Consider the following 119,309-nt stretch of genomic DNA (forward strand, 5'->3'; position numbering starts at 1 on the left):
TAGAATACCAGAGATGTACATGATACTTGGATTTTGTTTTTGATAATTTATGAAAAAATACCAGCTTTTAATCTTACCCATTTTCTCGCGAAATACTGCATATAGTATACCCCTTTTGTACGGATAACTCCTCCTTCAGTTTTCAAGATAGGAAGTTGTTGTTTTGCAATTCCATTGTACATATATCAAAGACGAGCATGTTTATTGAATTTTGATTTCTGATAATTTACGGTGAAAAAAAATGACACCTGTTGAAATTATTATTTTTTATTATTATCAATTTTTTTTTTTTTTTTTTTGCAAAATATTACATTTTGAGTATTTCAATTCTCTGGATAGATAGTGTTTATCAATTCAGGGTTGACAAATGAAATATGGATACTGTTCACATACTGAAAGAAAAAACCGGTTTGCTGACTGCTGTCACATTGACAACATTCCACTTGTATTATTTATACTTACATCTTTCTTTTCGCAAATTAATAAAATGATGGTAAAAAGTAAGTAAAATAACTAAATTACTGTTAATATACATCAGTACGTTAGATTTAAAAAGAAACAGCCAAATCGTCTACTATGGAATTCGGAGTCTGACATCATTATGATTATTTCGTGCAGTCCGTAATTTTTCTTAGGTTGATGAAGGTTTCGACCAATCGATAAACGGAGCGTATCAATTACAGTCCTGTTAGTTTCTACACAGCTATGAATTACAATCAATTTCCGTAAGAAATAGAGGGAATCATACTCGGTAGATGTAAATATATATTATTTGAAAATCTTTCTTTTAATATTTTCTTTTGTCGGGTGATAGTGGATCAAGTAACCTCGCTATTTCTTTGTACGTAAATCTGAGTCTCGGATGGTACTTTTCTGTGAATTGCGACAGAAAAAACATAAGTGTTTCGAGATGTCGGTCAAAAGTAAGGAAACATCTAGCTCTCCATTGTGGATTTTAAATCTAAAGTTACAGTATATTAATTAAAAACAACTCTTAATTGAAAAATCTAACATGTTCTGTGATTTTTGCAAATCTCTTTATTGACAAAATATCTGGGTTTTTTAAAACTCTAATAAATGAAACAAAATAACACTCCAGAATTTACAAATAAACGAATACACATCTTGTAAATTACGCAGCAGTGAGTTTAATAGTACAGTACATGTATTTAACATATGACAGCGGATCAACAGAGAATGTACTGGACGGAATATTAGAAAGTAAAAGTTTAACATCTATAGAAAAATAATAGCTCCATTGAAAATAACAATGCAATAATCACTGCTTGCATATGCATAATTACATGTATATACACATGGCTATACCAGTCTTACAAAGTGATAGTACATGTATAGAGGACTTTTTAAAGCACTAACATGCAAGGAGTATCAATTGTTTCGTTGTTGATCCTTGTCCAGCAGTGAAAAGAAATATATGTGAACTAATTAAGCGTTCTCTAAACCCGCTACAGGCGTTGAACACCCCAGCCTTAGTTCTTGCAGCCTCCCCTGGAGCACACCTCATTCAACACCTGGTGGGCTTCCTTCACACCCTTCGATGCGGCGTGTTGAATCAAGACGTGGGCTTCTCTGTAACAGTGTAAAGTTAAATATATTTCAACGTATTATCTCAGATACATGTATAATTATTCAAAATGTAAACTTTGTAAGAAATTGCGCGAGATAAATTATCACAACATTTTTATAAAATGGTTCCTTACCCAGGTTTAAGGCCGGATTTGTAGCCTTTCAGATGACCGATCGCCAAATTGTAGGACGCGTGGGGATGTCCCTGGTCAGCCGCTTTTCTGATCATAAACAAATAATATAAATAATACAAAAATAAGCAAACCATTGCTTTCATTCTAATATGAATACTTTTGCATGAAAATTAATCTAAAATGGTTGTTACACAGGCCACAAAAAAGTAGCAATTAAATACAAACGATAAGTTATAATTGATGGCCCTGAGTTACATGTACCCTTGTCACCTACTTGAAATGTTCCATGGCTTTTCCGATGTGTTTCTCGACTCCCTTTCCTGTAAACCAAGATATGATTCCATGTATATATTTCAGTATATTTTTGGCAGGATTTGAATACTACGCAAGAGAGAGAGAGAGAGAGATTGAGAGAGAGAGAGAGATTGTTCAACTCACCGTGTAGATATCTTTGCCCAATCTGGTGGTTTGCACTGGGATATCCCAACCACGCATAAGCGTATGTCACATTGAAATGAAGATGGTCAAAGTAGTAGTATGCATACAGTGCAAAGGAGAGGGTTGAAATCAACACCACCGCCTGTACAAAACAACCAAATACATTATGCCACTCAAAAACCAAAACAAATGATATCTAAAAGTGACATTCCCGATTCTGACTCGATTCATTGTGCATCAATTAAGTAAAATAAATACATATATTGATCAATTAGGATCCGGTCAATTTCCATTCGTGTATATATTCATTATTCTCCTATTAAGAAGTAAGTGGACAGTTATATAGCCTCTATCCACGTATAAGGCTATGCATGCCACTTCTCGAAAGGGGCTAAGTGACCAACATGCAATAGATATCTTTTACACGTCATCATGATGCATGGGATATAATAAATAAATTGAAATACAACTTGCCTCAATAACTTTGACATAGGTTGGGTCAGGCTTCTTTTTCCTAGCTAGGTATACTTTCCCCCCATATGGCAAATCCGAATCCCAGTCAGATGGCGCCTCTGAATCTGGAATCAACCGTTGGCGCAATCCAGCATCCGCCATGTTTAAACAATTTCGATCTCCAAGTCTGGACCAGCTTAGAGCGCCCTCTGTAACTCACACTGATAAAATGGTCTAATCGATGTGGAAGCAATGAATAATGAAAAAGAAAATAATCAATATATTAATCAATTATCGGGAGTTGTTGAATGAAGGTCCAACTCATGATCAATCAGTTAAATGAAGCTGAACTATAAACTACAACAAATCGATTTTAATTTAATGACTCGTTCAGTCAACTCGAAGACTTGTCTGCGTGTCTGTCGGTGTAAACTTAGGAACATAACGATTATAATAGTCTAAAAGTTTAAACTGCATGGTAAAAAACTGCGAAAAAGCATTTCACTCAACTTTTGGATAACACAATAAGTTTACATAACACACTACATTTGTATTTGTTCAACAATGCTTTATGGTCAGTTGTGTCACTTTGTAACATAGTTATAATTGACTTCAATATTGAGCCTGGCAAGTACATGTGCACTCGGCTTACTAAACCAGTAGGTGGCGCCATCACAGGAAACGAATACCAAGCGTTTAGCCGCCATTCTTTGTTTTTGTTTAGCCTCACCATAAATCTGAAGTAATCTGCCTTAAAGACAGATTTCAAGATGGTAAGTTACTAAATTATTTTGACCATTAGATATTGTTAATTGCATTTTGGAAACGCAAAGTGCTACAATCAAAGCCAATTTAAATAAAACCCGATTGTTTACATGCTCCTCATATTTTTCATCGAATAGGCCCTATTATTCGATGAAAAATAATATGTTAAATATATAACGACAAGATATGCCACTTTCATTTATTTTGAAAAATATATATCAATTTATGATATACACAAAAAATTCTACATGCGTCTCTAATGAGAATATAGGAACTTCCAGAAAATCTAATTCGAATTTCCTCAATCAGACATAATCCTGTAATTTTATGCACCTGTTGTATATTCCAAACTAAAGACTGTACCCAATCTATACAAAATGTTCAAGAAAGCCAACTTATAGTCATTCTCTTAAGTTTGCAATTCAATACGAAACTTCACAGAGATTAATTAACATTAAATGTCAAAAAATTTCAGACTGTGGGGCGTAGCTCTAAGATGTTGCAGCACATCAACTACAGGATGCGATGCGCCCTGCAGGATGGCCGCACCTTTATTGGAACATTTAAAGCTTTTGATAAGCACATGAACTTGATTCTTGGGGATTGTGATGAGTTCAGGAAAATCAAGCCAAAAAGTTCTAAACAGGGAGAAAGAGAAGAAAAAAGAGTGTTGGGGCTAGTGTTATTACGTGGTGAACACCTGGTCTCTATGACAGTCGAAGGCCCACCCCCTGCTGAGGTACAGTATATTTATATATTTAATGTCAGGATTACAATGTTCTAAAGTATAAATCTTTTGATGATCAAATAAATATTTAAGTTGAGATAAATATTTTTTGTCACCAAGCTCTGATAAAATTCACAATTATAGCAATGTCTTTTGTATTTTCAAGGAGGGGGTTGCCAGAGTGCCATTAGCTGGAGCAGCCCCAGGACAAGGAATGGGTCGAGCTGCTGGTCGCGGTATCTCAGGACCTGGTGCCTCTGGTGGGCCAGGCTTACAGGGACCCGCCAGAGGGGTGGGTGGACCCTCACCACAAATGATGGCCCCAGGAGGTGAGTAAAAATAGGTTAAGTTGCCAAAAGTTAACAAATAAGAGAAGTAAAAACTAGTAGGAAATCATACATTCTTTTTTAATATCAAAAACAATGTTTACATGCTTAACATATATCATGCAGTGTTGCAATAAACTGCAAGTCAAGTTTACTGTTATGGCAAGTTAAAAAATATATTTAGTTTTTGTTAAAGCCATGTCGTGGAATTGCAAAGCTGCTATAGTGGCTTCTTTCATCGTTCAGTTTAAAACACAATTGACACATGCTTGAAATCTTATCATTCACCTGACTTTAAAAAGTGTTTGTGTGCCTCCGATTCAAAGTCACATGCTAATTATAAACCTGACGAAATTTTTGGACCACTATGGCTTCCAAAATCAAAACAAGGAAAGTATTTTGAAGAAAAGCTGTAGACTTTATAATAAAAGCGATAGGTTGGAGACAGAGCTAAAAAGCTCTAGACTTTCGAGTAAATTGGTAGAGTTATATTAACATTTATGTATACTAGTATACATAATGAAAATCCTGCGTAAGCCCCAAACCTACATTCATGCAGTGCATACCATATTGTTATGAAATGAAAAACAATGGTGTGATGTTATTGAACACAACTATTTCAGGTCACATGCCAGTTATCTTTATTGAATCATGAAATCTGACTTGTTGTTTTATAACAAAGGCAATGAAAAATGTAAATATATAAAGAGTGGGCACTAAAACACATTATTTTTATAACTTCATTTCTAAATGATAATGTAACAAGAAAATCATATAACATAAATATTTTCACCATTTGTATGTTCAGTGTATGGTATAAAAAGACAGACTCTCGATCTCCATAGTGTAGTTTGGGGAAACAAGGATGATGCAGCATGCTTGATGATTAGTTCGGGGAATTCTGTCATTTCATAAGCACACAGATAAGCTTATTTAAAGATGGTGACTATAGATAAAAGAAAATAATTTTAATGTGATTAGAACTCAGTCTGCATGTCCATATGGCTTAATTTTCAGTGAGTTTTATTTCATTACTTTTAATTCAAGAAAATTTTCTCTTAGGTCTTGAATGGGTTCACCACCTTCCTTTCCTAGTAACAAAATATTTCAATGAATTGTTATTTCTATTTCAGGCCGACCCCCAATGATGGGCGGAATGAGGGGTGGTATGATGAGGGGAGGACCACCACCAGTCATGAGAGGTAAGCTCACTTTGTCTTTATGTAAGAGTTTTGAAATGCTTCGAATCAGATTTATTTATATTTTTTTCAGTTGTATTGTTCTTAAAAATTTTTTTTTTAAATTCCCAGTTGAAAAATATTTTCCCGATCATAACTGACCAAAAATTGAACTTGTATATTCAATGACAAACCTGAGGCAATCCTTAAAAAGTGTTTGTTTGGAATTGTCGCTTGGAGGTTTCTAGACCAAGGAAAGAGGGAGTTATTTTTTTTTTTTTTTTTTCAATCTTTCAAGTTTTAGTAATTAAAAATGAAAATCTCCACATAAAAAGTTTTTTTGTCCCCCGCCGCAACCCGGTGCGGGGACATAGAAATGCCGGGCGTGCGTCCGTGTGTCCGTCCGTCACACTTTTTTCTAAGCGCTCTCATGCCTACAAATTTTGACGGATTTTCATTAAATTTATACCAAATGTTTATACCACTATTACCTTGGTCAAGTTCGAAAATCAGCATTGGTCGATACTTTTTGTTGGAGTTATGAGACTTTGACCACAATAATGACTCTGTTTTATCCAAAAATTGACCTTGTAAGTGCTCTCATGCCTACAAATTTTGACAGATTTTCATTAAATTTATACCAAATGTTTATACCACTATTACCTTGGTCAAGTTCGAAAATCAGCGTTGGTCGATACTTTTTGCTGGAGTTATGGGACTTTGACCGCAATAAAGACTCTGTTTTATCAAAAAATTGACCTTGTAAGCGCTCTCATGCCTACAAATTTTGTCGGATTTTCATTAAATTTATGCCAAATGTTTATACCACTAATACTTTGGTCAACTTCGAAAAGCAGCATTGGTCGATACTTTTTGTTGGAGTTATGGGACTTTGACCACAGTAATGACTCCAGTTTATCCGAAAATTGGCCTTGCATGTAAGCGCTCTCATGCCTACAAATTTTGACGGATTTTCATTAAATTTATACTAAGGCCAGCATTTTTTTATTTTTAGATTTACGAAATATTTTTCAAATTATTTGGTGAGGAGGAGGGAAAAAAAATAAAAATAAAATTGAAAAATTTGTCCGTCAAGAAAAAAAATGAAAATAAAACAATTTTTTAACAATATTTTTTTTATTTTTAAAATAAGAACATGTGTCTAGGAGCTGCCATTTTTTTAAAATATCTAAGTAATTTTGGTTGTTGGTGATGTTCTTATCATAACATATTTTATCCATGGGCACTGAAAATTTGTGTTGATATATTGTACATGCATGTATAAAAACGAAGGTTTTTTTTTTTTTATAAATACAAGTACATACTGTACATATACATTAAGACCAAAAAAAAAATAAGGGAGTTTTCACTTCTTCCTTGCAGAAAAATAGGAAGAAGTTTGAGAAATAATTTATTTGATTAAATTAACAATGCTATTCACAAATTCAAAATTTAAAATATTGTTACTGAAAATAAATTGGATTAGAAGCATGTCCATAAATGTCAGTAAAAAATCAAACAAGTTTTTTTATTTAAAAAAGACTAAATAACTTTTAAAATTTTATTTATTTATGTAACTATACCTTTAATAAAGGAAATGTTTCGTTATTTTGTTAGCTTTAACCTTAATGACAAATAAAATCATTCTCTTTCCTTCAGTCATAAGACCTGTGTTCAGTGTGTTTAGGGTTATTAGTCCAACCCTATGACCCACTTACAACCGTTATGTAGAGGATCTATTTCCAAACGGTTAAATTATGATTATTCTAGAATTTATTTTGCAAAAATGATTTTTTTTAAAGTAACTTATCATTTTCTTGTCAATGAGGTGTTTTTTTAGCTCACCTGAGCTGAAAGCTCAAGTGAGCTATTCTGATCACTTTTTGTCCGTCGTCCGTCCGTCCGTCCGTCCGTCCGTCTGTCCGTCCGTCTGTCTGTCCGTCTGTAAACTTTTTACATTTTGAACTTCTTCTCTAAAACCGCTTATCCAATTTCAACCAAATTTGGCACAAAGCATCCTTATGGGAGGGCGAATATAAATTGCAGAAATAAAAGTCAGATCTGTATTCAAAGCGGAGAAAACCTTGAAACTGTAAAAAAAGGGGGGTGCATTTTAAAAAATCTTCTTCTCAAGAACTACTGATTCCAATTCAACGTTGTTTAGCATAAATTATCCTTATGGGAAGGAAAATATGAATTGCAAAAATTAAGGTCTAATTATGTTTCAAATCTGAGTTATTACAAAAATAATGATAAAGGAAAGGCGTGTTTCAATCAGTTTAATAGCTTCGGATTCGGCATTCGGTAAAATGGGTAGACAAGACTTGGCCTGGGCAAAACAAAAGATTGGCAGTTATTAATCTGCCAATCTCATTAAAATTTCAGGATATTTTATGGACCAGTATATTTGTATTTGCTGTAAATATTGCTGCAAAATAATGCGTATTTGGAATTGACGATTGCCGATCTGCCCCGGCTTTTATTTTGCCACGGCCCAGGTTTGCGTACCCATTTTACCAAGACTCGTATTCGATACTTCTAAAACGAGGTTCTTTGTTTAAAGCAGCCATGACATTATACGAAAAAGGGTCGATCTGACTATGATGAATTTGCTTGTTGTGCAACAGTTCGCGAATGAAGGGAGAGTTTTGAAACATGCAAAATGTATTTGTGCCGATTTTGTGAAGTAAATTGAGGCTAAATATTTCAATGCGTTGACAGTTTTCACACATGAAGTTGGTGTTAGCTTGTTCTGATTTTCGTTTCGTTTTCATTATTTATGCTTTGTAACCTGGGAACTATCGTCTGTATTTCGTGATTTTTACGTATCAAATCAAACAGAGACTTTGGTAAATCAAACAGTTAACTGTTTACCTGCGCAAATTAAGCAAAATCTGATGTATCAAAAAAGTACTGAAATACAATTCATTCTATCGGTAATTCGGCATTATATTTTGCGTAATGGTATATTAATGCAATAAGTTTTGTTGAGATGCTCGGCATTTTCTCGAGTTTATTCAGTTTAAATAGAGTTTGATATCGCTGTCGGAAATATGTAGGTATATACATGTACATGTATATATATGATTCATTTCGAAAAAATAAATTGTGTTCTTTATTTGTTATAGTGCATGTTTTTTGTGTTTTATATAATTGTTTACAATTTCTATTTACTAACCATATTTGAGTGTTAAGCTTCGAATTATAAGCAAGATACAGAGATTTGCTCACAATTCTATGTTTGTACACAGATCTTAAAAACTAAAGATTAAAAAACTAAAAAAAATTTCAATATTTATTTAGAACATTTTCAAAGTCTCTTCTTCCAGAAACCAACTTTAACAACTTATTGCATTGTAAACTTAACCTTTTTTAGCTCACCTGAGCCAAAGTCTTCTCAAAAACTATTAGGCCAGGAAAGCTCAAATTTGAGTGGAAGCATCCTCAGATACATGTAGTGTAGATTCAAGTTTGTTCAAATCATGGTTCCCGGGGGTAGGGTGGGGCCACAATAGGGGGATCATGTTTTACATAAGAATATATAGAGAAAATCTTTAAAAATCTTCTCAAAAACTATTAGGCCAGAAAAGTTCAAATTGAAATGAAAGCATCCTCAGGTAGTGTAGATTCAAGTTTGTTCAAATCATGATCCCCGGGGGTAGGGTGGGGCCACAATTGGGAGATCAAGTTTTACATAGGAATATATTGAGAAAATCTTTTAAAAATCTTCTTCTCAAAAATATTTGGCCAAGAAATCTCAAGTTCGCATGTAACCATCCTTAGGAAGTGTAGATTCAAGTTTGTTCAAATCATGGTCCCTGGGGGTAGGGCGGGGTCACAATGGGGGATGAATTTTTATAGATAGAGAAAATCTTTAAAAGTCTTCTTCTCAAAATTATTAGGCCAGGAAAGCCCAAATTTGAGTGGAAACATCCCCAGATCGTATAGATTCAATTTTGTTTAAATAATAGTCCAGGGGTAGGGTGAGGCCACAATGGGGGATGAATTTTTACTTAGGAATATATAGAGAAAATCTTTAAAAATCTTCTTTTTAAAGAATTTTTGGCCAGAAAGGGTTTAAACTTGTGTAGAGGCATCCTCGGGTAGTGTAAATTCAAGTTTGCAAAATCACAGTCCCTAGTGGTAGGGCGGGACCGTGATGGCGGTTTGAATTTTTACATAGGAATATCACGAGAAAATCTTTAAAACTATTCTGGGAAAGTGTTCGGTTCAAAACTCAGTACTTAGTGTGAAAGCAAAGGTTATGCAGATTAAAGTCTGATGAAACCATGATTCCCTAGAGAAAAATGGGGCCATGAAATGGGGGGAGGGGGGGGGGGGGGTTATATAGGAATAGAGACAAATCTTCTTACAGGTACAACAACAAAAGGGGCTTGGTATTTACCAAAAAATAAGAGGTTGATAAAAATTGGCAGATTTTCAATTCTTTTTAGCAAGATCTACTGTACTCAGTTGTCAAGATATTTTGATACTGTAATGCTAATTTGATCAGAATTTAGGCAATTGTTGCTCAGGTGAGCGATGTGGCCCCTGGGCCTCTTGTTTTAATTTACAGAATTGTGATAGAAAAAGACTTCAACTTCTCTTTATTGAGGAAATTCTGGCTAAGTTGCCGATCACAAAACTTAATAGGGTCGTAAATTGTAGGGTTGGACGAAAGCAAACAGGAGTAGGCCCTTTGGTGGTTTTTTGTGACTTCTAGTGCCTGTGACTTGATCGGAAAGAACTTGGTCTTTTTATTAAATCAATGCATGAACAACAATAATTCAGACTACACATACGTGATTTTTTATTTTTACCAGAAAGAAAACTTCGGGTCGGAGGAAAAAATAAAATAAATAGCTAGTTCAGGTCCTTTTATTTTTATTTGAATTTTTAAAAAATAGGGTCGGCGGGTTTGTAAATCGAAATTTTAAAAAAATGCTGGCCTAAATGTTTATACCACTAATACCTTGGTCACGTTCCTAAATCAGCCTTGGTCGATAGACTCGATACTAGTATACTGCTTGACCGGAGGGGGACCCAGGAATTCTATTCTTGTTATTTTTTGCAATTTAAAATATTAAAAAGGGGGGGGGGGGGTATTCAATGAGGCAGGAGGCAATTCTAAACAAACAATAATTTTTTTTTGGCCTGAGATAGTTCATTTCACCCTGGCCCTACAATGTATTCTTGGAATTAAAACTGTCATTATAGTATGTCTTTACATGTTTTCCCTAGTTTACCCACCTTCAAATGAAAGTTGGTCATGAGATGTAATTTGATAGATTTAAACCATCTGGTACTGTGGAATCATTTAAATTGATGGGGGCCAATTATCATGGATTGTGGTTTTTTTTGCATATATGTGGATGCGTCGGTTTTCAGTTGCAATAAGAAAACTAACCTTTCAAAATTTGTTTTCATTGAGGATATAAATTTGTGGGGGAGGGCTACCCATGAAATACCATGAAAATTGAGCCACCACGAATTTTAGTGATTTCACAGTATATGCACTGAAAAAAAAATCAACAAAATTCATTTCTTAAGACTATTTTAAAAGACCTTTTGCATTTGCAAGTGTTGAGCATTTGGTTTTGAGGGTTTGCCAGTATATATTAATTTAACTGAACATGCCTAATACTCCCCAGGCTGCTGAAGAAGGTATTGTTTTGATGTCACTGATTTATTCTTCACCATCCATCATCCAATGACAAATCAATGTCTGCATATTATATAAATCATCAGGAGAGATAACTCTCCTCATCCTAGTTGTTTAGTATTGTTCATACTGAATTGATTTAGATAAATCAGGGGGGTTTTTTACGGTTAAGTGTCCTATCAGAATTTTTTCTTCACTTTTGAGTGCTCTATTTAAAAAATTAAAAAAAATAGAAAAGAAAGATGTAATCAAAATATTTAAGAGTTATACAAAAAAATCATACAAGTAATCATAAGATTGAAGTAATGTTTTAATAAAATAAGAATTTTAATGATAATTAGTTTTAAGGTTATAAACGTCAGGAATGAAGGGTCGTATGCACCAAAACCGCTTATGTAAACTGGATGTGTATTGATTTTTGGAGTTGACTAGAAACAGCTTGAGGGAGTCCGCTTTTCCTGTCCTCCTCTGTATCAGCATGTGCTACAAGTCAGCAGAACAGGCAAACTGTCCCCGGGCTTGGCAGATGTAATTCTGTAATGTTTTAATTTAGATAGGATATCCACATACACACACTGAGTTATTGCATCTAGGCTTATTCAGAAATGACCCCCAAGGCCTGCTATTATTTCTGATGGCTAATTCAGCCGCAGGCCACCATTACTGGTGTATTTTGAAGGTGACATTGTTCATGTCAAAGAACTTTGGTATTCAACAAAAAAAGTGGATGGATCCTTTATCTTTCGAATGCAAAACCAGAGAGATTCTGTGGGGTTGGAAATCTCTCCTGCAGTCAAATCAAATTATTGTTGTGATAGGACAGACTGGCTTTGAACTTTTTGTCCCCAGGCCCAGCCTTAATTTCTAGGAGCTGAAGAAATTGATCCAAAAGAGGAGTGTTTTGATAAATACAGAAGCACTTTGTACACTTGTTCAGTATGTGTTAAACATTTTGATCATTTGTTAATTTCAGGTCCCCCTCCTGGCATGGGAAGAAGATAGACAGACAGTGTATGTGAGGGAGAGAGAGATGTGAGTGTGTGAAAGGACTTTCTACTGTACCATTGGACATTGATCATGAAGAAATCATTGCAGATCATTTAATGATGTTGTCATTGTAAATAAAACATTAAAAGATTTAAATTTCTTATAAATTATTTTTTCCTCATTATTGTTAAGAATCAAGAAAAATAGGTTTAATCTGTATTTGATGGAGTGTTTTATAAAGGTAGAAAGTATTTAAATGCAAGTTGATGGCACGATTATGAAAAATCTGGCTCATCATACACTCACTAGCTGAAGGGGATTCTGGGGTCCAGAGGTGAATTGTGTCCAGAATTTAATTGCTTTGCCCATGGCATTAAAACGACATTTCAACCCAAATTAGGAACAATAAATGGCCAAATCCATTCATCAGTATGAAGTTATAATTCTATATGTACTCCATATAGAATTATAACTTTATACTGACGAGTTGTATAAGCAAGACAGGTGGATATGGCATATTTTTCAAAAGTTATAACTTCGTAGGCAGCTAAACTGAAATTGTGGTGATTGACCATTTACATGTAAATGTCTCGATGTAAAAAGGCACACAGTAAGAAAATCACTCTACGAAACTGCATCTTCCTAAGTTAAGGTCTCTGATCCGCATCTCTCCTTTGTGGGGGGCAGAGTGGACCGAAAACACTTGGCTAGCGAACATGACGAAACTGAAGTTAATATAGGCCGCTATATCAGTAAATAATCATTGAGAAGATAACCATTGACCCGTCACAGATGAGGGTGCAGGTGTAAGCTTTTATGTCGTATCGTAAAACGATAATGTGCTTTTCTAATTCCATCAACTGATACCTATGTTCGCCCTACATACATGTACTACAGTAATTACTATTCAAACCGTGGAGTATAAACGGTTTGTCACAAATTTCCCATTTATCATCATAAAGATGTTGATGGAAGTCCTTACGAGTGTATTTTATTCATGAAATGACATAAGTTTGCGCGCCATATTCTGAAATGCATGTTTTCATGCCAACCTACCCCCAACATTAATATAACTTTTTTCCTTTCACTTGCGTCAACAAATTTTGACGAATGGATAGTTCTGTGACTATATTACTATTTGTTTCAATGTTGTTAATGGGTGTCGAACCACCATTTATAGCTGCAGAACTGTAGCTCTCCGGGAAAAAAAATATTGACAGGTCTGTCAATATTTTTTTTCCGGAGAGCTACAGTTCTGCAGCTAAACCACCATACGCCCTACCGTACACAGTCGTATGGCTGTCTGACCATTCTCAGATGGCAACAAAGTAACTGTAAGCTAGTGTAATGCTGTTTTTAAATTCCTAAAATCTACATTTATATATCATAGAGTTCAGAATGGGAACTTCATTGGTAATTGATCACGACTAACAGGGAGTCTTTCCGTATTGCACGGAACACTGTATCAGATACATGTAACAATGCCAGTGCCAAAATGGCGTTAATTTCCAAAAGTTCAAATATACAAAAATGATAGATCATTAATTGGAGAGTGTAATGCCGTTTGTTTTCAGAGTGTCTTACCTGCCGGGTGAATTTATTGGTGACTGACAAGACATGTTGAATGGCTAATTAGCCGACAATAAACAGCCGGACACTCTTAAAGTCAGGAATATATTTTTATTTTAAGGCCAATCCCTTTGGTGCAAACAAAAATCATTATTGGTTTATAAAAAAATCATAAATGGATTGCTGATGTCGTATGTCATTCACTGATATCGCAGGTATTAGCTAGCATTTTCTTACTTATTTTTTGGTGATTGTCTTTATTTCGTATGATAAAACAATGTATGTAGTTTTCAGTGGGTAAGAACAGAATTGATGACACAAAAGTCGGAATATCCCTTCTGCAACTATTTTGATGCATCACTGACAATATCGCTGATCAACACTACAGCGTACATAGGACATACACTCATAATCCAGCTCCTGTCAAGGATGTATATGGGATTATCGTCCCGGGTTGCTTTCCATCCACCCTCCGGCGGTTGGCCCCAAGGTGTATGATACATTCCGTGGTAAATCTCTGTTAACCCTGATTACAGCTGGATAGCTAATAGAACCACGGTGTAGACACACAATCACATGATTTATTTGTAAATATGAAACAAAACTACAAAGTACATGTAAGATATGGTTCGGTTTTGTTTTACACGTCCAGGATGCAATTTCCTCAAAATCCAATTACATGTGTGTGTCATATACTGCATGTATTTGTGACAGCCCCATATCAAACAAAGAGAACCTGGAGTGTCTCGTTCTCTAAACAATACTATAGGTATTGCAATTGGCAACGTCCCTGGTTTCTGTAAAAAAAAAAAAAAATTCATATAGACTTTTCAGTGAATTTACGTGTGTCTATATAGGCAACAACAAATACTAAAGACCCCTCTTTCCATCCTTATTCAAATTAATTCCAAAAATATTAATTTTAAGTTCATAGAGGTATTCCTTTAAAAATATTACTTTTATGCAGCGGTATTTCTTTTGTTTTTATTGTTTGTCTCTTGAAATAGTTATATTCAAACGAAAATAATATTATGAATGGAAATATTTCATAAGAAATTATTAATTTGATTGTCCTTTTTCGATCATATTGAAATTCAGCAATTTTTTTTTAATTTTTAATCTTTGATATAAGGTTTTTAAAATGGGAAAGAAATATTTATTGCAAGAAATAATCTATAAAATCAACGAAAATGACAAAGCTAAAGCACAGTCACATAAATAGCAATCTCAATACTTTATGAAGTCAATTAAGGATTTAGGTTTGATAATAATATGTATTTTTACAAGCGAGGAAAGTTTAATCACAAATGATTGAATTTTATAACTAGTTGGACATAATTTTAAAATTCAGGAACCTGTACACATGCGCATGAATACAAAGAATACATCGTTGACGTACTTTCCGCAGCGTTTGATTTTCAGGCACGTAGCGGGAGGAGGGGGAGGGGGGGCGCTTCCCCCTCTTCTTTGCCTCGCAGCAAACATTTTCAAGAAATTAACATATAGGAAATTAAATTATAAGGGAGTTGCCCCCCATCCCCACCAATTTTATGAGAGCATATAAAAAAATGTAGTGAAATAATCAAAATGAACATAACATCAAAATAGTAGTTAAAATGTAAAGGTACTATGCCGCAATAACAAACCGTCAGCCATCTCAAAAATCCTTAAAAAGAAATAAAAATTCAAAGCAGAGCAACACGGACCTCCAAAAAGATAGAGGTAGGATCAGGTACCTAAGAGGAGTGAGCTGACCGGTCACACCCGCCGTGCGCTCTTTGTCGTAATCGGGAAAAAACAAAAAAGTCCGTAGACAATTAGGTGATTAATTATGATCTAACAATTAGTATGAAAAACGTCAGTCAGCATGCGACCCAGTGGAAGGTTGTATTTGCTGACAAGGTCGTTGTATCGACCTTGTTGTATTGAATACAATACTATCGGCCATAGAACTTACGAAAATGTGGCTTCAAACGAGACTGTTGATAGTCCTGTTTTATCAACTTGTTTGTCAATAGCTTGCCTTGCCTTAGAAACTGTTCATACGAAGAGCATGCCCTTGCGTATCGAATTAACTTAGAGACAAAAACACTATATGCGGATGATGATGGTATATTGCTACATAAGTAAGGAAAGTTGACTATAGAAAAATTGAAGTCATCGCGTTTATCATTAAGTTTTGTTGTTAGGTTACTATCAATGTCCATGTCCAGTAAAATATCTAAATATGAAACTAATGACGCAGACTCTGTGGTATCTTTTATTTCAAGTTCACTGGGATATATCGAGTCGACGTAAGAATGGAAATATAAAGTTTGGAATCTCACTATGCACACCTCAACAAGAGAGGAGTTGACTTTCTAAGTGGTGGAAAGCTAGGACGTCGAGCGACGAATTTTGTCTTATTTATGGACTTTTTTCACAGATAAGTCTATGATTATGGAAGAAAGACACATTCATATATAATTCCTTATACTTATATACTAATCCAACGTATAATATTACATATTGAAAAAAAAACACTACAGTTTTTCTACATAGCTATATCTACATAGCCATTTTGCACTAAAATGAGAGTATACTACCCCTTGTCCAACAGGTTGTATACAACCCATGCACAACAAAAGTTTTTCATCAATACCTTTTTTTTTTAAAAATTGATTGTATTTAACAGCAATAAATGCATCCTCATCTCTGTATAATCATAAACAGATGGCATGTATTTGTAAATACTAGTAATATATGACAACGACGAAAACCCGAAGCTTTTTCCTCATATTTGATCATAAAGTTATTTACATAAGTTAAAGCTGCTTGGTCCGATTTTTTTTTTATTACAGTATCAAATTTTTTTTCCATACAGACCATTTATCTTAGAAAGTTATGGACTTCTCCTATTTTCACGAGCAGAATCAGTCTCCTTTCAAAGATAGAAATATTCAAAGTAAATAAAAATAATTTCTTTTTGGGCAAAAAACCCCCAAAAAACCAAAGTGCATCACGGGAATTTTTAGAAAAGGAAACCGTTTGGTTTGAATGATTGGGGTTACTAGTATTCAACCCGCATGCTATGCATCGATTGTAAAGAAATCAAACTTCAGAAATATTAGCGAACAAAACGAACACATGTTTATTTGTAATTTGTCTGATTATTTCGACCTTTATTTAGTATGACGTCAAAGTCGTAATACAGCCATGATACCCGTCTCGTCGTCAGGGGTGAAATTTAACATGAGGCGAAAAACCGCGGTACCCTTTTATGTCGTTTGTTTGTTAGCAAATTTTGTACGTATTTTTCTTCATCGAAATTTGGCATAATTGACAAGAAAAAACTACTGCAATGTCTATTATTACACATATGCTAAACATAACCATCGTTTAAAATCGTGCATAAAATTTGATATAAAATCGGACCAAGCAGCTTTAAGATTGTTTTTTAATTTTTTTCTTTTCTTGTGTACACAAAATATCAATAATATAGCTCTGTATACCAATTATACTAGTCTATAATACTATACATATATTCTATCGATATGAAATAGAGTTTGAGAGGCACATTACTTAACAGATTATGTTATCCTATAATCAGAGATGGAGCCATCAACCTAACACTTCTGACCAAGCAAAACTTTTACACAGCATAACTTGTCAGTCTTGATTCAGGAAAATGTACATGGGTGTACATACAAAATTCACAATATGACAACTGTTGTCATATTGTAAATTTTGTATTCACACATCCAACTGTAGATTTAAAAACCACAGTTTGACAATAGATACACAATTGTACACCCAAAAAGTCCGACTTCCAATGCTTTCAGTACTTTGATCGTACTTCTGGGCTTTATTTTTTTGTACACTTAAGTTGACCACCTCCCCATTTCGATATGGTTTTTTTTTTACGGCGTAACATAAACTCAGATAGGTGAAGTATATTTTATATTCTGACAAGCTATGATTTTCATATTTTCCCGAAGCCTTTTCCAAAAAATTATCTGCTTATACGTATATTTCCTATTGGGTGATCTTATTTTTTAAAACACAATTCTAACCTGATAGCTGAGAAATAGATAAGTCTATTAATCGACATTTAATCTAGACAGTCGCAATTCGTACCGGTATATATATATATATATATATATATATATATATATATATATATATATATATATATATATATATATATATATATATATATATAAATATATATATATATATATATATATATATGACGAATGTCATAATTTGAATATCATATTGATATGTTACATTACGGATATATCTTGATATCAACGTTTATCCTTTAAATATTTAAATATCTTTGTAACTCTTAAGATCATCCGATAGGTAATATACAAAATATCAAAGGTTTTCACAGGTGTTTAAATGTACAAACACACGTATAACGTATTATAATTGGTCCCTAGTTGGAAAAAACAGTTTTCGGAGAAACTCAAAGCGAATTTTTCATGTACACTCTGAAAATAAAGTCTTGTTGTAAAGTTGCCGCGGTAAGACAACATGATCAATATTTAAAGTACATTATATAATTATTTGCCGCTTTAAAAATTTATTTACATTTACTTAAGTCGGTAAACATCCTTTTGTTTAATTCATAACGTCATTACTGCCCGCTCTCTCAGCATCTGTCAGTTGCCATAGAAAATGCCCGCGGGCTTCCTTTTTTCACTGCACAACACGGTTCGTTTCTATGGAGCCAACAGCAATACGAGATCTCGCGCGAAATTGGATCTTGGCCCCGGGCTATACCCGGCAGAAAGAACGCGAGACAACTAAAAGCTCATTATACTCGGGATTTTTATCAATAGGCGGCTTCGACTTCAGTCGGACTGGTTTAGACAGGGAATTTAAGAAAACCCATACAGTAAGTGTTTTAGTATATCCTTTAAAATCATTATTTAATATAACACTTAATTTGCGTTAATTCATTGCAACTTCTTTATCTATTTGTACAAACCTAATAAGCAATCGATCGTTTTGTCGTTAGAATGGTTAGTGTGCCTTGGTCTTGAAATCTACTAATTTGTACAGTACTATAATTCCGAGACTCAGTATAATAAGTTAATTGTAATCTTTTTAATACATATAAAGTGCGTGTGTCAGTGAGAAACGTTTATCCTCCCTTTCAGTCTAGGGCGATGACGTCCCCCCATACCCCGCCTGTCTCCTCCCCAGCCACACACAACGGCCACTACCAGAAAATATCCGGGGTGCCCTGCCCCGCCACCCCCACCCGCTACACTGCCCCCGTGCACATTGATGTTGGAGGGGTGATCTATACTTCGTCCCTGGAAACTCTGACCAAGTAAGTAGAGAGATCCGCTCCTTCGTGGGTGTTTTTTAAACTCTGTGTGATGATTTCTGTGGTTGCATGTTGTCCGTTGGTTAATAATTAATGACGGGATCAATAACATGAAAATGTGTTTAATTATCAAACTTTTGACGGGATTGGCGTGATGTGTAGCTAATGTGTGTGTATGTTCAACATTATTTTTCTGCGTTTTATGAAGGGGAAATTATTATGCAGTGCGATTTAAACTCTGATACAAGCCTTCTATAACTCGTGGTAGATTAGTTATTGTGTGTAAAACAGCCCCGGGCGCTTTTGGCACATGGAACAAAACCCAGCGACTAGTCTTTTCTTCTTCCACTTGAGAGAACCCCAAAAGCTCTATACAAATGGGAATTTTCTCCGGATTCGCCCGAGGCCTGCAGCTTCACATACAATATATGAAGTATTAGCACATTGAAAACACAATATTCTAAATATTTAAATTGCAGATTTAATGATTTCATAAAATTTAGCCTCGGGTAGAAATTTATCAAATTCTCTTTTTTCCTGAGACCGAGGCAAGAAAACGAACAAAATCTGATTAAAATTGATTTTGCGCAATTTCATTTCTTTATTCATAGCTGTCTGCTCTCGTGTCGACTTGTTTCCATTTTAAAACGGAAAGACAGATTTCTGTATGTGGTCTCTATTGTTATGATAAATGGATTATACATACACAGTATATCAAAAGAGGCTATCAATCAGCCCCTGTCCATTTTCCCGCCAGAGGAGTCCCTATATTTCATTGACCCTCTCTCTATTTACACCTTCACAATCCTTAAGTTTATTTACGTGGAGAAGTTGGATTTTTAAAAGTATATAAATTGTAGAAAGTATTTTAATAAGATATGATTAGTCATTATGTTTTGATGCAAAAGTATATAAATAGAATTGAAATAAGTTGTTATGCTCCTCTACCTTCGTGCATCGATAAGTTAGGAGGTACATGTGGATTGGATGCTGTAGTGGTAATTTCCTTTACAGGAACTTGGAACAAGAATTTAGAATTCTGGAGAATCAATTTTTTTAACCTCAATAATTTGAAGACATTTAAAGGACAGAATATGAAAGATGTATAACAGAGAGAGAGAGAGAGAGAGGGGGGGGGAGAATAGATTTTATCAATATGATCAACATGTAAAGACTAGTAATAGTTTAATATCGTACTTTGTTGAAAACTTTAAAAGAAAAACATGAAACAATAAAACACAATACACAAGGATCTATAGAGCATTTCATATATCAAGACAGTTGTATTAGTCTTTAAAATGGGAACTATTAACAAAAAAAACCATCAACTGTTCTCCTTGGGAAAGGTTGAGGTCAACAAGTTGATTCTAAACCCGTGCCCCTCCACTGGACAACTTTGCAACGTGCCTTTTTTTGTGAGATTCTTAATTTCTGCCCAGCAAAATTCATTCAATATAGTGTGATACGGTAACATAGTTACACGTACGTGTACCTCACGCGTGTTGGATATGTCCAAGGTACATGGATTACTTAATACTAGAAACCACAGCTTACTATCATGTATTAAGATTAAATGAAGTTTCGGGCATATTGAAGAAAAAAAAAATGTGTTAAACATTCATAAAATGTACGAAATACTCTGACTTGAAACGGGCTGGCCAATAGGATGGGGAAGGGGCTATGCTTCATGGTTGTTCATGCTTGGTCAATTATCTTCGAGCGATGGTTTGAATATTACTGCAGCCGCTTATTACTCATTCAAGTGTCAAATCCTTGGAAATGACGCCACCTGAATACATTTCTGTAAACTATCCAGCATTCTGCGGATACCATGTAAGAGGAAAAGATGGGAGGGGGGGGGGGGGGGAGTTAAACGCTTTTGAGATAAGGATACTTATAAATGTATTACACGAATCATAGAGGACCAGGGCTGCATTTTACAAAAGAACTTACGACAAAGTCGTAAATATTTTCCTTCTCATGGATTGATTTTAAATGGAGAAAAAAATATCAACTCATTTATTTACAACTATTTTGACTGCCATGATCATATTTCACAGCAATTAGAATAAAACATTGATTAGTTCATGATTAATCATCATTCATTAATTTGGTCGTAAGTCGTAATTTCTTTTGTAAAACGCAGCCCAGAACATTTAAATTTTACCAAATACCTGCACTTCTAAGTCTCTTCATTTGAGAAGAAATTTACTGTTTTATAACCTAAGTCAAGTCACGCTCGATATTTAAAAAAAACCCTTAAGTTCAAGTCACAGTAAACCGCGACTCCCCCTCCAGCCCAAACAAGGAAATCTATTACGGGCACGGAAGCTAGTACCATAAAGGCTGTTATTCAAAATACTCTCTTCAATAGATAAATGTTTTATTTTTCATTTGTATTTAAAATCCGTGGGCACAAACTTTGAAAATATCGTTTATGCCTGATCCTAGCCGGAGGGAGCCCTGGGAATAATTAGATGACTACAGCCTGTGTATTGGTTGCTGTGGGCCCAAAACGCTCTTATTTCTAATGAAGTGGGCGCCATAGGGACACTGTCTTTTATGTAGGATGGAATTCTCTCCAAAACATTGACTTTGACGAGAGAAATCGCCCAGGGCTCCGGCTTGTAAATTTTTTTTTAATTGGAATTCGTTCCCTTAAAAACTGAATGTGAGAAGGAACTATGGCTGGGGGACAGACTTTCGCAGCACGCAGCTCTTGTAGCCATGGTGTGTAAAAAGAATCGCGCCAGGCTGCGGGGCTAGTGCTGTTTGTCTATGTGGACTATTATCCGCAATCACCATTATAAGTGTCTGGACAATCAAATGGTGTACGTGTAATCGGCCCACTTTAGGGGATAACTGTTCTTCCAGGCTATCTACGTACACAAATATGTTCAATTAAAAGAAATGGTCTATGGAAAAAAATCATCTTTTAATTGTAGACCAAAGAAAATACTGGACAATCAACATTTGCTTAAAGTACATAAATGCTATCAAAGAGAAGCTATGCTTAGAAAAATTTTGCAAATTTTCTTAACTATCATAATTCTATTTTCAATACATATATTTTGCATTCAACCCCTCAAACTGTTGCTTTTTTCAGATTTCCCGAATCACGGTTGGCGAAAATGTTTAACGGCAGCATACCAATTATTCTGGACAGTTTGAAGCAACACTATTTCATAGACCGAGACGGGAAAATGTTCCGGTACATCTTATCCTATCTCCGATCGTCCAAGCTACTTCTACCCGAAAACTTTTCAGAATATGACCAACTTCTCGAAGAAGCCAAGTACTTTGATCTAAAGGGCATTGTGAACCACATCGAAGTCTTGCGACGTGCTAAAAACATTAAACAAGAAAAGTCGGATTCGCAGACGGGAAACGCGCCATCTCGCGGCAATAGCGAGCATTGCGACTGTATAGCAGTCAGTATAAGTCCCGATCTAGGTGAGAGAATCTCACTAAGTGCCGAGAAAGCACTCATTGAAGAACTGTTCCCAGAACTGATTCCGGCACTAATGGACTCCAGAAACTCTGGTTTTAACCTGGATAATCGCTATGTGATTCGGTTTCCTTTGAACGGATTTTGCAAATTGAACTCCATACAGGTGTTACAGACCCTTTTCAACGCAGACTTTAAAATAGTAGCCAATACGGGGGGCGGTGTGGAGGGTCAACAGTTTAGCGAATATCTGTTCTGTAGGTACCGGAAGTGTTAGTGCTGCGCCGGATGTTGTTTCGTGACACATCTCGCAATGTAATCCTCGTCTGAATCAAAGGCGTTTGTCTCTGTTACCTGTTCTCTAGACTCTATGAATGTATGAAAAATGTCCCGTATTGTTTATTCCAAAATGATTTTTATTTAAATGAAATGGCACAATAATTGTTATGGTAAATTATGCCATATTGTAAATTTTGTATGTACTAGGATGAAGTAAATTATGTGTATTTAGATTTTATAACATTACAAAAAAAACTCAGAATTTACTTCTTTACATAACCGATTTACTATTTTCAATACAACTGCATATATGTGTATATCTATCTCAATGTATAGTATCGTTGCCAAAGAATTGGTGTCCCAATTTATGTAATTGTATACGTTCATGAATGTTGTTTTTTTGTTTTATCATGATATATTTATGAAATCCTTATTACTTCATATTTTCTTGTTTAGTAATAAACGTGAAAGTTGTCATTTTTGATTCTATTAGTGCTTTATCTAAGGAAAAACAACTACACCAGAACAGTATGCATTGTTTTATAAGTTTAAATAAGTTTTGGATATTTTCTTTCTGTAATTATAAATAACGAATCCCGGGCGTTTATTTCGGTTCAAGACATGTGAATTATTGATTTACATATTAACAACCCCTTGTCGTATTTGAATTAAAAAAAACAACAACAAAGATGTAAATGCTATATGAAAAGTGTTAGTGAACAAAAAGTATTCCGGGATTTTGTTATAAAAGATGCGTAAATAAAAAAAAAAATGATATGAAAAATGATCGACCTGGAGAAGACGATCAATCAGACAGCGAGGATCTGACATTTTGCCCCTGGCCCCGGACTCTGGCTGATTTAGAGCATGCGCCGCGGGCCAAACAGGCTCCGATAAACGGGGCGCCGCATACTGCCGACCTCCTGAACATCGGCTGTATTGTTGTCAAATGCTTATCGGCCATGTTGTCGTCATACTCAGAAGCTACCAGTTTTCCCCTCAAGCGATTAAAAAAGATACAGGCTTTTGTGCATTACTTTTTACCAATTTATTTTGTAGCAGTGCCCCACGGCAAAGAACGAAGTATCTTTGTTAAAATAACTCAATTCCTCTCTTGCCTCAGGGCAGTTTGTACGTTTCCTTTTAAAAGTTTTTTTTCTTCCGATAACAATAATACATTAGGCCACAGGGGCTATTACTTCAATCGATGAATTTTGTAAAGAATAAAATACATTTTTTTTAAATCTTGGAAATCAAGCTAGTTACGATGTGTGATTTATGGTAAGTTAACTTTACTATGATCTCTTTCTTCGATTAAATCTGTTATCATCATGAAAACAAATATTTCCTAAGGTGGATAATAACGATCAAGTTAAATGAAATCACACGAAGACAAAAGTATGTTTGTATGTATGTATCTAGTACTCAGACAAGAGTGGCACTAAGATGAACCCCAGAATGGAAAAGGAGGAAATGCCGACCAAAATCAAGGGGGCGAACTGTTCAAAAAGAACTCGGACATGAATCTTAGTGCAGTTTTCACTATTTTGAATTTGTCCAGGGTTTGTCTCGGGCGTGGCTTGAACCAAAAAGTGCTCAACGGAGTTTTTTCTTACATATTTTAAGTTTTTAGACATTTTATTCCTTATACTCTGTCCCAAGATTCCTCCATTCACATTTTGCCAAATTACTCAGTATTTATAAATACCTCAATGTTAAAACAATGTTCATTCAAAAGTATGAAAAATTTCCAAGATTTCCTCTTTGAAATGTCCCCTTTAGCTTATCTGCTTTCAATACACGGCTAAAAAATGTTGTCTACGGGGATTTTGAATTGCTTTAGACCCGGATGATAACGTTGAAAAAATTGTGCGAGGAATTTCGAGTGACTTCCGAATGATGTAAACATTCCCCATTATCCGCAAGCAATCTGTTTTCGTTCCGGTGATTTTTTTATGGGAAAAATGATTGTGTGTGAATGAAGTTATCTTGAAAAATGTTCCCTTTCATCTATTTTAATTGCACGTCTTACACAGGTAAGTGTATTTTCATTAAAAATAGTCCAAATGCGCTGTATAAATATTATGGGACCGATTGTAAATAGAATATGCAATAAAACTATTGCAAATTTTTTAAAGAAAAAATGTCAAAAGGGACAAAAAGGAATGGGCCATGACTCGATGCTTCCTGTTATAAAATGAGCTTCCGGTAGAGGATCCAACAAAGATTAGGGGAGCAAAATTGAAAAAAAAAATAAACATACTAGTAATCACACTAAGTGAGTATCGGAGGCCTTCATCTACACAAGGACATAAGACTATCATAAAAGGATATAATGAACAGAGCTTTGATATAGATGCCATTTTAACAGGATAGGTCTAATCCCGAGTTCCCATGTATAGTTTGACAAGTATTTTATCCTTCTCCTAGCCGTGAGGCACACAAGACCAGTGCTTATCTCCGGTTTCTGTGATGCTTAGCGGAACTTCCCCTGGATGGAACTCCTAATCCCCAACGAAAGCCGGTACCCAATTTCAACTGGATGGATTGAGACAATTGAATGTATATAGAGTTCTATGGTATCTTGTCCAGGGACAGAAGTAACCACATTGCAGGCACGTATCATCAGACGGGGACTAGGGGCTGCCCCATACTTTTTCTCATAGCAGACATTTAATCTTTGATTTACAAATAGAAACTTAAAGGACCCTCCCCTTCACTTTTTAGGGAGTATGCTTAAGTTAAAATTATAGAAATTAAATAAAAAATAGCAATACAATATAACGCATACTTCCCGTACCGCCCCACGGATTAGGATTTTGAGGATTGGCAAAGTTGTAATTTATTTTGATTGTCAATATTTCGTCAATAAGTGTGCCTACCTTTTTAAAAACTGACGCCACGTACCTGCACTGGGGCTCGAACCAGCAACCACATCTATGACCACTGTTATATGTAAAACAATCTTTACAAGAAAGTAACGCTGCACTAAAGTACAGTAGTCGAGTTCTTATTAGGGTTACTTAAAACCACAAACGGATAGATTTATATTAGCCCCCCGCTCCCCCCCCCCCCCCCACTAGGATACACCCCTTCTCCCCCTCCCCTCAAAAAAAAAAAAGAAAAAAGAAAAGATATCCATAAATCCCATTACGTAGCAGACATAAATCCCATTTACGTAACAGAGTTTCAGTATGATCGCGGTTCTTGCTTCCGCTCACATCGAATTTTCAGTATTTTGTGACGTAAAACAGGTTTTTCAGACAAAATCTCATTCAGAAAATCGAGTAGCGATTCAAATTGAATCAAATGGGACAAGAACTTTCAAATTTTCACTATGATGGAAAAGTTTAGGTATTGTACATGCATTATTAGATGTGTCAACTCTTAGTTTATTGTTTTGATTTTTCAAGGGGGCAGATCTTGTACGATACCCCATCTTGTTCTTTGATTACTATATCAAAAATCCCCCCAAACATGATAGATTTACGTCATCAGCGGAATAGGCAGATATATCTGAAACACTGTGAATGGGGTAAAATGAAAAAAAAAAAGAAAGAAAGGAAATACATTTAGTGTTACACCATATACCCCATTGTAGAGTTCCATTTGCCGATATTTAAAAAATTCTAAAAGTTTTACAAGTAACGTTCAAATATGTAAGCAGTTTTGGGGAAATAAGAAAGCTAGTATTAAACATACAGTTCAAAACTGGAGCTTCAATAAGGCAGTTTACATGTAAATGTGGTTTTTGCTTTGGTGGTGACTTGTCTTCATCAGGTACTAGCTATGTGATATGTACTGAATAACTATATCTAACTGCGTATACCGATATATTTGAAAACTATCATTATATGAAGACCAGTTTCTATTTGAAGTTGGAACTTATCTATGTCACAAATAGGAACTAAACATCTTTGACGACTTTTTGTGTTTATCGTAACTATGTCAGCACGCTTGTTATCTTTGTCGACAGATGACAAGATAGCTATGTCGACATACTAGTATTTAATATCTATTCTTTATTATATAATAATTCGTCGAATCAAACATCTATATCGACATGTTATTATCTATATTCGTAGCACTTTATCAATACCTTAGAGGTGTAAAATAGATTTCATCCTATGTAATGTCTGTTGATAGGTTACTGTAAAAGTTAAATTTCAAAATCGATGAAATTATGATTATATCTGTATTGTTCGTACATATTGACCTTACACAATTGGAGCCGAATTTTTTTTTTTAATTATTTAATTTAATATGCTGTTTCTGTTCAGCAACCTACCGATGTAAACAAAAACATGGCATTAGCCTTGTTTACATAATAATGCTCTGTGAGCTCTTTATCTCGTTTTTAACTTGACGTTTGAAAATAAAAAGTTGGCTGACTATTGAAAATACTTTCCTTAGAAATCAAAATTAGAAATATTTAAATCGTGACATTGTCTAATTTCAAATGTTTTAAAGTTTAATGTAGGTTTAACGTAGCTTGTGTTCTCATGTTGTAGATAAAGGGCAGCAACTCTTATTTCATATTTGCTCTCTCTCTCTCTCTCTCTCTCTCTCTCTCTCTCTCTCTCTCTCTCTCTCTCTCTCTCTCTCTCTGTGTTTATCACGAATAAAGAATCATTCTTTGAGAATTATGAGATGATAATTTTGATCGGGGCTTGATAAAATCCAATAAATCCCAATTGTTATGTAGTTTATTTTGTAACACGGACATATGTACGAGGTTCAATCAAAAATCAAATCATATCACGTGTCGTAATTATACATGTACTTCATTTTATAATATATGTCACGTGTACATGTAATATGTATAATTTACATGCATCCCATCATGTTACATCTACATGTACTTGTTGTTAATGGGTAAACATATCTTGCGTCGTAATATTATAAACGTATTACATTTGATAGTGTATTCTAATTAGCGTTTTTGGCGGAATGCAGCTTCTGCTTAATCAAGTACATCGCTAAATGTCATGCACACATGTAAATGAATAGGAACATTCAGGAATACGCTAAATCAAATCCACGAAAACTTGTTTAAAACTACTTTCCGGAAAATATTATACACGCAAAATATAATACTGTAAACGTGGAAATTTTGACGATGTGTTAATTTTGACTATATTGGCGATTTTTATTTTCTCGTCAAAATTTCCACTCGCCAAACTTCACATCATATATAGAGCGTATTAATACCAGGATTTTTTATCGGCATTATCCCGTTAGGACTTGATCAAAGTTAATGATTCATTTATGTAAATGGCTATAAAAACACGTAATTAGTATTTAAAAAAACCCAGAAAATCTAAACAAGCATGTTTTAAATGCAATTATCACTCAATCGTCACAACATTCTATAATAACTTCGTGCGTAATTATCATGCCGTGTTTGACCTACTTTATTACCTCAGGCAATATCGTATAGTGAATAAAAACAAAATACAAAGAACAATTTTATTCCATCAAATCTGTACAAACTTTTTTTCAATCAAAGTTAACTTTTATTAATACCGAGTTCGCAAGAAAGATAACTCTAACCCTGGCATTATAAGAATTCAAAAATAGATAAATCTTACTCTTATTAAAAAATTCGTCAAAATTAAAACTCGCCAATTGTCTCTTACTAAAAAATCGTCAAATTTTGAACTCGTCAATATAACCACGTTTACAGTACGTCTACAGTATACACTGATATCCAATTTGTAGCATGTAAAAGTAATTGTTGAATTGTTCCATGCTATTATTTACGCCTTCCTCATATAAGACAATGTTTAGTTCGGGCATATCATATGTGGAATTTCAAGGATATGTGACATATTTGACCAAAAAAACCCTAAAAAGTAGTGATAAATAAAAATTGCTTTTTTTCTTATTCAATTGATAAAAATTACTTTACTCTGTTCTCATAATTATGTTTGACTCGATATGTTTGACTCGATTTCTTTTTCATAGAGTAAATAACCATTACCATGACATGCAGAAAGGGAACTTTCTTTTAATTTCAATGCATCCTGCATCTATATGAGCTTGTATAAGCAAAGATCATTACCTTTTGTGAAATCATCATGCGTATAAGACAAAATACATGTTTGAAAAGACATTAGGTGCTTTTTTTTGTAATCTTGCACTGCATTTGATTTTGTTTAAAGAACTCGTTTATTGAAATCACAAGGTTCTCATTGAATAAAGGAATAAACAATATTGAATTCGCATTTGATGTGAGCATTTAAAGTAAACCAGAGGCCCATGTGCCACATCGCTCACCCGAACACTTTTGAAATTTTCGAAATATGACTCTTTTCTAAAATATTTTAAAACTTTAAAAATTAAAAAAAAATATTCTCATATACTGATTAGCCAACTTATTTGGGAATTTATCCTAAGATCTAAGATGCATCAACTGACCAATCTTATTATTCTAGGCTTTAATGTATCAACATTTACAAAATTGGAAAAGGAATTGTAAATAATTACAAGAGGCCCATGGGGCCACATCGCTCACCTGAGCAACAATGGCTTTATATGAGAGTACAAAGGATAATCATATTGTGCCATATGGCCCCTCGGTAGAAAAACAAAAAAAGAATCCATAAAATAAAATTTATCCAAATTTTAAACTTATTTTCGTACACTTAATCTTTGACATTGTGCCCTTATGAAATACCATTTTTACCAAAAAAAAAAAGATCCTATGCAAGATATAAAACTAAATTTTTGGTAGGGGTACACTGTTAACTCCAAATCCCTTTAATTTAGTTCTGCCCCCTCACTATAAAACGATCAAACTTTATATGAGAATATGCATATATATAGGTACATATTCATTTCCAACTACATTGTACTAGCTAGTTATTGTATTTTATTAAATAAAATTCCTACATTTGAAAGAAAAAAACTGTACCTCAAGGCGCTCAAATCAAGAACATTCAAAAATTTGATTGGTCTTTCACATTATAAACGATTGTTGTTTACAAGGCGTGAACTCGTGCGACGTTTTATAACCTTACTCACTTGATCGATGAATACACTTGATTGAAAAATGTTATCATGTGATATGTTAAAGAGCTATTACATGTATAATTAATGCATAGGCGTCGGAACTGGGTGGGGGGGGGGGTCCCCCCCCCACCCACACTTTTTTTGGCAATGTCAGACATAGCCATATTCAAAATCTTTTTCTTTTTTGCTTGTCAAGATTTCTGATTAGGTCTATCCACCCTCCCCCCCCAATGAGCCTCAGGCTGCAATGTATTGACAGGCATATCGCTCTATTTTACCAAGGCCCGTCCTTTATTTTCATCTTTATTCAAAATCAACATTAACAAATGGCTACAAATCAAGATGATTTTCCACTGTAATTTTTTTGTTAAGAATAGCTACAATACATTTATCCCCGTAACAGTAATGTTTTAAACTCTTTTAAAGAGGTCATTTCTATTTAATTGTGTCTGAAAACCAATAAAGTTGGTGTAGATTCATCGTATAAGGAGAGGGCTCCAAAAAGTTGTTATAGCATATCATCCTTCTAATTTTTCTATACAAATATTTAACGTTTAGTGAGACATTTCTGGTGATAAATCGAAATTACAGCGTCAATCGCAGAATTATAAGCAAGATACAGAACTCACAATTCTGCTTGGTTTAAGTCAATTTTTTGTTCACAAGAGTTAATTACATTTAACTTAAGATTTTTAAACTTGGTATTTCCTATTCAGAATGAACAAAAGCATGGCCTCAGTTCTGTGAGCAAAACTCTGTACCTTGCTTATAATTCGAAACTTGACACAGCTGAATATGGTTTGTAAAGAGAAAATTGTAAACAGTTAAAACAGAAGAAACCTGCACTTACACAAAGAAAGAGCACAATTTATTTTTCATAATATATATACCTATATATTTCTAGCAGCAAAAACAATCTCCGTTTAGACTGAAAATGCACAGCATCTTAACAAAGCACGTTGCACTATAATCAACAATTACATACCGAATTACCAATAGAATGTATATTATTTATAATATAATATGTTGTTAGTGCATCAGATTTTGCTCATTTTGCACAGGTAAACAATTGACTGTCGGATTTACTGAAGTCTATATTTGATACGATACGTAAAAATTCCAAAATACAGGCGATATTTCCTCTCAAGTTACAATGCATAAACGAAATTCAAAACAACGTAAAACCACAGTCATGAGTGAAAATGTAAACGCACTGAAAGATTTAACCTCAATTCACTTCACGAAATCGGCAGAAATATGTTTAGCATGTTTCAAGTATCCCTTCGCACGTAAACTGTTGCACAGCAAGCAAATACATCTTTGTCAGTTTGACCCGTTTGTCATGCGTCAACATTCAAACATTGCTGCTTTATACAAAGAACTTTCGTTTTCGATATGGAATACCGAACTCGAAGTTATAAACTGATTGACCGCGATTATCTCATTTTTATTTTCGTAAATTACTCAAATTTGAAACAGAATTCGCCGAAAATTTTTGCAATTTATATTTTCCTTTCAATAAGGATCATTTATGCAAAATTACGTTGAATTTAACTCAGTAGTTCTTGAGAAGAAGATTTTTTAAAATGCACCCCCCTTTTTCTACATTTTCGAGGTTTTCTCCGTTTTAAATAAAGATCGGTCTTTCATTTCTGCAATTTATAATCACCTTTCTATAGGGATGCTTTGTGCCAAATTTGGTTGAAATTGGAATAGTGGTTTTAGAGAAGAAGTTCAAAATGTGAAAAGTTTACAGACGGACAGACTGACGGAGAGACGGACGGACGGACGGACAGACGGACGACGGACAAAATGTGATCAGAATAGCTCACTTGAGCTTTCAGCTCAGGTGAGCTAATAAAAAGCGAAATAAGGTCATTATAGCCTTGATATGGGGATATGAAGGTATAAGCATGCTTACACTGTACTCTCAAAAATTGTAACATTGTAGTTCTTGGAGAGAAGATTTTTTAACATTTTTCTTATTTGTTTCTATGTTTAACTTCGACCCCTTCCCCCAGTGACCCAAGTATTAATCCAGGGGTTACAGTTTGAACAATTTAGAATCTACACAATCTGATACATATGGTGTCCGAATAGGACCATTTGCTTTAGCGCGACATCGCGTTCAGATAAACACACAACACGCTGACGCACTAACGCAACATTGCACAAGGGGCCGTCGCACTAAGTCACAAAACACGCTGCGCTAACACAACTTTGCACAACGCGCCGTCGCACTTGCATAGCTTTGCACAACACGCCGTTGCGTTATCGCAACTTTGCAAGTTTCACAGTCTAGTAGGAAATCGTTAACGGAAATATAAGACTGCGCATGTTGATTGTATTTCATGTGTTAATCAACTTAGTGCAGAATGGGCCGAATGCAATATTTATCTTTGAAAGAAGACATTCACAGGAAGACATTACTAGTAAATATAAACTTTATACATCTATCTTTTATGGAAGGTTATTATTAATTTCTTCAAGACTGTGAAACTTGCAGTTTGAGTTTGCGCGACGGTGCATTGTGCAAAATTGCGTCAGCGCGGTGTGTGGTAGCGCAACAGCGCGTTTGTCTGAATGAGATGTTGCCTGACGCAAGTGACCCTATCCGGGAACATTATCTGAGGATGCTTGCATAGTAATCTCACCAATTGTAACATTGTAGTTCTTGAGAAGATATTTGATATTTTATGTTAAACTTTGAACCTCTCTTTGGGCCCTAGTACAGGTACAGGAACATGTTTTGAAAAATTTAAAATCTATAAAACTATCTAAGGTTACTTGCATATTAATCTTACATTGTAGCATTGTAGTTCTTGAGAAGAATATTTTTAGAGTTTCGCTATACATTTCTAATTTAAACTTTTAACCCGTCCTGGGGCCCTAGTTTTATATTCAAAGCTTTGATGTAAATATTGGCATTTCTGGTGCAGTGCACGTGATTCTTGAGAGGGAGATGTTTTTTAGAACAATTAAAAGACCCTATTTTCACTGTTTTATGATTGCCTCCCTTTTGAAATGGGTTTAGCCCTTTATTTTAACAATTCAGAAACCCCTTCTCATTAGGATCCGTGGTACCATAATTGGTTATTTTTTGACCCAGTGGTTCTAAAGAAGAAGCAAAAAATGTGAAAAGTTTAGAAACGGATTGACAGACAGACGGACAACGAATGAAAGGTGATCAGAAAAGCTCATTTGAAACTAAGGTTCAGGTGAGCTTATAAAACTTATGCGCACATATTGGATATTTTTTGTTCTGGAAACATTGTAAAATAAATATACATGTAGTCGAGACATGCTGTGATAATACACGAATAGGAATATATCTTGACAGGTGTTTCACTGTTGCATATACATGTATTTACCATGATATATACCATGGTTAGTGAGCATCGCATTGAACATCGTCGAGAAAAAACAACAACATTAAAAGCAATTATTATAAAGATTTTATTACAAAAATAAATCATTTCATAAAGGACAATGAAATAAATTATATACAGAGACTTCATATACACAATAATAAATAAACTGACTCATTCACATTTCCTATTAACATACATTCATACGCAACAACGTTTACATTGTATTTCACCTGGTCAATTATAAATGCTTGAACTTGCACCATAGATCTATAGGAATGACTATCATCCGTCATAACTATCCGGAAATGGAGAATCGTTTACAGTTGATGTCGTCGTCTGTCGGTGGCTTTGATTTACCGGGAATTCGATTTTATTGTTATTTGTGTCAGTTTCAATAAAGTAATCCTCCTCTTCCTAAATAAATAAAAACAACAAACACAATGTCAGAACGCCATTATGATAAGTCATAATGTAACATTGTGAACTGTAATTAGCGTGCGGGAATTTTTCGCTAGGATCAGGATATACTCGTCATTGCTAATAGCCCCCCCCCCTTCCCCCCGCGTATCACTCCTGATATTCCGCATACATGTGTGCGTGTATATGTACTATCATAGGGAAAAGTGGTCCGCATGATTCCTTTTCATTAGAAGATCGTGCGAAAATCATGCGAAAATCAGATGAAAAGTTTATCATGGGAATATCATGCAAATGTGTTCACATGTTATTCGCACGACAATTTGTACAATTTTCATGCGAATTATTTTTCGCATGTTTTTCATGCGATTAGATATTGGTGTCAAATTATATAGATAATCTGCATTGACTCGGTAGCGAAAAATATTCGCTACCAAACATTAAGCGCTGGTACAATGTAGATCAATACCATCATATGTATGGCGAGGCCAAGATAAGATTTTTATATGTCGATGCTGTTTTTGTAACTTTTTCTCCACTCACTGTCCTTATTTATCTCAAAAGAAACAGTGTGTAATCATTGCTAAGTCCCAATAAATCTATCAGTCAGTCAGGAATTTAGTTTTGATTGAATAAAGAAACACAATCGTCTTAACCTATCAAAAAATTAATACGAGGATTCAACATTCATTTGCCCTTAAGAGGACGAAAATAATTTCATATGTCCTGTTGATCAGTTATTGATTGTTTTAAATGATGAAGGGCAGCAAACCTAAATTATTGATTTCGCTGAAAATTTTAAATGGGTACAAGGTTACCAAATGATGAAGATATCAATTACAAAACGGCTTAAAAGATGGTATTTATTTTACATGACATGACTAAAAGGTTAAACCTTTTCAGTTGTTTTCTGTAGAATACATGTATATAAAAGACACTCTTGATTATCTTGTGAAAAAACAATACACAATACAATCTTAATTTTTATACAACAGTAAAAGGGTTTCCTTATCTGCCCTTTTCTTCTTAAAATGAGTCCATGTTATTTTAATTGCTTTGGTTTTTTCGCTTTTCAAAATCTTTTGAAAAACACCTAGTATCTATACTCTATAAATTTTATTATTTTGATTATTAATAACTATAAAGGTGCTAAATATACTTTGCAAAAAAGTTGGGGGTCAGATGCCTTCGTCCTTTCTGTATGATACGAGGCTGAAGGCCGACATAAAAAAGACTTAGTGCCATTTCAAATTAAATTTCAACTCTTGGACTCTCTTCAATCCTGCTTTACCTCTTGGACGACTCCTTTCCCTCGCAATGCCATGGTTATCATAACCACCAGGTTAACAGCAAGAGGCAAGATCACGCAAAAGCTCCCGATTAGATCACCTGGGCTCCACACACCTGGCAAATCCTCTCCCTGCAGCGATAGATCAAAGAATTGCCAAAAAGATTAGAATTACGTAACTTTGAGATAGAAAATTCAATATTGAATTGTTTTTAGAAATAGATCAACTTATGTACAGATATCATAACAACAAATTCGGTGAAAAATGGGCGCATTCGAAAAACCTCGACCGACTTCGTCACCTACATCAAATCTCGGATGTAAAAAAATAAATTTATAAAAATACCATTCGGGGATTCGGTTCTAACCAAAAATGTCATTGGATGTTTATATGGTCGCCCTGCATATCCACTTAGAGGAACATGGTCACGATTCAAGTCAAAAAATTATTTTTCCGTTTTAAATGTTTACAATGCTTTCATATTAAGGCATCATCAACTGTCAGCCAAAATTTGAGTTTCAGTCGTCATGTTAAGCGAGATACACAGTCTCACAATTCTTTGTCATGTAAACAAAGCTTTGTTTACATTTAAAATGTTGAAGTGAAAATTTCAGTTTTAGACCCAAAATGAATGTGATAAACGCCAGGAACTATTTAATTATGCTTAAAAAGGATTAGAACAGAAAAAAATAAGCTTGAAAGACACCTTTTACCGGTTTTTTAAAGCTGCTTAGTCCGATTTTATATCAAATTATTTTATGCACGCTTTTAAACGATGGTTATGCTAAGTATATGTATAATGATAGACATTGCAGTAGTTTTCCCAGTCAATTAAGCCAAATTTCAATGAAGAAAAATACGTACAAAATTTGCTAACAAAACAAACGACATAAAAAGGTACCGCGTTATTTCGCCTCATGTTAAATTTCACCCCTGACGACGAGACGGGTATGGTTGTATTACGACTTTGTCATCGCTTTGAATAAAGGTCGAAATGATCAGACAAATTACAAATAAACATGTGTATACTCTGTCCCAAGATATTTTGGATTCACATTTGGCTTAATTGCTTGATATTTATAAATACCTCAGGGTTCAAACGATGTTCATTCAAAAGTATGAACAATTTCCAAGATTTCTCAGTCAAAACGCACCTGTTAGCTTATCAGGTTTCAATACAATGCTAAAAAATGAGATGTCTACGGAGATTTTGTATTGCAGCAAGCCCGGATGATAACGTTGAAAAATTGAGCGATGTATTCCGAGTGTATTCCGAATGGAGAAAAAATGTAAACATTCCCCATTATAAATCTCCGTAAGGAATCTGTTTTCGTTCCTGTGAATTTTTCCGAGTGAAAGATAATAATGTGTCAATGAAATTATCTTGGAAAATATCCCTTTCAACTATTTCAATTGCACTTCTTTCACAGGTAAGTGTATTTTTATTAAAAATCGTCCAAATCTGTTGCATAAATATCTTGGGACAGACTTATACGTTTTGTTCGCTAATATTTCTGAAGTTTGCTTTCTTTACAATCGAAGCATAGCATGCGGGTTGAATGACCCCAATCATTCTAAACTTTTTCTAAACATTCCCGTGATGCATTTTGGTTTGTTTTTTCGTTTGCTCAAAAAGAAATTATTTTTATTTACTTTGAATATTTCTAACTTTGAAAGGAGACTGATTCTGTTGGTGCAAATAGGAGAAAGTCCATAACTTTCTAAGATAAATGGTTTGTATGAAAAAAAAATTGATACTGTAATAACAAATAAATCGGACCAAACAGCTTTAATCAATGTAAACAAAAATAGGGCACGATGCTTGTTTACATGCCAAAGAATAGAGAGCTCTATACTTGCTTACATATCTACGACTGACACTCAAATTTCGGATGACCATTAGAAAATGAATTTCTAAAGCATTATAAACACGAAAAAGTTTTTCAAGAAAAACAATAAGGATTTCCTTATAAAAAAGCAAGAAATCTGTAACATTTTTTCTGTGTTCGCAGTTCACAATCCATTTATTGGTATTCTAAAATTGGAGTGAACTTTTAAAAATATAATTCTACATATACAGTGTCTTGTACATATCGAGCATTGTGAAATACAGGCACGTAGAATGTTACTACTATATACTTTTTTATTTGCAACAGTTTCAGGGTAAATATCATAGGAACTGCACCATTTTCTTTAAAACAAGATTTAAATACCTACTATACCATACAGTTATAAACGCATCAAAATTATATTCAAAGTGTTCTTACCACGTGGTTGCCGATTGTCAAAGCATCCATTCTGTTTCCTTTGTGGTATGCGAGAACAATTTACTGCAGATTTCAGTCAAGCATAGTTAAGGTATATACCCTGTAATCGCCTGTTGCAAAGAGATAATTTTCTCCAAAAGAAATCATAAATAGCTGATAAAATGATTGCTGCCAGTATAAGAGTGGACAACGAAACAGACTGACCTAGAATAAACAGGAAAACGGGTATTGCAAAATTACATTATAAAAAAACAAACACGAGTGAATGTTTAACTACGGTAAACAGGTAAACTGTCGTGAACGTTTCAGTCAATGGTTGAGCATTATTTTTAGCTCGACATTTTTCACTCAATGTTGTGAGACCTGCATGAAAAATGGAAATTTAATTCATTGGTCAACCATTAAGAAATCAATATTGTTCAATCATTTGTAATAGTATTACTATATATGAAAACAAAATCCGAATTGCTCTGCGTTTTGAAATAAAAAAAAAAACCCTACACAGTTACAACAATCAGACCTTGATTACACGGAAAATGAGACCCAGTCCATTAACTTACCCCCTCAGGTAAATAAATCGGAAAGTCTTCAAAACAAGACAGTATTTCAAAATCTTATCACCCTGCGCCTCCGTAATTCTAGCTATACGATGGCAAAGTCATGGGTATACACATTTGAACAAACAACTCACTCCACGCTTTCCTGTCAATTATTCTAAAACCCAGAGGATTATTTGAAAAAAAAGGGGGGGGATATGATCACCTACCGTTCATACCTTTTGTACGGTTAAGAGTTAGCTAAAAGTTGCACAGAAAGTATCTAACAATACATTTAAATTAATTGAAATCGATGCTATTCATATCTAATAGGTATGTATTCTTATATTATTTTAAACTTTGTCCCCAAATTGTTTTATATCCAGTGTATTTCATTCATTCTGAATCACTTTTGGCATATCTAAAGCCTACAAATATTTACATATGGTACAAATTCTATACATACAAGCAAATGGAACAGGGGAACAGATACACTATTTTAGTGAAATTATCGAAACCTATAGATATATATTTTTGTATACAATGTACAAAGAACTGTTTTTTCTGAGCGAAGAAGCATAGTCGTATTTGTAGTCATACTAATTACATGTATTACATGTTTACCCATTTTAAAATTCTGTTTAATTAAACGATGTTATTATTATCCAGGAGAGAATTTACGGATGATCTGACAATTATAAATTCGAAGATCTCGATATTTTCATGACTCGGCATCACCATTTCTAGTCTGTCTCAAGATGTTTTTGCCGCATATTTCCTTAAATAATTCGATATTTATAAATACCTTTAGGTTCAGACGATGTTCATTCAATAGTATGAAAAATCCCAAGATTTCCCCTTTGAAACGCCCCCTCTAGCTTGTCGGGTATCAATACACGGCTAAAAATAAAAAGTCTACGGGGGTTTTCCATTGCCAAGAAGATAAAGACGCCCGGATGATAACGTTGAAAAATTGCGCCGTTTCCCGAGTACTTCCGAATGGAGAAAAGATGTCAACATTCCCCAATATAAATCTCCCTAGGAAATCTGTTTTCGTTCCTGTGAATTTTTTCGAGGGAAAAATGATAATGTGTGAATGAAGTTATCTTGGATATTTTCCCTTTAATCGATCTCAATTGCACTTCTGTCACAGGTATGTGTATTCTTATCAAAAATCGTCCAAATTTGCAGCATAAATAACTTGGGACAGACTACAATTTTTTTTTGAAAAACGACGAAACGCATTATAGGCAACATGTGCATTGACACCCCCGCGAATGTGTTTGGAATGTTTTCTATATCGTTGCTAAGTATGAAATAAATCCAGAGGTACTCGAATGAAAGTTCACGAGAATTCACCGAGATTTGCTTAGTTCCTGTGAAATTTCGAGCGGAAGTATAAGTGTTCGGATAATATTCTCAAAATACGTAAGTACTGGTCGTTTTTCACATCATATCCTACTTTCATTTATGTTAAAAACATGAAAATCTATTAAGATATATGTCTTATTTCATCATCTAAAGGTTATTAAAACTAAACGATGATAATAGTATCATAAATTAACACCGATATATCATGTGAATAAATTTAAAAAAAAAGGAGATTTAAGGGGATTTATTACGGTTAGACCTAATACATGTAGAACCATTTTAACAAGGCCTTAGACTTTCAGAAGGACGTAACAATCTATTTCTTGCGTCAAAACAAGTTAAAAATGACGCTGGTTTCAAGCGAAATATACACCGATTGCGTAGTCTTAGTTCAAAAGCCAGACAAATCTTGTTGATTTCAAAGAGCCATGGCTGAGTGGCTAGCAATGAAATTGACATGCCTACGTCACATTGCTGTTTGACACAACTACCCAAAGTCCAAGCTCTTGTTAAAATGGTTCTATTCAGAACAGAGTTATCGTTCGTGTTCAACCACTTTATACGTGGTTGAAAGTATAAACATTGGGTTGCTTAATAAAATCATAGCCATGTTTGAGGGTTTTGGCGAGCAATACCAAGGTTTTTTTTAAAAAGGGTGTCTGTTTTCTATAAAAACTTAGTATATCGAGCTAATTTCAAGGAACATTCTGCATAAAATATTATAGTCTGTTTCGCTATTGATGCTATTACTAGGTCAGGCGCGGATCAAAAGTTATTACTGAAAGGGGAACCGCCACTAAGCATGTTAATTGTTGCAAGAGCAAAAAAAAAACCCTATAATTTCTATTATCATATTTATTTCTACAACTCATTGTATCCCTCATTTATTGAAGATAAAGTTAAAATCAATTAACGTTTGCTTTTATATTTGACAATTAGTACCTATAGATTCTGTGAAATAGACTATAAACACGAGGCACGATTTTTACTGCGAAAGTGAAAGGGTCAAATAAAACCACGTGGTCTATATTTAAATGACAATAACATTCGCAGGGGTGTTTGAAACTCTATTTTATAAATAATCACAAGCTTATTTCAGAACAAAGAAAGACAGCTATACATAATCAAAACAGTTTTTAATAAAAAGTGGAAAATATGAATTATTTTTTAGATAATTGGAAGATAGTCGAACGAATCCCTGTCTTGAGTCAAGGATCAAGAATACCAAGATTTAAAGAGGAATCGGCTAAATCATCATACATGTAGTTCAGTTTAAGGTGGTATGGGACATCTATCGATATGAATGTGGATTAAAGTACATTGAAATTTAAATACTTTCACTGGTTTAAGAGTTTCAAATTTTACAATATTTTACCCCAAAAAATGCGTGTTAAAATTTTTGGGAAAAATGAAAATTTTAAAATCCACAGCGATATTCAAACACTTGATTAACAGATTCGTAGTGATCCTTCTAACCCACTGCACCACGCTGTTAAGTAACAATCTTAGGAAAGAAGCTTTTTATAAAATTACACTCGATTATATTGTTTATTTCGATAAATAATACGTCACAACATGAAAGTGCCCCATACAACATTATAGAAAATGAAATACTTACCAATGCACAGAATGGGTCCGGTGTATAGTAAAATTTGCGATGACCATATTTCAGAACACTCCACACACGCAAAAAAATCAAAAAAAATCAAAAACATGCTTTATTATAATATTTAACAAAAACGTGAAGTTATTGTATAGGTCTGAAACCTGGAGAGAAACATCACTATCCATGAAATGAGGCCTTTGAGAACAAGTGCCTACGAAGCATCCTTGGGATGAGATGGCCAGATACCATCAGCAACACATATTTTTAGAGAAAGATCAAGCAACAACCAGTGGAAGTAACCATCAGATAGAATTGGCTATGACACACTCTAGGAGAAGCAAATACAAACATCACAAAGCAAGCCTGGTAATGGAACCCACAAGGAAAACGAAAGTGTGAAGACCAAAGAATACCTGGCGCAGTGTACTTACATCCGACTTCAAGAAAATTGGTAAAAATCTGGGGAGAGGCAAAACTTATCGCAAAAGACAGAGAAGATGGAAGCCACTGTAGCCACCCTTTGTTCCCCATGGGACGCATTGGGTTAAGTCAAGTTAGTCTCGATAGTTTACGATAATTTACTAGACTGAGTATTATATAATTACTACGTGTATATATGACTAATGACTTTGCCAACAAAATTATGTAATAAATGTTGTAATTTCAGAACTGGTAATGCTAAATTACCTATTGAGATAGGCAGATGGTTTAATATTCCTAGAGAAAACAGAATTTGTAAATTGTGTGCCTGCAAGAAATTTGGGATGAATTTCACTACCATTTCAAATGTACTGATGTATATTTATCCAATTCAAGGGTTATATGTTTACCAAATTATTTCATAACAAATCCAAATGTTGTAAATTGAAAAACTGTTTAATGTCACAAACATAAACCAACTTACCAATATTTGTTAACTATTAGATACTATATTTGAGAGAGTTAGCTCTCTTGGTTAAATTATATCTGTTATCCCTTCATCATGCCTGTACCAATGATTTTCATCTATTATATATATTGTAGTGTGTACATACTGTACATATGTATTTTCTCTACACTGTAAATTCAGTTATGAGAATTAAGTTCATTGTCAATACGAAACTTTCAACAATTAAATAAGAGAAGCGAGACCGACCGTGGCATGTTGACAATGTAAAAACACCTAAGCCATGATTTAATGATATATACATGTAATCATGAGGAGAGTATATTTTTCATCATACCGAATCAGTTTACTTATAGGGATACCAAGATAGATAACGCAAGCCCACATTTGCATGGCAAAACAAAGAAACGCCGAATTCAGCACCACGTATACGATACATGTACATGTATGCTAATTTGGGAACAGAGATGAAACTGAATGTAACAGAATTATATACCGAATACATCAAAACGCACTAAACTGTATGATTATCTATAGTAATCATACACAAAAATATCATCTAATTACAACATATGCATTGGACATACCCTTTGTTTTGGTTTTTTTTTTCCATTATCAGTTGTTATTATATTAAACGTCTAAATTAAAGAATTGATTTGAACATATTTTATTTTAATATATTTCAAATATTTCAATGAGATTGGGTACAAGTTCTATAACTTACGTAGCCCTCTACCTAAAGTAATGGACAAACAAAGTTTTCGCATGCAAATAAAAAGTCATATATATAAAGATCAATGCTTTTACAAACAATAAAGTAGGTTTTCTGTTAGCAAATTAGATATATGCATATGTAAGCTTGTAATTAAAATCGAAAATATTTTTAATGAAAACGTGAAAAGGGGAAAACAAGTGCTCATATTAATACATAGTCACAAAACTCATCACATCTCCATTGCAAAATATGCGGCTGCATTAACAATAAATGTATTTATATTACTGATGCAAAAACATAGAACTAATTAAACAAGACCTTGGACTTTCGATAGAACGGTACTATCTATTTCTTGTAACAAAACAAGTTTAAAATGACGCTGTTTCGGATGAAATATGCATAGATTACGTAGTATTAGCTTAAAAGCCAGACAAACCTTGTTGGTTTCAAAGTACTATAGCTAAGTGGCTAGCAATGAAATAGACAGGCCTACGTCACATTGCTGTCTGACATAACTGCCCAAAGTCCAAGCTCTTGTTAAAATGGTTCTATTTGAAAAGCTCATCTTTGGAGCCAGCATACAATGTATTTTGTACAGGAGGAAAATAATAAAATACGTATGTCTTCAAACTAATGTTTTCAACAATATCATACTTAAATAAGTCACAATCCAGTAATACTATGCAGTTGTGGCGAAGTTTCTATATTTTGGTTGACAACAATCTTTAGAATTTCTCATTGTTTAGTTATACATTACAAAGTTTGTCGTGGAAACTGTTTTGCACAAAGTGGGTGTTGTATTTTTTTTCTCAACCTTAACAAGCTCCGATCACCAGCAATGTTCGATAACTCTTAATCATGCGGAATAATTTTATTTGTACAATAATATTACACACAGCTAATAAACGAACTGCTTGGCTTAAATAGTGGCTCCACGGAGACCTACTACACAAAGGTAAAGGGGTTCGAGCCACTGATGCACCGATACGACTGTTTTATATTCTTCTAATTTGGTATCAGCTTGTATATTTCTATTATATCATTCGTGGCCAAAATTGCAATCACTTTATAAAATGCATGGATACTATCCAACAATTTGATATTTACTTTATTTCATTTATAATGTTTGAAGGATAGATGACACTTTTATGATGAAAAAAAAAATACTTGGAGGCTGAGGATCCGATAACCTTATACGTTGATTTGAGTCTAGCAATTTTTCGTCTTAAATTTAGTGTACTCGAACTTGTTTCAAAATAGAAAGAATCTTTAGAGGCAAATATTTAAAAACCGGTGACTATTCCTGCAGCAGCTAGCTGTACGTGTTCCAATCTTTTGAGTTCACAAGAAAACATCCTTCCCATACTTCTCTGAAGTTAAAGAATTTCTTACTATAATACTAATCTTAATGATGAAAATAACATGTGATATAAGAAAGATGTTTATAAAAAATATTGTTTTTAGATATATGACATGTTCTTTGCATTTACGGCCTTATAAAGGTACACATTTCAATTTGTTCCCCTCCAAACAAGATAGATTTGTTTCAGAAGAAAAAAGGAAGGAAAAAATTCTTTAACAGCCAGACGATTTTGTTATTGTATACGAAATTTGACTTCCTTAGAAATTCGACTTTCGGTTACCATCATTACGCATAATTTATTTCTATGTAAGACTTAAAGCTAGCATACCCGTATCGTTTCTCCCATGAGAGGGTTAAAGTAACCTAATATACTGAAACATTCCCCAATACTGACTGTTGCATGACAAACGACAGGTCTTATTTTGCAAGACATATCGAATGTTCTAGTTTTATCACACCGACCCGGTTTATACAAGTGGGCGTTACTTTAAAAAATCTTTCTTCTTTCTTGGAAAAAACAAAAACGAAAATGGACAAAGAAAATATGAAAAAAGTCCAACTCCGAAACGGAAGAAGAAAACAAAACAAAAACAATACTCAACAACTCCCTAAAACATATGGATCAAAAGTATTTTGTTTTTAACATCATGATCATTTATGATCCTTTTTGCAAAATGTATTTTTATCCATACCAAGCACATAATATCTGTGATTTTATTCAGTTGCTTATTTGTTTGTTTGCGTTTTCCCTGAAATTGACCAAATATAAAATCACGACTTTTCCCAGTAGTTTAACCGCTTCGTTGTTCCTGTGTTTCTCGCAGTTTATCAGTCACCATTTATTTCACCAGACCTATTTATAGTTCTTGTCCTCCTTGGTCCTCGTGCCTATTGGTGACGGTTCCCCAGCAAATTGACCCGGATTCTGTCCACAACGCCTCCTCTGTATTCATACACTTTGTACGTCTGCCAGTGGCGTTTGCTGTTGGGTCCCCAGCTTGAATCCGGACGAGTAAGGGTTTTAATCCTCTGTAAACCATACAAAAGTTTTATCTTAGAAATGTTCTATACAAAGAAGGAGACCGCTTATCATTTGCATGGGACATTTCAGAAACATATAACACTGCTTATGTTCGGAATACACTGAAGTTTAAAGAGCTTTTTTCTGTCCTTCACAAATGTACATGTAAATCACAATACCTGCCATAATGTTCCTTCTGAATGGACCAGTCCAGATACCATAATTATAGGTATTGGTAACAGAGGCAGTATGGCAAAGAACAGTCCTATACCAATAGCAAAGTCCGGATAGGTGTAGCTTGCCGAGTGTGGAGGCTCGTATATAGCCACTGATCCCAGGAAAAGGGTCTAAAAATAATTGTTTTAGTCTCACAAAAGTACAAAATTCATCGGTACAATAGTCATATTTATATATTTGTTACTTGTTTCCGTACATTAACTATATATACTTAATTAATATACTTCTTAGTCATTAGGATACCAAAATTAATATCTTCAACTCGTGAAATATTTTTTCAAGCATGTTACATCGTTTGTCATAAGTGGAGGAGTTTGACAAAAAGTGCAGGAACCAACTGGATTGTAGGTTTATTTTATTCTGGTGAATATGAAAAAAATCTGACTTTTTTAAAGTGGAGAGGACAGGATTTCCCTGTTGCTAAGTGATTTTTTTTATATATAGAAAAGGCATCTGTCGGGTTCTTACCAACATGACTATTGGAGTCACGGCACACCAGCTGATTCGCATGATGATAGGTATAGGTTTCCCTATCATCATCTCTATATCACGGTTGTAACGTTCTGCGCCTGAAAATAAAATATTTGATAGATAAAATAAAAGCAAACCAGATATTGTCGTAAAACAGAAATACAATGCACTCGTGCACTCACGCAATAAGCCATAAATAGGCCTTTGTTTAATAGTTGAAGGTATTTGTTCACCAAACCTCAAACAATATTTCCCCCAACCAGGTCAAATTGAACACACATTTGATGATTTATCTCCTTTATACAAATCTTCTTTTTTCTTGAAAGTATATTTTGACTTTTGTCTCAATGTATTTTATTTCCTTATTTACAAATTGAATTTGAACTTTAAAAATTGATTAAAGAAATAATTTATGCTCATTATTAACCTAAAAACTGGAATAACGCCGTTGGGGACTACTCAATTGAAGGCTTAGCAGAAATTGAATTCAGTTGAATACATGTATGCCTTTTAAATTATATGATACTGTATTGGACCTTATCTTACCATAGATCCAGGATATTATGATACATTCCAAGAAAGAACCAAACGTAATGCAGAAACTTGAAGCGTACCAATCTATCAGCTGAAAAAGGTATATCCCTCCCTAAAATGAAACAACAAAACATACAAATTGAAATAATTGTTATGACATTTCAATAAAAAAATTGTATTCATCAAAAAAACCAAAACGAGGAAAATTTATACACAACATTTTAAAAACATTTCAGCTATGTAAATTTTCAAACAAATATTTTTGCTGCCCTACATAAAGTTTTTAATGACAATAATTACGTTAGTTGTGAAGGGAATTCCGAAAACAAAGAGGAAAACACACAAGCAAGCCGTTGTCAAAACTTTGCGGGAATTCAGTAACTTTGGAAATCTGTCAGCAAGGCCACTAGAAACGGTCTCAAACATCCCAAACTAAAAAATATAAAATAATAAATTCCTATTCCAATACCTGGTTTATAGTAGGTTCATACAGCTGTAAGTTAAACGGTATAAATAAAACCCTAAATCTATATATCTTGAAATATACTTAAAACAACCGAATTTCTCAAAATGCATGTACGTACCAATAAGTTTCACACCTCAAAGGATTTTCGAATAGTGGTATTTTGCTAGTATTTCATTTGAAAAAGAAGAACAAGTCTGCTTATCGATCCACTACGTATTTTATTAGTCTCACAATCCACTACTTATGTCATTTGTCTTACTTTACCTGACTGTCCACGCCAACTGTGATCAACATAAGGAAAAACAGCACTCCCCACAGGTGGGGCATCGGGAGTTTGGTCAGTGCTTCCGGATAAGCCACAAATACTAGACCCGGTCCTGATAAAAAATATATATTGATTTTGCTTCAAAACCCCTTCCCTTCTTTTAGGCATTAAAAGACATGGTTACATAGTTTAACAAATTGTAAACGAAGATATTTTTTACGAGACACATTTTGAAACCTCCTTCTAACTACATTTTGTAGGTGTTCTTAGAGGGGTTTGCTGAAGTAAAGAATCCATAAAAAACCCATATGTTAACATTATCAAAGAATCTAGACGGTTAACGAAATAACCATCATCTCTACCTTAAATTTTTCGAAATGATGTTTTAAGGTTTAAACTTTATTCTATAAAGGAAAATTATTAGTATATTAGCTTTGAAATTTGAGTATTTTCTTTTATCTTTATTCAGAGCTACATGTATTCTTTTTAATGAGATCAACATAGTCTAAAAATGGCCATGACCATCGATCCCTCTTAAGGGTTATTCATATTAAGGGAGTATGGGGCACTTCCATATCGTGACGTACTTCCTATCGAAATAAACAATAAAATCAGGTCCAATCTTCTATTTTTTTTCTTACCCAAAGTTGGCACAAGTGTATCTAACAGCGTAACACAATGGGTTAGAGCATTTTCTACAAATCTGTTATTCATGAGTTCGAATTCCGTGGGGACTTTTCTTCCTATTTTTTTCCTTATTTTTACCTTTTCAAAAATGTTTAAAACATAATATATAACCAAATAATGTATGATTTGAAAAAAAAATCTAAAACGGTTAAAGATTTTTGATTACAATGTACTTTTATCCTCATTAATATCGACAGGTGTCCCATACCACCTTAAACGATTGCAAAACAAAAGGCAACGTTAATATTTAAAGAATATTGCTCCCGCAGACATTTTTATGTTAACAACATTTTTAAAAAATCAATGTTGCTTTCAGAAACACACCAGAAGCCGACTTTGAAATTTCTCCCATAGTCAAGCCAGCATCTTTAGCCATAAAACCCAGAATGGAAAAGACAACAAATCCAGCGTAAAAACTCGTCAGGCCATCCGCTAATGTACCATACCAAGCGTCTCTGAGTGAAAGACGGGGAAAAAATAGTAAATGTCAAATGACAGCAAAAACAACGATCTCAGTGACATTAAGGTTTTGCATTTGTAAGAATTCATGTTTTGCAACACAAGATTTTGTATATCAAACTTACTTCATACACTTGTTGTTGAATCTATTGTAACTTGACATAGTAATGAGACCACCCCAGGCAGGGCCAAGTGAAAAAAAGACCTGCATTCCCGCCTCCATCCAAACCTTCAAAGCCATAGTTTACGAAAACGTGAAATCGAATTTTTATGTATATAATATTTATTATATATAAAAAAAAAACTAATTTAAAAATTATCATTACTGCATAAAAATAACTGTAAACTTTTACTTGAAAATTAAAAACTTTAGTAAAGTCCGGTTTCAGGTAGAAAATTATCCCATCAATAGCGCCATCTAGCGTCAAACCTCGTATAAGAATGACTGTCAGGAGAATGTATGGAAAAATGACCGTCACGTATACAACCTAAAAACGACAAATTTTTTTATTCTTTTTATATTTACAAAACAAATTATGTCAATATTTTGTTTCTTTTATAGTTATACATAGCCAGTTCATTTTACTAACTCTAAATTGCATTTTAGACAAAAGTGATACAATATCAAGTAAACATCGTTATCATCTTTATCACTTCTGCTATGTCGACAAAGTCAACTTCGCACAGTCAACTATGTTAATACAATATCGATTATCGCATGCATCTTATCACTTCTTCATGTCGACACAGTTAACATTGTATAATCGACAATGTTAATACAATATGGAGTTAACATCGTATACATCTTTATCACTTTATATCGCGATAGTCAACATAATATAATCTAAATGTTGATACAATATCGAGTAAACATCGTATGCATTATTATCCATTAAATAGTCAACATCGCTTGATCGACAGTGGTGATCCGATATCGAGTTAACATCGAATGCATCGTCATTACTTCTTCTATGCAAACACCGTCGAGGCTGTCGACATTGGGATATCGACAATTTTGATACTGCAAAGAGATTACTTTGTCTACCTTGATTTTAAAAAAATTTTCTTAATCATCCAAATGCTGTCTGTCAGCCTTAAAAGAAAAAAAATAATCACGTTGTCGATGGAGTGAACATAAATAGTAGACTGTTTTAACTGAGATGTTGACATGCTGTTTCGAAGATATAAATGATGTAAGTACGATGTTGACTCATTGTCTAACAATGTACATGTAATATCGACAAATAAATGAATGTAATCAATGTATGAATGATAAAAGGTTTATGATGTTGCCAATAACAACGATGCAAACGATGTTAGTGGGATATGAGGTATAGGATGTCTCCTTTGTGTCAACAAAGTGGCACAATATTGATACGATATTCATTCTGATTCATGCAACGTAAAAAAAAGTCGACAATACCTTACATTGGACATGCATCTCTTTACCAAGTAAACGATATGATTACCAAGATTCTTGTTAGAATAATACCTCATTGAACATGTTATATATTGCAATACATTTAACGTGCTGTTTTAAATGTGTACCTTTCCAACTGAACGCACTCCTTTGATAAGACAGCAGAATGTTAGAACCCAGGAGGCAAATAAAACCAACACTAGATGCCACTGAACAGAACCAGGGTGTTCTATGCCCTCGGAACGCCTCAGAACATTAAACCTATTCAAAGATCAATAAGAAGTATTGTGTAATTTTTGAAATCACATGTTCATCAGGAACTATTCTCGTCTTGAAGAGGGAGTTTTGGTGCCGTGATCAGGATCTATTCCGAGAGTGTTCTAAGAATAATATGTCGAATGAAAATGAAATAAAGATTGTTTAAAAAAGAACAGCAATTTATGATTATACTCTGTCCCAAGATATCTTTGATTCACGATATTCATAAATACATCAGGTTTCAAATGATGTTCATTCAAAAGTATGTAAAATTCCCAAGAGTTCTCCGTTGAACCGCCCCCTTTAGCTTATCGGGTTTCAATACACGGTTAAAAAATGTGATGTTTAGGGGATTTTGTATTGAAGCAGACCCGGATGATAACTTTAAAAAAAATGCGCGAGGAATTCCGAATGGAGAAAAAATTTGAAAATTCCCAATAATAAATCTCTGCAAGAAAATTGTTTTCGTTCCTGTGATTTTTTTCGTGTGAAAAATGACAATGTGTCAATGAAGATATCTTGGAAATTTTCTATTTCATCGATTTCAATTGCACTTCTTTTACAGGTACGTGTATTTTTATTAAAAATCGGCCAAATGGGCTGCATAAATATCTTGGGACAGACTATAGTAGCGACGTACTGCCAAAATTCATGAGCTGCCGTGTTATATGTCAAACTGTGATTATCATGTGTACTGTTATATTGATAGGAAGCATCAGTCTCATTAAACAGAAGCCCTGTCAGGTTCTGGTTGACAGCAGTTTTATTCAGTGTCAGTCTGTCCTTATGACTGACGATGCAGTGATCTGTGTTCCACCAATTATCACACGTTGACCATGGAATCTTTGGAAAGAATGCATGGACAAAATAATAAATGACCCAAGCTATCACAGTGTTGTAATACCAGGCCACCACGAAGGAGATTGTCATCATCAGCCAGCCCAGTCCTAAAACACAAAAAAGAAGCTTACTTTACACATAAAATAAAGGAAATAGGCCCTGAATATCCGATTGTCTTATCCTTACAAATACAATTTCTGGACTTGTTTAAAATATGAATTATTCAAAACAAAGATGCCTATTTTTTTAATGGTTAGAAGACAGCCTGATTTGCTTCTTACGTAATAACTCCGACGAAACTTGATTTGCTTGTCACTTATTTTGGCCCTCAAATGGGGTAAATTTTCAAGAAATCCATAACACAAACTTGTTCAAATAAAAATACTTTCTGATTTCCCCTTGATAAAAACTGTATGAATACTTGATTAATGAAGTTTATACATGTATACTTAATAAATTGCGTTTTCGTAATATATTTTTTCGGATAAATACACAAAATGATGCGACTGTTTTGAATATTTTCGTAGGTCTACATAAAATCACCACTGCCAAATTTATATCTTATATTCAACAACCTACTTATATTGTCTTGTCATGATGGTGTTATTGTACGCTTTATGTTGAAAAGGTGCAATCAGATTACGTCTATATAGTGTATTTAATAGAGAGATAAATGGAATAAGCATCCATCATTATATGTTTTAAACAATACTAAACATGAAAGGAAGACTCGGACAATGTTCCAAAAATCCGTAAATTTCTTCAGCGTCCCAGCAACCTAGCGACATTCAACCCAGAGTTGTCATATGCTCTCGAAAAATACTGACAAGCTATACGGAATCGGGATAGGGACACGAGTTCAAATGTGTTTTGTGGTTTTTGTTTTTGTTTATTTTATTTCATTCTTTTTTTTTTTTGGTGAAAAGTGAGGATAAACCGGATGTGATGGGGGAAATTCAGCTTGCGAATAGCTAGCTTGGTTTATTATTATGAGTAGATCGATCTGGGCTGTGTTCAAGATCGTAGAAGGTAGCCTAGCCGCTAGGGCGATGATACATGTATCTAGGTCTATTGAACGGACCGCTAGGTTAGCCGTTAGGTCTCTGATTTGAAGTTCGAAATATTCAATATAAGACTAAATAAATCAACGTAATTTGTTAAATTCAGGCGGAATTATATATTTTGATATTAATTATAACTTCAATGATGAAAAAATATAACTGAATAAAGAGATTTCATATTTGTTACAAAGTGGTAATTCAGGTGACCATCTTGATTTTGATGCTCAGCAAAAAATATTTTGGATTTTTGGACATGAATATCTACGTACTGGCTACATTAGCTTACCGTTCAACAGCAAAACTGCTACGTAGCCCTATGAAGGAGCTACGATTTTAATAAGCGCAGACATATTTATGTCTATTCGTTTTAAAAAGAACCTAAATTGGTAAACCATTTATAAATTATCGAGTAAGTAAGGATTTGTTTCATTTAGAGAATCGCTTTAACCTCGTTTTCCATGATGACCGTAGTGGAACGAAGATCTTGTAGTTTTCAGCACGTGTCAATCAAAGTCCACGTGGTACAAATGTACGACCCTTGAATTTCCGGAAGCTCATAATTACGTTAATTAAGTATGTGAAAGGGATTTTCATGTATTTCAACTATTACAATAAACGTTATTTCTTATTTCCTAACTATACAATTGGTAAATCTGAAGTTATTCACACATGTGTTTTCAGCTGTACTGTCTCTTTCAGGTGACGCTAGCTATTTAATTTTCAAATAAATTTTTATGCATTTATGGCAAAACATGATTGAAAAACGATTAAATAATTATGTGACACTCTATCTGATTGAATAATTAAGTGACTGTATAAAAGTTTAAATCTCGAGAGAAATGCATTATAATATATGAAATTAAAAATTCACACAAAGCTGTCACTGCATTATTAACAATATAAAAGATTCAAAGCTATACGTGAAACAACGTACAAATTTAGAGGTAAAAGGCGGTATCCAGGCTTGCTTTTATTATTTTGCAATTCAAGGTTTCGCCTAAACATGTCATAATATAAAAGCAGGAGGTTAAAGTCGATGGAATCTCGGATAACCTTCAGGCGTTCACATTTGCTTAAGAAACACATGCATATTGTCTACATATTGCAGTCCTTTTTGAAAGGACATCAACTTCGTTTTTTTTTTTAAACATAATGAATATATTATTTATCGACAGACATACAGCGTCTACTTGTGATTCTCTAGCACTGTAATATCGTTCAAATATTTAACCAAAACATTGTCCAATATGCTATGGGTTTAAGTGATTCGGAAAAGCACCGGCTGAAGAGATTTGAATAAAAAGGTATTAAGGCGCTGTAATAATCTTATCATACCTTATCATAATGATTCTGTATAACGCGTTATCTGATTGGTTCTAGACAATCACGTACCAGGGCAATAAATCTTCATATTTCCCTGTCATCGTCTTATTTTTCATCATATTCCACCCCATCGGAAGCCATGCGAATTTTCATTCCATGCGTATGAAAAATCCCGATTATCAACATACGATGTAAACAAAAGACTATTCCTAAAATATAATCGGATTAGAACCTATATTAATAAATTTAAATCCTCTTATATCAGAAAACTAACAAAGAAAGAAATCGTTTAACATTCATTGCGTTTTTACCCTACGAGAGTTGAAAAACGAATAGAACCTGATGTTTTATACAGTTATTGCTGTTTTCGAGGTCAATACGATGATTAAACTACCCGAGAAGTACAATATTCACATAGCCAGAGGCGAGGTGAATATCAAATATTATATTGACTTAGGTCACGTGCAGGTGAATATAACGTTCTGGGGTTTTTTTTCTAGATAGTTGGATAAGACCGAATCAGAGAGCAAAGAATTCATCAATCATATAATAATCCAGATTATTATACTTCCATGCTTTAAAAATCCTGAAATCTGATTGGTTTAGACGCAGTTAATAATCCGTTCTATTACACTCAGCGTTAGCAACGCACCTTGCAACGGGTAACACAACAAATTGTTACATGCACGTAAAGAATGCGCGTACGGTTCACAGTAGAATTCATGCCATTTCCATATAAAATATAATTTATTTCGGTTGAACCCGGTGAATTAGAATAAAATTATTTTCTTTTGTGGAAACGCCAATAAGAGATAGGGGCGGGGCTTAAGGTTTTGTAGGTAAGTCGTGTTCGATATGTATTCATTCTGGCGTTCAAACTTTGCACGGGAAAGTTTAAAGTGTATGGTTTTGGTTGACTTGATAAGGTTCTTATTGAGTATACCGGTATAATGGTAATGTGCTCTTGAGCATATTTGACAAGCTGCTTGGCAAAGTTTTCAGATGTGGTTGATGTTGTTGATGTTGAATATTGCAGATTGTGTGGGAGTGACTTTCTGTAATACAAGAACGCAAATGCAAAAAATAAATATTGTATTTTGTTTTTGGTGTTTATTGCTCTTGTTAAGTGCAAGTACAAAAGAAAGCAGTAAAAACTTCTCTAAAATTAAGACATTCAGTATAATAAAATAAACTGTGCCTGTTTGGGAGGGTAACAGTTTTAAAATTGACACCCCGAGAAACCATTGTCAACCGACGCGAAGCGTCGGTTGACAATGGTTTCTCGGGGTGTCATTTTTAAAACTGTTACCCTCCCAAACAGGCACTATTCATATATAATCACATGTCGTTCAGTATAATAAACAATTCATTGCATGATGATGAGGGAAATACTAGTAGTCACCATTACACAATAAGTGTATAATAAGCATGCAGCTCTGGATTGTTCTTTTCGAATATTGACGTTACAGCTTTGACGAGAGATATTTAAAGTGCTATTGAAACGCACATTTCTGCAATAGAGGAAATCAACTGCATTTTAAATCACATATTAAATCATTTACGTTTTCTAGGTCATTCTTTGTTACTTAATTATATTGCTTATAATGGTTGTTGTGTGGTTTCAATTAAGCATTGAATGCCTATTTTCTGATGTCGCCGGTCTTATAACACACCAAGGCGGTGCAACCAAACTGAATACCGCGCGTGAGCGCTGCATGATACATGTAATTCGTCCTCACCGCCTTGGTGTGTTATAGGACCAATGACATGCAAAAATAAGCATTCATTGCTTATATTTATATTCAGATTGGTGTTAACTTGTATGAAGTATTTGTGTATCGTCACTTTAAAGACGTTTTATACGTTCTTAGTCAGGTATATGAAACATAAGTGGAACAGCCATATGAACATATTATTTAGTTTGCTTCTGCGACTAAAAATAAAGTGCTCGAGACTTTGTAGAGAAAAATCTTTTTTTTTAACAAGTAGATATGATTTTATGATATTTTTTCCATATGTACATATAAAAAATGGTCAAGTAATTTTAAACGTTTCGTTTAATGTTACAATAATAAATGTATTCAAAACGCGTGATGACTTCTAATTTGTGCTCATGGCGCATGAATAGGTCAAGCACAGGAAATTGAACGTCGCAGATTTCCAATACAAACTGAAGAGGAAATACACTGAATATAAATTTATCTTAATGTTTGGCACAATGCACAAATAGAATTTTATCTTAAGAGAAACACAAAACGCGTGTAATAAATTAAACTCATAATGACTGACTTCAACACAAGAATAAATTGTCTAATATAATAGTCTTTATATCTAGTAGTATCGGATTTTCTTTTGGTGTTATCTGAAAACTGAAATAATTGTTTGTAAAGATTGATAAATCCAATGTACATGTTAGACTTCAAATAGTGAAAGAATAAAAAAGTTATCGCTGTGTTTCGAGTAACTATGTATAATACGTAAAGTGTATGCATGTAACGTTATAATACATGGTAGAGTTTAAAATTTACGTCATGACGTTTCTGATGCACCTTACGTGAAAAAAAAACCAAATGAGATTTAACAACAGCTCTATACATGCAGATAACCATTGGTACTAGGATAAAAAAAAACTAAATTGATTTTCAAAGGACGTTTTCTAGACATTGTCTGAAAAAAAAATAAGATATTTGAGACATGGCCGACTTAGCTGACAAGTCAACCAAGTTATTAGAATAATGTAACAGAAACGACATCGTTCGTGGTTTACATAAAAATTGGAGGCTGATTGTTAATTTCAAAGTAAGATGCTCCTAAATGTTATGTCACAATACACCAACTTTTAGGGCATGCATCTACACGTACGAACGTAGCGACTCTAATGTTATAGCGATTGGATTAGACTAAGCATCAAGCCATATTGCGTGAAGGGGAGACTTTCACAGGGTGTAACTATGGATATCCGAAAACATATAGGTCTAGTAGGCAACACTTAATGGAATTTCCGAGAAATTGAAGAGAAACAGTAAAATTATCAGGTACAAATACGAAACTGACTAAAAGTATCCGTACTATACCTTTGAATAGAGGGGAGATTGACCAAACTATCACAGGACTTTTTCCAGTAAACTGTCCCAGGGATACCTCCAAGAAATAGAGAGGAACTCCACAAAATATCAGCAGGATGAAGAACGGAATCAAAAATGCACCTGAAACGTCATTGTTTAAAAATGAGCAATAACGGTTTTAACAAAGTAAAGTAATCAGTAGAAACGTATCTGAAAGTGAACATATTTAAATTTTATACAAGTGTATTGTGTTTTGATTGAAGGGTACAGTTATTTATATTTTTTAAGTGAATACCTCCTCCATTTCTCATGCACAGATAGGGAAACCTCCAGATATTGCCGAGTCCAACACTGTATCCAAAGAGGGACAGAAGGTACTCTATTTTCCGACCCCATACCGCTCTTTCCTGGAGACCCGAGGAATCGGATTCAGAATCCAGTAGTGATGACTGGTTTTCTAGAACATCCATGGACACATTGGTTTCTTTGGACATGATTAAACCTGTAAACAATGTACAATGCCGATTTTCATCTGATTCCGACAAATACCAAAAAAAAAATCTTTCATATTTTCCTTTGGTCAATCATGCATTATCAACTTTAGCTGTTTTTATCTTTAACATCTCGAAAACATAGATCACAAAACTGACAATACATTTCTTTTGTTATACTTTTTATCAATCTCTATCGAAATAAATAGGAGGGTAAAATTACTGCACGTTGCAAGAATAATACCTTGATTTCCACAAGTCTATGCATAAAAGAGAAGAAAATTCCAAACTGAGGTTTAAGACCAGGGTCATTTCGAAAGTATGATATTGTATATCTTGATTTGTAGGATAGTTCGTGAATGTTGATATGCTTTCAGTATTAACTTTTATCTGATTGGCTGATTAATATGCACAGACACCCTCGATGAAAAGGACGTACAATGTAAGTTGTGCATTCATTTTAGTGAAGTTACTGCATATTCATACAAAAGGACGCCGTGGATTTTTCCATTTAAACTCAAACCACATGTAGCTGTACTTATGGAAAATATAGGTCTTTGCTCTTTAATTTTGCAATATGTTCTCGCCTACAGTATGTTTCTGCTAGTCCAACCACGTGACATATACAAACGTCATTGTGCCATTTTTGTAAACCAGACCTAATTCAATTTTTACCAGTGGCGTCGGAAGCAAATTGAAAAGGGGGGGGGGGGTGGGGTAGACTTATCATAAGAAATCTTGACAAGCAAATAAAAAAAGGCTTTTCCCAAAATCATGAAAATTCCTAATCCGTGAAGGGGGGGGGGGGGCGGGCATAGTATACCTCTTACTGCAATTTTCAATATCACTCTGAACATTTCATTATTTTCATTTCATTTCTTACATTCTACCTTAAATGTGAGGACGGCAGCTTCCTGATACTTCAATTCTTTATTAGTAAAATTGAAAAATTATGTTTGCTGTGAGAAAAAGTGGGGGGGGGGGGGAGGGGGGCTTGCCCCTCCCTGATGCTATGTGCCTGATGGTTAGGTCTAACTTTGCAAAAAAAAGTGGGGGGCTAAGTCCCACCCCACGCCGTCCCCCCGCCCCCGGTTTCGACGCCTTTGTTTGATATTAATTTTTATTTGTTTATGCACGACTGCATCCTTTTTTTGTATGGCATTTAACATATCCATATACAGAGGAATTTTAAAAGGAAAGAATGAATGAATAATGAATGAAAAATCAGTGTTCAGAACCTAGTTTTGTTTCGTCATGCTTAAAACAAAGAATGAAAGTCAGTCCCAAAAGGCAACATTTTATATCAAACAGACTATTGGTAACACACTTAAAGCTGCTTCGTCCGATTTTATATCAAATTTTAAGTATGTGTATAGTAGGACCATCTTAACAAGAGCTTGGACTTTGGGTAGTTGTGTTAAACAACACTGTGACGTAGGCCTGTCTATTTCATCGTTAGCAACTCAGCCATGTCTCTTTGAAATGAACAAAATTTGTCTGACTTAGAAATCGGTGCATATTTTTATGGAACGCCACAGCTGCCTTAAAGTCAATTTCATATTATATGAATTATTATATCTTTTATATGCAATAGTAATATCATTATATGCAGTGGTAACATCAGTATATGCAGTGCTAAAATCAATATATACTGTAATTTTCACCATTATATTCAAGGGTAAAACCTTTATATGGACTGGTAACATCATTACGTTATGTCGTAAGATCGTTTTGTGCCGTGGTTTATTCATTATATGCTATGAATAAATCTTTATATGATATGATTAACTCATTTCATACAGAAATGAACTCATAATGAACTATTGTTCAATCGTTATGTTATGTGGTACTCTCTTCATGTGCAGTTGAAAAATCCTTTTATGTAGTCCAACTTCTTGGTGTATTAAAACCATTATGTATGGTGGGAAAACCTTTATGTATTGCAGTGAAAGCTTTGTAAATTTTTCCTGCAATGATTGCTACATTCATAACCCGCATGAATCATCAAAGAAAGCATTTTATTGTTTATATTAACATCTTTCTTTAACTAATTAATAAACTGATTATGAAAAGTTAGTAAAATTCACTAAATTACTGTTAATGTACAAAAGTACGTTGCTAAAAGAAACAGCCAAATCGTCTCCTGTGAGACTTTGAGTCTGGCATCGTCATGATTATTTCGTGCAGTCCGGGATTTTACTAAGGTCGCTGTAGGTTCAGACCAATCGATAAACAGGGCGTGTCAATTTCAGTCCTGTCACTTTTAGCCGCTGTAGATTTCGACCAATCGATAAACAAATTGTTACATTAAAAGTTTAAAATTTATCAATTTAAACTTAACTATAACAGTTTTAAACTGTTAACTATACATGTAAGTTTCCGTAAGAAATAGAGGAAATTATGCTTGGTAGATGTAAATATTTCATTATATCGAGTGGTAACTTCTTTATATACAGTCGTAACTCTTTATGATGAAGTTGTAAACTGGCTCTCGCTGAAAAGTGTTAATGGAGAAGAGGTCCAGTTTTATTTTCAAAAAGATGCCGCGTTTATTGTGACAGTTACATGTCGTATGGTTTGAATTCACGAGAGAGAGAGAGAGAGAGAGAGAGAGAGAGAGAGAGAGAGAGAGAGAGAGAGAGAGAGAGATTTTCTCTGTTCTTGATATATCAATGTGTGATAAATCGAAAAAATTTTTAGTAGAGTACGCGTTTAATTTTAAAAGTAAAATATATTTCAAAAATGATTGTACTTTGCAGAAATTTAATACCTCCTCTGCTTCTAGATCCGCGCATACAGTTAGGTAGATCACTTTATGTATCTAGATGTTAACATAGAACAATTTGATTTCTACTTGCTAGCGTGTTTTAAATATCAATGTAATCCTTTGGAACTTAATTAATAAATCTAATTTTGTCTCTTCAAAAACTTTTAAATTGAGTTACTTTGCTCTTTAAAATCATTTAATAGCATCCATATAAACCGTGGCGCATGGAACAAACTTGTCCGTACATCGCTGGTTCATACTTTATTGCACGGCTTGCTTATAACGATGTCAAACAATATGTACATATATTTTTGAAAACGACATATTTTACAAAAAAAAAAAATACATTAACTTCATCGATTGGTGCATTACTTTGTTTTAAAATCCCTCGTTTAGCAGCAGATGTTTACAAATCATGTTTATAATGTGAACAAAGTCGGTAACTTTGAAAATCAAAGTACTGAAGTACTGACGGGAATTGATTTTATCGATTATTATTTATCTTAAAATCAACGATATGTTATTTTGCTTGGCAAGTAGTTTATAATGTCTTTTTGAATTACGCACATTTTTATAATATGGATTCTCGGACTTTTCCGACAAGAATTTCGAGAAAACCTCTTATGAATTTCATCAAACTATGTATCAGTATTCGAAATATTTCAAAAAGTGTATGGATCCAACCAATAATGCACTCTAGTATCATTCAACCAGATGCTCGGCTGTCTCCGTTAATCTCCTACAAGTTAGCGATACCAGGTCACGTGATAACTTGATGATGCGACCTCTAAATATAGAATGACTCTCTGCTTGTCGGAGATGTTCATAGACAGCCGATGGTTGAACGAGACTATATTGAACTCTGGCGTAGGAAAACATACGACTGCAAAAAACTTCTAAATTGTTCGTACTATTTAAAATCTGACTATTTCTTAGGTATCTTAAAAATAAATGCTTTAGCGTACATTACATCGAATGTATCGATTATTTTCAAGAACTAACTCTTGTCAGCGGTGATGATTTGTGCTTAGGTACAAACACTGTTTCAGTTTCGGTTTGACGACATAATGTAATCAAAGTACTGAAGTACTGACGAGAGTTGATTTTATCGATTATTGTTCATTTTCAAATCAACAACATGTTACTTTGCTTGGCAAGTAGTTTATAATCTGCTTTGAATTATGCACATCTATGCTACTATATTAAAGAGGTTCGATCCTCTGATTTTGGGCAGCCATTTTGTGTCACCTCTAGTCTGGAAATTCCGTGTCATATATGAATTCTACTTGTAAATTCTTTTTTTACAATGCCAAATAAACTCTATTGAATAAAATAGTGAAGAAAAAATTCCACATTTAGATTTTACAATCTTGCGCTTGCGCAATACATTCACGCTAACGGAATCTTTAGTTTATGTTTCCACAATATCACATCTGCATGAACTCAGAAATGATAATACAAAGACGGTAAATTTTCATTGGACTTTTGCTATATATTCTGTTCATATAAATTAATGATTTCTTATGAGAGAAAGTATAAAATAACAAATATACATTTCAACTAAGCACTTACTTTCATCTTCGTGATGACAAAAATATTTGATTACATGCAAAAAGTTACATTATATTTGTTAGGAGATTGAAGATAGAATATGTTTTATCGTAAAAATGAATAATGTCCTACAGACCTTGTTTTACAAAGAATATTATAATACGTGTACGTTGGTGAAAAGATGTTGAGTTCTTCCTTTCTATGGATTAAAATTTTTAGTTGAAAGGTATATGCAGTCTCAAAAAGGTTTGTTGTGATGTATTTGACTGTTATTTTCAAGGCAACATCATTCATTAACTTTCTCCAAAATCGTTCCGGAGCGATTCTGCAATTTTCTGCTACTTTACGGATATAAGGGAGGGGCCTTTCCCGAGACACAGTTAGGTTATTCAAACTAAGGAAAGTGTAGTGAAATTAATAGCATTATTGTATGCTTATAGCTTTATTATGTAAATGTCAATAATATGGTGTGTCGATGAACCTATTTCTAAATGTCCGATATGCAATGTCAACCCGTGCACGCACGGGTCAAATTCTAGTTTTTATACTATGAATTCTCGGACTTTTCCGACAAGAATTTTGAGAAAAACCCCGTATGAATCGTGTTGTGTAATGATTAAAGATAGAATTGATTCCATCAAACTATGTATAAGTAATAGAAATATTCAAAAATTGTATGAATCCAACCAATAATGAACTCTAGTATCGTTTAACCAGATGCTCGGCTGTCTCCGTTAATCTCCAACAAGCAAGAGAATGTGTACACCAGGTCACGTGATAGCTTGATGACGCGACCACTAAATATAGAATGAATCTCTGATTGTCGGAGATTTACGGAGACAGCCTATGGTTGAACGATACTTTATTGAAATCTGGCGTATGAATACATACGACTGCAAAAATATCTAAATTGTTCGTACTATTTAACATCTGACTATTTTCAAGGTATTCATAAACAAGTTTCTTAAAAACCCATGCTTCAAGATACATTACATCGAATTTATCGATTATTTTCAAGAACTAAATCTTGTCAGCTGTGATAATCTGTGCTAGGCCCAAACACTGTTTCACTTTCGGTTTGCCAGAGTGACTGCATAGGAGAGTTGATTTAAAATCAACTCTCAATGATAATGCCATTTCATATAAAGATCTTACCCCTGAATATAATGATGTAAGCACAGTATATGATGATGTTAGCAATGTGTATAATGATGCTAACACTCCATATAATGATGTTACCACTGCATATAATGATATTACTATTGCATATAAATGAAATACCAATTCATACAATATAAAATTGACCTTAAGGCAGCTATGGCGTTCCATATATTTCGCTTAAAACAAAGTCATTTTTAACTTGTTTTGTACGTCCTACCGAAGGTCCAAGGTTTTGTTAAAATGGCTCTAATTAAGAATCCTGATAGGGCCATGAAGTTCACTTTCGCATATTTGCACCATCGATAGTGCTATGGCGTGATTATACAATGACCATGGCGCGATTTTATATATATATATATATATATATATATATATATATATATATATATATATATATATATATATATATATATATATATATAGTATAAATCCACACACGTAGTATTATATGAAAAAAAATCACAACACCGAAATAAACTCAACTAGTTTCATTTTAAATCATCAGGAGTTTTCCTGATGATTTAAAATGAAACTAGTTGAGTTTATTTCGGTGTTGTGATTTTTTTTTATATATATATATATATTTATATATTTATTTATCTCATACGTGTGGTGTACATTACCCGTGTGATAAACCTTTGCTATATCAAACGGGTGATGCTTTATCAAATACTTCCGGTCCGAACTATTTTTGACACAGCCCCTCGCCTCAACGCTTCAGTGACCTATTTTCGAAGATTTGCTATAGTACTTTCAACATAACTATATGTACTACCAAAATAAAAAAAAATGATTTAATATGGATTTTGTCAAAGATTTAAATTAGAAATATGAAGGAAAACACATAACTGCGTAGCATAGGCGTCGGAACCGGGGGGCTATTTGCAAAGTTATACATAACCGTAACCAAAAGACCCATTTTCTTGTTTGTCAAGATTTTTGATAAGTTTAGCCCCCTTACATCTTTCAATTTGCTTTGTGTAGTTTATAAAACTGGAAGTACGTTAACTATCAATGAGTTCATACTGACGACGCGATGAAAACAGAGCGCTCTGGTTGTGTTTACACACAAGAACTTACCGAAATAATGTTTCATAAGACTTTTATTCCACCACCAGTAAGCATCCGTATTCACTATTTTTAATTTCGAATCATTAGGCTAGTGTTTGTTTTATAAAACATCAACAACCGTTCCTCGTTCGAGTCAATTCAAATTAACGAGCATTCCCAACTTTGTGTATGTCAACAAACTTGATTATTCAAGTCTTCTGATCAGTATTTCATTTAATCAAGTAAATAAGCTGTAAGAAAAATTATTTAGAGCTAAAAATTCATTTCAAAGTTTATTTCAGTGAAACTTTACATTAAAACAGTTATATTTATCTCAGAAATGACGTACTAAATTGTATTGCGCAAGGTTACAATAACCGCATAACACAACGCTGCATCATCGTTTTTAATTTTTGAAAAAATGAATTCCGGTCATATAAGGGACTGTCTCGAAAGCTTCAAATTATAAATCAAATTGTTTGAGATAAATAGAACATCTATAATTGTGTGATTTTATAGTTGCTTTATCCAACTCGTTGAAATGGTTATATTCGCTAGGCAAGCCTCACGAATATATACACCATTTCAACTCGTTGGATAAAGCAAATATAAAATCACACAATATAGATATCCTATATATATATATATATATATATATATATATATATATATATATATATATATATATATATATATATATATATATATATATATATATAACAAAACAATAAAAGAAAATAGCATGATCAGGCATGGTTTTAAAACGGGGAGGGCGATAATTCACATCTTCATATATTTGAGCAGATTTTTGAGCTCAAATTGAGGTCATTCCTTTAAAAATTGTGAGCTTTATTACATGTAGATGGTGATGAATGTTCCAATAATTAAATTATAGCTCTCCGTGAAGAAACGTATGGATATCAATTGCATTTTCTCTGAAATACATTATTTTTTCTATTACCAGTCTTATGTCTGCTTTCTTAATTTATCTTTGGTGTTTTTATTTTACTATGCAGGATACATTGTTTTGTAAATAAAATGATTGAATTTTCATAATTAATATGTACTGTCAATCTCAGAGAGAGAGAGAGAGAGAGAGAGAGAGAGAGAGAGAGAGAGAGAGAGAGAGAGAGAGAGAGAGAATCAATACCAAAGCAATAATCAGAAGACTGTTTATACAGAAAAATGTATTTTTGAGAAATTGTAGTTATTATCCATATGATTCTTCATTGAAATCTATATTTTAATGCTTGGAACATTAATCACCATCTGTTGTCTCTCCTTATTGTCCTTTCCTGTCTAATTCTGTCGTTTTATTTATTTCCCTCCGTCATAAAAGCAATTTGTAAAACTACAACATATGCTTTCTAAGAATAATTATGCACATTATATCTAGAACATCTAATGTATAAATCAAATGAATACTGTTAATTTAAATTCTTGTGTGTAATGTTTATTCTAATATACATGTATGAAAGTTCAATAAAATAAATATCTTAAATCTATACCTATGTATCACACTTTGGTATGTAAAAGATAAATTAGAATACTTATACATGTACTCTCTCTCTCTCTCTCTCTCTCTCTCTCTCTGCACTTTCAAAAAAAGAGGGAGGGGGTGTACAACCACTATAGACACATTATTTAATTATTTATCAAATCTAATTTAAGTCACAATTTTATGGAAATAAGCTAGTTTTAAACGCGAGAATTTGCTCAAACATATGAAAATTTGAATTATCGCCATCCCCGTTTAAATACCATGCCTGGTCATGCGATTTTATTTCATTGATTTGTTATCTTTATATACTAAACTATAATTTAGCTCTTCTAAATATCTATATGTCTGGCAAGAAGGGCATGATTTCTTTGTTATTTCCAATTATTTTTATAGAGAGTAAAGATCACCAACCGAGTAAAGTAGTTTTCTGATATATACATATAATTCATTCATTCACTACCTGTCGCCATTTCTCTTTCAAATTGCGCATGCACAATACGGTCGATACCATCGCACCATCGTCATCGCGCTATCGCACCATCGCTTCATCGTCATTGCACCATCGCTTCATCATCATCGCATCATCACTTCATCGTCATTGCACCATCACTTCATCGTCATCGCATTATCGCGTCATCGCACTATCGGCCCATACGTCGATGCATGGTGCGATGATGCGATAGTGAACTGCATGGCCCTATCTGTATTCCATATATAATAGACATTGCAGTTGTTTCCTCGGTCAACGAAGCTTTACATAACATTTTTTACATAAAAAGTACCGCGTTATTTCGCCTCACATTAACATTCTTTACCGATGTCAATGTTGGTATGATTGTATTACGACTTGACATTCGTTATCAATAAATGTCAAAATGTTTTGGCAATTCAAAATAAACCTTTGTACATTTTTTTTTCTAATCTTTTTGAAAATTGATTAATTTGTTTAAATCGATGCAAAATACTTAATATGCGGACTGAATAAACCCATTCAATCGGGGACAAAACCAAACGGTTCCTTTTTCTTAAAATGCCCATGATGCATTTAGTTTGTTTAATTATTTTGTGTGCGTGTGTTTCCATAACGAAATCATTTTAGTAACTTTGAAAGGAGACTGAATATAGTTGTGTAAATAGGTGAAATTCTATAACTTTCATTATTTATTTATACTTTCATGTTAAATACTGAAATCTGATTGGTTTATACGCAGTTAATAATCGGATCTATTACCCTCAGCGTTAGCAACACTCTTGGCAACGGGTAACACAACGATTTGTTACATGCGCGTAAATTATGCGCGTACGGTTCGCCGTAGAATTCACTTCATTTCTATATCAAAGCAGTAAAATTCTCTTTAAAATTAAGACAGTCCCGTAGCCAACAGATGCTCTTTGACCCTGACCTTGTACAATTCTTAAACATCAAAAGCAGGAAAGTATTCTGGAAAATTCTAGCAATTCTATGATGTGGACCTTTTCAAATTTATCATTAAACTGTGGATCCTTCGAAATATCTCTATCAAAACATTCATTCTGTGTAACACTTTGTTTACAAATGTCTTTGAACATTTAACGACCAATTGCAAATGAGCTGAAACATGTATCTTCCGGGAAGCCATTGCCAGTAAGAATACAATTACAAAAGACTTCAGTGTTCATTTTAGCGCTTATTTGTGTGGCATGTGTAAAAGTGATACATACATTTTCCTTTTTAGCATAGTTACCTTTATAGCTAGGCTTACAATATTTACAAGTTCCAGTATTAACATTTTTAAAAGCGACGCGGCTGCGCACTGCGTCCAACAATGCGTGAAAACCTCCAATTTATCTAATTTCAAAATTTTGCATGTGAATTGATTCTCTACATGTAACAATAATAACTTTGTAATTTTGTAGATATGTTGTTCTATAAAATCACCTCAAGGTGGAAATAGATATTAAAAGTAAGAAAAAATTCCAGCGGTCTGAAATGTATAGATGCAGTGCACAATCTGGTAGTTTAATGACAGTAAATACCCGGTATGCGGTAATATGAATCTTTTAAAAAGTTATCCTTTTAATTCGTTTGTTGGCCAAATTACAAGACGTGCCATTGGTTAATTTAAGATATTGTGTTACAGAGACTCGTAGTAATGAATATCGAGGCATTGACAATTCAAGAAGCTTGATAAAGATGGCCATTTTGTAGTTCTTTTCAATTTAACTGTGAAGTTTTTTACGAATTCGTACTATGCTCATAATTGTTAATGCGCAAAGATGTAAGTTAGGATTAGAAAAGAAATCCAGTTAGTTCAATGATGGTCGCATAGACCTGTAATTGACCAATCTCACCCCCCCCCCCCCCCCTCCCGAAAAGAATGCAACATGTTGATCAAGGCAATCCATCATATCCTTTTAAAGAAAGGATTTGAAACAATCACGAAACAAAATGACTCTGTCATATTTTGATACATATCTGAAGCCATTTATAACATGTCTTTCTCGAAAATGGTCATTTAAGGAAAAAAGAAAATTTCCGGTATCTCCTTCTCACAGCAGCATACCGAATATTGGTCGAAATACCTCTTAGTTGTCCTTGCCAGCGAAAGAACATTTGTGTGATGGATAAAAAACTGAAAATGAACTGGACTGGTTAAAACAGACCATTCATTAGCCCAGCGACATGACATTTGAGTGCTTGATAAAAAAATGAAAATGACTTTCTAAAGGATAAAACATATTAGATTTGATAATTCATTTCATATAACCAAAATATAATTTAAAAAAATAACCTTAACCTAATGAAAGGCATATGTTGAAAAGTTAATATTCAATTCATTGTTTCTAGTAAAATGCAGCTGGGGAGCAGACTCTCTTAGCAAATCATATCCACGGTATTTTTTAACCATGAAAATACCGTGTATACATACATCACAATACTACAAGTAAGAAATCACTAGTTTTCATTAAAAAAAGCAATTGTCGGACATAAAAGCAACAGGTAAAATGTTGCGCCGATAGAATAATCATATTTGTTACTAGTGTTTGAAAGTACAATAATATACTAAATTCATTGTAAGCATGGAAAACTTGGTCTTACCTATCGATTTAAATCTGTCAAGGTGAACTGACATTCAATCCGTGAATCTTTCACTATACTAATAGTCGAGGGTGCGCATTCCTTTAAATGGGAATGAAAAAATAAATACAATGAATAAGCAGCAAAGATATACATATACAAATATGTCGCGTACTAATAAAATTGTGACCCATCATGCAAACTTCAGCAAGGTCCGTCTCGGGCAATCTACAGTACGGACAAGGCGGATTCCTTGTTTTACCGCCCCCTTCCTTTACACCTTTTTGTTTGTAGCTTTATGCGAACTTCTATTTGAGACATGTCGTATAACATGAGCAACATGTCGTATAAAGTGCGCTGGAAACAGCGTCCCTTGTTGCAATGTCAACAGCTGCAGAAGTCAGTGGACTGTACGCGTTTTTAAAACGAATTAGTTGAACGAACAGTGTTAAGACTTACAATATTTGGCAAAGACACAAACGGACAATTGCGCGCCTGCTTTGATTTATTGCAGTCACTGCTGCAGTCATGTTTAAACCGCGACGGTATGACCCACATGTATCGTTTTAAGCCGTAACCGGAGTTTTTACCCGTACGCTTTACTACACATTCAAGTAATTATATATGTAGCTTTCCAAAAAAAACTGGCCTGACTAACCAAAATTAATCCATTGGTAATATACATATAGAAACTGAACCAAACCGTTCTGTTTTCATCGCATCATCAGGATCGTAACTCTTTGATAGTTAACTAATATGAAGTGTATTAGCTACACACCTATGTATTTTTCCTCATTTTTTTTATAATTAAATCTTCGATAAAATTCATTTAAATAACTTTTTGTAGTAGGTAGAATAAACAGAAAATTCTTTGAAAACTAGATCTTTGAAGCATTGAAGCAAGGGGGCGTGTTAAGCGTCACCCGTTTGAGAAAGCAGACGTTTAACACACGGGTAGTATACACAACACGATAAAGCCTTCAATGGCGCATGCGTAAAAAGTCGATGGCGCGATGGTTCGACGACACGATGACGATGACGCGATAAAAAACTAACGATGACGCGATAGAGCATCGCATCATCGCTATCGCACCATCGTGTCATCGCTATCGCACCACCGCGTTATCGCTATCGTATCATCGCGTCATTGCGCTATCGCTTTATCGTGCCATCGCACCATCGTCATCGCATTGTCATGCCATTGCATCATCGTCATCGCGCTATCGCACCATCGCATCATCGTCATCGCAGTATCGCATCATCGTCATCGCACTATCGCACCATCGCACTATCTACTCAAACGGCGATGGTGCGATGATGCGATAGTGAACTACATGGCCCTATCCGGATTCCATATCCAATCCTTTTTACATTTAGTCTCACGACAACATGAATTTTTTTTTCTTTGAAGCATTTAGATTATTAAAAAGACTTGATTAAAATCAAGGTTGACAGTGTAATTGCTTGGCCTTATCAACATTGTCGATCTTTCAATGCCGACAGTGTCGACGCTGTTCACATAAAAGAAGTGTTGGAAATGCACACGTTTTAACTCGATATCGTATTACCATTGTCAATCATGCGATGCTGTCTATATCGACATAGAAGAAGAAATTAAGATGCATGTGATGTTAACTCGATAATGTATCAACATTGTTGATCATGCGATGTTGACAACGCCGACATAAGAAGTAACAAGTTGCTGTCCTTTAAAAAGGACTACAATACGTGAACCATTTGCATGTGTTTCCAACGAAAACGTGAAAGCCGTAAGATTATTAGAGATTCCACCCACTCAAGCCTCCTGCTTTTAACCACTAAATTTGTGCGTTGTTTACGTATATATGTATGTATAGCCCTGACTTTGTATCTCAGAATTAAAAGGCTTCATACTTCCTAAATAATCATGATCTATCTATTAATGAAGTTTGCATGTGTAGTATCAGGCATTCGGTGAATTCTACTATTTGCTCACACATTACGATTCGTACCACTTGGCAGGAACAGATTTGTGTAAATTAAAAATTTCATATTTTAATGCATTTTTCTTGAGATTAAAACTTTTATACAGTGACATAATTATTCAATCATACTTAAAGCTTAAAAAATTTTAATCGGGAAGTACTCTAGCCTCGCCTACAATAAAGGTAAAGTTAAGATACATGTGTAGTCGGAAAACAACAATATACATTGCAAATTATGCTATTTGATGCATGTAGTAGTTTCGGCATAACATTAACTTATTTCATAATACTGACAGTTCATATCATATGCCGATCATTTCTTTAAAAGGAATACTTTGTTTCTGTACTGTTTACCGACAAATTTACAATTACAGCGCCTTTGAACTTATATAAGTATGCATATGGCACGGAATCCCGATCCCGATTAAGATATACGTGTGCTAGCCTGGTTCCCTGAGCTACCAATTACGCACAGGAACCAGGCTAGCTCATGCGCAGGTTGCATTTTCCCCAAAGCATCCGGTTTAACCTCGCATATATATTTTCTGCGTGGACCTCAGGGTCCACGCAATAAAGATTCAAACGATGTTTACTCAATACGGCTGGTACTGTATCAACAGTCAATCATGCGATGTTGACAGTGTCAACACAATGGAAAAATATACTGTATACAGGGAAATATTCGCTCCTGTTTTATTTTCGCCCCTTTCGCACTCGTTACGAGCGGGCGAATTATAAACTGGGCGAAATGCATTGTCTCAAATTATCACTCTTAAAACACACTTGTGTCTGAGCGAATTCAAGACGGGGCGAAACTGTTTGCAAGTGTAGAAGGGCAAAAATAACCCTGTATACAGAAAAAAAAGATGCAAGGGATGTTACTCGATATTGTATCTATTGTCGATTATACTATGTTGACTTTGTCGATATAACGAAGTGATAAAGATGCATTCAATGTTTACTAGATATCATATCAACTTAGTTAAATGTATCTATGCAAAGTTGACTTTGTCGACATAGCACAAGTGATAGAGATACGTTCGATGTTTACTCGATATTGTATTATTATTGTCAATAATGCAATATTGAAATGGTAAAATGATCTGCCCATGTATAGGTAAAAAGGCATAATTTTAAAATGAAAATTGTTTTTTTTTTCAATATGTTTAAAAACATATTGGTATTTAATGGATTCTTTACTTCTGCAAAACACCTTTGCAAAAACCTCGTTAGGTGGAAATTGCAAAATGTTTTTCATAATATTAATATATCTACATAAACAGTAAATTAAAGAAGATGGGGGGGGGGGGGATAAGATGGCGCAAATGCCCATTTGGTTTAGTCGTAAAATACTATGTCAATTTTTTTTTCAATTTAGTATATTTAATATGTTATACTACAAGTTTACAAAAGTAAAATTTCTATCTATATTCAGTTTAGAATATTTTAACATAAGATAAAAAAATGTAGATCCTAATGTTTTGGTGGTATTGAACCCAAAACCTTAAAACCCTTATAATATGAACTAACATAATGACTGGTGCTCTAACCACTGAGCCATTTTAGTCACAACAAAATGTGTTGTTTAAATTTGAGACTTTGACCACAAATTCACGCACTTGTATCATGTTTCTAAAATGTTCAATTGTTGGAATATAAAATGACATGTTATGGCCCCCACAATCTACTCCTCTTAAGTGTGTGCATAATGTCTTTATTTCTTATTAGGTTCTTTCCAGTTCAACTTTGAAATGAGAATTTGAAATGCAACATTCTTTTTCGCCCACGTAAAATTTCCACCCATTTACACTTGCTAACATTTTCGTCCCGTCTTGAATTACCAAACAAATTAAATTTTAAATTTTGTGTTTAAAGAGAGATAATTTGAGACTTTGGAATTTGCCCAGTCTTAAATAAGCCCGCTTACAACGAGGGCGGAAGTGGCGAAAATAAGACGGAGCGAATAGTTCCCTGTAAACAGCATACATCTTGATGACTAATTAGTATATTTTGTTAACTCAGATTGTTTTTAAGAGGCTGATATTCAAATTTGGTTTTTATTTAACAAGGTACTATGTTTAATTTGACTTAGTGGGGATTTGAGGGGGAGTTTATTGATATTATTGGAGAAATAAGACCTGCAGTTACGAATTTTTATGATAATAAAAATTTTATAATTAACTACATTTAATTGTTTGTTTTTTTTTCTATTTTCAGACGCAGAAGAGTTTTCTTTTTTGAGCCTTTGTACTTTATGTGAGTTCAAATATTTTGTTGTTGAATACTTGTTGTTACGTCATGTTAATGAAAGCGGCTTTTTAGGTCATCACACAAATAAGTATGAAGCCATATTATCGTCATAATTGCAACATATGTAAATATAAGATATAAAATATCATTTTTTGATGTGTATCGGGATATAAATAGGGGTTGGTACGTGATTAAATCTTCCATAAATTCATTCGGGCTACATGAGATTTAATCACGTGACCAACCGGTATTCTTATCCTGATATACATCCAAAACTGATACCTTATTCCTTTAAAGTGGCATGGTCACGATTTCCATCAAATTCTATTTTTCTATTTTTATTATTTACAATGCTTTAGAAATGCATTTCTAGTGATCAAATGAAATTTGAGAGTCAGTCTTTAAGTTTTAAGCAAGATACAGAGCTCACAAGTCTGTGTCATGTAAACAAGGCTCGTGCCCTGTTTTTGTTTACATAGGTTCAATATACCAATTAAAAACCTTTTTCAAGCTTATTTTTCTATCTTCTTATCCATTTTAAGCATAGATAAACAGTTCCTAACGTTTAACACATTCATTTTAGGTCTCGATTTGAAATTTTCACTTCAACATTCAAAATGTAAACGAAATCTTTGTTTACATGTCAAAAAATTGTAAGCTCTGTAACTCGCTTATAACTTAACAAATGACTCTCAAATTTTGTTTGCCTATTAAGAATGCCTCACTGAAGCATTGTAATTATTCAAATCGGAAAAATAATTTTTGACCAAAATCGTGACCATGCCCCTTTAAAGGGAACCGGTGACGCACAAACCAAGGATTTAGCAAATCTCGAATTTTTACACGAATTCCATATACATGTATTTTATATAACATATGAAAAGATTAACTTTTGAAAAATTGCGGTAATCAAAATAAATAAATCAAAATAAAAAGAGAAAAATAGAATTAAGAAATAGAATTAAGCGTTGGGACAACACATAAATATTGAGTTTTCCTTCCGCTTCATAGCCACGCCAGCGCAGGGGAATGTAAATACTGCAGCGTGGCATACATCATGAGCCAGAAACCTCTCATTTAAACATGATGTCTACAAAAATTATATATTTGTTAAGATGTATTCTCTATTAATGTATAATCCATGGCACAGACATCGAATAGCTTGAAATTCGAATTATTTTTTCAGTTTGTCAAACCAAATGTAACTAATTTTAGACAGAAATCGCAATCACGTGACACTAAACCAATGTTCAAAGCAACTCGGTTTGTTTACATGTGCAATTTCCGGATGAGTTTTAATGACTTGTAAATTGATAGGTGATGGCATTTGATGCGTGAAACCTTCCGTATGATGAAATTTCAAGTAGCTCGTCTATTTTGAGTCACCGTGCAACTTTAATACTTTCATGTTAAATACTGAAATCTGATTGGTTAAGACGCAGTTTTTAATCCGTTCTATTACCCACAGCGTTACCAACACTCGGCAACTTTTTCAATACAACTCTGAATTATTTTTTGGGTATTTTATTTCATATAAAATGGTCTGGAGAATAAGAATTAAAATTCAAACACCTAAATGAGAAAAACATAACTGTCCTGGGATGTTCTGATTTTGAGGTTAAAGCTGTTCAAAAGAAACAGATAGACAATGGTACATTTTTAAAAAAAAGTGTTACAGATCCCTATTAATCCATCTGTTTAAATATCTATTACTCTTTTGATTACTTATTTACTTATCTCTTTAGTTTGCGAATGTAGAGACGGTTTCTAGTGGCGTGGCTGACATATTTCCAAAGCAAATGAATTCACAAAGAGTTCTCTTAACGGCATTTTTGTGTACCATTTGCTTTGTGTTGGGAATTCTTTAAACAAAAAACGTAATTTTTTTTTCATTTTCAAGATTTGTAAAATCTACATATAATCAATTTATGTAATATAACTTCCTTTATTTACAACTGTTCTGTAAAATAATGTTTTTTTATCGTTATTTCTCATCATTTACATGCACTTGTATCCATTGCAGTAAATATTTTTTTTACTCTAGGGTGGGATTTACATATTCCAGCTGATAGATTGGTACGCTCCAAGTTTATGCATTACGTTTGAGGCCCTCTTAGAGTGTATCATAATATCCTGGATCTACGGTAAGCAAGGAATTCCTTTTTCCTGTTTACCCAATAATTCACGGAATTGTAATATTAATTGTAAATAAAGTAATTGTTTACATGTAAATACAGTATGCATTGCATAAATTTTCGAATCAAAATTGTAAATCACATTTGAACCTTTCAGTTACCTCTTATTATTATATTTTTGGAAAATATTTAGTTTCTTAAAAAATTTTGTAACACGAGTACAAATTATTTAATTAAACAATAAAATGCTTCCTCTTGTGTTTTGTGCAGTTATGAAGGCAGCTACATGTAGCATTGCAGAAAAGAAGTACAGAACCCACTTTAGCGGGTTATTTAATAATTTTCTTTGATGGTACATATACCTACCTTCATAGCCCGAATAAAGCACCATGGAAAACATTTTATTGTTTATACTTACTTATTTTGAATAATTTTATCAACTATCCACTAATCTGAGTAAAAGTACGTTAATTATAATTATTTTCAATTAAAAAGGTTACACATATTAAGGTATAACCAATTTTTGATATATGTGAAGGTTGCCATTGTGACTATAAGTAAGTAAGTAAATTATTTATTATGGTGACATGTGTATATTATGTTCAATTGTGCCATATGATACAAATTTTATAACAACTTCTTGTAGATGAATATTGGGCACCCGGCCCATTGGGCATTTAAGTCACCTTTGGTAATATCAGAAATTATAGTCCGTCACGAGTTATACAAGGTGTATAAATTATTAACTTATATTGGGGTTATGGTACATATTAAATTACAATGTTACATCAAAGTGAATATCCTCAAATGAATAAATTATCTTTAAAGAAATTGTCTCCGAATTCGGAATGCTTTTAAAACGAATTTTCATAATTGTCTAGATTTATGGCTCATTAAAAAGGTAAACACATATTGTCTATCACGGTTCAATAGTGCTGGTGATAGCAGTTGTTCGCCAAGGATCTCGAGGCGACACTGGTTAAAAAACGGACAGTCAAACACAAAGTGTCGTTCATTTTCAATTACTTGTTGGGTACAAAGACCACACAATCGCTCGTTTGGAGGTTCTTCTACTTATCGTCCTGACTCGATTCTTAATGGTAGGATACCTGCTCTAAGTTTAGACATGTGTGATCTTTCCGCTTTGCTCAGATTAAGCGTTTCCTAAGCTGAAATCGGTCTTGAGGGTCTTGTACGTCCGCAATTTTGGTACCTTCTCCAAGGATTCTTTCAATATTTCTGAGTAGAAATTCGTAAGATGTGATTCCACCAACCCCAAATCAATAGCGCATTTGGTGTCGTAATATTGGCTTGGTCCAGTCTGGTTCATAATGTGTTTCACTTCACTGTACCAGTTATCACGGCATCGTTCATAGTCCAGAGTAAAGGCCATCTTTGTTATTCGGTCATCCTCAAAACACATAAGCTTGTTCCAGTATCTCAACATGCAGAACCACAGCGAAATTGACTCGGAAGCCAGCCTACGTCACCGTTAAGGAATAACATTGGTGAAAATCTGTGAACCCCCAGGAAGTATCTCATTGCCCTCTTCTGTATATTGTCTATACGGTAGCCTCACACGGTAGCCCCACACGCCAGTTTCATAGTCTAGGACAGGGGCAACGCACGAGGAAAATAGTTTTTCGTACGACGTAAAACCAGAATATTTGTTATTATGTATATTAGCGATGATTTGTCCAAGTGCACGACCGCCACTTTTAGTTAGTAGTTTTGCGTTGTACAGTACAGACTATAAGTACAGTCTACTTTAAAGTCAGAGGTTAGTCCGAGGTGCAAGTCCGTTGAGTTCATGCTCTTGGTGTAGCTTTAGTATCGATCGTTTAAGAAATAATCCAAAGTATTACTTTTTAAAAGCATTTATTAACGATGTGAAAATTATTAATTATAACTACTATTATATAAAAAAACTAAACAATCCATCTAAAACAGAATCTAAAAGTTACAAGAGTACGTATATTCTTACGCAGACAGCTACATATATGTCATGCGTTGGATTGCGTAGACTTCGCATGCATGAATTACAATTAAGAAATGGAGGGAAATATACTCCGTGGGTGTAAACATGTTGTTATGAAAAACCATATTCAACTCGTATCAATAAAGCTTAACGTTTTTCAACATTATTTTTGTAAGTTGATGTATGACACATTTGTTTGGATACTTTAACATTATCTTTACTTGGTGTAGCATGTAAAGGGATAGCTTTGATCATTTTTATAAACAACCTTATATATGTATTAGGATGTAGTAAGTGGCTAGAACTTATGTTCAAACACATTATAAATTATATATACAATTAAATATGTTCAAATCAAACCTTTGATTTGATTTGAACATATTTTATTATGCAAATCAAACCTTTGTATAATTGTATTAAATGTTTTTTTTTCGTTTAAGGCGCAGAACGTTTTAATCGGGATATACAGATGATGATAGGGAAATCAATCCCCTTAATGATGAGAATCGGCTGGTGCTTGATTACTCCGATTGTCATGTTGGTAAGAATTTGTGCTAAACATTTCAATAAACTGCCAAAACCCCTACAAACTGAAAAAAATGCGGTTAAAAGAAATTTTGTAAAACTCGGCAATTCTCGGTTAAAGGCGCGTCTTTTTTCGTGACACTTCATGATCGATATTTTTTCTAGCAAAAACTCTCCATTCTGTAATACAGCATTAACATTATTTCAGATTTTTTTTTTACCTTCAATAAATCTATATTTAATTATTTTTTTATGTTTTTCCTTAAAAGAGTAATCGACATGAAAGCCAATAATTTCACTATTTATAATTATTTATACTAAAAAAAATTATAAGTAAAATTATTATATGTTTTCTTGTTTTCGTTCAAACTATAACGTTTAGGTAATCCTTAGAGTACACTCACGTGCCAAAAGTATGTCAACTTTTCTTTTTTCCCTATATATTTCATTTGAAAACAAGGCTTATGTTTAAAAGGTTTTTTATATTAATTTTAATCAAATTTTGATGAAATTTTTATTGATTAAAGTAGATTCAATTTGCACTTTTTTGACATAAAATGAAATAGTTTTTTGAGAACTCATATGCAAAATTTCATATTTCAAACACAACACGAAGATATTTTTCAAGTGCTCTACTATATATCCTTTGCAATATTAGAGCCGTAAAATCTTACTTTGGATTGTAAACATCAAATCTCAAGAACTGAAGGTGGGAAAAATAATTAAATATGATGCCAAAAAGTCAAAGAAGATTTAAATTTATCAATCCAAGTCTTTTTAAAATCGGTCAAGGAGTTATTTTTAAATGAGTCTTTGAAAAAAGTTGGTTTTCAATGAAATATATAGTGAAAAGAAAAAAATTGACATACTTTTGGCACCTAAGTGTACATGTACGTATGTATTTATTTTTATGCCGTTTGAAGATTTTAAATGTTGTCATCTTTTGCGGCGATTTTTGTGAAGTCTTACAATTCTTTTCTTACCATGCAGGCCCTCTTTTTGACTATATGTGCCAAGTACGGTCCTCCTAACTCGGCTAGCTACACGTATCCAGACTTCGCCATTGCCATCGGCCAGTTTTTTTACCCATTCTACCAATGTTACCGGTTCCTGTTGCGATAATTTGGGGACTCGTTCATTCTGAAGGAACATTTCTGCAGGTAATAGTTAATAAGGCGTCATTGTCTAGGTACATATTTTTTATTTGTATTTAGAGTGTGTTGGTGTGCTCATTTGTTTACCTTGTTAGTGTGTAGACGGTCGTATTATACCCATCTTCGCCCAAATTGACTAAAATAAGACACTGCTTCATTTATTACGGTAGCCTTTTTGGAAATCAATGCCGATTTTTGCAAGTGGTTACTGACTTTAGGCACTAAATGAACTTATTTTCCTGAGTAATCTTTATACATGTATTTTCAATCACTTAAATAGTAAAAATGGTTCCCACAGACATACCTCGAGATATCCGTGGTATTCGAAATATCGGTGTTCGAGATACCGAAGTTTAACTGTACATGTATTTTTAATTCACTTTTAAGAGAGCAAAACTTTAGATATCGAAAGTACGAGAGCAAAGTATCTGAAAATATGATGTCCACTGTTTGTGATTATTGATTACCCCTAACAGATAGATTTCCATCATGACGCATGTAGGAGCATCTCGAGGCGCAACAATCTGAAAGTGATGTAAATGAGAATCATTTTATCTTTTAATTAAGTTCAAATTATTAATGATTGACAGGTCTCAATTTTTTAAATAATTTTTTTTTAAAGACTTGCAATGAAACATGTGAAACATCTTAATTCCACTTATTTTTCCTTTGTTTTTCTAAACTATATTCTATTGTTACATTGAACCATCAATGATTGTCAAATTGACTGTTAAAGGAGAGGGCTCAAATAGGCAGATTGCCTCCTGCCCAATCCTATTATGTAATATTTTTTACATAATAAAATATTGTTTAAATAAATAAACATGTGAAAAGGACAATCTTTTTAATCTTCAAAGGAATTGTTCGCCTTATCTTTATTTCATCGCGGCTATCCCTACAACCCCTGTATAGGACGCAGATCCTCTAAAAGTTCAAAGCATGTCACTGTAGAGGTCTCAATTGTTTTGGCGTACATCTTACTTTGCAGTGTAACACTGTCGCGAGGAATCGGCTAAATCATCATAGTTCAGTTTAAGGTGGTTTGAGACATCTATCGATATGAATGTGATTAAAGTACATTGAAATTCAAATACTTTCACTGGTTTAAGATTTTAAAATTCTACAATATTTTACCCCCCCCAAAAAATGCGTTTTAAAATTTTTGGGAAAAATGAAAATTTTAAAATCCACAGCGATATTCAAACACTTGATTAACAGATTCGTAGTGATCCCTCTAACCTAATGCGCCACTCTGTTAAGTAACACTATTAGGAAAGAAGCTTTTTATAAAGTTACACTCGATTATATTGTTTATTTCGATAAATAATACGTCACAACATGAAAGTGTCCCATACAATATTACAGAAAATGAAATAATTACCTATGCACAGAATGGGTCCGGTGTTGTATAGCAGTTTTTCCCCAACAGTAGCCCCCCCCCCCGGAAAACCTACTATATAGTAGCCTTCCCCCCGGGGGAAAAGCTACTATATAGTAGCTTTTCCCCCATAGTAGGGTTTCTCCCTCACGTTTTTAGTTCAGATTTAATAAAAAATATTTATGGAAATCCAGTAAGGATTAAAATCAATGTTTCTACACTCCCAGGTTGCATACATATATATCTGCATTCATCTGTACAGGTTAAGTTTCGATTTGCCGATTTATTATTTTAATCGACAATGCTGAAAGTTGAACATGTGTGTAATGGAATTACACATAGAGCTTCATTTAGGTAATTTATTGAAAAAAGTTTTACAAGTTATACACTTACATGCATAATTCTGTGTTCTGAAATTGTAATAAGCGAGAATTTTTTAAAGAATGTTTTGATAAATCTATCAGACTGTTTGTCTGTTTGTGAAAATTTCATCCAGGCTAAACCTCTGTTTTAGAGAAATTTTGTTTCCGGTGTTTCAGAGCCCGATTTTTTAAATCCTATTATAATAATGATAGTGCATATTCTTTTGGGTCCAATGTCTCATAAACTAAAGATGACCACATCACCATATTTTTATAGTGGCAGTGGTTTACCACTTGAAGATGACTCTGAAAATTTCAGCACTAGGGTTAGGGCCCTTGATGTTTCAGGGCCCGATGTTTAAAACCCCATTATAATGATTGAATAGTGTTCTATAAGTGGGGACCAGAATCTCAAATTCTAGAGATGACCAATTAATTGAATGGTGTTCTATAAGTGGGGATCCGAATCTCAAATTCTAGAGATGACCAATTAACCATATTTTCACAGTGATAGTGATATACCACTAGTAGATGACACCGAAAATTTAAGCCCCCATGCAGGGTAGGAGCCTTTGCTGTTTCCAAGCCCAAATTTGGAATCCAATTATAAAGAATATGTATTTTTTAAGGCCCCATATCTCAAAAACTATAGATGACCATATGAACATATTTTTATGGTCATTTGAAAGTAAAAACATCATTTAAAAATACACAATCACTCATATATTTTTTTATCATAATGATTGAAAGTTACGTTTAATTCTGCTGCTTTTTTTTTAATTTTCGAACAAAATTTTTTAAAAAGGTACGCGGGTAAAATTCATTATTCTTCAAAACATTTAATCAATTCATAAGATAACTAATAATATAATAAATAATTAGATAAATAAATCAATGAACTTTTATTCATAAAAGGAGAAACCGAAAATCAAAAATAAATAACCAACCTAAGCGCATATACGACATTTTTACTTGTTAGTTGATTAGAAGAACAAATAATATTTAAAAAAAAGTCAGCTCATCACAATATATGTGTTGGTTGATTTTTTTGGGGGTTTGTATGTTTGTTTTTTTTTATTACCCTTGTTTAATTGTTCGAAGAAATAATATGGTACATAAGTAAATCTTTATTGCAAAAATATGAAACAAATAGTATAAATTTTTAGGTAATTGAATCGTCTTGATTTATATGGCATCGTTTTTAAAATTGTATATTTATAAATCACGTTGCAAACTTAAAAGTGGAAAAATTAGCAAATAGTGAGTGACAATATAAACATAAAGTTAGTTCAGGCTCCATTTCACATTTCCCAAAGTAACATGCAAAGATACCAACATTGTTCTGGTTGTGAAGACATTTCATTGTTTTTCAAATGTTTACATCATAACTCGCGTTTTGTAGAAATTTGCTTAAAAATATGAATATGCGTAAATTTAAAACGAAATGATAAACACTATCTTTACACATGCTTTTAATACATAATTAAAATCGCCTTACCTATGATTTAGAACCCCATAAATCAAAGTAAAACTAAAACATTTCAGTTTTTCATCATATCATTGCATCCTATCTCCTGTTTGATATTTAGAAGAAGAAATATATAATTGTTTTTAAGATCGTCAATTCTAACGGTATTAATTTAAAATTGATAGCCTTTTGGACGAAGTGAGTAATACTTTTTCACTTTTTATTCCCTTCCTCTACAAAATTAAGTCAAGATTGGTCAGTTAGTTCCCTGGGAGAAGCTTATACATTGATGGTAATACATTGGAAAATTTAAGTTCCAAACTAGCGTATTTTCACTCATATGTGTTCTCACGTGTTCATAACGTCGAAGTGAAAACTGTAGATAAGCATTGATTAGGTGGCAGGGGACAGTTTTTTTGATACAATTCATTGTAGCCAAGGGATGCATGTCTTCGGAACTCTGTAACTAGAATTTCCTCAGTTCCCATTCAGCACAAATACCTTTAATTCACTCTTTATAAGGCCAATCACCAATTTCTGAAGAAAATTACTAGTCAAAACCTGTAAAATTCTCTACATACTGGTTTTTATGAGATTTTGACCCTTTCTTATTTTGCTAATTTTTCATGATTTTTCAGCTTTTTAGACCTCCCCCAACTAATTCCCTGCAGAGGGTATGCCTTCCGTACCGCCTGCATGTTGCACTATCACATGTCAGAAACTTACCGGTGTATAGTTTACAATGTCCCATCCACCTACTTTTCGTGTTATTTTACCTCCCGTCTGTAACTTGCAATTTCACTGTGTAAAGTCAGCACAACAGTCATAGCTGCAGGTTTCGCATTTTACTTCTGATTCTCATGTACCTAACATAAGGGGCCTACATATATCATATCAATTTCAACAAGAGACACCCCTCTAACTAATGATAATCATTAAAAATCATTTCATGAATTTTAGCAACACTCATAAGCCTTCAAGTACAGCAATTCTCAATTTTACAAAAATATTGATGGGTACTTTATTCGAAACTGTCCCTTGCTACCTTAGATGAAAAGGATTCGAGGCATTCCGAAATCTGTGTAAAAGGTGTTCCAAAAAGATGTGAGAAGGTGAAATAAACGATTATGACACATGAATGTTATGAAGGCGCATGCCTTAGTTCATATTTGGGGTTGAAAAACCATGTATTTTATTCTATGAATTAATAAATGCCATAATTATCCTTTTTTGTGAAAAATTAATATCATGTCAGTTATTGCAAACTATTGTCACGAATGGTTCGCAATAAACATGGCTGGAAAGTAAAAATGGGGGAAAATCCACCATATAGTAGGTTTTCCGTGGGGGTAATCTGGCTATAAAAAGGGGGAAAGCCCACTATATAGTCAGCTTTCCGTGGGGGAAAAACTGCATTATAGCCATTTTTCCGGGGGGAGGAACTGCTATTTAGCCATTTTTCCGGGGGGGGGGGGGGAGATGGCTAGGGGGAAAAGGCACTATATAACACCGGTGTATAGTAAACTTTGCGATGACCATATTTCAGAACACTCCCCACACGCAAAAAAAAAAAAATCAAAAACATGCTTTATTATGATATTTAACAAGAACATGAAGTTATTGTATGGGTCTGAAACCTGGAGAGAAACATCACTATCCATGAAATGAAGCCTTTGAGAACAAGTGCCTACAAAGCATCCTTGGGATAAGATGGCCAGATACCATCAGCAACACATATTTTTAGAGAAAGATCAAGCAACAACCAGTGGAAGTAATCATCAGATGGAATTGGCAATGACACACTCCAAGAGAAGCAAATACAAACATCACAAAGCAAGCCTGGTAATGGAACCCACAAGGACAACGAAAGCGTGAAGACCAATGAATACCTGGCGCAGTGTACTTACATCCGACTTCAAGAAAATTGGTAAAAATCTTGGGAGAGGCAAAACTTATCGCAAAAGACAGAGAAGATGGAAACCACTATAGCCACCCTTTGTTCCCCATGGGACGCATTGGATTAAGTCAAGTTAGTCTCGATACTTTACGATAATTTACTAGATTTAGTATTATATACTAGTAATTACTACGTGTATATATGACTAATGACTTTGCCAACAAAATTATGTAAGAACTATTGTAATTTCAGAACTGGTAATGCTAAATTACCTATTGAGATAAGTAGATGGTTTGATATTCCTAGAGTAAACAGAATTTGTAAATTATGTGCCTGCAAAAAGTTTGGGATGAATTTCACTAACTTTTCAAATGTACTGATGTATATATATCCAATTCAAGGGTTATATGTTTACCAAATTATTTCATAACACATCCAAATGTTGTAAAATTTGAAAAAACTGTTTAATGTAACAAACATAAACTAACTTACCAATATTTGTAAACTATTAGATACTATTTTTGAGAGAGTTAGCTCTCTTGGTTAAATTATATCTGTTATCCCTTCATCATGCCTGTACCAATGATTTTCATCTATTATATATATTATAGTGTGTACATATTGTACATATGTATTTTCTCTACACTGTAAAATCAGTTATTAAAATATAGTTCATTGTCAATACGAAACTTTAAACAACAAGCATTCTGAGAGTATTGCATAAGCAATATACGTCCCCTACCGGTTTGTATTATTCTATGAAAGCTTCCAAGCACACAACTATTTCAGAGCTATTGTAAACGAGATGTCATGCTTTAATCAGAGATAAAAGAACAGAGGAAATTAAAACTATATAGTTGATATAGAAATTAAATACAAAATAGGTAAATTAATGCTCTTTATTTCATCTTCTGTAATTTCGCCAAGTCTATTCTGTATTCGCTGGTAAAAATTTGTGAAAACAATGCACAATATCATTTCTTACCGTCTTCTGTACCCCGAATCAAACCAAACAGTTAAACAGCCCAACCCGACAACGAACTCGATTGCAATAATACAAAAAAAATCCTGCCGATTAAATTTACAACACAATGCATGGCACTATTTTACAGAATTTATTTGTTGATGATTAAAGGAATGGCACAAGTAACGCACGATATTATTACTGACTACATACTGGCCTCGTTTATTCAATACACACCGAACCCGATCATTAAAAGAAATGGAATATAAAAAATTAATTATCTCGAAAATATGTCAATCAGACGCTACAAAAGTGTAAACTTGATCTGTAGTTAGACATTTTGAAGCTGTTCAGCAAGTTTCATATTATTCCTCAAATGCATAAAGATAAAAAGTGTTGAAAACAGAAGTGGGACAGACAGACGGACGGACGGACAGACGGACTGACGGACGCAGAGGAAAGCTATAGTCCCCTCCGGTGAAACTGGTAGGGGACTAACAAGCATTCTGAGAGTATTGCATAAGCAATACACGTCCCCTACCGGTTTGTGGAAATTGTGAAAACAATGCACTGTTATGCAGAATATCGAACCTGCACATTAAAGAACTGGAATATAAAAAATTAATTTTCTCGAAAACATATCAACCACACGCTACAAAAGTGTAAACTTGATCTGTAGTTAGACATTTTAAAGCTGTTCAGAAATTTCATATTATTCCCCAAATGCATAAAGAAAAAAAGTGTTGAAAACAGAAGTGTGACAGACAGATGGATGGACGGACAGACGGACTGTCGGACGCAGAGGAAAGCTATAGTCCCCTCCGGTGAAACTGGTAGGGGACTAACAAGCATTCTGAGAGTATTGCATAAGCAATACACGTCCCCTACCGGTTTGTGGAAATTGTGAAAACAATGCACTGTTATGCAGAATATCGAACCTGCACATTAAAAAATTGGAATATAAAAAATTAATTTTCTCGAAAACATGTCAACCAGACTCTACAAAAGTGTAAACTTGATCTGTAGTTAGACATTTTAAAGCTGTTCAGCAAATTTCATATTATTCCTCAAACGCATAAAGAAAAAAAGTGTGGAAAACTGAAGTGGGAGAGACAGACGGACGGACGGACGGACGGACAGACGGACGCAGAGGAAAGCTATAGTCCCCTCCGGCGAAAACCGGTATGGTACTAATTAAATAAGAGAAGCGAGACCGACCGTGGCATGTTGACAATGTAAAAACACCTAAGCCATGATTTAATGATATATACATGTAATCACGAGGAGAGTATATTTTCCATCATACCGAATCAGTTTGCTATAGGGATACCAAGATAGAAAACGCAAGCCCACATTTGCATAGCAAAACAATGAAACGCTGAATTCAGCACTACGTATACGATACATGTTCATGTATGCTAATTTGGGAACAGAGATGAAACTGAATGTAACAGAATTATATACAGAACACATCAAAACGCACTAAATTGTATGATTATCTAAAGTAATCATACACAAAAATATCATCTAATTACAACATATGCATTGGACATACCCTTTGTTTTAGGTTCTTTCCATTACCAGTTGTTATTATATTAAACGTCTAAACTAAAGAATTGGTTTGAAGGTATTTGATTTTAATATATTTCACTGAGATTGGGTACAAGTTCTATAACTTATGTAGCCCTCTACCTATAGTAATATACAAATAAAGTTTTCTCATGCAAATAAAAAGTCATAATTATATAAATATAAAGATCAATGATTTTACAAACAATTAATTACATTTTCTTTGATAAATGCATATGTAAGTTTGTAATAGAAATATATAATATTTTTAATGAAAATGTGAAAAGGGGAAAACAAGTGCTCATATTAATACATAGTCACAAAATTCATCACATCTCTATTGCAAAATATGCGACTGCATTAACAATAAATGTATTTATATTACTGATGCAAAAACATAATTGAAATGCTCATCTTTGGAGCCAGCATACATGTTTAAAAATTAAAAAAACCGGTAACTATTCAGCAGAAGCTTGTTGTATGTTCCAGTTTTTTCAGGTCACAAGAAAGCATCCTTCCCAGACTTCTCTGAAGTTAAAGGATTTCTAACTATTATACTAATCTTAATTATGAAAATCACACATGATATAAGATAGAGATTGTAAAAACTATTGTTTTTAGATATCTGAAATGTTCTTTGCAGTTATGACCTTATAAAAGTAAATATCCTTACCCTTCCTAACAAAGATAGAGGTCGATGTTTGAAAGTACAGATTTGTTTCTGAAGGGAGAAAAAATTTTCTAACAGCCAGACGATTATGTTATTGTATACGAAATTTGACTTCCTTAGAAATTCGACTTTCGGTCCATCATTACGCATAATATATTTGTATGTAAGACTTAAAGCTAGCATACCCGTGAATCTTTATAGGTATCGTTTCTCCCATGAGAGGGTTAAAGTAACTTAAGGATGACGTTTACTCAGAATGAAAAAAAAACCCACTGATGATATCCATATAATAACTATTGGACAAGTAAGACACTTGTATGTAATGCTGAAATCCACTTTCAAACAACTGGGTCAATGACCTACTTTTTTTGCTAATGGCCAATCAAATTATTGCATAAATTCAGCATTGTAAATTTGAAATTTTAGGAGGTAATCACATATTTCGACAATATTTATTTGTTAATCACATTAATAAAACATAACATTGTGTGTATCTATTCATAAAGGGTATATTCTTAAAATTGAACTAAAATTTTTACATGAAACAAGCCCGTTTTTATTTTATGCAACTCGAATTTCCTCTGTTTCAAAAAAAAAGTTCATAAAAAACAACAAATTTTCATTTCAATATTAAAAAAAATTGAATGATGATAATCCTTTATGGATAAGCTATGCATGTAAACTGCATCCTAAAGAAAACAAAATTAAAAAGCAAAGTGGGTGTCAATGATCAAATTTTTGAGATATTTTTTCTTTAAATAATCCGAATTTCCTCTGTTTTTCCCGAATTCATATGTATTTTCATTCCATTCTCTTAAGCAGTTGAACAAAAGACAATAAGAAAAATCTGTTAGATTTTCTTTGTGACATCTAGTTTGATAATTTTTAAGGCAAAAATAATGGATTAACTATTTTAAAAATTAAAATTCTTACATTCAAAATTTCGAATTTCCTCTGCATTTCTCTATTTTATCCAACATGTTTTTTTTATTTGAATAATAAGAAATACTATTACAAAAAAAAATTCATATCAATTATAATTTACCTGACACATTCTTGTAAAAAATATATAAATGTTAAAATATTATGTAATAGAATTTTATCACAAATCAAAAGAATATATTACTGATTATTATATACAAAATCAATACTGACATATAGCTTCTAATGAACAATTCACAAATTTTGTATGTTCTATGCATGTGAACCATGAAAATTCATTTTTATAATGAATGATATATAACATATGTGAATATAAGAATACGTCCAATAAAAAAAACCCATTGATTTTCATTATGTTTTGCAGTTCAAAAATTGATATCATGATCAGACAGAATATCTAATTCAACTTTCATTCAAAGACATGAAAAAGTTTGTGACAGAATCAATAATTTTTTTACACTTAGTTACTCTAACTGAGCTGTTGCCACACTGTTCAGTAAATAGAGCATGAATACCATCAGCACTTCTTGAGTGTGCTAGTCTGAGACATTCAAAATCTAGACCACTGCCTGCAACTTTCTTAGCCATTCCAGCACTAAGTACATTTTTATCTACCAGACATTGCAAAGACGGGATATTTCTTTTCACAACCTTTTGGTAACAATAAGCACTCAATGCATACTGAAAGGTACATGTAGTACATGAATGTTCATCATCACAAAATTGAACAGTGTCAAATAACCTTTTTAACATTAAAACGTCTTCTACAGCATCATGTGCATTGTAGGTACATTGAAGCAACACATCTGATAAATGTTGTTGCCTATATGAGCACAAACTAGGATGGACAAGTTTGAATAAAAATTTGGTATCCAAAAACCCTTGCACGCAATGTGCCATCCGATCTAACAAAGAGCAAGAATCTAAAGCATGAAATAGAACATGGACATCAAAACTTTTGATATTATGGCCAACTAAAATAACACAGGCTTGCTTTTCAATAAAGCTTAAAAAGGATTCAAGTGCACTTGATATTGAAATAGCATTCACTTTCCTCTCATTGTGATAGAGGGCTCCATTATTAAGCTTTAGGCCTGTAACTTCTGATGCAGAAGGGGTAATTTGCTCCTTTGGCATGACATAGGTGGAAAATGACTCATCCCCACAGACGGCAGCCACCTGCAGAATATGTGATGTTCTTGCTAAAATGAAAAAAAAGCATCAACATAAGCATTTATGTCACATGAGTCAACTTATAAAAACAATCCTTTGAATTAAATCAACCAGATTAATATTTTGGATAATTAAAAATTCATATGCATCAATACCAAGTCCTGTTGTTTCCAGGTCAAAAAAGACAAGACTATGGTCTTTGATTGATGACAAACTCTGAAGTTGTGGTACAGATGATGGTCGTGGTATTTCTTTAACCGCACTGTTTGGATCACCAATTCCAACTCCAGACATATAAGTCGGACCCTCTCTTATTTCTTTACATGATGTGGTCTGGCATCTACAAAGGCAACAAGATAATCAATATCATTAACTGACTAATTCAAACTAATTTAAACATTTTCACATTAATGACCAATAAGCAGTGAACAATTCATTAAGCTTGCATGCATCAGATATGCACACATTTTTTTTTTATTGTCAACATTACTGTATATATATTAAATAAGTACCTTACATTAGAACTGACTTATTTTTAGATAAGCTAGTTGTTTGTAACAACTGTCTGATATAATCAATGAATTAATCCTCATCTTGAATTGGTAGGGAGAGTAGTATACCGATACTTCCATACACACATATGCAATATCATAATCAATGCATAAAACCTTATAAAAAAATAAAGAGAAAGATTTTGTTTTAGAGACTCACTTCTTGGCTTTCAGTTCTATTCTTCTCCTCTTTGCTTTCTTTGTTCGTGCAATAGCTTGTCTTTTCCGTGACTGTGAGTCTCGAAGATAGCAAAACTTTTTTGTGTGCTTTCCTGGGGAAAGACCCACTCTTCTGTTCACCTGTTTAAAATATGATATAGTATTATGAACAAACTCATTATTATATATATATATATATATATATATATATATATATATATATATATATATATATATATATATATATATATAGTAATGATTTCTTTCTCAATTTGCAATATACAAAATTTGCATAAATGGGTTATGAAGTTCCTAACTGTAAACAATATGGAATGTATTTCGCATTATAGAGTTCTTAATAATGGTTAAGTATAGTATTGAAAATGGTTAAGATTAGGCAATTGCAAAAATAATCTGAAATACTGTGTCAGTCCAGGTGTCCTTAAAACTACTGAGCTTTACAGCATATATATCTAGCTTAATTACCTCTACTACATAGGTTTGTCCTGTGTTTTTCTCTGCAACGCTTGCGGCAACTCTGTAATTGAGACTTGCAGAACTGCTAAAATGATGGTTCTTTGGAGCTTTCATGGAGACAGTTTTATTGAATGACTCGTTGGCCTGTGTGCTTCCTAAATTTGAAAGTTTAATACTGTACTTAAGAAATTTAGAGCAAACTGTTTGCAGAGATTCTTGGAGATGACTGTCCCGCATGGGTTTCCCATAAGGCAAGGCAGTGTATTTTTGTTTGGTTTGTTTACATGGGAACACCAAGAGTCACTGCATGAGGTATGATCACCAAACGGATGCTTGCCAAGTGCATCCAAGCCCTTTTGTATGCCATCTGGATTTCCTCTGTTTTGAGCCAACATGTAATTAAAGCATTTCACCAAGTACCGGATTACTTTGGTACTCAAAGATTTGTATTTTGGTTGCAAACCATACAGATTTGAAGAAAATGTTTTCCTAATATGATTCCTGTCACTTATCTTCGTAATGTTGTTATGAATTAATGGTTCTTAGATGGGAAAAAGTAGTTGTGTCCTCATCTGCCACAACTTTGGTAATGTTGACCCCTTTGTCCACCATCTTAATTGGTAACCATATCGACAACCATATCTCTTTCCATTGCTTTAGAGCTGCCTATAATTACGATAATAATAGATATTAATAGCTTACGTATAAAGAAATATATACATGCATTATTATGCATTGATATCTCTCTCTCTCTCTTGCTCTCTCTCTCTCTCTCTCTCACTCTCTCTCTCTCTCTCTCTCTCTCTCTCTCTCTCTCTCTCTCTCTCTCTCTCTCTCTCTCTCTCTCTCTCTCTCTTTCTCTCTCTCATTATTATATTCATAGCAGAAAGAAGACCCTACCTTCCCAGTTTTTTCGGCAGTCATGATCTTTGGGGACTCTACCAGCTTTTGTAGCATTTTCACAAATCCTGCAAGATTTTGAGCGTACCTCATAATCAATGATTTTCCCTGTATGCGATCCAATCATCGAGCAATGGCCTGAAAATTAAAAAAAAAACCAACAAACTTACCTTTTATTTCGTATAGTCATGCAGATGAAATTTAAGAATTATAAAATTGAATAACTAATTAAATATTGTCATTATTTGTAAACTATCTAATAAGATACTACCGGTACATGTAAATTTGAAAGAGCTAATTAACTCATATGGTTTATTTGAATTAATTATCTGTTATCCCTTCATCATGCCTATGGTACTACCAATGATATTCATCCATTAAATTGTAGTTTGTATATATTGTAAATAAGTATTTTCTCTACTATTTAATTTCAGTTATGAGAATAAAGTCCATTAATATCACTGTCATGAAATACTCAGGAAATACTTGTACTGGCATGAAGACCACTGAGGATTATATATTTGCAGCATGTGACTTAATTTTCATGAATTTCTGAATTATGGAATATACCGACTTCATTCAATGTACAAACAAGCAATTCTGTGAAATTACATATCCCATCAAACCTTTATAATCTTTATGATCTATGAGACTTAGCCCCAGGAAATAAGAATTTCACAGTACATGTAATATGTCGCACAAACATATAGTATTATTATATGTTTCTCTTCTTATAATACAATAATCATAACTTACCTTTAACCCTTAATAATGATTTTAATTAAATAAACCAAGTAAAACTTCATTCTTAAAAAAATCATACCAGAGAGACTGTCAAAAGATCGCCCACTGCCCCGCTTTTGCCAACCAGCATCGACACTGACTGTCAATTCATCTGTACCCTCACTCCTGAAAATTCCCCAAACAAGTCATAATTTAAGTAAAATAAAATGGGATTTATTTTTAAACACTATGAATTTCAGCTCTGATAGAACCTTCATGAAATAATTGCATGTGCATGTATATGTATTATTATGCAGTTTTTCAACAAAGACAATGAAGCATTATACAAAAATAAAACCAATTTTTTTCAAGGATATATATTGTACCAGTATTTTATCTGCATGTATACATACTCTAAAGTTGCCTGAATTTCCTCATGAAGGCTGCTTCTTTTAGTGTCCTCTGCAACTTTCTCCATGACTGTTCCCAGTTCATTTTGCCTGTTTTGCAATGTTCGGGTACTAACTGTAGGTATATTCAGAGATGATAAAAGAGCATTCACCTGAGAAGGCCCTATGCCTGAATGCATCATTCCTGAAAAATAAGATTCATGTGTATTTCATGACTTAAGGAAATATTAATGACAAGAAGTTGTTTAAAAATATTACTGTATATTATATTTTGTGGTGGCTCAATTTTCGTGGTTTTTGTGGGTATCCCTCTCCACGAATTTACGTCCTCCACGAAAACAAGTTTTGTACGAGTTATTTTTCTTACTTAAACTGAAAACCATGCAACAAAGCCACGAAATTACATCCCCACTAATAAGCAAAAAGCCAACATTTCACGAAAATTGACCTCCACGAATTTAAATGATTCCACAGTATATTGTACCCACAACCTTTTATAATATCAGTTCATGTATTCAATCAGTCAATCCAGAAATTGTACCTGTGGCAAGCTTAGTATTTGCATCCCAAATTTTTCCATGGCGTTTTCCAGTTGGTATTGTATTTAAGTGCTGACATATGGTGTTTTTGCATTGGACTTTTAAAAAGAACCTAATCCACATGTCAGTACTCCTATGGAATGCGAAAGATGGAGTGGAATGCCACATTTTTCACATCCGGAGAGGCCATCTGCTAACACCCCTAACTCAACAACCCTTCTTCCCTCTCTCCATGATGAGTCATACCTTAAAAAAAATTGTTTTTTAAATAAAGTTGAATGATTCTTTATAAACAAATCAAAGTTTGGTAATACTGAACAAACACAGGCAATGACAATTTAGCTGCAGGTCTGTAGCTCCTGGTTTAAAAAAATTTCAGATGGGCGACCTAAGAGGTACAGTCCGGAGTGCCACCCATTGAAAAAATTGTGTATTTATTGTGCACAAAAATGTGCACTAGTTTTGGACTTATTAACCTTACTTATACGCAAATTCTGTGAAAACAAATAGTACCCTTAAATTTTTCATGCAGATCTTTTATTTCTTAACATGCCTCAGATTTTCTCCGCAACATGCTAGCGACCTCAGAAAATCAAGTATGTTAAATCAAGAGTCACCATTTTTACATGTAAATAAACTGCATCACTTTAATTTACAGGATTGGTGATAGTGTTTAAAAGATTATCAGAGGCTTCAAAGTAAAGAGAAAATATCAGTGCTGTAGTAAATTGCATAAAGAATTTAATAGTACTAATTATTTTCACAGAATTTGCGTATAAATAAGGTTCATGAGTCACGTTGTTGTGCGCAATAAATACACATTTTTTTCCGGTGGGAAGTTCCCAGGTCATCCATCTGAATATTCTCAGACCAGGAGCTACATATACTTGCAGCTATAAATGACAATTATGCAAATTAACTAAAATCAAATGTGGTATTTTTTTTTTACTGTTTTACATTTTTATATAAATGAAGAACATGACTTATATGTAAAGATGCTACATGCATAATGCTTTTCTCTTTATCATGCATTACAACTGTTTATGCAGACTTCAAAAATGTGTAGTTACTGTAAACGTGGTAAAATTTACTACATTAAATTATATATATAATATATGATAGCATGAGTTATTCTCCTAAATTTATCATCTGAAGCAATACCTAGAATTTTCCAATTCATTGAAAGAGACGGAAACGTCGCTGCCTGCCGGTTCTGGCACATCGTGATTATGTATACCGGTAGTCTGAGCATCGTCGGTCTGTTGAATATCAGGAGAATTCTCCCAATAATTGTGATCATCTGTGGTCTTACGGTCGGTCCAGCGACTAGCGAGAAGCTGAGAATTGCTTTTATATTGATTTGACTTCTTTGAGAAGCAGCGTGGCATGATTGTAAATTGCCGTGAATCAGGTCGAAAACATTTTGACAGACGATTGTTTACATGTTACCGCGCGCTGATATACGGCATATGTCGTAAAGAGTTTAAAATCCTTTGTTTGATAAATAATAAGACAACAAAGATTAAATTAAAGAAGAGTTTAAATTAAATAACTTATATACATAAATCTAAAATATAATTTTTCGTCTTTCGGATTTTAATAAATTTACGTCATCATTAACTACGGCGACCCGTTTGTGTTAAAATATCGTGAGTAAACAACAGCCTTAATATGCTGAAACATACCTGAATACTGACTGTTGCATAAAAAAACGACAGAACATATCGAATGTTCTAGTTTTATCACACCGACCCGGTTTAAACAAGTGGGCGTTAGTTTAAAAAACTATCGAATATATTCTTTCTTCTTTCTTAGAAAAAAATAAAACAAAACATCATGATCAATCATGATCCTTTGTGCAAAATGTATTTTATCCATACCAAGCACATAATATCTGTGATTTTATTCAGTTTTTTATTTGCCTGTTTGCGTTTTTCCTGAAATTGACCAAAGATAAAATCACGACTTTTTCCAGTAGTTTAACCGTTCCGTTGTTCCTGTGTTTCTCGTAGTTTATCAGTCAACATTTATTTCAACAGACCTATTTATAGTTCTTGGCTTCCTTAGTTCTCTTGCCTATTGGTGACAGTTCCCAATCAAATTGACCCGGACTCTGTCCACAACGCCTCCTCTGTATTCATATACTTTGTACGTCTGCCAGTGACGTTTGCTATTGGGTCCCCAGCTTGAATCCGGACGTGTAAGGGTTTTAATCCTCTGAAACCATACAAAAGTTTTATCTTAGAAATGTTATATACAAAGAAGGAGACCGGTTATCAAATGCATGGGACATTTCAGAAACATATAACACTGCTTATGTTCGGAATACACTGAAGTTTAAAGAGGTTTTTTCTGACTTTCACAAATGTCCATGTAAATCACATTACCTGCCATAATGTTCCTTCTGAATGGACCAGTCCAGATACCATAATTATAGGTATTGGTAACAGAGGCAGTATGGCAAAGAACAGTCCTATACCAATAGCAAAGTCCGGATAGGTGTAGCTTGCCGAGTGTGGAGGCTCGTATATAGCCACTGATCCCAGAAAAAGGGTCTAAAAATAATTGTTTTGGTCTCACAAAAGTACAAAATTCATCGGTACAATAGTCATATTTATATATTTGTTACTTGTTTCAGTACATTAACTATATATACTTAATTGATATACTTCTTGGTCATAAGGATACCAAAATTAATATCTTCAACTCGTGAAATATTTTTTCAAGCATGTTACATCGTTTTTCATAAGTGGAGAAGTTTGACAAAAAGTGCAGGAACCAATTGGATTGTAGTTTTTTTTTTATTCTGGTGAATATGAAAATAATCTAACTTTTTTTAAAGTGGAGAGGACATGATTTCCCTGTTGCTAAGTGATTTTTTTATAAATAGAAAGGCATCTGTCAGGTTCTTACCAACATGACTATTGGAGTCACTACACACAAGCTGATTCGCATGAGGATAGGCATAGGTCTCCCTATCATCATCTCTATATCACGGCTGTAACGTTCTGCGCCTGAAAATAAAATATTTGACAGATAAAATAAAAGCAAACCAGATATTGTCGTAAAACAGAAATACAATGTACTCGTGCACTCACGCAATAAGCCATAAATAGGCCTTTGTTTAATAGTTGAAGGTATTTGTTCACCAAAACCTCAAACAATACTTCCCCCAACCAGGTCAAATTGAACACACATTTGATGATTTATCTCTTTTATACAAATCTTCTTTTTATACCCGCACTTTCTAAAGAAAGTTCGGGTATATTGTTGTTATTCTGTTCCGTCCGTCCGTCTGTCACGTTTTACTTTCTCAAACTGCTCTTACATCTTATAAACCAGCAATCTGAACTCTTAGAGTTTGATTTGGGGTGTCATGTTGTTTTGTAAAAAGGTTTCAAAAATTCTCTGGTAGTCCTTGGGGTCAAATAATTGGTAAAAAATGACGTTTTTTCACGAAAAACCTTCTTTCCCGAACTCCTCCTACATTTTCAACAGTAGACAAATCATCTCTTGGAATATGTCTTAGGGTATACTATAGATGCGCAATAAGGTTTTTGAAATTTCAATTTTGTCCTGGGGGTCAATTAATTGCTAATAAATGATGTTTTTTTTTCTTCAAAAAACTGGTTTCAAAAGCGTCATTTTCTTTTTGCAGTAGCCAAATGATCTTCTAGAATATGATTGGGGGTGTCATATTGAAGTGTGATCAGGTTCCAGAATTTTTATCAAGGGGATCAGTGGGCAACACAAAAATGACGTTTTTTGGCAAAAAAAGTATGGTTCCCAGAACTCCTCTTATAACTTTTGGGGTAGCTACGTCATCTCTTGTGATATAATTGGGGCTGTCCTATAGATGTGCGATAAGATTTTAAAAATCTAAATTTCATCCAGGGAATCATATAGTAGCAGAAAATTGACGTTTATCACTCAAAAAAAAAAACACCCCATAGATCCTAGAACTCCTCTTATGATTTAATGGATAGACACATCATATCTTGGGATATGATAGGGACTGTTCTTTAGATGTGCAGTAAGGTTTTAAAAATTTAAATTTCATCCAGGGAGTCAAAAAGTAACAGAAAATTGACGTTTATCACTTCAAAAAAACATAGATCCTAGAACAAGTTCAGAGCGAGAAAGAAGAAAAAGAAGAAGACGAAGAATAATAATACATGTATTAAGGACCATACAAAAACAATAAGTCTCCAAATTTCATTCGGGAGACTTAATAATAAAAATTAAATTGAGATAGGATCATCAAATATCAATAATTTAAAGATAACATCCTTCAGTTATGAAAATTATAATTTTTAAATGTATTACCGGAGTTTTGCATGTGGCCTACATTTTTAATTAAAATGGTACTAAACAGTGTTTTTTAGGGGAAAACACTTGGTGCGGGTATTACTGTCTAATGACAGCATCTAGTTTTTTTTATGAAAGTATATTTTGACTTATGTCTCATTGTGTTTTATTTTCTTATTTACAAATCTAATTTGAACTCTAAAAATTGATTAAAGAAAGAATATATGCTCATTATTAACCTAAAAACTGGAACAATGCCGTTGTGGACTTTTCAATTGAAGGCTTAGCAGAAATTGAATTTAGTTGAATACATGTATGCCTTTTAAATTATATGATACTGTATTGGACCTTATCTTACCATAGATCCAGGATATTATGATACATTCCAAGAAAGAACCAAACGTAATGCAGAAACTTGAAGCGTACCAATTCATCAGCTGAAAAAGGTATACCCCTCCCTAAAATGAAACAACAAAACATACAAATTTAAATAATTGTTATGACTTTTCAATCAAAAAATTGTATTCATCAAAAATCCAAAACGAGGAAAATTTATACACAAAATTTTAAAATCATTTCAGAAATGTAAATTTTCAAACAAATATTTTTGCTTCCCTACATAAAGTTTTTAATGACAATAATTATACCCGCACTTTCTAAAGAAACTCTTGGAGTTTGATTTGGGGTATCATGTTTTGTAAAAAGGTTTCAAAAATCTTCTGTTAGTCCTGGGGGTCAAATAATTGGTAAAAAATGACGTTTTTCACAAAAAACCTTCTTCCTCAAACTCCTCCTACATTTTCAACTGTAGATAAATCATCTCAATACATGATGCATTCATGACCCTTCATAAACGTATCTCTTTTCTATGTCTTTCACATCGTGTCTTGGACATAACTCGAAAAACCATGACTGAAGCGATGTGTGCATAACGCGCTAATTTGCGTTACTCAATTTGTATTCACACACCGCTGCAGTTATGAGATTGTTTCTTTCAACAATTATGATTCAATGCTTAAATACACTAAACTGACTAAGTTTACAATGACCTCCTCATTTGCACTTTATTCTTTTTAATTTTTATGTGTACCTTACTATTCGTAATAAATAATCTAAACACATATTTATACCCGCACTTTCTAAAGAAAGTTCGGGTATATTGTTGTTACCCTGTTCCGTCCGTCCGTCCGTCTGTTACGTTTTACTTTCTCAAACTGCTCTTACATCTTATAAACCAGCAAACTGAACTCTTGGAGTTTGATTTGGGGTATCAGGTTGTTTTGTAAAAAGGTTTCAAAAATTCTCTGGTAGTCCTGGGGTCAAATAATTAGTAAAAAATGACGTTTTTTCACAAAAAACCTTCTTCCTCGAACTCCTCCTACATTTTCAACAGTAGACAAAACATCTCTTGGAATATGATTAAGGGTATCCTATAGATGCGCAATAAGGTTTCGGAATTTTCAATTTTTAAGATTTATAAACAAAATGTTATATGCATGTGTGTTTGCCTATTTGGGGAAATTGTAAAGTCTCCTAAACAAAGCAGTGACATCATTAGGCTAGGAATTACCCACATGGATCAAACACTACTGTAACATATGAATAAGATAAAATACTTTATTGGGAGTTGATTTTAATCAACTCTCCTATGCGCTTACAAGGGCAAAGCGAGTTAAAGACAACACCTGGGGGTCATTAATGTACTTTACACCATTTGATGCATCATAATGACATTAGAAGATATTTTGCATTTTCTTGTTTCGTGGGGTCAGAAAAGCTAGTCCCAGAAGGTCATGACCTACATTGTATTTGATGCATTATAATACATTAAGAAAGAAATACTCCTTCCTTCCTATTATAACTCATATAAAAATGATAATTAAGTGTCTAGTACACTTACTTACATGTAATACACAAATTTAATAAGAAATTGTTTACACAGGGTCAAGATGGGGTCAACTCAATAGTGCAAGTCTGACAAATGAAAAAATTAACTTTTGCAACTAAAATGACAGAAAATTTACAAATGCGATAGGATAGGTAACGATGATAAGCTTATTTAAATATTAAAAGATGATGATACAGTATGCTGTCAAAGGGAGATCACATTTAGAAAGTGAAAGTAGAACTTATGTATGCTGGCATCTCATTATATTGTGCTACTGCTACTACATGTATTATGCTTACCTATATTGGTCAGCATCATAATGATAATCCAATTAAAACACAATAATGAATTCCTTTAGCTGATCTTAACTAATCCTTTTCTGCATATGGAAAACAGACATGTATGCATGTATACACGTGAACCAATCTAATCGAAGAGATGGGTAAAACTAGTACCCGCTAATGATACCTGCAGACCTGTGTTGTGAACGTAACTTCAGACAAAGATCAGTTATTTGTAACATGCATGAATTTTTATGAACTATTCTTCAAATCCACTTGCACTATTTTATTAGGTAAATAACAGCTTTTAGGTGGTGCAGGACACCTGCATATTGTGATGTATACTTCCTATTGAGATAAACAATAAAGTATATTAAATATTAATTAAATATTTACCCCCAAAATAATGTTACCTAACATTGAAGCGCAATGGGTTAGAGCGTTTACATGTCTGTAAGAGCATTGGGGTCCAAGGTGTATTTTTGGTAATTTTACAATTGATATAAATGAATTTTCACCCCTTCTCTAAATCTGTGCACACCATGATGTATATGTAGGCACACATAAGCAAATCTAAAACCGGCAACCGCCACGGGGAGGGGGCATAATTTAATTTTTAATTTTGTTTGTAATAATCATATAGACCGTTATACGTTCTATGACATGACATGTTAAGATTATTGATTAACTGAAAATTCACAGCAAACAGTTCAACTCCAAATTGCACATAAAGTGCTGCTCATGTGTATTTCATATGGGAAGGGATTATGAAAATTATATTTTTTAAATGTATTACCGGAGCTTGCATGTGGCCTTCATTTTTTATTAAACTGGTACAAAACAGTGTTATTTAGGGGCAAACACTTGGTGCGGGTATTACTGTCTGAAGACAGCACCTCAGTTACGTTAGTTGTGAAGGGAATTCCGAAAACAAAGAGAAAAACACACAAACAAGCCGTTGTCAAAACTTTGCGGGAATTCAGTAACTTTGGAAATCTGTCAGCAAGGCCACTAGAAACGGTCTCAAACATCCCAAACTAAAAAATATAAAACAATAAATTCCTATTAATGCATTTCTTAAAAAAAAAAAACCTGCATTGTCCAATAGTGTTACGGTACCAATACCTGGTGTATAGTAGGTTGATACAGCTGTAAGTTAAACGGTATAAATAAAACCCTAAATCTATATTTCTTGAAATAAACTTAAAACAACTGAATTTCTCAAAATGCATGTACGTACCAATAAGTTTCACACCTCATAGGATTTTCGAGTAATGGTATTTTACTAGTATTTCATTTGAAAAAGAAGAATAAGTCTGCTAATCGATCCACTACGTATTTTATTAGTCTCACAATCCACTACTTATGTCATTAGTCCCACTTTACCTGACTGTCAATGCCAACTGTGATCAACATAAGAAAAAACAGCACTCCCCACAGGTGGGGCATCGGGAGTTTGGTCAGTGCTTCCGGATAAGCCACAAATACTAGACCCGGTCCTGATTGAAAATATAAATTGATTTTGCTTCAAAACCCCCTCCCTTCTTTTAGCCATTAAAAGACATTGTTACATAGTTTAACAAATTGTAAACGAAGATATTTTTTCCGAGACACATTTTGAAACCTCCCTCTAACTACATTTTGTAGGTGTTCTTAGAGGGGTTTTGCTGAAGTAAAGAATCCATAAAAAACCCATATCTTAACATTTTTAAAGAATCTAGATGGTTAACGAAGTAACCATCATCTTCCTTAAATTTTTCGAAATGATGTTATAAGGTTTAAACTTTATTCTATAAAGAAAAATTCTAAGTATATTAGCTTTGAAATTTGAGTATTTTCTTTTATTTTTTATTCAGAGCTAATCTTTTCAATGAGATCAACATAGTCTAAAAATATCCATGACCATCGATCCCTCTTAAGGGTTATTCATATTAAGGGAGTATGGGACACTTCCATATCGTGACGTACTTCCTATCGAAATAAACAATAAAATCAGGTCCAATCTTCTATTTTTTTTTTGTTACCCAAAGTTGGTACACGTGTATCTAACAGCGTAACACAATGGGTTAGAGCATTTACTGCGAATCTGTTATTCATGACTTCGAATTCCGTGGGGACTTTTCTTATTTTTACCTTTTCAAAAATGTTTAAAACATAATATTTAACCAAATAGTGTAGGATTTGAAAAAAAAATCTAAAACGGTGAAAGATTTTTCATTACAATGTACTTTTATACACATTAATATCGACAGGTGTCCCATACCACCTTAAAAGATTGCAAAACAAAAGGCAACGTTAATATTTAAAGAGTATTGCTCCCGCAGACATTTTCATGTTAACAGCATTTTAAAAAAAATCAATGTTGCTTTCAGAAACACACCAGAAGCCGACTTTGAAATTTCTTCCATAGTCAAGCCAACATCTTTAACCATAAAACCCAGAATGGAAAAGACAACAAATCCAGCGTAAAAACTCGTCAGGCCATCAGCTTATGTACCATACCAAGCGTCTGTGGGTGAAAGAAGGGGAAAAAATAGTAAATGTCAAATGACAGCAAAAACAACAATCTCAGTGACATTAAGGTATTGCATTTGTAAGAATTCATGTTTTGCAACACAAGATTTTGTATATCAAACTTGCTTCATACACTTGTTGTTGAATCTATTGTAACTTGACATAGTAATGAGACCACCCCAGGCCGGGCCAAGTGAATAAAAGACCTGCATTCCGTCCTCCATCCAAACCTTCAAAGCCATAGTTTACGAAAACGTGAAATCGAATTTTTATGTATATAATATTTACCATATAAAAAAAAACTAATTTAAAAATTATCATTACTGCATAAAATAGCTGTAAACCTTTTACTTGAAAATTAAAATCTTTAGTAAAGTCCGGTTTCAGGTAGAAAATTATCCCATCTATAGCGCCATCTAGCGTCAGACCTCGTATAAGAATGACTGTCAAGAGAATGTATGGAAAAATGACCGTCAAGTATACAACCTAAAAACGATAAAAAATTTTATTCTTTTTATATTTACATAACAAATCATGTCAATATTTTGTTTCTTTTATAGTTATACATAGCCAGTTCATTTTACTAACTCTAAATTGCATTTTAGACAATAGTGATATATCAAGTAAACATCGTTATCATCTTTATCACTTTTGCTATGTCGACACAGTCAACTATTTTAATACAATATCGATTATCGCATGCATCTTATCACTTCTTGATGTCGACACAGTTAACATTGTATAATCGACAATGTTAATACAATATCGAGTTAACATCGTATGCATCTTTATCACTTTATATCGCGATAGTCAACATCACATAATCTAATTGTTGATACAAAATCGCAATATCGAGTAAGCACCGTATGCATTATTATCCCTTAAATAGTCAACATCGCATGATCGACAATGGTGATCCGATATCGAGTAAACATTGAATGCATCGTCATTACTTCTTCTATGCCAACACCGTCGAGACTTTCGACATTGGGATATCGACAATTTTGATACTGCTATGAGATTACTTTGTCTACCTTGATTTTAATAAAATTTTCTTAATCACCTAAATGCTGTCTGTCTGAAAAAAATAATCACGTTGTCGATGGAGTGAACATAAATAGTAGACTGTTTTAAATGAGATGTTGACATGCTGTTTCGACGATATAAATGATGTAAGTACGATGTTGACTCATTGTCTAACAATGTACATGTAATATCGACAATGTAATCAATGTATGAATGATAAAAGGTGTATGATGTTGCCAATAACAACGATGCAAACGATGTTAGCGGGATATGAGGTATAGGATGTCTCCTTTGTGTCAACAAAGTGGCACAATGTTGATACGATATTCATTCTGATTCATGCAACATAACAAAGTCGACGATACCGTACATGGGACATGCATCTCTTTACCAAGTAAACGATATGATTACCAAGATTCTTGTTAGAATAATACCTCATTGAACATGTTATATATTGCAATACATTTAACGTGCTGTTTTAAATGTGTACCTTTCCAACTGAACGTACTCCTTTGATAAGACAGCAGAATGTTAGAACCCAGGAGGCAAATAAAACCAACACTAGATGCCACTGAACAGAACCAGGGTGTTATATGCCCTCGGAACGCCTCAGAACATTAAACCTATTCAAAGAACAAAAGGAAATATTGTGTAATTTTTGAAACCACATGTTCATCAGGAACTATTCTCGTCTTGAAAAGAGAGTTTTTTGTGCCGTGATCAGGATCTATTCCGAGAGTGTTCTAAGAAGAATATGTCAACTGAAAATGAAATAAAGATTGTTTAAAAAAAGAACTGTAATTTATGAATATACTCTGTCCCAAGATATCTTTAATTTACGTTTTGCTTGATTACTCGATATTCATAAATACATCAGGATTCAAATGATGTTCATTCTAAAGTATATAAAATTCCCAAGAGTTCTCCGTTGAACCGCCCCTTTAGTTTATCAGGTTTCAATACACGGCTAAAAAATGTGATGTTTAGTGGATTTTGTATTGCAGCAGACCCGGATGATAACTTTAAAAAATGCACGAGGAATTCCGAATGAAGAAAAGATTTGAACATTTCCATTAATAAATCTCCGCAAGAAAATTGTTTTCGTTCCTATGAATTTTTTTATGTGAAAAGACAATGCGTCAAAGACGATTTCTTGGAAATTTTCCATTTCATCGATTTCAATTGCATTTGTTTTACAATAATTTGTAAATAATGTGCCTGCAAGAAATATGGGATGAATTTCACTACCTTTTCAAATGTACTGATGTATATATATCCAATTCAAGGGTTATATGTTTACCAAATTATTTCATAACAAATCCAAATGTTGAAAAACTGTTTAATGTCACAAACATAAACTAACTTATATTTATAAACTATTAGATACTATATTTGAGAGAGTTAGCTCTCTTGGTTAAATTATATCCGTTATCCCTTCATCATGCCTGTACCAATGATTTTCATCTATAATATCTATTGTAGTGTGTACATACTGTACATATGTATTTTCTCTACACTGTAAATTCAGTTATGAGAATAAAGTTCATTGTCAATACGAAACTTTCAACCATTAAATAAAATAAGCGAGACCGACCGTGGCATGTTGACAATGTAAAAACACCTAAGCCATGATTTAATGATATATACATGTAATCACGAGGAGAGTATATTTTCATTCATACCGAATCAGTTTGCTATAGGGATACCAAGATAAAAAACGCAAGCCCACATTTGCATAGCAAAACAATGAAACGCTGAATTCAGCACCACGTATACGATACATGTTCATGTATGCTAATTTGGGAACAGAGATGAAACTGAATGTAACAGAATTATTTACAGAACACATCAAAACGCACTAAATTGTATGATTATCTAATCATACACAAAAATATCATCTAATTACAACATATGCATTGGACATACCCTTTGTTTTGGGTTTTTTCCCCATTATCAGTTGTTATTATATTAAACGTCTAAATTAAAGAATTGGTTTGAACATATTTTATTTTAATATATTTCAATGAGATTGGGTACAAGTTCTATAACTTATGTAGCCCTCTACCTATAATAATGGACAAACAAAGTTTTCGCATGCAAATAAAAAGTCATATCTATAAAGATCAATGCTTTTACAAACAATAAAGTAGGTTTTCTGTTAGCAAATTAGATATATGCATATGTTAGCTTGTAATTTAAATTTTTAATATTTTTAATGAAAACGTGAAAAGGGGAAAACAAGTGTTCATATTAATATATAGTCACAAAATTCATCACATCCCCATTGCGAAATATGCGGCTGCATTAACAATAAATGTATTTATATTACTGATGCCAAAACATAATTGAAAAGCTCATCTTTGGAGCCAGCATACAATGTATTTTATACAGGAGGAAAATAATAAAATACGTATGTCTTCAAACTAATGATTTCAACAATATCATACTTAATCAAGTCACAATCCAGTAATACTATGCAGTTGTGGCGAAGTTTCTACATTTTGGTTGGCAACAATCTTTAGAATTTCTTTAGAATTTCTCACTGTTTAGTTATACATTACAACGTTTGTCGTGGAAACTGTGTTGCACAAATTTTTTTTTCAACCTTAACGATCTCCAATCACCAGCAATCTTCGATAACTCTTAATTATGCGGAATAATTTTATTTGTACTATAAATCTGTCTTCAATATAAACAAATTTAATTAGTTTTGAAGTGTTAATATTACACACAGCTGATAAACGAACTGCTTGGCTTAGTGGCTCCACGGAGACCTAATACACAAAGGTGAAGGGGTTCGAGCCACCGATGCATCGATACGACTGTTTTATATTCTTCTAATTTGGTATCAGCTTGTATATTTCCATTATATCCACCGTGGCCAAAATTGCAATCACTTTATAAAATGCATGGATACCATCCAACAATTTGATTTTACTTTATTTCATTTATAATGTTTGAAGGATAGATCACTTTTTTGATAATAAAAAAATACTTTGAGGCTGAGGATCAGATAACCTTAAACGTTGTTTTGAGTCTAGCAATTTTTCGTCTTACATTTAGTGTACTTGTTTCAAAATAGAGAGAATATTTAGAGGCAAATATTTAAAAACCGGTGACTATTCTTGCAGCATCTAGTTGTACGTATTCCAGCTTTTTGAGTTCACAAGAAAATTTTAAACATCCTTCCCAGACTTCTCTGAAGTTAAAGAATTTCTAACTATAATACTAATCTTAATGATGAAAATAACATGTGATATAAGAAGGATGTTTATAAAAAATATTGTTTTTAGATATATGATATGCTCTTTGCATTTATGACCTTATAAAGGTACACATTTCAATTTGTTCCCTTCCAAACAAGATAGATTTGTTTCAGAAGAAAAAGGGAAGGAAAAAATTCTCTAACAGCCAGACGTTTTGTTATTGTATACGAAATTTGACTTCCATAGAAATTCGACTTTCGGTTACCATCATTACGCAAAATTGATTTATATGTAAGACATAAAGCTAGCATACCTGTATCGTTTCTCCCATGAGAGGGTTAAAGTAACTTAATATGCTGAAACATACCCGAATACTGACTGTTGCATGACAAACGACAGGTCTTATTTTGCAAGACATATCGAATGTTCTAGATTTATCACACCAACCCGGTTTATACAAGTGGGCGTTAGTTTAAAAAATCTTTCTTCTTTCATGGAAAGAACTAAAACGAAAATGGAAAAAGAAAATATGAAAAAGTCCAACTCAAAAACGGAAGAAGAAATCAAAACAAAAACAATACTCAACAACTCCCTAAAACATATGGATCAAAAGTATTTTGATTTTAACATTATGATCATTTATGATCCTTTTTGCAAAATGTATTTTTTATCCATACCAAGCACATAATATCTGTGATTTTATTCAGTTGCTTATTTGTCTGTTTGCGTTTTCCCTGAAATTGACCAAAGATAAAATCACGACTTTTTCCAGTAGTTTAACCGTTTCGTTGTTCCTTTGTTTCTCGTAGTTAATCAGTCAACATTTATTTCACCAGAACTATTTATAGCTCTTGTCTTCCTTGGTCCTCTTGCCTATTGGTGACGGTTCCCCAGCAAATTGACACGGATTCTGTCCACAACGCCTCCTCTGTATTCATACACTGTGTACGTCTGCCAGTGACGTTTGCTGTTTGGTCCCCAGCTTGAATCCGGACGAGTAAGGGTTTTAATCCTCTGTAAACCATACAAAAGTTTTATCTTAGAAATGTTCTATACAGAGAAGGAGACCGGTTATCAAATGCATGGGACATTTCAGAAACACATAACACTGCTTATGTTCGGAATACACTGAAGTTTAAAGAGCTTTTTTCTGACTTTCACAAATGTCCATGTAAATCACATTACCTGCCATAATGTTCCTTCTGAATGGACCAGTCCAGATACCATAATTATAGGTATTGGTAACAGAGGCAGTATGGCAAAAAACAGTCCTATACCAATAGCAAAGTCCGGATAAGTGTAGCTTGCCGAGTGTGGAGGCTCGTATATAGCCACTGATCCCAGGAAAAGGGTCTAAAAATAATTGTTTTAGCCTCACAAAAGTACAAAATTCATCGGTACAATAGTCATATTTATGTATTTGTTACTTGTTTCAGTACATGAACTATATATACTTAATTAATATACTTCTTGGTCATAAGGATACCAAAATTAATATCTTCAACTCGTGAAATATTTTTTCAAGCATGTTACATCGTTTGTCATAGGTGGAGAAGTTTGACAAAAAGTGCAGGAACCAATTGCATTGTAGTTTTTTTTTTATTCTGGTGAATATGAAAAAAATCTAACTTTTTTTAAAGTGGAGAGGACATGATTTCCCTGTTGCTAAGTGATTTTTTTATAAATAGAAAGGCATCTGTCAGGTTCTTACCAACATGACTATTGGAGTCACTACACACAAGCTGATTCGCATGAGGATAGGCATAGGTCTCCCTATCATCATCTCTATATCACGGCTGTAACGTTCTGCGCCTGAAAATAAAAAAATTGATAGATAAAATAAAAGCAAACCAGATATTGTCGTAAAACAGAAATACAACGTACTCGTGCATTCACGCAATAAGCCATAAATAGGCCCTTTGTTTAATAGTTGAAGGTATTTGTTCACCAAAACCTAAAACAATACTTCCCCCAACCAGGTCAAATTGAACACACATTTGATGATTTATCTCTTTTATACAAATCTTCTTTTTTTAATGAAAGTATATTTTGACTTATGTCTCATTGAATTTTATTTTCTTATTTACAAATTGAGTTTTAACTCTAAAAATTGATTAAAGAAAGAATTTATGCTTATTATTAAGCTAAAATATGGAAGAACACCGTTGTGGACTTTTCAATTGAAGCCTTAGCAGAAATTGAATTTAGTTGAATACATGTATGCCTTTTAAATTATCTGATACTGTATTGGACCTTATCTTACCATAGATCCAGGATATTATGATACATTCCAAGAAAGAACCAAACGTAATGCAGAAACTTGAAGCGTACCAATCTATCAGCTGAAAAAGGTATACCCCTCCCTAAAATGAAACAACAAAACATACAAATTGAATTAATTGTTATGACATTTCAATCAAAAAATTGTATTCATCAAAAAATCCAAAACGAGGAAAATTTATACCCAAAATTTTAAAAACATTTCAGCTATGTAAATTTTCAAAAAAATATTTTTGCTGCCCCACATAAAGTTTTAAATGACAATAATTACGTTAATTGTGAAGGGAATTCCGAAAACAAAGAGAAAAACACACAAACAAGCCGTTGTGAAAACTTTGCGGGAATTCAGTAACTTTGGAAATCTGTCAGCAAGGCCACTAGAAACGGTCTCAAACATTACAAACTAAAAAATATAAAACAATAAATTCCTATTAATGCATTTCTTAAAATAAAAACCTGCATTGTCCCATAGTGTTACGGTACCAATACCTGTGTATAGCATGTTCATATAGCTGTAAGTTAAACGGTATAAAAAAACCCTAAATCGATATTTCTTGAAATATACTTAAAACAACTGAATTTCTCAAAATGCATGTACGTACCAATAAGTTTCACACCTCAAAGGATTTTCGAGTAGTGGTATTTTACTAGTATTTCATTTGAAAAAGAAGAACAAGTTTGCTAATCGATCCACAACGTATTTTATTAGTTTCACAATCCACTACTTATGTCATTAGTCTCACTTTACCTGACTGTCCACGCCAACTGTAATCAACATAAGGAAAAACAGCACTCCCCACAGGTGGGGCATCGGGAGTTTGGTCAGTGCTTCCGGATAAGCCACAAATACTAGACCCGGTCCTGATAAAAAAAATATATTGATTTTGCTTCAAAACCCCCTCCCTTCTTTTAGCCATTAAAAGACATTGTTACATAGTTTAACAAATTGTAAACGAAGATATTTTTTTCCGAGACACATTTTGAAACCTCCTTCTAACTACATTTTGTAGGTGTTCTTAGAGGGGATTTGCTGAAGTAAAGAATCCATAAAAAACCCATATGTTAACATTATTAAAGAATCTAGATGGTTAACGAAGTAACCATCATCTCTACCTTAAATTTTTTGAAATGATGTTTTAATATATAAAGAAAAATTCTAAGTATATTAATTTTGAAATTTGAGTATTTTCTTTTATCTTTATTCAGAGCTATTCTTTTTAATGAGATCAACATAGTCTAAAAATATCCATGACCATCGATCCCTCTTAAGGGTTATTCATATTAAGGGAGTATGGGGCACTTCCATATCGTGACGTACTTCCTATCGAAATAAACAATAAAATCAGGTCCAATCTTCTATTTTTTTCTTACCCAAAGTTGGTACATGTTTATCTAACAGCGTAACACAATGGGTTAGAGCACATACTACGAATCTGTTATTCATGAGTTCGAATTCCGCGGGGACTTTTCTCATTTTTACCTTCTCAAAAATGTTTAAAACATAATATTTAACCAAATAGTGTATGATTTGAAAAAAATCTTAAACGGTAAATTACAATGTACTTTTATCCACACTAATATCGACAGGTGTCCCATACCACCTTAAACGATTGCAAAACAACGTTAATATTTAAAGAGTATTGCTCCCGCAGACATTTTCATGTTAACAGCATTTTTAAAAAATCAATGTTGCTTTCAGAAACACACCAGAAGCCGACTTTGAAATTTCTTCCATAGTCAAGCCAACATCTTTAGCCATAAAACCCAGAATGGAAAAGACAACAAATCCAACGTAAAAACTCGTCAGGCCATCAGCTAATGTACCATACCAAGCGTCGCTGAGTGAAAGCCGGAAAAAAATAGTAAACGTCAAATGACAGCAAAAACAACGATCTCAGTGACATTAAGGTATTGCATTTGTAAGAATTCATGTTTTGCAACACAAGATTTTGTATAACAAACTTACTTCATACACTTGTTGTTGAATCTATTGTAACTTGACATAGTAATGAGACCACCCCAGGCCGGGCCAAGTGAATAAAAGACCTGCATTCCCGCCTCCATCCAAACCTTCAATGGCATAGTTTACGAAAACATGAAATCGAATTTTTATGTATATAATATTTATTATATAAAAAAAACTAATTAGCATTACTGGATCAAAATAACTGTAAACTTTTTACTTGAAAATTAAAAACTTTAGTAAAGTCCGGTTTCAGGTAGAAAATTATCCCATCTATAGCGCCATCTAGCGTCAGACCTCGTATAAGAATTACTGTCAGGAGAATGTATGGAAAAATGACCGTCACGTATACAACCTAAAAACGATAAAAAAATTTATTCTTTTTAAATTTTCAAAACAAATTATGTCAATATTTTGTTTCTTTTATAGTTATACATAGCCAATTCATTTTACTTACTCGAAATTGCATTTTAGACAAAAATGATACAATATCAAGTAAACATCGTTAGCATCTTTATAACTTTTGCTATGTTGCCAAAGTCAACTTCGCACAGTCAACTTTAACAATAACGATTATCGTATGCATCTTATCACTTCTTCATGTCGACACAGTTAACATTGCATAATCGACAATGTTAATACAATATCGAGTTAACATCGTATGCATCTTTATCACTTTATATCTCGATAGTCAACATCATATAATCTAAATGTTGATACAATATCGAGTAAACATATAGTATGTATTAAGAAATGAAGATAATAATTTTTCTATTGATCGACGTATCAAAAAAAAAAATTGACCGGAAAACTTCATCAATGCGCATAGCGCATTGATGAAAAAGTTTTCCGGTCAATTTTTTCTTTGATACGTCGATGAATAGAAAAATTATTATCTTCATTTCTTATCATTCAATAAAACATTTTCAAATAAAAAAATGTGATGTGTTATTGATCAAAAATGTAAATAATGTAAATAAAGCGGCGCGTATGAATACAAAACAACAACAGCAACAATATTCAAAATGGATGCGCCTTCAGCTGATGCAGAGCTATTGAGCTGAATTAAAGGATTAAACACAAATAGTGAGTTAAAATCTGAACCGGCTGAATTGAAAACGAAAGGAAAATATATGCGATAGATTGTGATATTATTCACTGTGCAGAAAAACTCGTAATAAAATTAGTTTTCATGTGAGATCGCTGGAATATGCAACTGGACATAACCATCCAAGGAAAGGCGATCGTGGATGTATGTATAAGCGACTTTTGTAAACGTTGTGGTAACTAGATAGCCAGTGATGTACTTAAATGGTATATCAGCCGCTTGGAATGCGCAGAAGGAGTTGATGCATCACTCATAGCTTTTCTTTACGACGCTTATTCTGATGACCGATCATGTACGTGTGTAAATTAAAAAATTATTGTTACCAAATTTGAACAGCAGTGTTACCGTGAAAGTTTATAGGCCTATATGTTCGTTATAATATTCCTGGAAAGGGAACAGCCAGCCTCGCTGTAAATGTTGATTGATCTCAAGCAGACGAAATCGTGAGAAGACGCTTAATTTTCTATTTCGTGAATCAAATAATGTGTTTTGTTTATTTTTGAAGGTTAAACTTTCAATTGTTTATATTCACAAGGTTGCATTTTGTTTGCTGACAATAAAACAGACACAACTTTACATTTTCTTGACAGTGTTTATCTTGGAAATTCCCGTTCTATAAATAGTGTTAGATCAGAACAGTTGAGAAAAGTAGATCCGGCAAAAATTTTATTGATGCAGGTATCAAAGAAATTTTTCGACCAATCAGAAGCGGCGATATCTCATCAAATCAATAAATATTAAATGATTTATTATTCCTTAAATAGTCAATATCGCATGATCGACAATGGTGATCCGATATCGAGTTAACATCGAATGCATCGTCATTACTTCTTCGATGCCAACACCGTCGAGACTGTCGACATTGGGATATCGACAATTTTGATACTGCAATGAGATTACTTTGTCTGCCTTGATTTTAATAAGATTTTCTTAATCATCCAAATGCTGTATGTCAGCCTTAAAAGAAAAAAAATAATCACGTTGTCGATGGAGTGAACATAAATAGTAAACTGTTTTAAATGAGATGTTGACATGCTGTTTCGACGATATAAATGATGTAAGTACGATGTTGACTCATTGTCTAACAATGTACAATATCGACAATGTAATGATAAAAGGTTTATGATATTGCCAATAACAACGATGCAACGATGTTAGCGGGATATGAGGTATACGATGTCTCCTTTGTGTCAACAAAGTGGCACAATATTGATACGATATTCATTCTGATTCATGCAACATAACAAAGTCGACAATACCGTACACGGGACATGCATCTCTTTACCAAGTAAACGATATGATTACCAAGATTCTTGTTAGAATAATACCTCATTGAACATGTTATATATTGCAATACATTTAACGTGCTGTTTTAAATGTGTACCTTTCCAACTGAACGTACTCCTTTGATAAGACAGCAGAATGTTAGAACCCAGGAGGCAAATAAAACCAACACTAGATGCCACTGAACAGAACCAGGGTGTTCTATGCCCTCGGAACGCCTCAGAACATTAAACCTATTCAAAGAACAAAAGGAAATATTGTGTAATTTTTGAAACCACATGTTTATCAAGAACTATTCTCGTCTTGAAGAGAGATTTTGGTGCCGTTATCAGGATCTATTCCGAGAGTGTTATAAGAAGAATATGTCGACTGAAAATGAAATAAAGATTGTTTAAAAAAAGAACAGTAATTTATGATTATACTCTGTCCCAAGATATCTTTGATTCACGTTTTGCTTGATTACTCGATATTCATAAATACATCAGGATTCAAATGATGTTCATTCAAAAGTATGTAAAATTCCAAAGAGTTCTCCGTTGAACCGCCCCTTTTGTTTATCAGGTTTCAATACACAGCTAAAAATGTGATGATTAGTGGATTTTGTATTGCAGAAGACCCGGATGATAACTTTAAAAAAATGCACAGGAATTCCGAATGAAGAAAAGATTTGAAAATTTCCAATAATAAATGTCCGCAAAAAATTGTTTTGGTTCCTGTGAATTTTTTCGTGTGAAAAATGACAATGCGTCAATGAAGATATCTTGGAGATTTTCCATTTCATCGATTTCAATTGCACTTCTTTTACAGGTATGTGTATTTTTATTAAAAATCAGCCAAATGGGCTGCATAAATATCTTAGGACAGACTATGGTAGCGACGTACTGCCAAAATTCATGAGCTGCCGTGTTATATGTCAAACTGTGATTATCATGTGTACTGTTATATTGATAGGAAGCATCAGTCTCATTAAACAGAAGCCCTGTCAGGTTCTGATTGACAGCGGTTTTATTCAGTGTCAGTCTGTCCTTATGACTGACGATGCAGTGATCTGTGTTCCACCAATTATCACACGTTGACCATGGAATCTTGGGGAAGAATGCATGGACAAAATAATAAATGACCCAAGACATCACAGTGTTGTAATACCAGGCCACCACGAAGGAGATTGTCATCATTAGCCAGCCCAGTCCTAAAACACAAAATAGAAGCTTACTTTACACATGAAATAAAAGAAATAGGCCCTGAATATCCGATTGTCCTATCCTTACAAATACAATTTCTGGACTTGTTTAAAATATGAATTATTCAAAACAAAGATGCCTAATTTTTTTAATGGTAAGAAGACAGCCTGATTTGCTTCTTACGTAATAACCCCGACGAAACTTGATTTGCTTGTCACTTATTTTGGCCCTCAAATGGGGTAAATTTTCAAGAAATCCATAACACAAACTTATTCAATTAAAATACTTTCTGATTTTCCCTCGTATAAAAACTGTATGAATACTTGATTAATGAAGTTTATACATGTATACTAAATAAATTACGTTTTCGTAATACATATTTTCGGATAAATAAACAATATGTTGTGACTGTTTTGAATATTTTCGTAGGTCCACATAGAATCACCACTGCCAAATTTATATGTTATATTCAACAACCTACTTATATTGTCTTGTTATGATGGTGTTACTGTACGCTTCATGTTGAAAAGGTGCAATCAGATTATGTCAATATAGTGTATTTAATAGAGAGATAAATGGAATAAACATTCATCATTATATGGTTTAAACAATACTAAACATGAAAGGAAGACTCGGACAATATTCCAAAAATCCGTAAATTTCTTCAGCGTCCCAGCAACCTAGCGACATTCAACCAAGAGTTGTCATTTGCTCTCGAAAAATACTGACAAACTATACGGAATCGGGATAGTGACACGAGTTCAAATGTGTTTTGTGGTTTTAGTTTTTGTTTATCTTATTTATTCTTTTTTTTTTTTGGTGATTAGTTGTTTATTGCGTGGTCCACGAAGACAATATAAAAGCGAGGTTAAACCAGATGTGAGGGGGAAAATTCGGCTTGCGAATAGCTAGCTTGGTTTCTGTGCGGGATTATGAGTAGATCGATCTGGGCTGCGTTCAAGATCGTAGCAGGTAGCCTAGCCGCTAGGGTGTAGATACATGTATCTAGGTCTATTGAACGGACCGCTAGGTTAGCCGCTAGGTCTCTGATTTGAAGTTCGAAATATTCAATATAAGACTAAATAAATCGACGTAATTTGTTAAATTCAGGCGGAATTATACATTTTGATATTAATTATAACTTAAATGATGAAAAAATATAACTGAATAAAGAGATTTCATGTTTGTTACAAAGTGGTAACTCAGGTGACCATCTTGATTTTGCTGCTTAGCAAAAAATATTTTGGATATGAATTTCTACGTACTAGCTACATTAGCTTACCGTTCAACAGCAAAGCTGCTACGTAGCCCTATGTAGCAGCTACGATCTTAAACGCAGTCCAGGGAACCTGGCTAGCACACGTTTATCTGAATCGGGATCGGGATTCAATGCCATGAGCACAGGCACTGCAATGGTAAATTTGTCGGTCAACAGTAACGAAAGAGAGTACTCTTTTTAAAGACACGATCGGCATGTGATATCAACCGTCATCTTCATGAAATAAGTTTACTTAATGCAGAAACCTAAACATGCTTCAAGTAGCATAAATTGCAATTTGTTTGTCTGTTTTCAGAAATAGTCGAACTTTACTTTAAGGTGAGGCTAGTGTACTTTCAAATAAAATGTTTATGCACTTATGGCAAAACATGATTGAAAAACGAATGAATAATTATGTGACTCTTGAAAACGATTGAATAATTATGTGACTCTTTATCTGATTGAATAATTAAGTGACTGTATAAAAGTTTAAATCTCGAGAGAAATGCATTAATATATGAAATTAAAAATTCACACAAAGCTGTCACTGCATAATTAACAATATAAAAGATTCAAAGCTATACGTGAAACAAAGTACAAATTTAGTGGTACACTTTACAAATAAACAACGTTATTTAGTGACGTTATAGATTTAAACCACTATTATGATACATCATGTGCTTTTCTCCAACTCCATGAAATTGATGTATTCTTAAAATTAAAACATGTCTTATAATAACATTTTAAAGGAATTACTGTTATAACATATCATTGATTTTGTTAACAAATCTATGTGAATTAAAAAGATACATTACAGGCTGAATGTTAATTTTGATGCAATAGCTAAATGTCAAGGTCTAGGATAATACAGGGTATTTGCGAGTGGTAAAATGCAAATATAAGTAATAAACAACGATTATGTAGTGAACATGGCGTTATGAATAGCAATTGCTCTGTTGGCATATTCCATGATGCGCGCTAGCATATGTTAAGTAAAATGAGGATAACAAACAACATAGTTTTTTGGTTTCTTTAGTGTCTCTGATTTTAGTTTGTCAATGAAATCAATTTATAATTATTGTTTTAAAAAGTTTGTGTATTAGAGCATTCAGTGCGGAGTTAAAATTTCGTGACGTCAGCTTATGGCTATCGAGCCTCGGGACGAAATTCAAAGTCTGCATGAATTTTAGTTGATAGCGTTATCAATGCGTTGGATTTAAACTTTAGGACGAAATGTATAGTGAGAAATATCAAATTAGAACTCAATGTTACACGCAAACCGGTAGGCATATCTGATTTATGTGGCAAATTGAAGCCTGAATCGACGAGGGGGTCAAAATGGTGTTGCACACCTTGTGTATTTATATATAGTAGGTGTAGAATTTTTCGATATATGACTTATAAAGGGACTGATTGATAAAAACTCAGGTGCCTTTGTTGCGAGTGGTAAAATGAAAATATATGCATATGGTCTACGTATTGCAGTCCTTTTTGAAAGGACATCAACTTCGTTTTTTTTTAAAACATAATGAATAGATTATTTATCGACAAACATACATCATCTACTTGTGATTCTCTAGCACTGTAATATCGTTCAAATATTTAACCAAAACATTGTCCAATATGCTATGGGTTCAAGTGATTCGGAATTGCACCGGCTGAAGAGATTTGAAAAAAAAGGTATTAAGGCGCTGTAATAATCTTGTCATACCTTATCATAGTAATTCTGTATAACGCGTTATCTGATTGGTTCTAGACAATCACGTGCCAGGGCAATAAACTTCATATCTCCCTGTCATCGTCTTAGTTTTCATCATATTCCACCCCCTCGGAAGCCATGCGAATTTTCATTCCATGCGTATGAAAAATCCCGAGTATCAACATACGATGTAAACAAATGACTATTCCTAAAATATAATCGGATTAGAACCTATATTAATAAATTTAAATCCTCTTATATCAAAAAACTAACAAAGAAAGAAATCGTTTAACATTCAGTGCGTTTTTGCTCAACGAGAGTTGAAAAACGAATAGAACCTGATGTTTTATACAATTATTGCTGTTTTCAAGGTCAATACGACGATTAAGCTACCCGAGAAGTACAATATTCACCTAGCCAGAGGCGAGGTAAATATCAAATATCATATTGACTTAGGTCACGTGCAGGTGAATATAACGTTCTGGTTTTTTTCTATATAGTTGGATATGAGCGAATCAGAGAGCAAGGAATTCATCAATCATATAATGATCTAAATTATTATACTTCCATGCTTTAAAGATACTGAAATCTGATTGGTTTAGACGCAGTTAATAATCCGTTCTATTACACTCAGTGTTAGCAACGCACCTGGCAACGGGTAACACAACGAATTGTTACATAAGCGTAAATTATGCGCGTACGGTTCACCGTAAAATTCGTTGCCATTTCCTACTAGCAGTAATTTTTTTTCTAAAACTAAGACATTCAGTATTAAAATAAACAGTGCCTGTTTGGAAGGAAAATAGTTGAAAATGACACCCCTTGAAACTCATTATCAATCTCCGCTCCTTGTCGGTTGACAATGGTTTCTCGGGGTGTCAATTTCAACTGTTACCCTCCCAAACAGGCACTATTTATATATAATCACATGTCGTTCAGTATAATAAACAATTCATTGCATGATGATGAGGGAAATACTAGTATGAAGATTTACTCCCCCAATATAAATCATATTTCCCCCGGGCGTTGCCCTCAGAAAATATGATTTTTCTTGGGGGAATAAATCTTCATATTTCCTTCACCATTACGCAATAAGTGTATAATAACCATGCAGCTCTAGATTGTTCTTTTCGAATATTGACGTTACGGCTTTGACGAGAGATATTGAAAGTGCTACTGAAACGCACATTTCTTCAATAGAGGAAAGCTACTCTCTAACCACTTTTTAGAAAACACAATCACAAACCGACAAGAGTCACACAAAACACGAGCACACTCATCGACCCAATTTTAGTAACACGTGACATCCCAGTTTTTGAGTCGGGTGTTTTAAATGTGGATCATTCCGTTAGTGACCACAAAGCTACATATGTTTGTGTCAAAACTAATTTAAATCTTAACTGTGCTTACAAGCGCAAAGTTTGGCTTTATAAAAATGCTGATTTTGACAGACTTAATTCTGTTATTACCAATACCGACTGGGAAACATTAATAATGAGGACCGATAATGTACATAATGCTACGGTTAATTTTTCACATACATTTTTTTTCTCATATTAAGGAATCCATTCCAGAAAAATTAATAACTATACGACCAAAGGATAAACCATGGTTCGACTCAGCTCTACGTAAAGAAATAAGTTTACGAAATCGTTTAAGGAAAATTGCAATGACATCAAATAACGCTTTAGATATGCAAAAGTTTAAAAAATCTCGCAATAAAGTAAACAATATAAAAAAAAGTATGCCATTATTAATTACTATGATAATTTGGAGCTCAGCTTATTAGATTCAAGTAAGAATAATCCAAAACTCTATTGGAGATTATTGAAGAACGTTTTTAATATTAAAATGTCTACTGAAATTCCTCCATTGCAATTTACCTTGAAAGCGGGTGAACAATCGATAGCTTATTCCAATGCAGAAAAGGCTGAAGTTCTGAACGATTATTTTTCTTCTACTTCATTTTTAGATGACAACGAAGCTAAATTACCCAAATTTCACTCTGTATGCAACAATTTTATCTCTGATATATGTATTTTAGAACAAGAAGTTATAGATATTGTATCAATTCTTCATGTTAACAAGGCCGTGGGGCTAGATAATATAAGTCATAAAATGTTAAAAAGTACTATGTATACTATTGCAAAACCTCTGTGTATATTATTTAATCGCTCTTTAAGAGATTGTACGTTTCCAAGCTCCTGGAAAATATCCCATGTTCTTCCTTGATATAAGAAAGGTGATTCATCTCAAATGTCAAATTATAGACCTGTTTCATTGTTAAGTTGTGTATCACAGATAATGGAGCGAATTATTTTCAAACATGTGTACAATTATTTTCATGACAATAAACTTTTTTATTAATATCAAGCTGGATTTTTACCTGGCCACTCCACTGTTTACCTTTATATAAGAAAGGTGATTCATCTCAAATGTCAAATTATAGACCTGTTTCTTTGTTAAGTCAAAGATAATGGAGCGAATTATTTTCAAACATGTGTACAATTATTTTCATGACAATCATTTTTTTATAAATATCAAGCTGGAGTTTTACCTGGCCACTCAACTGTTTACCAGCTTATAGAAACATGTGATCACATTTTAAAAGCAATTGATCAAGGCCAATCATGTTGCATGATATTTTGTGACTTGTCTAAAGCGTTTGACCGCGTCTGGCATAAACGTTTATTGTTTAAACTCCATACTTATGGTATCACTGGGAATCTGTTTAAATGGTTTAATATTTATCTTGTTAATAGAAAGCAAAAGGTTATGTAACGAGAAGTGTTGTCGTTTACAAAGCCTGTGAATGCCGGAGTGCCTCAAGGCTCTGTCCTTGGGGCATTGTTATTTCTTATTTATGTAAATGATATAGCAGATAATATGTTAACATTCTGTAGACTTTTTGCAGATGATAATAGTTCTCAACATGCTGCAATCAATGTACAAGATATAGAATTTAATCTAAATCAAGATCTTTTAAATCTAGAAATTTGGTCTAAAAATGGCTTTTGAGCTCCAATCCTTCAAAAACCAAAGCAGTTCATTTTAATATTAAAAAAAATACTGTAAATCCCTTGTTAAAATTTCAAGATCGTGATTTGGAATTCGTGTCTTCTCACAAACATTTAGGTGTTATTTTTTCTGAGGATCTTTCATGGACAGTTTATATCAACTCTATTATAGCAAATGCTCAAAAGTAATTGGGACTAATGAAAAAACTCAAATTCAAACTTAATAGAAAGTCACTATCATTGTTATATACTTCATTTATAAGACCTCAGTTAGAATATGCATCTGATGTATGGGGCGGGTGCACTTTCACTGATTCCGAAAGGTTAGAACAAATACAATTGTTTGCAGCAAGAATCGTCACAGGATTACCTATTTTTGCTTCTAGGGATTCTCTTTATTTCGAAACAGGATGGGAAACACTTGATAGTAGAAGGAAAATGTCCAGGCAGAAAACCATGTTAGACTTCAAATAGTGAAAAAATAAAAAAGTTATCGCTGTGTTTCGAGTAACTATGTATAATACGTAAAGTGTATGCATGTAACGTTATAATACATGGAAGAGTTTAAAATTTACGTCATGACGTTTCTGATGCACCTTACGTGAAAAAAAAAACCAAATGAGATTTAACAACAGTTCTATACATGCAGATAACCATTGGTTAAAAAAAACTAAATTTATTCTCAAAGGACGTTTTCTAGACATTGTCTGA

At 33.5% G+C, this 119,309-nt stretch overlaps 5 protein-coding genes and 2 pseudogenes across 7 annotated transcripts in view; 3 read left to right on the forward strand and 4 right to left on the reverse strand.

The window, feature by feature from the left end:
* Positions 1–1,015: 1,015 nt before the first annotated feature.
* Positions 1,016–2,852, reverse strand: LOC128188958 (secretory immunoglobulin A-binding protein EsiB-like). The gene is made up of 5 exons (XM_052860298.1): positions 2,634–2,852; positions 2,160–2,301; positions 1,996–2,041; positions 1,722–1,808; positions 1,016–1,590 (listed from the first exon to the last, which is right to left on the reverse strand). The coding sequence occupies exons 1-5, from the start codon at positions 2,772–2,774 to the stop codon at positions 1,491–1,493; spliced, it is 516 nt and encodes a 171-aa protein (XP_052716258.1). The 5' UTR covers positions 2,775–2,852; the 3' UTR covers positions 1,016–1,490.
* Positions 2,853–3,237: 385 nt separating this feature from the next.
* LOC128189794 (small nuclear ribonucleoprotein-associated protein B-like) lies at positions 3,238–12,413 on the forward strand. Its single transcript, XM_052861553.1, has 5 exons — positions 3,238–3,385; positions 3,853–4,116; positions 4,271–4,433; positions 5,564–5,632; positions 12,244–12,413. The coding sequence occupies exons 1-5, from the start codon at positions 3,383–3,385 to the stop codon at positions 12,270–12,272; spliced, it is 528 nt and encodes a 175-aa protein (XP_052717513.1). The 5' UTR covers positions 3,238–3,382; the 3' UTR covers positions 12,273–12,413.
* Positions 12,414–18,386: 5,973 nt separating this feature from the next.
* Positions 18,387–23,353, forward strand: LOC128190781 (BTB/POZ domain-containing protein kctd15-like). Its single transcript, XM_052862973.1, has 3 exons — positions 18,387–18,711; positions 18,977–19,152; positions 22,256–23,353. Exons 1-3 carry the CDS (start codon positions 18,538–18,540, stop codon positions 22,872–22,874), a joined length of 969 nt encoding a protein of 322 aa, XP_052718933.1. The 5' UTR covers positions 18,387–18,537; the 3' UTR covers positions 22,875–23,353.
* Positions 23,354–42,313: 18,960 nt separating this feature from the next.
* On the reverse strand, positions 42,314–67,907 carry LOC128189121 (sodium- and chloride-dependent glycine transporter 1-like). 3 transcript variants are annotated; one of them, XM_052860591.1, is made up of 15 exons: positions 67,704–67,907; positions 67,419–67,499; positions 56,114–56,320; positions 55,828–55,959; positions 50,170–50,476; positions 49,400–49,532; positions 48,205–48,339; positions 47,977–48,080; positions 47,717–47,847; positions 46,705–46,817; positions 46,275–46,406; positions 45,987–46,086; positions 45,438–45,538; positions 44,912–45,079; positions 42,314–44,740 (listed from the first exon to the last, which is right to left on the reverse strand). In XM_052860591.1, exons 2-15 carry the CDS (start codon positions 67,450–67,452, stop codon positions 44,600–44,602), a joined length of 1,938 nt encoding a protein of 645 aa, XP_052716551.1. In that variant the 5' UTR covers positions 67,453–67,499; positions 67,704–67,907; the 3' UTR covers positions 42,314–44,599. The 3 variants fall into 3 exon arrangements, with proteins under 3 accessions (XP_052716551.1, XP_052716550.1, XP_052716552.1); XM_052860590.1 differs by having other exon boundaries at positions 67,419–67,907; XM_052860592.1 differs by lacking the exons at positions 67,419–67,499; positions 67,704–67,907 and adding an exon at positions 56,554–56,666.
* Positions 67,908–85,948: 18,041 nt separating this feature from the next.
* LOC128186873 (uncharacterized) lies at positions 85,949–92,660 on the reverse strand (annotated as a pseudogene).
* A 596-nt stretch (positions 92,661–93,256) lies between these two features.
* The window catches only part of LOC128187769 (sodium- and chloride-dependent glycine transporter 1-like), a 27,009-nt pseudogene continuing 956 nt past the window's right edge, over positions 93,257–119,309 (reverse strand).
* Positions 115,101–119,309, forward strand: part of LOC128187771 (pleckstrin homology domain-containing family B member 2-like) — a 167,261-nt gene continuing 163,052 nt past the window's right edge. Inside the window, exon 1 of the mRNA XM_052858341.1 lies at positions 115,101–115,164. Coding sequence (XP_052714301.1) covers positions 115,116–115,164 — 49 coding nt within the window. The 5' untranslated portion in view covers positions 115,101–115,115. The remainder of the gene's footprint in view (positions 115,165–119,309) is intronic.

This window comes from Crassostrea angulata, chromosome 6 (genome assembly GCF_025612915.1).
Source record: "Crassostrea angulata isolate pt1a10 chromosome 6, ASM2561291v2, whole genome shotgun sequence".
Classification (NCBI taxonomy): Eukaryota; Metazoa; Mollusca; class Bivalvia; order Ostreida; family Ostreidae; genus Magallana; species Magallana angulata.

What these genes read in the sequence shown, in the direction of transcription:
- LOC128188958 (XM_052860298.1), bottom strand. Translation starts at nt 2,774, where the DNA reads ATGGCGGATGCTGGATTGCGCCAACGGTTGATTCCAGATTCAGAGGCG. An exon ending in CCTATGTCAAAGTTATTGAG is followed by an intron (nt 2,302 to 2,633) that starts GCAAGTTGTATT and finishes TGTTTTGTACAG; the next exon opens with GCGGTGGTGTTGATTTCAAC. An exon ending in AAAGCCATGGAACATTTCAA is followed by an intron (nt 1,809 to 1,995) that starts GTAGGTGACAAG and finishes GTTTATGATCAG; the next exon opens with AAAAGCGGCTGACCAGGGAC.
- LOC128189794 (XM_052861553.1), top strand. An exon ending in AAGGCCCACCCCCTGCTGAG is followed by an intron (nt 4,117 to 4,270) that starts GTACAGTATATT and finishes TGTATTTTCAAG; the next exon opens with GAGGGGGTTGCCAGAGTGCC. An exon ending in ACCACCACCAGTCATGAGAG is followed by an intron (nt 5,633 to 12,243) that starts GTAAGCTCACTT and finishes TGTTAATTTCAG; the next exon opens with GTCCCCCTCCTGGCATGGGA.
- LOC128190781 (XM_052862973.1), top strand. Translation starts at nt 18,538, where the DNA reads ATGGAGCCAACAGCAATACGAGATCTCGCGCGAAATTGGATCTTGGCC. An exon ending in AATTTAAGAAAACCCATACA is followed by an intron (nt 18,712 to 18,976) that starts GTAAGTGTTTTA and finishes CCTCCCTTTCAG; the next exon opens with TCTAGGGCGATGACGTCCCC. An exon ending in TCCCTGGAAACTCTGACCAA is followed by an intron (nt 19,153 to 22,255) that starts GTAAGTAGAGAG and finishes TGCTTTTTTCAG; the next exon opens with ATTTCCCGAATCACGGTTGG.
- LOC128189121 (XM_052860591.1), bottom strand. Translation starts at nt 67,452, where the DNA reads ATGTCAGTTCACCTTGACAGATTTAAATCGATAG. An exon ending in CTAAAGTTTTTAATTTTCAA is followed by an intron (nt 48,081 to 48,204) that starts GTAAAAGTTTAC and finishes ATGGCTTTGAAG; the next exon opens with GTTTGGATGGAGGCGGGAAT. An exon ending in AATTTCAAAGTCGGCTTCTG is followed by an intron (nt 46,818 to 47,716) that starts GTGTGTTTCTGA and finishes ATTTTTTATCAG; the next exon opens with GACCGGGTCTAGTATTTGTG.